This window comes from Trachinotus anak, unplaced genomic scaffold (genome assembly GCF_046630095.1).
Source record: "Trachinotus anak isolate AG129_WGS33_773 ecotype Australia unplaced genomic scaffold, CSIRO_AGI_Tana_v1 ptg000013l, whole genome shotgun sequence".
NCBI classification, from domain to species: domain Eukaryota; kingdom Metazoa; phylum Chordata; class Actinopteri; order Carangiformes; family Carangidae; genus Trachinotus; species Trachinotus anak.
In genome coordinates this window covers 5,399,193-5,528,177 of record NW_027273864.1, presented here as the reverse complement: position 1 = coordinate 5,528,177, position 128,985 = coordinate 5,399,193, and the positions used below count along the sequence as shown (strand labels likewise).

Genomic DNA, 128,985 nt, shown 5'->3' with positions numbered 1-128,985 from the left:
TAAAAGTCATTCTTCTTTATTAAAAATAAGCTTTTGATGATGGAGACTCTAGTTACTTAATGAAAAAATGCACACCAGAGACAGCATACATTATTTGATGCTGTCATTTAGTTTGATTGATTTCACTTCCGGATGAATCCAGAGAGAAGGTGTGATTATTATGGTGTGATTATTGATTGGCTGCTGTCTATCAATGGACAGAGTCAGATGTGTTGGCAAGTGTGGAGCAGCACATTAGTCATTTTAAAGGAATTTAATAACTTGAAGCAAAAATGTCACCAGCAAAACACCAGATGGGCCAGTTAACTGTTCATGATTGAACAGTTCACAATGCAGGTTTACTTTTTTTTTTTCCTTTGTTGCTCACATTTTAACAGGTCCTTAATATCTCCAAATATTGATAACTGGAGATGCCTTAAGAGAGGCCTCTTTTCAGATCTGAAAGGAGTGAGTTCTCTTCTGAAACATTTTAAACCTATTTTATAAGGTAGCGTCTTAATATCTAATGACTGATGTTACAAATTTAGGTTACGCTCCTGTCCACCTTCACTGTTTTTTATAATTATAAATCTTAATCTCACGGAGCAGGTGTCTTGTTTATGTGACAAATTCCTCAAAGATATCAATTTACAGTCATATAAAACAAATAGGAGCAATTTCTCACATTTAAGAAACTGACACTAGTAAAAAATTTGGCTTTTTAGTTGCAAAGTGACTCAGTGATTCATTTATTATCAAACCTGATTATTCTCTGATTTTGAAAACCTGTTCAACCAAAACGTGTTGGTCATTTTTACAGTATAACTTTCTAATGTATTTGTAATGCCTTCAAGAGCTGAAACCCTAAAATTTCATTAGACTGTAAATTGGTGGAGAGATTTTTTTTTTGACCTGTAATGACAAAAACGCATTTTCAGAGACTTTTTTTTTTTTTTTTTGCAGGACATGAATTTAATTCAAAATAATTGCAGATGTAAAGTAAAAATTATTCATCACTCCCACTCCCACAAAATCTCAGGTATTGGTATCAGTATCAGCTTTGAGAAAGGCCACTATTGGAGTTGGTAGCTTATCAGTATTCTGTTAATGGTGACCGAGATAAAGGTCACGTTTCTGATCTTCAGTCACAGTTGTCAGAGTAGATTCAGAGGGAAGCTGAAGGTGCAGCATGAGGACATGTGGTCGGGCTGCAGGAGGCCAGGTAAACAGGGCAGAGTGGTGACCTTCACTCTCTGATAGAGACTGACAGAAGCTTGATGGAGACTCTGGAGCCAGAATCATGTTGAATTATTTCTGACGTGGAGCTGCAAGACACCTTAAAGCCTGAGAGGAGCATTTTACGCCAAAGTATTGGAATTAATGAAAGAACCTGACAGACAGATTTCTCAAACAAACCATCTGCTCTGTTATTTTTATACCAAAACTCTACCTGTCAACTGTTGAGTTCAGCAGCTGGAGAATACTGCTAAGCTCCTAAATCTGTACAGTGCAACATATAAACTCTTCACACCTCGGTTTGATTTGTTTTATTTTGTAATTTGCTTTTCTCAGCAGAATTGTTACCTTTGTGTGATCTGCCTTTGTCTAATGCTCCCTGGCAGAGGAAGCCTGGTTTATGAATAAATCAAAGCCCTCACTTTCACTGCTTTGAACGATAGTGAATGGAATTGCCATGTACTGTACCATACTGAACCGGGAGCTACTTTCATCTTTTGTTTTTTTTTTTGTTTTTTTTTGCCCCCTGCTAAAAATAGTGCAAATACAGCATAGTGTTGTCTATACATTGCATTGAACACAATTTCATAAATAATTCCTGTTCATCTTGTTGTTTTCCACAATAGTTTTTTTACAATCAATTATTCATATAAACCTGGCTGTGAACCCATGAGTTATTGTATCAGGATTTTACTTTAATAGCTTATCTCCTCTTATGTAAGATGACCACAATCACTCACTAGCCACCCATGATTTAAGGCTAATCTTCTTAGCTAGGCAACACATTTCTCTTTGGAAAGTAGAAAATTACTTTTTCTGTCTGAAATTTCCCAATAAATATATCATCTGCTGTTTTTGATTAATGTTTGTCAGGAAGCTGATTGTAACGGTAATAGCCTTAGTGTTTGTCTAGATATATCTGCCCCTCGTTGCGAGTGCCAATACTCCAGATTTAGACTTTTTATAATAATATCTAAGTTGATTGCTGCAGTCCAGAACAGGATTACCGAAGCAATATTGAAAGTAAACAACTACACACTCACAAAATAATTTTAGGGAAAGAAGTTTTATCCGCAGCCTAAATAAAGTAACAGATACTCGGTGCCTGCACAAATTACCAACACACCACAGCGATGTTTGGAAAATTACAAATAGGCTTTTCAGTCTCTCTCTGAGGTGTGAGGGAAAGATGTCTGTGGATAATACATCAGAAAGAAGATGGGAGCCCAGCTTAGGTTCCCCTAAGAAATCCTCTGTTGCGCCAGCATCACTAACACATTAGCTGTGGTGCATGTTTTCCAAAAAAAAAAAAAAAAAGACGACGCTTCAACTGGAGAACCACCTGCACTACACTGATAGAAAGGTATAATATAAACCTGTCACACCGACACTTACTGAAAACTCTTAAATACGTGATATTCATAACAGGTGCAGTATCAGCTCATCATTAGAATGGAAATCCAAAAAAAATTGTGTGTGTGTGTGTGGGGGGAGGGGGAATTTACATCCTTCCAAGTCCTCTAAACATGTACTTTATAAATTGAGTGATGTGTGGATTTTTGGAAGGTCTAAAATAAGATTGGCTGTCGGTTAGTGAGATAAAACCTTGACTTGCAGGAAGTGTTAGTTTATCCCAGCGGAGGACATTGGTGGAGAATGCTGTGCAAGTCTTTAGAGCAGCTTTGTGCCTTAGAGCAATGTATACGGAGTCTGGAATAGTAAACTTCTGTATGTGATGGGAATGTATATTTTATCCCTTTTCTTCACATCTTTGCAGCTAATTGTTACCCATATGAATCAATGGAATATGAATCAAACTACATTTACAGAAGCCACTTGACTTCAGAGCAGCTACGGGCCATAGTACAACATATATAAATCTGTATAGTTACATAGCTGTCATACTGTTTTAAAAACGAAAATATTGCAATAGGGGTCTTACATATGGCTTGAGACATTGTGCTATAAGACTGAGACTAAAGCAGCATGTCCCAGGCAAAAGGTTTGTATCCTCCTCAGCCAATCCACATAGAAGAGACTGATATAAAGAAACAGCACTGTTCTTCTATTTCACTGTAGTCCTAGTATGAATCAGAACAGGACGTTGACATTTTGGCTGCTAAAATACTTAACGTGACAAACAAGACAGGTCAGAGTTTTGCTTTTGCTTTTTAGTCTTTGAGGTTGAGGACTAAGCGATGGCCCTTTCAGATAACGAGTAAGCTAACGTTGGCAGAGCTGCTAACGTAAACTCACATTCAGATGTAGCAGCATCATTAACCTTTGACGCCACAAAAAATGTAGTGTTGACATGTTCCTAAGAAGTATAGCACTCAGGCTACATTACATTTACACCTGGCACCCACACTACTCCAGAGACAAAACACAGACTTTTGGAAAAGCCGCTGGCCCCATCTTAGTTTCCTTTGGATATGATGACGCCCGCATTCGCTCCCTGATTGAGAGTCTCGACTACCGGTGGTGTATGCAGCATGGATAACAAATTACAGGCATTACTGACCTTGTTGTCTTTTACTCGCAGCTAAGCCTGTGAATATTCTCATTTGTCCAGGTCACAGTATCTCAAAGGAGTTTTGCAGCTCGCGCATGTCCAGTTTACGTGATTGGTCATGTGATATGTGTTTTCAGGTGTGATAGTATAGACAGAGTTCATGTCTACCATATGTGTACTACAGTGTATCCTGTTAGGCTGTGCGGCAACCTGTTCAGCTTGTCTTTGCCTCTTCTTATTCACAGCAGCTAGAAGAAGTTAGTGGAAATTACTTTCTGTCTGGCACCCCCATCCATCAAATCCTGTCTTTAGTCCTATCTGATGTTGACGAACAATGTGTGTGTGTGTGTGTGTGTGTGTCTTTCATGAATCCATGTGCTCCTTGATGCTTGACGCGTGCTGCAGAGCTATTTTTAAGATACATGTATTCAGCCCTGAGCCTCTGCTCCGATGGAGGAAGGAAGTTTGGTCTGATCAAGTTTGACACTCAGTAAATGATTGTGATGGCTTTTGACAATCAGCTGCTTTCTTTGTGCATGTCTTGTAATGGGAAACTATTAGTCTAATAAGTGCCCATACACTGAGGTAGGTGTATGCATCTGTGGGCTGCTTGCAGCGGGTGCTGTGTCTATGAATTTGTGTGCTATTTTTACATCTAGGTTAATTCATATCACCCTATTGTAATGTGATCTTATTCTGTGATGTGGCAACAGAACATTAGCAGTGAATATATTGTCAGAACTCGACTCTGTGCTGCTCTGCTAGAAGAGTGTAATTGAGAGGGAGCCCATGGGAGTTTGATGGGGAGACTGAGATTCTCATAATGATATCTATATACTGTACAGCAGGCTGTTTCCACAAAGGCCCCAGTAATATACCTTTAAACTTTGTGAAGGCAGTGCTTAGCTAGCAGAGAAGGCAGGTTGCTTTCCTTTCACCTCCTGCCCAGTTCATCCCAAACCAGCTCCATGGGGTTTAAGCCTGCATGGAGACTGTGCTGCTCTTCCATCATGTGAAGCCATCGTCTGGTTTGTTTCTTCTAATGTTTTGGGTCATTATCTTGCTGTAGGATGAAACCCCAACCATCCAGTCTGTCTTCTTTTGTTACTTGCTTTTTCCTCACCATTCTGATGGCAATGTACAGCACCACTTCCTGCAGTACAGTGTTGTCCTAATAGGTCCTCGGAGGGTGTAGTAGCATAGTTTGCTCCAACACTGCCTTTGTACAGACAGAGGGTTTGTATGTCATCAACAAAAGTTCAGACACCTGTAGGAACTGTAGGATCAACTTTCAAAGCTTTTGAAAATTTGAAATTTGAATAAAAACTGGGAAAATAAGGGGGTCTTCTAAAAGGTTTGACTGGCAGTTTATGTAATGCCGCGCCCAACAGTGGAAAAAATGAATGAATGCAGAGAGCATAATGAGACCTTCCTTGCTATTAAGCAGAATTTCCAATAACCCTCTCTTGTAATCTACAGAGTAGCATAAATGGCGAACCTTGGCAGCCTGCAGCATGATTAATGCACTGCACACTAAATGGATTTGCAATGAACCAATCGTGTGATGAGCTGCTTACACTCGCAATAAACTGGTACCTCGACGGTAGTGTGACTCCTCCTGGCCTTTCATGTGAGAATTTGCATGGTGTAGCCACAGCAGGCTTATTCATGTGGGCATGTGTGACCAGAGTGAGTCATCCACCACAAATACAGGCCTTGGCTTTCTCACTGCCACTTTTAGACCGTGTGATGTGCTCCTCTATCTCTGGAGCAGGTCACCTGGTCAAAGGCCTGTTTGTCTTCAGTTGGGTGTCTGTCCCCGCAGCCTGGCTGTGTTGACTCTGTCTTCTCTGGCACCGTCAGTCATCTGGCCCCGTGACCTGCAGCATTTCCCCCTGACTTATCCAGGCAATTGTCCCAGCCCCAGCCCATCTCTCAGCACGGCTCCTCAAGACATCATCTTTCCAAGACAACTCATATCCTTCACACTGTGAAAAATAGCTCCTGACGTCTGTGATTATTCTAAACCTTTAAACTGTCTTTTCCTATTACACTTACTGAGTGGTGATAGATTAAGCTTTATCTTCATGGCCACATTGCACCTCCGTTTTCTTTGCACTGGATTGTTTATGTTTGTGTCTGTCCAGAAAAAGCCTCCCCTTGCAGGAATTCTTCAAGGCACTTTGTCCTAATATCGAGGCAGCATAAAACCAGGCTGCATGGTCTAATAGATTGAGACCATTGTCATCCTTCAACCTCACCACTGATTGTGCATGGTGATTTCATTACCCACAGAAATGTTCTTAGACTTTTGTCTCAGAGCAAAATTGTGTTAAACTTAAATAGCTATTTCCTCTTAATAGAAAACATGTCCTGAAGAAACAAGATGCTGTGTATGTTCTGTGCTGACATACCTTCATCAACAAATATAGATAGTTACCAGGCCAAGCTATGACTGGACCTCGGCTGCAGCAGTTTGTAGTTGAATTTAAACCTCAGGAGAATGTACATCCAGAGTGGAAAATTCATAATATTTCTTATAGGAATGCTGTTGGTGGATTTGACCTGTACGGCTATGATTGGATTAGATGCAGGCTTCCTGTCAGGTGCCTTTGTTGGGGTCGGGGGGGGGGGGGGGGGGGGGGGGGGGGGGGCTGTACCTGTGATGAGTGAAGCCACAGCCCTGCGAGGTGGTGGAGGATGGATGGCCTCAGAGTACAAGGTCCAGGAGAAATGTGCCCACCGTCCACCGTTAGGGGATAGGGAGGTGATGATTCATTTTCAGCATCACTTCACCCAGGATGATCTCATTACTTTGTGCGAGTGGACAGTCCCAGCGATGAGGACCCGGCAGGTCCGCAGAGCGTCCACCCCGAGAGGCGTGTCGTGTGAGGCATTACACGCTCCTGCACTGTTTGTGTGTTGATTATAGAATATAATAGAGGGATGGGAGGAGCACAGATTTATTCATTGTGCCCTTGCAGATGATTTTATGCAGGCGTGTTAAAGACTGTGTGACTAAAAAGTCAAAGTAATAGTTTTCTTCTTCCTGATTAAAAATTTTTCAATTTGCACCAAACTTGGTGGAGGGACGAGGCACAGGCCAGGGAAGAACCCATTCAACTTTGATGCAGATCTGGTTAAAGGAGCAGATCCAGGAATCACTTTCCTTAACATAGCGAGATTGGGCATTTTTGTCTGTTTCTTGAGAAATCATGTTTGGATCTTGATGAAATAAAAAAATCTGACATATTAATGTTGTCAACATCTATGAATTTGCACAGTTCAGTGTACGATTGTTTGGCCTTGGTGGACGTATTCACTCCACTGAGGGCCATTCTAGCTAAGAGTCTATTTTTGTTTTGACAATGCTACAAATAATCAAATTCATAAATGTAGAGTGGATATTATATTATATTATATTATTTACTCTAAGTTTGATGCATCACTTATACACTAAAGCAGTCAGTCGCTGACACCTGTGCATGGTCAGGAGTCTCACTTATGCTGCAGACAGTTGAAAGACAGTGTCTGTTTTCTCTCTTCTTCTTCTGTTTGCATAGTTAGCAAATACTGCATGTGCATAATACATTATCTTGATGAAAGATGCATAGTGAGAGTGTAAGAGAGGGGTGATCACCTGCACCACCTCATCTTATCTTTTTTTTCCAGAATCACAGTTATCCCGACGATTGACAATATATGTTCTAATTAAGGTATAAATAGAAGATTAAATAATAATCAGCAAATCTGCAGGTGTCTGTCACTTCTCGAGGCTTTGAACATGTAGTGCGAAGCTTATCATACCTCTGGGTGCACTAATTAAAATAAGGAACAACTTCATATCTGAGTCGTGTAGTAGTGCCTTATGTTTTAACAGTGTGCGGTGAGGCGGGGGCTCATAATCCCACCATGCCTTGTTAGATGAGAGCAGAAAGAATAAACACAGATGTCATGCAGCATTTTAAAGATTCATACCTACACTGTGTATGTATATATGTGTATGTATATATATATATATATATATATTTCTTGACTGAGCCTCGGGCAGCATTTATACTGTTGGACAGTTTGATCTATGAAAATGCATCATAATCCAGACAATGACGGTGGCAAATTTTTATCTGCACAGTAACAAGTAACAGAGGCTCTTAGATAAATGCAGTGATATAAAAAGTACGATCTTTCCCTCTGAAATGTTGGTAAAGTTAATAAGTGTAAATTGCACTCAAATACCACTAAATAAAATGTTCAACAAAATGAAATCCAGGTTGTTTAGTTATTGAAAAAAACAAAAAATCCACCTTCTGTTTGCAACTATTATTTCAGCACACTGTCTGTACGTCCAGACCGAAAGCAGCAAGAACGTCAAGGTGACCAGAAGTTCATTTTCTATTTAAACCAGTGTGTCCTGGTGGTGAACGGCGCCATGCCCATTGGGGGGAGGGGGGCAGCGGCAACCAATCAGAATGTAAAAGTTCTCCACTCTAAAGAACCCTAGAGAACACAACTGTGTAAACTTTTATCCCCATTAAACATTTGTTACCAAGCTCAATGGGGGAGAAACTGATAATTGTGGTGGTGGGTGTCCCTATCTTTTACGATGTGTCCCTGTTTGCCTTAAATACAAAGAAGACCAGGCGTTCTGGACTAACTTGCCAGCTGCATCTATGCCATCTACGTCAGCGCGCCCATGAACTTCAACAGCGTCTGTGGCACTGCAGCCAGAGCCTTTTTCACTTCTTTACCCTTTCGGTCTGAATGTAGAGTTTGCACCGTTCTCAACTACCAAACCAGGGGCAGTCTTTGGCTTTGACCTACTTACATTTTCATGAACTTCAAATTGCCATCTTGGAATTTCAGACTGAAGTCCTGGAACCTGGATTTCAGTCACCACTATTGTAATCTTTTCCCAAAGGCTTCTGATATGAGTCAAGACTAAAAGCACTGACCGCACTTTGCACTTTAAAAAAAATATATCTATAACTGCAGTTACTCACATTAACCATAAGAAAAGAGACTTGAACCTTAGAGCATGTGTATAGCACAAGTGAAGTGCTCGCTGTTAGCGGCCTGTGTAGACATGTGCATGAGACAGACGACTGAAAAATGACACCAGTCCTCTGAAACAATCATTTCCAGAGGGTTACAGAAAAAAAAATAAATTCAAACGCTCGTTTTCTTAATAATAGCATTACTCAGTAACAAATGAAATCAAAGTCCCACATGTGCAGCCACGGCACAAAGTGGCTTTGTCAGTAGAAAGACCCAACAGTCGCCTTGACTTGAATTGCTCTAGTAAGCTTGTTTGTTTCTATTATTTATCTATTTGTTTCCACATCAAAACTGTAGCAAACACTAACAAGATCAAGTTTCCTCATTAGTTTTGGTTTTACAAAGAAAGTATTGATGCCAGTGTGCCAAATGATGGACCTCACAAGCAGAAACATGAACAGCGAGGTTTGTTTTGTCTATGTCAAGCCGGAAAATGTCTTTTCTCAGTCTGTGTTTGCAAATTTGTGGGCTGTGTTGCAGAGGCTTTATATTGTATCCTATTGCTCAGTGGTCATATTGTTAAGCTTTAATTGTCTTTGAATTTTAATGCATGAGTTTTAAATGTGTCTCTCTGAGGCTCTCTGCAGCTCACTGAGGACACTGGCCTTAAATTACTCCCTGACTATAATACAGTATAACATTGTTTATGTCACGTAGCATGATTTTTTTTTTTTTTTCAAATTTTTATGTAGGCCCATTAGAGTTGAAGTTATAGTTGAAGGTTATGTATGATTTTGGATCAGATGTTCATCTGTTGTGTAGTTGTGGAATGGTGATAGTCCTTGTGTGCTTCTGAAAATCAGAGCAAGGATGTTGTCACATAATTTTGTGCATGTCTTTTTTTATTGTCTTTTAGAATTTAGCAAACTAATGCCTCCTTTCTCTCCCTGACATGCATAGTTGTGACATTTGTGCAGAGCTGGACATGTTCTTGACGTAAACTGGCAGCTTGCAAAAATGTGTCTTGCATTTGCACAAATGAAAAAAGGACAGAAGAATGAAAAAAGTAGCACAGAGTTCTTATTGCAAGTCACCAGAATTTCACTTGTAAACATGGTAATTTTATGTCAGGGGCCAAACTTTAGTGATTATATTACGATTACACAAGAGGCCTTGAGTGAATGGGGATGGAAACGACCTTGCAGCATAGAGCCAGATGGTTAAGTGAAGTAAATACACAGAACAGTCAGGTCAGAGGACTCTTAGACCTTGACCACATGGTGCTGTAGGTATATGAACACAGGAATAATGAAAAATGTTTTTTAATCAAAAAACCAAACAGAAATTATTTGTTTATTGAGACACATGTTGTGACATGTTATTCACTTACGTCAGCAACAACTCTACAAAGAGAGACAGTGTAGCTGATAGGAAAGTTCATTTTGATTTTAGTTCTGACCGATATCTGATGCTCGTTAACTGACTATTAACCATTAACCAACAAGATTAAGATCTACGATTTGGAATAGTCGAGTGTCTAGAACCCATTAAAAAATACCAATACACAGGGGCTAAAGTAAACCAGAACAATTTGCAGAATCTAAACAGAGAATGAGACAGAGTGCACACACCCACAGAGTCATGAGAGAAGCCCCTCCCAGCAGGTCTGTCTGTGGGACAAGAGACCTGCCTGCAGGCAGGGAAACAGGGGGCGGAATGAGATGGGGCGAGGTGGTCAGCAGTGACTGACCTTTCAAATCAATAAAATAATAAATAAATAAACAAATAAATAACAGCGCTGTCCAAACAAATACTCCATGAACTAAGCAAAATATACTTGGGGCAAAGAGTAGCAACAAACATCCAAAAGTAAAAATATACATCACAATTTACAGTCAGGGCTTTCAAAATAAGTGGAAAGGGGATGCAGATCATAATTGAGATTATGGATGCTACCCAAAAAGATTGTTATATGATCTCCTAGCCAGAACACCCACCCTTGCATTAAACCACAAAACAAAATAAACAGGCCAGGCCTCAGTCCTCAACATAGGGGACAGATTGTCTACTGGTTTTTAATCAGAAATAGCAACATGTCGACAAGCTGTGGGGTTAGTCTGGTGCGCAGTCTGTTAACTGTGAGACCCGTGGTGGAGAATACCCGCTGAGATGGTGCTGATGTCCCAGGATGTTTTAACTGTTTGACTGAGAGTATTAATCAGTCAAAATTCTTACTGTCGGTTAATGGTTAATGTGAACCACCCTGGTAGGTGAGTCTCACACTGAAGGACAGGATGCAGCCGTGCAAGATAAAATAAATCAATATGCAGTGAGAAACTATAATGTTTACTGTATGTCATTTGGTGTTTGTGGTGCAGTTTTCTAACTCGATTAGGATAGTTATTGGCTTTAATTTGTTTGCAGTGCACTCAGCGTAGTGCAGATGGAGCAACGTGAGCAGGGCCAATAACGTCTCAGTCAGCTCTTGTTTGCAGGTTGGGTCAGTTCAGGAGCTGAAGGATGTTGACTTTGTCAAGGTTGACCTTAATGCATCTATGGCTTGATAGGGATGACATGCTCTCTGCTGACATCGCCTCTGATGTCTTTAAAGTGGCATGAACGAGTAGGCAAGACTCAGCAGGCACCATAATGTATGACACAGTCATCTCTTAAAGGAACACTACACCATTTCCCAACCTTATCTCCCTACATCTCTTTATATCTGTGACACTGTATCTACTGTTATTATCCTGAGTGCTGGGCTGTGAGTAACTTAATGAATTTATCTTTTTCACAGGGGATATATCCTCACATGTCAGAACAGGAAAACACATGTGTACATAATAATACTAATGATGACATGAACTACTGGAGCATGTAAATGGGACTGAGTCATCATCAGTGTTATTAGTTACACCTATGTGTTTGCTGTTATACCAGTGTCTGGTGTGAAAAAAGGCATTAAGAGCAGATATAAAAGAAACACAAGGTAATATAAAAAGACACTTTAAACTATCATTTAAAAATATAATCAATAGATTAAAACAGGAGGATTTCAATTTTAGTGCAGCGCGAGATGCAGTACAGTTTGTGCATCCTGGGCAAAATTCCATTTTGTGCTGATTTTTGAAGTGAAAAGAAGTAAACACAACACCTGCAGCAAACACACATTAAAGGATAACTCAAGATTTTTGAACTGGGCCTTATTTTCCCGTGTTTTTGGGTGGAAAGGATTGATAGCAACAAAAATCTTTGCAGTCGGTCCAGTATTGAGCAAGACAGGTATATCTGGCAAACAGATACTGTAGTGTTTTTAAGAAGGACTGTTTTTACAAGTGTCTGACAACATTATGGATAGGATTCATACAGAAATAGACCTCTTTTTAAAAGAGTAAGATGGTTTTTGTTTAACCACAAACATCTGTTTTATCCCTTTCTTCAAGTCCATTGGCAAGTAAAAATGTTAATTTTACCTCACAGAACATGGGAGTTGTTGGTCTAATGCTGCCTCAATCGGTTGCTTTGTTTGGTACTTGAAGGATCTGAATACTCCGTCCATCACTGAAAGTCACGAAATAACACACACAAAGCATCCTGCAATGATCCTTCAAAAATCTGCCTCTCTTCAAATGTTAATGCACTTTTTCTTTTTATTTCATGAACTTGGAAAAATAATAACAATAATAAACAGTAACTGTGCAGTGTACAAGCCACACATCTGTTTCAGCTCAGCTGTTTTGTTTAACCCTAGAACACTAACGTTAAAATTAGTAACACCATCACTAAAAAATCACCTGAACGCATGCCTATTGAAAAAACCATAGATGGGAGGAGGGAAACAAACATACCATTAATAACATCAATGAGCAGCCTGAAGCTACCCAAGGACCCATGCAACTCAGACAGCAGCAACACAATGAAAATCACATGACAAGAATCATGTGGGTGAAAATCACCCGACGTTAGTGTTCTAGCTCTGACAGTACAAATGACCAGTTCAAATTATATTATGTAATGTTTTGCTTTTTCACTGTATACTTGTAATAACTGCACTTTCATATGCAAAGAAATGTAGTATTTTGGGCTACTGTAGGTGTCATTCATTATGTAGTCAATTACTGTTTTTTCTCAAAGCTTTTTACAAAGGCACAATTTGTAAACCTGTCAAATTAATAGTCTGATATTTAGGAAAACACATTTACTCCCCCTTTTTTGCTGAGAGTTATTGATACCTCTCATGTCTGTACACTCTCTATGAGGCTACCGCTGGTTAGCTTAGCTTAACACAAAGAGTGGGAACACAGGGAAACATCTAACCTGGCTCTGTCCTAAGATAACAAAATCATCCTACCAGCACCTCTCCCCTCGTTTTCTTCTTCTTTTCACTTGATCCAAGATGAATGGAATTTCATGTGCATATTAAGTTACATTTAATCCACCTCTAACCATACCTATGGTAGCTCTCAAAGAAATGTAGATGGAAGAAAAAGTTATCTCTGTATGTTCAAATTATGTTTGACCAAGCTTGAAAGTGAATCGCTTCCCAGAGCAGATTGACACCGGCCTGTATCATCAACCTGCAGAATGTGCCTGCTCAGCTATGTGTTCCCATTTAGACTTAGAGACTCAGGACAACATACCAGGTTTCAGTTGATTGCATTTTCTACTTTATTCAGGTGCAATCCTTTTTCTCCAAGTGTCAAAATGGACAGAGATTGTGATGTTGTAAGTTACCTGTCATAGCAGGTTGTTTTGACTGCCCTGTGGTTGTGCTGCACAAGAAAATCTAAGGTTTGTCCAATTGTGGAATAAAATCACTCGGCAGTGGACATTCATCACAGTGGAGCGTCTTGCAGCAGAGCTTGTTGAATAGCATCCACACACACTGTAGGTTATTCTGTTCACAAATTCCTCAGTCAAACCAGCCTGTCCATGTAATTTTAGCAGAAGCTGACACTAACGCCTCACTTTAAAGCTACTGAGGAAATAAAATCTTAATACAGAAAGCAAGAGATGTGATTGCAGATGTCCAAAGGCCAGATCAAATTTGAATATGCTCACGCTGGCCTGCATGAGACAGATGGGATGAGATGGGATTACACCAAATGAGAAAGTGGTGAACTGGCTTAGCTTTCCCACAACGTCACCGCATATCTGTGAGCTGCTGTCTGTTTGGCACAGTGAGATTAAAATAAATTCAAACATGTGGGGAAGGCAAACCAATAAATTTGATCATCTTACAGTGTTTGCAATGAGCCTCACCTTTATTGCAAATATCATGCTCCCTGGGAAAATGAAAACATGCTTATACATTGCATGCCTGAATATCCAATGTGGGGCACTCTTCTTCATGTTCCCATCGCTCTCTGTGAGACACAACACTGCATCTTGTGTTGTTATTAGATGTTGATGCTTTCTGTTCAGAGATAATATAACATTGATTCTTTGTACAGTAAGTTCAAATCCATGCAATTTTGAAAATGTGAAATCAAGACCAATCACCCGCCTTCACAACATTTGTTGAGTTATGTTGACTAATGCATTTTTAGTTAGACTTTTTTGATGCCCGCGGCTATTGCTGTGACATGGCTGTGACTTTTGGTCAGCATGCAAACTTGCACGTCAAAGGCCTTAAAGGTTCTGTAAATGAACGTCACTGCCACTAGATGGTGCACTAGACCACCAGCATCTCAGACCAAAACAAACACTTCATTGGCCGCATCTCCGGTCTCTATTTGTTTCAACCCTTCTTTCCCCTTCCATCGTGTTCTCAGTCAGCAAGGTGTTACGAAGCACAGTGAGAGTGGCCACCAAACACACACCAAGAAGCACAACTGAATAAAGTTACCCTGTGGACACAACAGCCAACAAAAACAATCCAACCACAACCATGAGCCCACTCTAGCATTGTTGTGATATGCTCTACAGCAATGCTGGCAGCTAGCGAGCTAGCCATAGCAACATTTGCTGAACACATTTATATGATTGGTAACAGCAAGTTAGCTAACGTTATCACACCTTCTGCCTTCACTAATGAAAACAGACAGGTATCATTATGTAGCATACACATCAAGGAGAAGAAGAAAAGCCAGTTCTGAACAAGCTAGATGTGTAGCAGCTTAGATTTATGGATGTTTTGATGGTCCACCAGCTGACCGGGATTTGAGCCGGTGGTCCGCATAACCAGTCTGCCTGTGCGCTGGTCTCATCTTTTACTTTGTCTGAGGCTTTTTTTTAATGAAAATGTGGTTGCTTCATTGGGGGTAATTCTGGAAGGTCATTTTAATAATAATAATAATAATAATAATAATTATGAAAATTATTTATAAGGCTCAAAGTGCTTTGACAAATATAAAATAGACAAGAACATAAAACAGGAAACCTGAATACTTTGTACTACACTGTGCCATCTCATGTGTTTCTAAAAATGGGGACCAAAAATGGCCAACAGTTTAACAGAAGGGACTCACATGCACTAACATGCACGCGCTGCCAGACCGGCTACCACAACAAAGAGAAATTCAGATTTCGACACATACAAAGGAAGGGTGACCTCGTTCTCTGCTTGGGACGCCATTATTCTTTATAACTTTATCTTTACATAGAAAATAGTTGTTTGTTGCTTTTTTTATTGTTTAAAATCTCGTTAGTTCAGTTCGAAGTGCTTCGCAGATGACTGACAAGCTAAAAAGAAACAAGGACAATCAAAACCATATGAGAATATAAATACTAAAATAACAGGTAATAATAGAAAATGATACAATTTACAACATATATATATATAAATATATATATATACAGTATATAAGTGAATAAGATAAAATGACTAAAAACCATAATAAATTAAAAGCCAGGCTGAAGAGCTTTGTTTTGAGTTTTAAAGAAGTCATTTGATAACCTTTGCTCCACAGATCTGCACAGTCCTGCTACTCTACCCTGATACTTCTTTCTGTCTGTGCAGCACATCTGCTGTGCGCAAATGACGCCGTTCTACATGACACAATGGTACATGACTCAGCACTGTGCAACACGGTCAGTGTGTGTTGTACTTAATTCTCCTCATACTCAGTGTCTGGGTGTCTGATTTATTCAAACGGAACAGCTCTGATAAAGGAATCATTTCCTGTCCCCAGCAGATTTTCCCCATGAAGCAGCTATCAGATTTTGGGTGTTTAGAAACAGCAAATGTAAAAGCTTTCATGAAGTCAGTGAAGGCTGAATGGAGGGCAACAAAACAGCAGAATGTCTCAGATTAGAACTTATTGGCTGTGCCATTGTGATGCTGATCTCCTGTCCAGCTGGAGAGAGAGTGGTCTCTGACCCTGTGCGTTGTGATCTGGGCTCAGACAGCACCCAGACGTCTCCCTCCTCCTGAGCTCTGGGCAGAAACAGACGGCTAGTGTGAGCTGTGATAGCAGAAGCAACTTTGAGTGGTAGCCTATCAGAGGCAGACTGGCTGCGGGAGCTGGATGGGATTTGAAGACCTGGCCCTTCATTAATCATATTCAAATCAGCATCCCCCTGAATGCCTCCCCTAAGCTCCTCACTTCTCACTCGAGCTTATCTTAATATGGACAGATGAAGCCACAGTCTTGTTTGTCATTTCAATAGTCCCTGTAATCATGCTTCATCTTCATCACTTATTACTGATGATGTCAAAATCCTTGATGACTTAAAGACGTGCAAACAGTTTGTTTACAAACATTTCATCAAATTTAACCAATCGACTCCAGCTCCACTAATTTACATAATATATGATTTTTAAATGAGCGGGTATAATCGTTGTTTTGTTGTGAATATTGTGCATCATTTGAACTGTCAAATTATCTAAATTATTGAAGAAAGAGATCAGAGGTTGTAGCTTGGTAACCAAGCAAATCTTTGTTGTCACATTTTCCTCTCATGCCGCTGGAGTCAGTGCTGCTCCAACTGCACTCTGTTCAGCATTAGTTAAAAATGACAAGCAGATAGATGGATCTATCTCCAATACACATCTGGTCAAAGAACTCTTAATTCTACTGAGATCTATGCATGTTTAGAAAGATAAGAATTGCATTATGCTCCCAAGGACTATAAATGTCAAATGGGAATTTGTCTCCGATGGTTCTCTCTGTCTGCATCTCAATGATGTTCAGAGTATTTGCCTCCTGTTCCTATTTGAACAATCGTTCTGAATGAAAAGTAATATTCAAAACATCACTGCAGACTACATTCAAATGAAGCCTGACCTTCGGTGCTTTGCAGAACATGCCCCTTATGAAGAGGTAGTCATATTAAAGCCACTCTGTTTGCATATACGTGTTGCAAGGCCTTGGTGGAGCATGATGAAGACAACATTCATTACCAGCTGTAATGTAATAAATCAGATGAATCTGTTTGTTGTTATTTCGGAGAATCACTTGTTGTCACTTGTTTTTGATGATGTACAAAGTGATGGGTTACATGTCCTGTTACGCCGCATGAATATGAATACAGACCCACTGATGCAATCATACTGCCTGGCACTCATCTTGAAACCCCGAGTATGAATATTGAGTATGAAAATTGATTAAGCTGTTTACATTTGTAGCAGAAAAGGCTAATTGCTATAATATTCCCATTTTCATGCAATACGAAGTGCTTTAATTATTGACTGGACAGATGAAACTGGTTCTCACTTGGCAGGATAAGAGACGTCTGTAAGTTCTCTCCTGATACCGTTAATGTTACAAGCATAAAACACAGGCTGTAAAAAAGATCCTTCGACAAATACTGGCAAAGTGTTGCATGTCTACTGGGCAAACCTGACATATGAAACCTGTAATGAGTAAGCCTTTTCATTATGTTCCACATCTGTCCAACAAAAGGCAATCCCCCCATGTTAGCAGCTCCCAACAGTAGCAAAAAGGGACAAAATGGAAATTTCAGGAACCTGAAATGCTGGAAGGTGTTGTTAGAGGAAAGTGCACACAACACGCTTATTTTCTCAGGCTGCTCTCTCTGAGATGTTTTAGAGCAAAGAGAAGCGGAAGATGGTAATGAGTGCAGCTTTCTCTGGAAAGGGGGGGTCTCTTAGCTGGTGTAGGAGACAGAGACAGCTCTGTAAAGCCAAGGTGAGCTGCAGATTCATTCATTCATTTCATTTTCAATATTTATAGTTTCCTATTGCTAAATGCCTTTACCCTCCTGTAGCCGCCTACTGGTGATGATGATGGTGATGATGATGATGTGTTCATTAGCGGTGTGTGACTATGTTTAAATTAAGTTTACATTCTGTGGACTTCTTTGAAAATAGGCTGAAATGCTCTGAAAAGTAGGCCAACTGTAGCAACATGAATGAAAGCAGTTGAGGAAGCACTGGCGACCTAAAGGGACAACACGCTGTATATTTGTGGTGGTTTGGATTTTCTGAGGAAAGCGGCTGCTGCTCCATCAGCACTGCAGTGAGGCTCCATTGACCAACATGAGCTGATGAAGCGAACTCAGGTCTGTGAGGGAACACTTATTACTTTATACTTACTATACTTAAAACTTATTAGACTAAACAACTCCAGTTATTCACTTTAAACTTTCCATTTAACCTGGCAGTATTACTTTTTAAACCCGCTACCTTTCACTGGCACGCTCAAAATCAAGCAACTCTCTAAAATATATTTTCAAAATTTTCCTGTGTCTCCCCTTTTGAAAATGTATAGTACTTGTTAACATATACTGAGTCACTGCTGACAACACATGAGCACATACAAACATACAAACCACATCCCTTTCCTTCTCTGTGAACAACAGTTAACAACAGTAGCACTTAGTATTACTTTGCTCTCATGAAGTTGCACATTGACCACTGGTACACCTACAGTTGTATCACATTAAAGGGAAGGAGCAGTATTGATAAGAGTACTGATCAGTGTCAACCAATAAGCAATCCCCTTATACAACCCAGTACTGATCCCCTGTAAAAGTATTAACAGCAAAATGACTACTTGTGATGCTATATACTCTATAACTATTTTAACTTTTAACTTCATATCCTGTTAGATAGTTTAATCTACATGCATAGCTGTGCATTATATTTTAAAAGATGATAGTATTTTTGATTTGTAAAATCTCTAATTTAGTAATCTAATCTAATCTAATCTAATATAATCTAATATAATATAATATAATCTCTAGTGAGTAATTTAAGTAACAATGAACATAGGTACAATGTTTCCCTCTGAGATGTAGTTAAGTACAGTTTTAAACACTGGTACTTTACTTTAGTACTTGTTCATTTTGGTTTATATATTTACTTAAGAGCAGTTCCTGAGTAAATGCACTTCTTTACATTATGTCACTGATTGTTAGGGCATGAGGTTGAGTAATCGTCGTATTCAAAAGTGACCTCCTGCCTCACTCAACAGCCACAGAGTTACAGTCGGACACCTCTAACAGGCTGCTGAGCTGCTACCTCTGATCCCTCTAATACTAAGAAATTAGGTGCAGGTTTGTACTCAAATTCAGTCCTGAGGAAGAGTGAGGTGGTAAGTAATGAAGCTGTGGTTGCTGCCAGACACACAAAGAAGAGCAGCGGCGTTAGTCCAGGAACTCCACTAGGTGATGGCTCTAACACTGCGTGGTGGATAACCTTTTGAAAAGGCTACAGGGTACATAACCTTTTGAAACATTTAAACATTCATGTGGTGGCCATTAACTGTGATGCATGTTAAATCCTCTTGAGCTGTGAGAGGTTGTTGCTAGTATTTGCAGCCACTGGACAGGCTTTAATAATTAATTTTCAGAGCAGCCCTTGAAATCCCTGAATACACATTCAGATTTACAGAGAAACCTCAGTAGATGAACCTGACTCTTTAAATTTCCAACCTTGCATAATGAATTAAGCTTTGATTTGAATACACAGACCAATAAACACAAATGATCTTGATCTTTGATTTTTGCATTGATTAGTATTACACTGGCATTGTTAGTTTTGAATGCAGTCAGCTGTAATTTATACGGGGCCAACTCTCTGGTTTACAAATTGCTTGAACTATCCTCTCAGGTGAGTTGTCATCGTACCTGTCGTCAGACTTTCTGAGGACTCACTGGTGTCAAAGGTTACGCGGGCTCCAGTTTAAACAAGCTACCTCGCAGCAAAGGTCACAGACACCTTGGTGCTACCAAATCCAATTACAGGATTGTACCAGCAATGGAATTTAAAACAACCTGCACCTGCCTTCAAAACCGCTGCTTGGAAGCAAACAACACTGCCTGCAAAGATCAGGGTAATTTTCATAGGGAGATGAATTGCTTAGAAGAGAAATCTGAGGTTTCTTCCATCTATTTCCACATATTGTGTAAGTTTATGTCACGATTGTTTGAAAATCATTTCTTTAAGCTTCCAAGTGAATATCAGTCTATTTGTTAGATATTATTTTAAGAGGCTACTTATTGAAGGTTTTAGTTTGGACTACATGATTATGCTGACATGTGATTTATATCACATTGTGTAAAACTTTGCATATTAGCCATGTGGTAGACTGGGATTGGCTCCAGCTCCCCACTACACTCATCCATGTTTGTGAGGCCTGCGCTGTCCCTGCTCAGGTGTTTACATGCCAGTCATTGTGGCAGATACTCGCCTCCAAGCTTAACTAAACCTGGCAACAGTGGGATCTCACACCATGAACAACTGAAAATTGTTTTGGGTGGGTTATGATATTTCCACCTGCAAAAATTTAGACTATATTCCATATTTAGTATGTAATTGATGAACATCAAAATCCAAGTGGCGTTTCAGGTTATTACAACTAGATGGAACCTTTTTTTCTCCACCTCTGCAATGAAAGACTTAATGACTTACATCTGTTCACCTGAGTGAATGCTTTTAATGTTCAATATAACATTATCCAAAAATTATCCAAAAGTCCTAGTAGAAAAAGAAAAAAAAGAAATAAAATTTATACTTTTAATTATACTGATATTTAAGTTCATATTCCTCAAAGCCTGAGCTGCTTCTGTGATGATCGCGGAGGTTCTAAGCTCTGATTGGTAAGATGAAATTTACAGTCAAATTTTGTGTAACACCTTTCAATCAAGGTCTTTCTGTTTTGTGCAGTGTGTGTGTGTGTTTTTTTAATAATATATTTAGTAAATTTGAAATTGTCTTCATTTTGTTACAATTCCAGTTTTACAATATTACTTCAATTGAGCTCACTAACCTTATTGGATATCACTAGCACTGCGCTGTCATGGATATTAAACATTGCATCATATGACAGTGGTGGTTCTGTTGATAGATATCGCTGCTTGAATTCCTCTTCATTAAGTATCTGGCAGACTCAGTATCACCAGACTGCAAGGAATCAGAGCATTTAGCAGTAAAGTGCTGGGAGTAATACCACAGTGAGGCAGCGGTGTGAATCAACCTTGTTTCATTTCTTCTTTGACGCCATGTGACATGTGTTTGATTGACATTCCTTTTTACCAGAAACTGCTTTGGTTCTTGTTCTGCATCGCGGCTGTTCCATTCCAATAAAGTCCTGCCACCAAACTAATTGGGCTCGGTGTGAAACCTCAAATTGTTCAACTTCCTCTGACAGGCAAGAGAAAAAAGTGATTGGTACAGTTGCATGTGCTTCAGTAAAAACGTGTGCGTGGAGTTTAGCACCATTGACTGTCACACACACTGGAAAAAAAAAACACTTCCACTGTTCAGTTTTTGACAACTGGGAGATGATGAGTTGCAGCCTTGTATTTTCTCCTTTTAAATTGAGCCCAGTGTTAATTTAATACATTATTTAATAATATTTACTGAACTGTGCTGTTAATCAGAAAGACAATAGCAACAACAAATAGAAATGACAAAAACAAAAATATTACCTCTTTACAAGGTGACCAAAATTTGTGTAAATATGCCAGCAATTAACACAAAAAGATATTTCACAGTAATTACATACACTGTTGTTGCAGTTATTTGATATAATATCTGTTTGATCGCCTCCCTCCCTGACTTTGCTCGACTTGGGTGAATACAACAGACCCCTACAGCCTCTTGTGTATCATATCTCGTTTTCCCTGCTGTGCAATTGATCTCGGACTGTGAAAAGGAAACCTGCCAGCTTTACATAATTGGATTGCAAAAGATTGCTTCTCTCTTTGAGGCTCACATCAATCTCTGTACCTATTAGAGGGAATGAAGTAAATCTTATTGTCATTTCAATTGTCTTTTATTGAAGGTATGCATCAGCGGTGTGCATCCTATAGGTCGTGTTCTCTAGTATTACAGCCTCTTCCTAAATAGAGCAACCAAATTCAACAGAATATCAAAGGGTGACTGGTTGTTTCAAGGTTCCTGCAGCACCAAGGCTGGATATGCTTTGTGATTACTCTCCATGTTGGGTTAAAATTTTAATTCCAAATTACAGCTACATCCTCGAACATAGTATATATATTTTTAAAAAGCCTTGTTTGGTGTTTACCGAATACAGTTGTATTAGTGTTTTTGAAGAAGAAACAGCTTTAACTCAGGTGATAAAATGAGGAAAGAGTGACATTTGGAGAGTGTGTGCATATGTGTGACTGTTCACATTTCACAAACAAAAATGCCTTCACTGCTGTGTGCCTCGTTTCCCTTTGCAATAATTTCACTCCTCTTTCCGCCACAGCCAACTGTTGTGAGAGTTGTGATCATTCCCAGTTTCTGCGTGGTTGATGAGGCCCTGCTCAGTTCATTACGGTTTGTCACAGGCTGCAAACGCCATGTTCAGTGGACAAAAGCTCTGCATACTAATTTCAGCCTCACATCATTTTCAAACAGCAGAAGCAGCAACAGCAGCAGCAGCAGCCAGGTGTGGCCATGTCCTGAAGAATGCTTTACCAGCCTATCTCTCAGTTATTCCTCCATTTACTGCTTCTTCCCATTATCAAATGTTAAATGTTTATTCTCACAGGGAGGTGAAGCACAGCATTTAACTGGCTGCTATGATCGAACAGGACAGCTTTTATTAAAGCACACGAGTGGGGGATGGCAGAGCGCTTGTGATCTGCTCCTGATGGGATCAAACATCGGAGGCAAAGAGGTGTTTTTGTATGAAAATGAGATTCACAGTTAAAATTTCAAATTTATTTGGGAAGTCATTTATTTATTGGATTTAAAAAAATAAAGAATGTCTCTTATCTGTGGGTTTGAGTCAGAGTTACCATTGACTTCACTAATCAATATTAATCTTCTAGTCAGTAGGGTGACATAAGTTAAGACATCCTTTTGGATGTAGAGAGGGAAGGCTATTAGGTAAAGACTCCAAACAATGCGCTGACAGCATTTGGCTCTACATTTTCCCCAATTATCTAAAAAATCCCTATCCAATAATCACATAGGGATTAATGAAACCAGATGTGTATGAGGTTTGAAGGCCATTGCTGACATCTATCATAAACTGGTGATACAAAATCATAGATACATACAGTGCACCACCGTGCAATGAATTAGACCATGCCTTGCAGAAATAGATGAGCACATCACCAGTGACGGTGTAAAATTGTTGGCGGCACACGATTAACATGATAAAAAAAAAAAACACGTTATGCTCAATCCATAATCTCATCGCGATTAATGCATTAAAGCTGACAGGCCTAATTAAGATATTATAAATGATCAATAATCTTTAAAAGTATTGATTTCACCAGATTAAGAAAAAAACAAAAAAACAGCTAGTGGAGTAGAGGTAGAAAATGATTTTAGACTGAAAAATAAACTGAACTTAAACTCTACCCAAATTATACAAAAGGTTTCAACAATCACATTCTGGGGGGCTCAAACCCTAATATTGAAGTCAGTATTTAAAAATCCTGATACTGGCAGGAATAAAGCCATCCCTACAAGTAGCCAAGGCCTTTGCAAGTATTGTTTACACAGCCTAGAAACCTTCTCATTCCAGATAAATTCCAAGATCAGGATATTCACTTTATAGGTGAAGGTCTGGGAGAAGAAAATTGTTATGCATTAGAACACTGTGGATGAATATTCATATTTGTGCCCCCAAAGATAAAATGAGCACAAACCAGCCATCACAGTCTTCATGGATTTGGGACAAGAGGAGATAGTTATCCTTGTAATAGTCTTAAAATTTGTTTGTAACTGTGTAATATGTGAAGCTATGCTGAGAGAAAACGGGCAGGTTGTTTAGAGGGTAATTGTTACCATAGTTTCATCAATATTATTAATGGCAAATTACTCACTTCAGTTTGTATGCAGATATGTGGCAAAATGATTGAAGACTGGCAAGTGCAGCAGGGGTGAGGAGAGGCAGGTTAGAAACGTAGAACAGATGTTCATCTGCACAAAGGGAGACCTTCAGCTCTAGATTTTTATATTCTAAGTATGCCTGTAATGTGTTTGTCAGAACAAAGTGCTTGAGAGGGGTTTCATGGTCATTGCAAATAATAGTCAAAGAAATATAACTTTTCCCAAAAGCAAATTTCCCAAAATTTCTCTAAAGTATGTAAGGCATAATTCCACTTCACTCCATTGAAAGCCTTCAGTGTTTAAAGAAGCCTTCTCAGTGTCCAAAGATATCAAAGCTTCATGAGTAATAGAGATGGAGACATTGTAGATTGTATTAAACAGATGTCTTGGGTTGGAGAAGGACTGCATTTTTTGAATAAACCCTATTTAATCCAAAGAGATAAATGGGAGAATGGATTCCAATTGTAGTGCCAACTTTTATAATAATTTAAAGTCATAGTTTAACAGACTTATTGGGTGATCAGTGGTTCAGACTAAGGGCTCTTCAACTTTTTCAAGGAGAGGGAAATGGAGGCTTGAGTAAGTCTGGACAAGGAAACCAAACAATTCATTCAAAATGTTCAACATTTCAGGGGCCATCTTATGCCAATGTGTGTGTTTTTTTAAATATAACTCAGAAGGAAAATCATCTGGCCCTGGACAATTCCCACTTTGAAGAGACAATGTGTCTACACCACAGTAGTACCACAGTAGTGAATGGCTTCTCTGGTTACTCTGCAGCAGACTGTTCATTGGACAGAATGTCTAATTTATTGAGATTGGAAGGAAACTTGATCAGATGACTAAAGAGACATATAGAATGCCTTAAATGCGTTATTAACTGGAGTATTTGATGAGATGATGATATCTGAAAAATCTGGTGTGCTTGTAGCATGCTGGTGTTTTCACCATGTTCACAAAACAAACTCCAATTTGGAGCAGCAGTTTGGTGGTACGTGTCGTAAGAATGTCAAGTTCTTCCTATAAGAAGAGACCCTCCTTATATACCTCTGGGGATTGGGAGGTAGCATACTAGTTATCAAGATGATATATGTGTTGCGCCAACTTAGTTTTTTTTTTTTAAAAGGTTTTTCTATCCTGTGTAGGAGATAGTAGTGAGACCAAGACATCACACCAAGAGATAACACAATGGGTTTGAATAGACCTCCTGAGGAATTCTCAGGATCGCCAGTTGGCCTTCTCACCTCTCACAACAAAAGTGTTAGAATTAACACTGTCCAGGCATGGAACCACCCTTCTGAAACCTGGAAAGGCCAGTGTTCTGACATGATAACAAAAATAATAGCAGGATGTGAACCTTTTGGGTTGTCCTTATCAGATCCCAGGAGAAGGATAAGACAAGGTAAAAACACTCCTAAACCAGAGACTGACATTTTATTCAACAAACTGAAATACAGAGATATATGCACAAAGGAAACTCATCAGAACTAAACATTATGATCAGAAGTCTCTCTCTCTCTCTCTCTCTCCCTCTCTCTCTCTCTCTCTCTCTCTTTCTCTCTCTCTCTCAGCCTTACACACACAGAGACCCTTGTCCTATGGGACTACTACGATAAGAGACTTGCCAGACTCCTGCCATAAAATGTAGATGCATTCCTATTTTGTGCCTTTATTTGACAGGACAGTGAAGATTGACAGGAAATACAGAGACAGGGAGCAGGGAAATGACATGCAGCAAAGAGTCCAGCCAGCTGGGAATCGAACAGAGGAGTCACTGCTCATGCGCCCTAACCACTGGGCTATTGGGTTGCCCTTTAGAGGCATTGCTGAAGTAATATAACACCTCCTTAAGTAAATGTCAAAATTAGCATGAATTAGCTGTCCAACTATTCAGGGATCCAGTTAATAATTACTCAGCAAATGTGTTTATGAAAATTGGTTCAACTCCCATGTCTGTGTGGTATGAAATGGCGAATTTACTGAATGCAAAATTGATGATTTGTTTGCTGTTTGACCACACTGCCACTGTCTGTCTATCTATCTATCTATCTATCTATCTATCTATCTATCTATCTATCTAGTGACCATGGAAAGTTAGATCTCTGTCATCCTTAAGACTTTGTATGTATAATTATTATACTAGACTTAAACTATATTTTATTGTTAATCAAATTAGTCGTTTATCTCCTGTCCATCTATCAATAGTACTGAAAATTATCTTGGCAGTTAACTAGTCCTGCATAATTCTTTGATGTGCTGAACTGTGATTGTTGATCAAACCATAGGTTTCCTTAATATTGTATGTAGTATAACAACTCATGTTGAGAACCAATGAGATAAGTTGAAGTTTGTGATCTGTGTGCTTTAAACTAAACTTCCTGGAGTAAGAAAAGTTCCAAATCAATTACTTTCCCCACTCCTTGAACCAAAAGAGTGGACACTCATTGGAGGTGAGTTGCAATTTGGGCGCAAGAGGCCATCTCTCTGCCCAGCCTAGACTTGCCGTCTGATAAAAAGAGCTGACTGCCCTGTGTTCCTAACAGCTTAACATTCACTATGGCTGTGATGGTACGGATTTTTTCTTACTGTGATTTAAAAAAGCAACATATCCATGCAGTTTGGTGGGTTACCACCAATGACAAAACCATACCCCCCTTCTCTGTCTGACAAAGCAATACTCTCCACACAACACAGTCTTCCCTTGCTGTACCATTCTCATACCTGTCTGTACACCAACCACACTCTAATTTGTGTGTAGAAGTATTTTTACAATTCTCATAAAAACATAAATGTTCTTGTAAAGCTGAATGTAGCTTAACTCTGCCCATTCTCACCACACTCTTTCTCTCTTGGTCTCTCTCTCACACACACAAACACACTGGAAACAGACCTGTCTGTCATGGTGGGAATGGCCATCGGGAGCACTAGAAGAAGTCCCACTGATGGACCGTCAAAGAATCCATCAAGCTTTTACTGGCGCTGTCTGTCACTTTACTGTCTCTGCACAGTGAGAGGTGTCCTGCTCGATTCTCTAATTCTATGGATGTGACTGAAGTCAGTCAGTGATGATAACTAAACGATTATTATTGTGTTGACATTTCACACCAAGCATCTTCTCCAGTCTTATTTGACCTCTTCTAGACTGATTCTTCCTGCAACCTTCTCTTCGTTAAGCTGTACACATTTGATCTTTAGCTGAAACAAGCCTCTGTTTGGAAGTGAGCACCAACCTGAATAAAATGTTATATTTCATATTTATTTGTCCTGCATTCAGTTTTGTTTTGATAGTGTTTTGGAAGTTTTGCCAACAAAATTACTTTAAGACTATTCAACAAGTCTGGTAAAGAAAAGCGAGTGTAGCAGAGTTCTATCTGACTACAGCCACGGCAGACTAAGAAACCAGCAGAGGCTGCATCATCTATCAACTTCTGCCTCAACTCTGCTCCATTAATCCTGGTGTGAGGTCACAAGATCAGCTGAGAAGCCTGCTATCTGGCCCTCATTGCCAGGCAACCACCACGTATCTGTTTGATTCTGACCTTTTTGTTATGTGTTCATTATTAATGCCTCACTTATTCTGGGCTCATTTATTTCTTCCCTTCAATTGAAGATGGTGCCCCAAGTTTGAACAAGTGCAAATTTAAATTCCAGTTTGGTAGCCAGTACAAGATTATCTTCACCTCGATATATGCCTTCAAAGTCTCACAGCATCAAATTGGACACATCAGGAGTTTTGTTTGATCTCACAAAAATAAAAAATAAAACAATTTGCTGGAATATGAAGGTAACAAAATCCTCATTTCAAAGTAAGCATGTATTAAGATGCCATGACGCATGAACACTGTTAAAGTTTTAAAAATGGATGTCCACAGAAATTGGAGCATGATCAGACATAACAGCAGTGTCATATTTAAATGCAGAAACAGATGGAAGTACAGACTACTTCGATCCATGCTGCCATTTTCAACCAGGAAAGAAATCAACATGGGTAAAAGTATGATGAACATGGGGAAAAAGGAATTTTCCCTTTTTAGAGTTTAAAAAGCGGCAGGCGTCAGAGACAGCAAACTCCTTCATGAAGGACTGGATTACCTTGGCAGACTTTGAAGGCATACATTCATTGCAAGAAAAACAATCCAATTGAGGATTAAGCCAGCACTTTAAGTCTCCTCTTAATAGTGTAAAGACATATCGGGGAGTGTTAAGGAAAGCATTTAAAAAAAGACCACATCATCACACACACAAACATTATCCAAAGCCATGTGAGAATTATTATTATCTGGCCAGTAACCACAATGAATCTACCTTTAGGATCAGAAATAACAGAATCTTTTGAAGGACGTGAGGAAGGGTAAGTCTGACCTACCCATCCCTTCTTCAGTTTTAAATGAGACTTTAAAATGAGTCTCTTGTAAAAAGATTATATTGGCACCCAGGTGGTGCAGATGATGTAATACCTTGCTATGTTTTATAGGGTTACTGAGCCCTTTACAGTTAAAACTGATGAATTTAACATCTCCCCTGTTAGACAATGCTGTTAAATTGCGTTAGGTCATAGTTAGAAATATAAGAATGAGAGTAATAGGGGAAAGTGGTCTCAGTCTTTTGAACTCCACTGTATATATACCCCAACCCACCTACACAGACTGTCAAAAGCATCACTCCAAAAGGGATGTGCACAACCCTCCCCCCAAAAATACAAACTGTCAGACCTCTTTGTGACTCAAGTACCAGCCTACTTACCACTACTCACATTCCCTAAGGAAATGTGACAAGTCACAAACTTAATTAACTGTGCTCATAACTGAGCCAGATATACGCAGTTAAACAACAAAAGTACATATAATCATTTTTAATGAGCAGTAGAAGAACAAGAAGGACAAACTTGTAGCATCAAACAATTGACTATGTCATTTAGGAACGAGACATACGTGGTGAATGTGAATTGTAGTCTTAGAAGCTAGCAACAACAACTGACTAGCCAGCATATCTGCTAAGCAGTGTCTGGAGTGACTGCTACTTTTATATTTTGTCTACAACGCCCATGTCTGTGCCAGATTTTAAAACCTGTGAGTCTGTCGCATAACGTGATGCGTAGTTTAATTCTAAACTTAATGTTTTTACCCAAATAACAAGTGGACAGGGGGGTTCCCCTTCCATGGGCCTGGAGTGAATGGTACGACGGACCCCATTTAATATGGGTTTATGATCAAGTCCGAGTAGGTGGGAGTTGGGATGTAAACTCAATGGGTGAGGGCCCCCTGAACCCTCAGCCAAGCCCACCGGATGAATATTATTCCATCTGGAATGTCTCTTCTTCTTGGAAAGGAAATGGACCAAGGAGGCTAGCAGGTTACTGTGGTGGTGAGCCAAGCGCTTGAGGTCTTGCCATGTGAGACAATTTTGTCTCTCTTTTGACAGCATTTGAGATGATGGAATCAAATTTGCTGATAATGTAAGAGTGCATTTCGTGCATCTGCCTCAAATGCAGCATCAGCATCTTGTTAGCACCCAGCTGCTGTTGGGGTTCTAGCTCAGGAGAAAAGCTTGCTGCAGCCTACTTAAGAAGTCTTCCCTCAACCCACCTTAACAGATTGTTATTTTGCCGTCGATTGGAAAATAAATGAACTAAATTGTTACAAAATTAAAACTTTTGAAGAGTATTGACTTGAAACTACAAAATAGGGCAAATAAAGTGATTAAGAAGTCACATTATCTCAGAGCTACTGCAGGACACATCCTACATCTTCCCTGCTCAACAGCGCACCCAAGGGGACTTTTTTTGTTTTCAAATAACCCGTATGGTCATCAGACTGCTCCAGTTTCTTGCTTCCCTTCGTAGCCATGTCACGTCATTCCCAGGTTTAAGTCATTACTTTGGTGAGAACAATGTTTATATTACTGATAGGAATGACCCATTTCTATGAACGTATTGAGTTCACCTTTAATTCAGTAATAGAAAAAGAATTAAAAAAAAAAAACGATCAAATGGATATTACAGTGACAGACAGTTTCATGGACAGTCAAGGATTCTTTTCTACCACTGGACATGAATGTCAAAAATGTTTCTGCTTAACAACAGACTGACAGAGTCATTCTGAAAACAGAACAATTCTCTCTTTCACTTGTTTTTTCTTATTGTTGTAATGTGAGGTGGTGAAAGATCTATAATCTTGAATTTCTGACAGCAATTCACAGTAGGGGGTTTAGGGTTTGTACTCATTACATGTCTTAAGTGTTTGCAGTTTGATTTATTTGTCCATATGAGAACAAAGCCATTTGACTTAACATGGCGCTAAATCTCAAATGCCGTCCTCCAGGTGATCTGTGGTGAGGTTCATTAAGAATAAAGACATAATCAGGCCAACTGCTGTACAGCAAATGACCAAAAAAAGGCTGCAGTGAGGCTGGAGTAATAATCATGTTCAGTTATACCTGCACATATACTTTGACAGCACATGCAGTGGAATTGGTTTTGGACTCCTTACTGCTAAAATTTCTATTGAATTTTATCCAATAAACAAGTTATTTCCAGTCCATGTGACTGTTTTTTTTTTTTTTTACAATTACCTGGTTCACTTGTCACTGAGCAGCTGGAAAATCAACAGACCTAGTATAAAAGTGGAACAAAGCAGACTTTACCACTGTGTATGTAGGATCACACCCAAGCAGCTAAACACTTATTACATTGGTCCATGACTCTGAGCAGAGAGGTAATACTGTCAGAGGAAATTGGCTTATACTAAAATGTACTAAAACATATCTGCTCAAAATAGATTTAACTGCTTTTCACAATCGACTTTGCCCTGGTTCAGGCTATGCCTGTTCAAGTCTGTCTGCTTGCAAGTTGCATTTTTGTTCCCACAGCTGGAGTTCCTGCTGCTTTGTTGGAAGCTATGCATACTATAAAGCATTGGCTTGTGAGCTCAGCAGCCCTCTGCCTCTCAGAAAATTTGTCTCTGAAATGCAAAACAGCCTTTGTGGTATTTTGGAGACATTTGTACTAGTGCACTTTGAATTACCTTTTTTGGACATTTTTCAAGACTTCTTGGTATTCTTTGAGTTATTTTGTGTACACTTTTGACCACTTCGTGTTGCTGGTAACCTTGTAAATTACAGGGTGAATGTTCACCAGTAATTTAAATGAAGAACACTGCAGTTGTCTGTCTGTTGGGGCCTTTTCCACTAAATCTTACTATATAAGTATTTAGTATAAATGGCCAGTTTCATGGACAGATGACTCTGATTGAAAAGATGGTAACTATAGTAGATATTATTTAATTTTCCCAGCACCTATTATTCAGCCCAATAGGTGTCAGAAATTACAGGCAGCATAAAAAAGAGCAGAACTTTACCTTGAAATATTATTTCACATGTTATTTCTTTTCAATAATTGTTTGGCAATTTCAAAAGCATTTCTTCAAATATATTTCAATAAAAGATATATGGATCATTCATCTAACGGAGTGAAAGATTACAGTGATGGGGTCACTGCAACGGGCATGTAATCTAGTCAACGCTGACACTGGAGACCAGGCTTTGAATCAGATTTCATATTAATGGTCAGTGCTTCAAGCCTTAAAATTGAAAAAGCACATTTGGACTTAAAACATTGTACTTTTTAACAATGTGATCAGTTTTAAATAGGTGGGAATTTTCTGTTCCTATAAAAATGTGTCAATAAGTAGTGTAACCCACCTAACCTTAACCACACTCTAGGTTGGAAAATGCATGTGTAAATATTAATAAAACACACATAATGTTCATCCACAAACTGCCAATATGATAATAATAAACAATAGTAATCTCTGATTGTCAAAGCTGAGTGTTTGGCGAGCAAGTAATCAAGGTGTGTGGTTAGCTTACAGTTTAATGCAAAAAACTTGGCTGTACCAGCCTTTACCTAGGTAATAAATACAAATGCAAATACCCTAATACTTATTTTGTATTATTATCTTTACAAATTCAAATTTAATGACATCCACAAAGACTTTATTGTACTAAGATGTTTTGAAGTACATATTTGGGTCCTTGGCAGTAATCGAGAGGATGTATTGTGGCACTTACTCAGTTATAACAGCTACTAAATTATGCATCACAAGAAAAGAATAAAAAGAAAAGAATCAGGACTGCAGCTCACCATCATTGTAGCTTTAATAAAGATTTTATTTGAACTATTTCAACCTGAATTTGGATGCAGTTCTGCAAACAGACCTATGATCTAAAGTGAGACATTAATCATACTGCATCAACTACGATTTATTTATCAGTCTATAGGACGAACCCTGTGGTTGCCATGAAACTAAACTGCATATTTTATCTAAATAAGAAAAATAGTGGGGTTTTTTTAACCAAATGAGTCTCATTGTTTCCACTTATTCTTAACCATGTTACATAGAGGGACTTGGCAGCGACGAGTGCAGCCGGCTCACTCAGTGTTGCGTTGAAGCCACTTGATGCTTTGGAGAGGCACATGGACTGTGTGACCTGACCGCGTGTTGACCTGGCTGTAAAAGCACACAACGGTGCTGAAGTCCTGTGTTTTACTATGTCTGCCAAAGGAATCTGAACTCTACCACCCCCCAATGCACTTGAGTCCAACCTTGTCTGTGAGGACTGTAGAGCTAGAAAGAAGCTCTCTAAGTTTAAAATAGCATAGGCAACAGTAACATAATAGTAACCAAGCATATTCAGCATATTCACCTTTTATTTACCTTTTGGTCTGTTCCACCACTCCACCTAATGGAATATCTGAACAGACTGCCATGAAATTTGCTGCAGATATCCATGGTGTTCAAAGGATGAATGAATCCTTATGATTTTGGTGATTCCTCTAGCACCATCATGAGGTTGACATTTGTGGTTTTTGTGTGAAAGCTAGCCTGGGTGTAGACTAGTAGGGCTCTATTTTCCTGAAATAAGGCGCAGATGATGGCAAAATCTCCAGGTGCAAACACAAATGGGCATAGCCGGCAATTCTTTTTCAATTTTGGTGACCACAGGTGCTGTCGCAAACCAGCTGCAGACAACGTGGAAGAAAAGAAGAATTCATTATCAGAAGGAAGGATACAGAATCAGCGGGTGGTGTCAGGCGAGCTTCAGTAATGACCAATGACATGAGCTCCAGTCTTCGCCATTAACAGCAGCAACTGGTGAAAGAGAGAAAAGGGCTGAGGTCACAGAGAGAGAGAGAAAAGTTCATCTCATTCCACAATAGAAAATGAATAAATATTAGAAGACACCACTATAAATATGCTCTCAATGGTAAAATTAACGGACAACTGATGTATGTTGGTGCAGCAGCTGCTGAAACATCAGCAGGGCTGGTTGTAATTGTGCAAACAATCAGTAAAATTACAGATGAAACACATATAATTTCCCCTGCTGTGTGATGAATGCAGGTGTTAAATGAACTACACAGATCTGACATTCTACAAGTTGTTGTGGGCAGCTCACTCATCACATAGAACAGCAGTATTGATCCTCATGTTGAACTCCATATCAAAGGATTACACTCACTGTTGCTGATCTTTTGCACTCTCTTTGAAAAAACATATTTTGACGCATATATCAATCTGCAGTAGGTAAAGAAAGTGGAAAGGAGCTATATATGAAATAACTGCCCAAAAAAATTGCCCTGCATTTTTGATAAGAGGTGATCTGAGCAGGTTTTAATGCAAATGCCTTTGTGTGCCAAAATGAGGACCAAAATTGCACAGCACTAGCTAATCATTGTAAACACAGTCTCACCTGTGCCTCTCCTCCCACCTTAGATTTAGTGTGTTCGTTCAGGAGCAGGGAATTACCACACGCAAATTTTCGCGAGACTTGTGCATCAGGAAAATTGGATTAAAACTGCGTTGACTCAAGTGCTGGCATTGCGCCTACAGGTAAACGGAACCCCCAATCTTGAGGTTGCTCATTTGGTTGCATGAGGTTGCACAACACTGGGCTGTGGTATCCCCATGTGGTCCTATAGCAGACATCAATACCACCACACTCATGCAAGACGAGAGAAAAACACAAATGTCAGCACCAAGGACAGCTCCTCAGTCAGCAAGTATTATTATTATTACATGTACTTTTCTAAAGCTAACACACAGCTTGACTTTACCAAATCCCATACCACACTGGACCAGGAATCATAATGGTAATGCTGAACTGATTCAGTTAACTCATGCATGTCTTTGCTGAAACATCATCCCCTTGGGAAATACTGTCATCTGCTGTGGGAGATTTTTTTTCACTTTTTGTTGTGTCACAGCCACATTATTTCTGCTGTGTCTTCCACTGAAATGCCCTGCCTTTGATTGAATTCCTTAAAGCATTTTACATTACTATTTTACTATTCCAAGTTGATGTATCACATACAGGCGCTTTCTCAGCTCCTTTAATAATGTCGAGCAGACCTCTGCATGAATTTAGCACTGGTCTACAATCTTGTGTGTGTGTGTGTGTGTGTGCAGCCTACCCAGAATGCATCAATCATACTGACTGCATGTTCTTCTTGCTGATGATTGGTTCTTGGTCTTTGATAGTCATGCAATAGTCTTTTGTCTCAGGATCACAATCTTGGCATTGCTTTTTTCTGCCTCTCTGTGGGTGGTCCACGACTAGTATGACAAACTGGCATCAAGATGTGTGCTGGTTATATATGTTTAGCAAAATGAAAACAATATGGTGTCACTTTAATACACAATTAGAATTGTGCAAAGTTATTTGTCAGTGTGGTTGGTGATGGGTGTGACCATGGATGTCCATGATCACTACAACCTTGACCTCTGTGATACTCCAAACAAAATTGTGTATTTTTGTATTACTTTATGACACAACTGTTTTCCTGCTGACTATTTATTGACATAAACTAATTACCTGTCATGGGATATATTGTGCCACATCTTCTCCCAGTCTCCCTAGCCATCTGCTCTTTGCTTAGGTGATGATAGGATTCAAGTTTTCCTTTTGATTGTACACTAAGTCAGATCATGGTAACTAGACTTGTTGAGCTACAGTATGTAAGCAGGGATGATAAATGGACTATGGAGTGGGCCATACCATTCAGATAAAACTATTGAGCCAGTGAGGCTAGCCAATGTATAGTTAGCCTAAACAGATATAATGTATATGCAATATAAGGCTGAGACAAGCCGCTGAGTATCTGCTCTTTCCTTGGGTGAGTGTATAATTTGAGGAAAGCTCAAAGATGCATTAGGTCATGGAGAATGGCTTCGTCGGTCAGAGGGCTCGAGTGTAGCCGGAGACCCACTGTAAGGCCCTGTGGTAGGTCAAAACATCATTTAACATGAATACTAGGCTGCCACAGAAACGCTCACACAGCCTTTGGTATATTTTTACTGTATATTGACAACTAATAATTCTGCACCTAACAATTTATGTACACAATATTGGTCTTTCATTAAAGAGGGAGAAAGTAAGAATATGGAGGTGGTGGGTAGACATGTACTGTAATACATCTGACTTTAATGTCGGAAACTGCAGTTTTAATAGTGCCACAGACCTTTCCCTTATTTTGACAATAGTGTCATCCACAGATATAGAAAATTACCAGTAAGAAATGTTTTCACATAACGAAATCTGGGGTTTTGCAGAATGGCCAATATCAGCATTCTTGAGTATAGAGATTCCTTCTTGGCCTTGGGGAGCATATAAATGTGGTGAATATTCGAAACCTGTTATCACATGATGGCACGATGATCCTGTACTTGATCCACCTGATGAAACCTCAGCAAGTTACATTCAATGAAGAATGCAGTGGGATACAATCGAAAGCTACAAGAAAAGTTAAGTTGAAAGGAATATTTTATTATTATAACGATAATTATAATACTATGTTTTTTTTTCTTATTATTATTATTACTATTTGTATAACTGCTTTTATTTTTGCACCATTAACTGATATGACAATTAATGACAGCTTTGGAGAAAACCCTGCTTTCATTGCCATTAATTGAGGTAAGAAGATTAACCCCAACAGAAAGGCTCAGTAGATGATAAACGAGTTGAAACCTCTCAACACGGAGCCACCTGCAGTCAGAAGTGCTCTAAGTTGTTAATGATCACCAGTGGCAATTTTGTCATCAATTAAAGTGACAAGAGGATGTTAAAGGTGTCTCCACAGGAAGTCTCTCTTCTAGGGTGTCAAAGCACTGACAGGGAAGTGAAAATGAGCCTTGTGGACTGCTGACTGCAGCAACACAGTTCCCCTGTATATGCAAGATAGTGCCACTGCAATTAAGAGCGGAGCTTGTCTAATGGGGCAGCAACATGAAGAATATGGTAAGGCTGCAAATGTGAAAGGCTTGGTAGTCTGAACTGTGAAGGCTCTGAGCTTCAAATAGACCTGGAATAAACCTTGTCTTAAACGATGGCTAGCAGATCAAAGTCACGGGACTTTAGCCATTCAAGGGGATTCAGAGGAGCAATACTGGGCTTTCAGGGACTGTGGCCTCCAGACACACAAACACACACTCATAATCTCTGTACACAGCATCAGCAGGAGCCCAGAAGTTGACTACTGTCCTCTGTATAATGGATGATGTGTTATATGTTGCATTACTTAACTGACCTTTACTCTTATGATTACTGCATGAAAATTATGGTTTGTTACTCAGCTGTATGTCATTGTGTTTGCCACTTCTTCCTCCTTAAGTGTTTCTTGTTTCTCTGTGACTCAGGAAGTAGAGCGGGTTGTCCACGGACCGGGTCGGTGCAAGATACTGAACCTCAGATTGCCCCTGGTGGCTGTTCCATCAGTGTATGAGTGTGTGTTTGGATGTGATGTATGAATGTGTGCATGAATAGGTAAATGTATCACTGTGAAATGCTAAACTTACATGTGTTGTTTCTTAAACAGCGATGATGTGATGATGATGAAGAAAACTCCGCTGACACCGTCTTGCTTGTATATAAAGAGGTTTATTACAAAGAAGTCCAGCATCATATCAAGCACCCTGGGTTGCCTGAGAGAGGAGTCGAAGCCAATGTGAATCTCCTCTGAATAACTGCTCTAACTCCCCATCTATATGAGTTGGTTGTCTTCCTAAACCTAAGACAACGTATGTAATCCATACCATAAAAGGCCTCAGTCAGAAGGACAGTCATCTTCCAAAACCCCTAGACCTAGGACCAAAAAAGGCCACATTCTCCTAAACAGAGAAGCACCCATCTCCTAGTGCATCCTCTGACTTGGGGCCCCTATCTAAACATATCAAACCCATAAAGTTACACATCCTATAGAGCCCCAGACACTACATATTTCCCCCCTTCGAGACTACGCAGAGTCTCGAAAAATAAATGAATAACACATACATGCTTGCAGTTATAAGAAGTATAACAGTTCCTCCTACAGCATAACCTTAGCAATTCAACAACTTTGTGGAGTGTGAGAGTGAAAAACCTGTCAGGCAGCTATCTGTCCTGAAATGTCCATCAAACAATCTAGACAGGAAAATTCTCTCACGGACCCTCTGCCTTAGGCGACCACATATAGTACTCCAGACCAATTAAAAAGGAAGAATTTTAACAATATGTATAGGGATATGACTTAAGCAAATACATATGGAAACCTCAGAAAATAAAATCAAAACAATGTCCAAATTCAGGCTGGTCGACCCATCGCACCTTCCAATGGACCTTTCCCTGCCTAGCACCAATATCCCTAAGCATCCCCGAAAAAAAAGAAAACATCTGAGATTCCAGTATATTTACTCAATAACAGAAAACATCATTCTTCAATCAATTAAAACAAAAACTTTATAAAATATAATAAAAAGTATTACTCATGTAATAAAGAAACTCAAAACTAAGCAAGACATAATAGTTTGGCTAAATTATCACTACTATATAAACATCCTCTATTACTATCACAGATTACAATAAACAGAACAAAATCCAATATTATGAAAATATATGTAAGAGAAAACAGAAAAATGCATCACACTGCAGCTCCTCAGCAGCGTCGACTCTCAGTGTAGTGTCGATGGTGTTTTTAAATCTGGCCAGTCCTTTTTATTGTCCATGTCTGAATGTCTTCAGAATGTCAGAATTCCTGAAGAACCAACCACCCTCGCAGTGGTCTTCCCTCAATATCGTTCTAGGAGGAAAAAAGAAAACACCAAACAGTATCTTTGCAGAAACAACAGATGCAAATTGAAACATCAAATGCAGATTAGCACCTTATAAGTAGATGTGAAATTCACAATATCGTACTTTTACATTATTCCTAGTTATAAATCACCTTTTCCATTTCCCCCCTTTAATCACACCACTCTATAATAAGAAACTACTAAAAAATAATAACAGAAAATATATGTTAAAGATTCAGATATTCAAAATGGATATTGCTCTACTAGTTTGCTTTCTATCACCACTTCCTTCTAAACACCTTCACGAACACCTTGTCTCCAGGTTGCACTGTGCTCCTCTTTTGCTCACTGAGCCTCTCCTGCACCTCCTCTTGTCTTTGCCTGTCAGAAACATATGTGGATATTCTTTTATGCAAAGTAGCCATATATGTAACATACGCTCGCATTTCATCTTTCAAAAGGGCCAGGCTTGGACCCTTTCCACTTGTACGCAAACAAGACGTTGGCATCCGTCTTCCCGTGACCAACTCATGAGGTGTCATATGCAAATCACGCAGCTCACTTGAGCGACACACCATTAGCGCCAGCGGAAGTGCCGCTATCCAATTTAGGCCCGTGTGTTGACAGATTTTAACAATGCGATTTCTCAAAACACCATTCATTTTTTTTCACAAATCCCTTGACTTTGCGGATGATAGACTGCTTCAAGATGCTGTTTAATTCCCAGTTTTTGCAAAATCAATTTCACTGTTTTATTCACAAACTCCTTCCCATTGTCTGAGGATATCCTATCTGGAAGTCCCCACCTGCTTATGACCTCTCTACACAAAAACTTGGCAACCGACTGAGCATCCTTCCGCTTGGTTGGACAAGCCTCAGGCCATCGCGAAAATCTGTCCACGACAACTAGCATATATCTCGTACCTTCAACTGGTTTTATCATGTCCACAAAGTCCACAACTAACTCACGCATAGGACCCCTCGGAGTTGGAATGTGACCAGGGGGAACCATCACACCCCTCCGAACATTATCTTTCAGACAGATAGTACATCTACCTATAACATAATCAATTTGTTCAAGCAAATATGGTGCCCAAAACCCATACTCCTTTGTAATCTTTCTCCTAACTTCCCCCCTTGCAACATGAGCTAACCCATGCGCTTCCTGAATCATCAGGCCTAACAGGTCTGGAGGTGCTACTATCAGCCCCTCATGATTTCTCCAAAGACCAATAGAATCTTGGGTGGCACCTCGGTCTAGCCACAACTGTTTATCCATTTCGGGAGCAGCTTCCTGCATTGAAATCACATCCCTAAGTGTAATTTTATCTTCCAAATTCACTTCATGAGTTACCAGAAGAACTTTACCCAATTTGTCTGCTCCTGTTACTGCTTTTGCAGCTTCATCAGCCGCTTTATTCCCTTGTGTGACCTTTGACACATCCACTTTATGTGCTGCACATTTAGCTATTGCTATTTCTTTAGGCTTCATCATAGCATGCAACAGTTTCATTATCTGAGCGTGATGCTGTATTGGAGAACCATCTGTTTTCTTAAACCCTCGGTTTTTCCACACTGATCCAAACAAGTGATACACATTATGTGCATATGCAGAGTCTGTATATATTGTCACTCGCTTACCTTCCGCAAACAAACACGCTTCAGTTAGCCCTACAAGTTCAGCAAGCTGTGCAGATGCAGGCTGTGGTACTACTTCAGCCTTCTCAACAACAAATTAAGTTCCTTGGGCTTTTACTACTGCGTAGCCAGCACTCGATTTATCTCCTACACGATAACAGGACCCATCAGTCCGTTGCCAAGCTTTTCTTCTAAATGACTACAACATGTATTATCTTTTGCATATGTAGAGAGATGGATGTATTCTATTAACCCCAAATTAAAAAAATGTTCTTATTATGAGTTTGTGGATAAAACCACACTAGCCTTGATCAGCCTGGATTCAGGAGCTGCACACTCTGTCGTCAGCAAGCCTCAATCCATGTGACGCACTGGCCAGCTGCCTTCTCGTCTGCACTTTGGAAGATCCCAATTCAGACGCACTTCGTCTCCTTTCTCTCCTCCTCCCACTCTCACACACCATAGGTGGATAAAGGAGGAAAAAGAGAAAACAGACAAAAATTCAGTATCTTATGAACTCACTAGGTCCTTATAAACAACACAATAAACTATTCAGTGTGATTTACGCATATTATCTACCAACACTTAGGTCATTTTTATCTACATCAGATGTTTTCCTTCTTTTAAACTACAACCATTAATGAACACCAAGTTATCATTTCATACAATACATTATCAATTTAGATGTTTTAGTTTGTTTCACTCTAATAGCATCTTAAATCTTCCAATAGTATATTATTATCCACAAGCTGTATTTCCTAGTACTCTTTTTACTCTACAATGATTCCAATATCCTACAAACTGCCAAATCATAATGACCTAACATCTTTCTCCATTACACTACCTTACAAGGAGAGAAGGGAGGGAGCACCCTCACCACTCCTCCTATTAGAAAGAGCCATCTTATTTGCATTCTATGTGGGGTATCCCCCTTTGCTCCACCTCTTAAAATTAGCAAGAACTTCCAGTATATTCTAACTCTCAAAGAGTGAACATCTAGCCCAATTTCCATATATCTCCCCAAGATCAGATAGACTCCACATGACAAAGCATAGAGTCAGAAACAAAGAACACACACACAAACCAGAGCAGAATCTCAGTCAACCACCAAAAATACAAAACCTCCATTAACAGCCAAATCTATCTTCTCCCCTATTTTGAATAAGACTGTATGTTCTTTAAACAGACAAATCCACTACATACAATCACTCACACAGACTCACTGAGAAACTCACAGACAACAAGAAAGATGGACAGAGAAGGACCACACATTGCACTCATCGCTAACTCACATTCCAAATTCAATAAACTTCATCAAAATATTTCATTTTATTTCCCTTTCTAATACTTATTAAATCTTTTTACCCATACTTATGCACACAAAATATCCTCACTAATTTTTACAGTTCTCTTCAAAATCTTATACGTCCTTTTTGGGGCTCATATGTTCTTACAAATTGAAAATGTCCCCTCGAAAGAGGCTCATAGATCTTATCAAAGTCCCCCTCAAAGGCTCATAAGTTTTTAGTCACATACATATAAAGTCCTCTTATTTTTGAGGCTCATGTTGTTTTATTCACGTGTATAATGTCCTCTTATTTTTGAGGCTCATAAGTTTTTAACACTAAATGACAAAATATCTTCCCTTATAGATTACTAAATCTCCTGTTCTCAACCACAACCTATATATGCCTATTCAATATGAAATCTATCACATTAACACAAACCACATTAACCAACCCATACCTTTCACACACAGCTGAAACACAGCTGAGACAGCGCTCCACACACACACACAGACACACAGGCAGAGACCAATCATCCAACAAACAAAGGCACAGAGCAAACTCACAAAATAAAAGCACACAGCAAATTCAACATCATCCCAAAAAACACAAGCAGCATTTAATCCCAAATTCTCAAAGCCAACTCATTCATACTTTTCCTATAGCATGCTTTTCACCGCTTCTTTTCTCTCTTTTTTTCCTTCTAAATTTATGCTACCTTATGAGGTGTAGATATTCAATGAGAGGCTGCTTCAGACACTGTTCGTCAACTAGTGTTCGAGTGGGAACTTACAATTGAATTTTCCTTTCTACACCTCCAGTTCCTAGAACTGACCCGAAATTCACCTAGTGATGTTCCAGGATTTTTGGCCCGTCTAAAACCGCCTCCCAGAGGTCTTCTATCCAAATCTGCGGCTTCTTTCTTTAACTCTTATTTTCTCATTTCTTTCTATTCCTCTATTGTCTCTTTACTTTTACCTTTATCTTCTCTTTTACCTTGTCTCTTTTTTCATGTTTCCAATTTCCCCTGGGCCCAGGGTTGTTACTTTCCTCTTTTTCTTTCAGCCAAATCTGACTATTCCTCAAAGCCAACTTTCACGCAGTGACTAATATACACATGTCTTACCGTTAAGAAGCTGAGGGCCCAATCTTCATTAATCTTGCACGATGTTGTTTAGCTCACCTTATCGTTACTAATTAGGCTATTCTACACTTTTTACTTCAACTTCTTATTTTCTCTACTTCCTTTACTTCAACTTTTATTCTTCTTCCTTTCTTAAACTTTTATTCTCTATCTTCTCTATTATACTCCCCCCTATTGCGTTGTTCACAACGCAATAAAACCCAATTTAGAACGGAGCATCACTCCACACATCAACACATCATGGCACACACACACATGATTCTTTACGGTGTGATCTGACAGCAAACACACAACAGCCTCAACGAACAGACCAGCGCCCAATCATGTGAGAAATGCTCACCGTATCCGCGGCTTGGAGCGGGAGTAGGTGCGCTGAAGTTGTTGGAGACGCCGCAGGTCACAACACGTCCGGACTTCGTGACGCCAAATTCTTGTCTCTCTTTCTTCGAAATCCTGTTCGTGACGCCAAATTCTTGTTGTTTCTTAAACAGCGATGATGTGATGATGATGAAGAAAACTCCGCTGACACCGTCTTGCTTGTATATAAAGAGGTTTATTACAAAGAAGTCCAGCATCATATCAAGCACCCTGGGTTGCCTGAGAGAGGAGTCGAAGCCAATGTGAATCTCCTCTGAATAACTGCTCTAACTCCCCATCTATATGAGTTGGTTGTCTTCCTAAACCTAAGACAACGTATGTAATCCATACCATAAAAGGCCTCAGTCAGAAGGACAGTCATCTTCCAAAACCCCTAGACCTAGGACCAAAAAAGGCCACATTCTCCTAAACAGAGAAGCACCCATCTCCTAGTGCATCCTCTGACTTGGGGCCCCTATCTAAACATATCAAACCCATAAAGTTACACATCCTATAGAGCCCCAGACACTACACATGTAGATAGTAAACATGGTAATCATTATAAACTACCTGTATATTAACATAAACATGTTAGCACAGTGTTGTTATTGTGAATATGTTGAAATGCTGATGATAGCATTTTTTTGCAGTAGAACCTCAGAGCACTCAGTAGTCATTACTACATTATTAAGCGAGAACTCATGTACTCATGGGTCGGACCACACCTATCCTGTACACCTCAAGGACTCTGAGGCGTGCAGGGAAGATTGTAGCTGACTCCTCCCACCCTGGACACAAACTCTTTGTGACACTCCCCTCTGGCAGGAGGCTGCGGTCCTTCAGGACCAAAACCTCTCGGCACAAAAATAGCTTCTTCCCATCTGCTATTAGCCTCATCAACAAGGCTAGAGAGCCCCACTGTTGCTGATCAATTGCACCAATCACCAGAAAAAAATCCTTGTATGTGAAAACATACTTGGCAATAAAACTGATTCTGATTCTGATTCTGATTCTGATTTGAACTCGGCCTTCATTTTGATCTCAACTACACACCAGCAAAGTTTCATGACTGCATCTTTTACAGCTGCAACACATCAAACACAGCAACGCAACAACACAACAAATATCTGATAAAGTACTCAAAACCACCTCTGTGGTAGTTTCCACTACAGTAGGTGTCTCCAGAACCACATTCTACCATGATGACACATGCAGACTCACAAAGTGAAAGCAATACCAGTCACACACTGTCACAGCTGGTAATGATTACTAATACAAACAGGAACTAAAAAGTTGTGTAACCACCAGCCAAACTGCAGCAGGGAGTCAAAGTCTGCAGGCAGCATGAATCAGGAATAATATCCACAGGCTAACACACGGAGTCTGCTGAGTCGAGTATATGGGTATATAGGTAGATATGAGTATATAAGTTTGTAGCACTGAACACTGTCACCAGCGAGTGCATACAGCTATAATAAGCCCCGAGGGGAAAACATGATTCAGTCAGTCCCCTCCCTCACTGCTTGAAGCAAGCTTAACATTGTCACACAGTACTGAAGTGAGTTTCTAACACTATTTGAGGTTGTAATGCTTCCATTTGTATTTTTGGCAGTTAATTTGGTAACAAGTAAAAGCCAAGTCGGTGCAAGAACGTGAGAACCCTTGTCAGTGTCTGACTAAAGAGTGCGAGCATATGGCTATTCCTGGAGGCAGTATGTACCAGTGCAGAGCCGATATGTATCACACTCGTAAAATTACCTGTAGAAACACTTTGGTTTTTCATTTTTGGCCAGCATTACACCAGTGGTACTTTAACTAATGCTGGATTTCAAAGATGCCATGGACTTGACATTCTAACTCACTAGACAAAAATGATACTCAGAGTTTCTTAAAGCTAAAGAAGGAAATGTCAAGATTTTTCACCCACAATGTGCTCGAAATGTAATTGTCTGCCACCTTGCAGTGTGATGGCTACAGCTATTCAGAACTCGCTCACTACACGTTATTCTTGTAGTCTTAAATGCAAATGAAAGAAAAAAAAATAAAATAAAATAAAAGATAATAAAAAATGCACAATTTTATATTTATCACAGTTGTTTATTGTTAACTTGTGTTTTCCAGAACTTGAGCTCTGTGTAGCTGGGGCACATGTAATGTGTGTTGCCCAAATCCTACTTGTCATGAGCACCTCTTGGAATATGTGTCCTCACCTGAGCGCTGCAAGACTGATTTTTGTTATGGTCCCTCCCTCTGCAGGCAGTGTTGTTATGCACTGGTGTTTAACAGAATGTGTCACTGTTTGCTTAAGTAAGCATTATATAAGTGTTTTTGTTTGGCTTTTAAGGTGCAACAAATAATTTAAAGTTGCAGACGTTTCCTGAGAAATGGCTCAATTTGTTTATCTAGAATGGAATTTTCTGTCGTTCTGCTATAGATGTAAGTCACCCAGCTGTATAATGTTCACGAAACATCTGCCAGTTCCTCTTTACTATTGTCTTTGCTGACTCATTGTTTACATCAATTGTGATTTCTTGTAAAACCATGCTCTCACCTTCATTCTTACTGCTTGGCATATGTGTCCCTCATTCAAATGGCAGGTAGTTAGCTTGTTAGTGTCTGTCGAAGGATCCAGGTGGCTTGCCATCCAAATATAGACCAATCACCTAGAAGTGCAAGGACACCCTCCTGCAACCTTCAGCACACCTCCATGCTCATGGTGTACTCTTGCATTTGTCCTGCAAAAACACCCCATGCACAGGTTTATATGGCCTGTTTTTTTTTTCAGTGCTGTATTCCAGATTTTTCAGGGAATGACAAATGTCACTGTAGATCTTCAATAATGAACACAGATGTCAGTGTATACACAACTCTCATTCCAAATGTAGCATATATAGTATTACTCTCCTCAAAGTGTCAGAGCATTCCTTCCACGGCTGTATAGTCTAAATGGAGCCAGAGACCTGGCAGTAATGGGTGTCTTGTCCCCTGGGTTGATATTCTCAGGCTGAGACTCAGTGAAAGCCAAATTAATTGATACCACTGAGGGAAAAGTGAGTTTGGGGTGCATGAAAGAGCAAGAGTAAAGTGGACTGTAGGGAATTCTGGTGTTTGGACTAGAAATTGAATATGGAACAATTCAGGCTTTCATGAATATTTTGGAATTTGGAGCTGTTGTTACTGTTGAGCTTTTTTGTCCATGATTTAAAGAAACATAACTTGTGTTCACTAAGTTAGTTGCTGAGATTTCAGAGCGTATAGTAGCTGGGAAGAGCTCAACAGAGGAAGAAACACAAGCAGTCAGATGATCTGACAGGTTGTAAACAAGTCAGCGTTCTGTCAGATAACTGTTATTCCTCTGTTTACATAGATGAGAACTCTTTTCCATACAGCCAATTAAGTCTTTGCTTAAAGAATTGTTGGGGCACAGGTAGGAGCAGTTTGGTTATTGGCTTATCATATTAATGATTATCAGTGATAATCACCAATATATATATAACTGTTTACTACAAGTAGTAACCTCGGGGCACCACCCTGTCACCAGGGACCAATGACCAAATTGATGGCTCAGAATACAGTCTCAGAAGGTTGGTTGAAGGGTAAATTCGAGCACTGACTGTTGTGAATCCAGCTGTTATCACAAATATAGTCACAATAATCACAGACAACGACGAGTTAAATTATAACAGGATTTATTAATAAGAGTAATAATTATTCAAAATAACATCACTTAATATTAAACCGATTATAATTCAACTATAACTAAAACAAACATTGGTTACTAACTAGATGATTACAGGCAAAACACATATGTACAACCGTGTGTGTGTGTGTGTGTGTGTGTGTGTGTGTGTGAGAGAGAGAGAGGATGTGACGAGGTCACGTGACTGACGTGTCAGTAGGAACCAAGATGGCGGCAGAGTGAGGTACTCGCTAGAGCCAAGATGGCGGCTGGCCGCAGAGCGTGAGTGGCGTGAACACGAGAACAGTGGGCGGGGCCTTGAGCCTCACGTGTATGACGCGACCACACTCTCGGGCCTGAATGAGAGAGAGGTGTAGATGAGGTGATTGGGAGGAAAGAGGGAGAATAGAGGTGAAGAGAGGAAAGAGTCCACAAGAGGTCGTCACCACAGTTAATAATCACCACAACATCACCACACAATAACGGAGCCAGAGAACCGAGCTCGTCTGGTCGGATATTGGTCCTTTAACTAGTGATATTTGGCTCATTAAGCTGATCACAGTGACCGATCTAAACAACAGGATCTGCAGCACTTATAAGTCAGATACAACAATACAACAGCTGCACTAACTGTGTCTCTGCCCAGACATCAGCCTCTTACTGTGAGCTGCTCCGGTCCTCCGGAGTCAGGACAGAAAGTCTCTGGGTCTCCACAGCTCGGTCCTCGGCCGGAGCTCGGTCCTCGGCCGGAGCTCGGTCCTCGGCCGGAGCTCGGTCCTCGGCCGGAGCTCGGTCCTCGGCTGGAGCTCGGCGGGTCGTGTCTCTCTCCTGGCGGTGACAGTGATGAGTTCCTCGGCGGCAGCGGGAAGATCACAGATGAGAGACGGTGAACTTTGTTTGTCTTTAACAAAGTCGGCGCTCGTCCTCACAGGACGTGAAATCAGCTGATTGCACAGCGATCTACGTCGGATCCTAAAGAAGAGAAACACAGCATCTGTGCTCGGCCTGCGAGTTGGAGACTGTGACCTGGGCTTGAAGAAGTTCTGGAGAAAAGGTCAGATGTTGGCAGATTGCTCCCTTTCAGCAGCCGAGTCGCGGAGAGAGCTGGAGGAGCTCTCTACTGTACCTGGTGCACGGGAATAAGCGCAGGAGGAGGGTTATCACCTGAGTGACGTCACCGGGGACCCCTGCTGGGAATGCCTGGCCTCAGCCAATGCCTTTGCTGAGTTTTCTTTCAAACTCCAATTTTACACCTAGGTGTGACTTGTGGGGGTGGTTTTGGCCCATAGCCTGGAGGGAAATGTAGTCCACTCCTTTGTTCTCCCCACGAGGCATGGCTCGAGTCAGGCTTCAGGAGAAGCACGCGGGCCTCTCTATTGTTCCCTTCAGGACGCATGGTTTGACACTCAGGCCTTGGAGTGGCTTGTAGGCCTCTCCATTGTTCTTCTCAGAACTCATGGCTTGCGATCCCAACAGAATTGACATCACTGCTCTGTGAAAAAAAAAAGAAAAAGAAGAAAAAGTGGAGCTTCAGCCATCATTGCATCTACAAGACAAGGGGTTATAACATGCCCTCTGAGCAGTGCTACATCTTCAGGGCAGATTGGAAGCCACAGTGAGTCGCTGCTGGAAAGTGACAAGACAGGCCTGGGGTTAGCTGGTTAGCATGCTAAGTTCAGTAGAAGCAAAGACCTGATAGAGACAAGAGTTAACATCGGTGTTTCTCTCCACCATTGGAGAAAGTTGTTGGCAAGTAAAGTTTGATGCTGAACTTGCAACATTTCCTCTAGACTGGTAAGTAAACAGCTGTGAATGCTAACGCTCTCTACGTACCTGTATCAAAACTTACAAATAGCTCTTTTAAAACATTGCAGAAGAAAAAGGTGCAACATCAACGTCATAACAAGCATGCCAGTCCAATCTCAGATGGTTAAAAACAATGTAAAAAGCATGATAGAAATGTGGAAATGTTTCATGTATTAATTTGTGGAAGGTTGCAGTTTCCCCATCGCTCCACACAGACGCGATGTTTTCGTCCCTTCATTGTAAGGCTCAGTGATGTCTCATGCTACATTTATGTCACATGTACATCTTCACGTATTCACCAGCTCTGTTTCCGTTGCAACTACTCACATTTTGCCTCCATCCATACATCGACTTTTCCACCTCAGCCAGTGGATTTTTGGTTTCCACTTGTTTTTGTTGTTTTTTTTTTTAATGCACAAATGTACTACTAGCACTATATGAAGGCCTGTAGTTTGAATTATAGAAAAAAATCTAAATTGCTGTGGATATTTTCCTCAAAGTGTTCAGCCCTAACTGGCAGGAATGATGGATGAAACAAAGGAACATGAACTGGAATCATCTCAAGAAACATGTCACGTATGACATGTAAATAATATCTCTTGACTTTTGCTTTCAGACTCCTGTCAATAGCTTTGTGACATTTGACATGTCTCTTGCTTTGGTTTGAGTAAATGCTCAACTGAGATTATCATATGCAGCCTTTTGTGAATTGTGTGAATTGTGAGCGGGCACTGTTTTGTTCTTTTACTCTCTGGAAGGTGAGTCTTGATTTTTGCAGTGCATGACCCGTTAGCAGCAGAAGTCCCAAGCCATTTGCATTCTGAAATTGAAATGTCTCAGTTTTCAAAACAGGTGCAGTGGTGTCCTGTGTGGGTATTTGTGTAGCCATTTTATGTACACGGAAGTGTTGGTACATTTTCAATATATGTAGTTCTGTCAGCTGCCTTTCGCCAGAGTAGCTGTCAGGTAAGACTTGACAGTTTCAAAAGCAAAGCGTATCTCACTTATTCCAATGCTGACATGATATCTATTCTGACTTTGGCTACTTTGTATAAATGAATATTTTATTATCATATTGATGTATTTATGTGGACTTGTTGTTTGAACAGCCTCAGCAATCAAAAGTTGCAGTGAACTTCAATAATGGGCCATTGCTGCACCACAAGGCTGCCATTTCTAATATAAATGAATTCTAAGGTTCTCATGTACTGGCAATGATGAAGAAGCAGCAAAGACAATTGCTCCCCAGTGTGCATGAGCAGAAGTGCGCTCCACAATTCAGCAGCACAGTAATGAAAACAGAGAATAATGTATTCCATTAACTAATTTCATTACCTAATTTCCCACAGAGATCAATATCAGAGTTTGATGTAATCCATCTTAACTTCTCGGCAAGAGTCTGGGGAAATAAGTTAACTTAAATTTTTTTTGACATCAGATAATTTAAAATACATTTCATGCAGATGGGATGTTTTTTGAATTTGCCGCTCCAAAGACTTTACACATTCAGTTCAGTTTAGTTGCCATGGAGAGTGCTACTTAACCTGTGGCACAATGTCCTCTGTGGCTCTGGAGGAGTTTCAAATGTAGGTAAATAACGTCATCATTGTTACCTTGGATTGCACTTGGAGATTACAAAGCCTGCATTACAAAGTTGCAGTGTGGAGTTTCAAACTCGTACAGCATCTTTGCTATCATGGAGGGTCTAATGAAAGAAGCTATCTGGTTGCCTCTGCCACCTGGATTCTGACCATTCTTTTTAAAAGCTATCTTTCTTAAGTCTCCCAGCTTTATGCAGATATAATACTAAATCCCTGAAATACCTCTTTAGGTCATGTCAAAATATGGTTCCCTCTTCAGATTAAAGTAGTTAAAACAGAAAACGCAAACACAAATATTAAGCCTTCACTTGTATATGCAAGTGAAAATGAAAGTGTATGACTGTGAAAAATTATTAGGGTGCAGCGGTGGGTGACGGTGAATTCTGACACTGAGATTGGCAAAATTCATGTATTCACTAAACTTGGGTGCTAACAAGCCATTATCTGTCCTCTCTCTTTCTTTGTTATGTGCAAAAGAAAAGCCTTCTGAACACAAAGCCAAAGATCATGTCTGAGGGAAGAAGCTCCACTCCACAGGATAACTCCACTGCGCAAACATGAGTGGACTGGTTTTGTTGTTTCAACAAATCCAACACAGTCATACGTCTTTTTGTCTTTGGCTTCGTCTCAGTGTCAGGAATCAGTTCTGCAGTTAATGTTTCATTCACATCATATCAGTAATTTACCCATATACAATGTATAGATCTCAAGCAGGACCTTCAATATTTGGAGTAAGTAGCTTGTGAAGTATAAATTGTATCAGATTTTGTATCTGCCTCAGAATTTGCTGTCTTGGTTGATAGAGTCAGTTATACAGTAAGAGCAGTAATATGCAGTATTGTAATTCCACAAAATCCGTGTTAATCGTTATAGCTGTTGTGTTAGTTCTCCATAGTCCATAGTCAGTATGCGGAAAGTTTGAGACTCACTTTCTGTATCTCTATGTTCACTTTTGTGGAGTCCTCGCTATAAAGTGGGTCTCCAGCCTTTACCTCTCCTCTTTTGCTTTTGCTAGCTTGAATTTATTAATATACAATAGTTAGTTTTGAAGTAATTGGATTGGTGAGAGGAATTCCATGAGTGCTAGTACAACAGCCCTGGGACTTTTAACTAAATGTGTCACTTTGCTTTGCAGGCGTTCTACTAGTTGTTAATTAATGTTACATTAATGGTCGTTATCTATCTTAGATAACAAACTTGATGAATATATATCCAGAAATAACAGTTGAATTAAATTATGGACGGTCGTCAGAAGAGGATGAAGGACGGAAAGAAGCCTGGATACTTCAGCGTACACCTCCCGGTGCGCACATATGACATCAGCTGACCCCGACCAATTAGAGAAGAGCAAAAATGAAGCCAACACTGTAAGGTGAACAACATGGGCTTTGAAATGCTTTCAGATTTGGCTAAGTCTCAAAACTATAAACATCAACATTCAGGAAAATGTTTATGTGTTGCTAAGCAACAGTCCAGTACCAGTCCAGCTGCAGCACTGTTTGTGTTGGCATAGCCAAATAAATGATGAAGTAAACAAACAAATCATAATCTGTTGTTCCTTATTACTGTTAACTAATGTGGCACTCGTACATAAAAGTTATATGAAAGCAATATCATACGTGATATTGCTTAAGTACGCGAACATATTGTCATTTCATTTGTTTAGGGCTAAGTTAAAATGGTCACAATTGACTGGAGGATAGAGAGATAGATATCTTCATCAAAACACAACGCACCCAATGCTATTCACTAACCGGTTACATTAAGCAGCATTTAAGTAAGCAGGAAGGGGTTCACAAGGCTCGGTGCAAGGTTTTGAATGTGGGAGAGAAAGATCATTTTTACTGATTTCTCTCAAGTCTTGACGATACTCACCTATAGATAGAGAATAGTTGCATCCTGCTACACAATATTATTAAAACTGTCCAGTTCAGTGGAGATAACGGCACAGTGCTCCCTCTCTCTGCCTCTCACAGACACACACAGAGACTGCCACATCAGCTCTTGATCTCTGTCTCTCTTTCCCTCTCACACTCCTACCTGTGAATTCTTCTCCTCATGTCTTTATTTTCTCTGCAGTTTTTGGTCACATGTCCTCTTCTTCCCACTACAGCTGTCCGTCATGCTCACAGGCTGCAGCTTCACCATAGTTGGCTTACTTCAAAAGCCCTGTGTCCCGTTGGTGTCCATACAACAAATTTTAACTCCAAGCTCTTTACCTATACATTTAAAACATTTAAAAGTGCGGTAATTTAAAACTGCAAACCCACACCTGCGTCATAGGTGTCCTGTTATACTGTCCGGTTACTGGAAGTTAATCCACAACTTCCACAAATCCACAACCACAATCAGAACTGAGATTTTTCAGTGGCCATGGTGTAACCTTTTATAATCCAATCACAGGATGACGAGTTGTCAGTGTTGTCTTTTGTTCAGTAACTGCCAGCTGCTCAACGCACGTCCATCTGTTTCAAGTTTATCTCTTTGCTCAACACAAATGCACTGTAAATACAAAAATTTGTGGATATGTTCAGCTGATTTAATTACTGAACATTTTGAATTTTATGTCTGGCTCGTGTGCAGTGTTTTCCCCCTCATTTTAAATACAATTTCAAATGAATGACACATTGTCACTTCACTGTTGCTGAGCAACAACCCTTTTGGCACAGTGCAAATCAACACCCATCATTTTTTTTTTTTTTAGTATTTGTAAAGAGGCAAACAACACATACTGTAATTCAGCTCATCGAGCAAAACAGACTCATTCTATAGATTCTATAATGTCTCTGTACTGTTCTTCATTTTAAAATGCTATCATAATCGTTTCACTGTCTCCTCAAGCACCAGGCTTATTGATGCACAGTGTGATGCTGAGTATGTGTGTGTGTATGTGTGTGTGTGTGTGTGTGTGTGTGTGTGTATGCGTGTGGATAAGGTAGGTTAAGCGGAAGGATTGCCATCAATTGATGTTGACCATCTCCTAGACCCTCAAATCCATTGGCCTTTGTTGTCTGAAGAAGCTTTGAAGTCCTCTTCATCCTTACAAATTAAATTTAAACTGGAGCGGTTTGTATAGGTTGAGAGCTCTAATCTTTCCTTTTGACAATCTCTTTCTCTCTCTCTCTCTCTCTCTTTTAACAAATTAATAGACGTGTGGCCATTTGATCCATGCACTACTGCACATGCACTTGAGAGAGACATTGCTTAAGACTCCGCAACAGACATGGATGTTTTCTACAGTATGTTAGCTCAAAGCTGGCGTGTACAGATCCTTCTTGCAGCCTCACTGAGACTGACATTTCAAATCTCCTGAGAACTGAGAGCAGACTTTTCTCTTCTTCAGGCTTCTTCCAAGAAGCTGCCACCAGAACCTCTGAAGAGATTCAACCTTGGAAGCAACAAAATGGTGTGAATTTTTTATGGAGTAACTGTATTGTGGAGTTTCTTCTCATCTTTTCATTTCCCAATGAAGCCTCTCGCTGTGAGGTTCCTAGTTGAGTAAACTCCTTGCAGGCTTACTCCCAGGATGTCAGGAGGGATAATCAGACAGCCATGAACCTTTTCTTGTGCGGCGATGCTCAGTCAAAGCCTTGTCAGGAAAAGCAGTCACCGTTTATGCCTCACCTTTACTACAATTAGTCATTGGCTGTGTGACCTATGAGAGGAGAAATGATAAAATCCCTCTCCCTCGTCTGAAATACCACAGCTGTCGCCGACATTACTCAGGTGACTGACAGCTACAATTCCCCAGCCAGCAAGGCACTGTCGACACAAGCCTGAGTAGCTGTGATGATACTATATGGTGTGATGATGCGAGTGTTACAACATCAGCAATTTATGATTGGGCCTTTTTTTTTCTTTGCAGAATTTGTTTTGGTGTTTTTTATGTCACACACAGGGATGTTATTGCATTGCGGTGAAAACTGTAATTTTCAGTGGATGGGTTTTCTTCCCAAGGATGTCTTGACTTTTTTTTTTTTTCACAGATAAAATATGCTCAGGCGCTCACCAAAACACTCCTTTCATTTTGATTTTAGTTTGCTTAAGTGAGGAAACCAAGAAAGGCTGATTGGTTTTGGTGACATTGTTATTCCATTTTGCTCCCTTGATTGCTTGACTTTTTAAAATAGAAAAAGTGCTGTAATTCAGCCTCACAAAGCAGTCCTTAAAGTAGTAGGAATACTTACAAAGACGTCCTTGGATTTATAATATCCACATCACTGGGCCTGATATGCAGTATTTTTCAACAACTAGAGGATGGTCAGTTTCCTCAAAGTGTAAGAGAATCCTTATGATCCTGATTTTAAAGACCCCCCTAAATAAATATCTGTTTTTTAACCTTGTTAACATGTGCATTTGCTGTTTTTTTTATGTATTAACAGCCACAGTATAAGTGAAATAAGCAGTCAGCACCATCATTGTCTATTTCCACCTTGGAACTGCAGTGAACTAATGACAGTCTTGTAAAAACAAATTCAGACAGTCAGAGATTCATACATCATATAAACTAAGGAACCAATCCTGACGGGGCAGCGGGTAAAATAAACCTGAAACCTTGTCAGTACAGAGAGCCAGATGTCATCAGCACAACCACTAACACTGGGTCAGCCACTGCCAGTTGCAAGCAAACAAATAATGCAAACAAATAAAAGATTCTAACTGTGCTAACTGTTCTGATTTGTCTGCTTGTTGCTGATTCTGGTCTCAACTTCATCTTCATCTGAGTCTGGGTCTGACTGAGGCTCAAACATGTGGCTGAGTCTCTGATGTTTCCTACTCTAACCATCTTGATACTCTTTGCTCTTTCACTGTTGACCTAGTGCAAGCAGTGGTTGTGGGCGGGGCGTGAGGCCTGATCCAGAATTTCTCAATGAGGAAGTTTTTTTCCACTTTTTATTTGGGAAAATCATATTAAACAAAATATGAATCATAATAGAGTATTTTTACATTGTTTAAAACATGTCTGGAAAGGAACTTGAATTTCAACTTTATTTTTTTTTCACTTTTTGTCCAGTAGGGACAGCAGAACAAGCTGTAATCAGAACATTGTTGTATTATCACCTTATAAGGTCAATACGGTGAACTCCTTATTTAATTGAGCAGTTATTTAATTATGCATGTAGTGGTAAAAGGCCAACATTATCATTCATATGGGGTCATGTTGATGCTCACCTGCTGAATGTAAAGCTGGATTTATGGTCGACACAAGGGGTTCATGGGTGTTCCACCATAAATACTGAAGTCAGTTTTGATTTATAGTGCAGCATTGTATTTCTGCCATTGATATGACAACACTGCATCGTATGTGATCAGGCCATAATGTGCTGTAATTATGTTCCCCAGAGAACCTGCATTCACATTCTTTCATCCACTTGTGATATGAGTGACAGTAGGAACCTTGTTTCCTTGCAGGATGTGCCGGTATTTCCTAGAGTTGTGATTTTTATGTCATTTCATTCACTGTGATAGAGAGCAGGGCTCACGACAAGCAGAATGATTTGGCTTTGCTAGATGTGTGTTACTGAAAAGGCGAGAATGATTGAGCCTTTTCCCAACTTGCTTCATGTTGTCTTTACTGTCAAAACAGAAAACATAAGCAGCCTAGTGATGCAGTAGAGTAGCCTACAACTGTAAAGCCTGCACATGTAGCTACAGAAGGTACCTTAGCACAAAAGCTGCTCTCCAGAAGTTGCTCAATTTTGATCTCCACTAGCTTCTGAGGGAAATATACGGTTGAGTCATCGTCAATAAAAAAATATTCATTTGTGCAGCTTTAAATTGAATATAACTTTAAAGATAAGTAGTGATTATAAGTCATAGTTACAAATGTTAGACTTGGTTTGGCATGACTTAAATTTCTGGTGTATGGGGACTGACTAAATCAGTTTCATGCCAAGCCACTGGAATCACAAAATCAACAATACACCCAAAATCCAGAATACACCAAGTTCAGAGCTGGTGTCTGGGGCTCTCAGAGGGTGCTTTGACAAACAGGGAACATATACATGTACAAAGTCTTACTCATATATCACAGCTGGGAAAATTATGAGATACATACATTCACAATCTCTCCTTTGCCACTTTAAATTGGTGATTTATTTCTACCATAAATATTAAAATCCAGATATGAATACACAAGCCCCTCAGGGAGGATGGAGTTTATGGGTATTTATGCAGATAATGCAAGCAGGGTTCAAATGTCACATATTTGCAGGCGAGAGGCCGAATTATGAGGATAACAATGTTACTCGTACAAGCAGCTCCAGGTAGAAACTCACTGACGTGGTTTCTTGTGGGTGGTTTACTCCTTAGGGCAATATATACTGTGAGTAAAATATTTGCATAAAAGGTTCATAATTGGAAGATCGTAGTCATTATGATTGACAGTTTAGACAAGTAATGTTGCTAACAGCATACACTTACTGCATTCTACTTATAGAAATGTCTCATTTATCTACAGACTAATAAAGTGGCTTCTGCTGATGAATTTGTCTCACTTTATTTTCAACTGTCATCATTTTCAGAGAAATATAAAGCTTTTCCTTGTCTTTGCGGCGAATGGACTTCAGATCACAGACCAGCAAACGCATCACTTGTACTGCGAGCAATCACTTGGAGAGGAAAGGCCTGATAGGACTCAGCTGAACATTTGCAGGGCTGAAATTTGAAACTGCTAATTATTCATTTGTGGCACTTTAATGTATGTGAAAAGACTTTCTCTATCATTCATAATCTGTACAGCTTCTGTAAAGTGACTCTCCTGCTGTGGGCACTTAGTGGGGTTTCCAGCAGCCTGTGTGATACCTGAGCTTGGAATAAATGTTCAGTTCATGCGGAGATAGAGTAAAAACCTGGAACTTTGGCAACATATCTGATACTATTTCAGGATGATGATTTCCCAAAAATTACACTGTGGGCAATACGAATCATCTAGTTATTGAGATTTTCATCTCACTCTCCAAGATGAGTAATATATCAGTAGCCCTAAGAGAAACAATCTCCAACACACTGTCTGGGAGCTCAGGAACATGAAATCTTATATATATGATCGGTGGAAGCATCACATACATTATAAATTACCCGCTGGACACAAGGAAGGATGCAGACAACTTATGACAGAGCGATGCATCATGATTCATATTTGGAATATTTTGCTAAATCGCAGGAGTAATGCCTTAAAGGATGAGACACAAAAAGTAAATTATTTAATACATTTCTGCTTGAGAAATTTAAAAAGTAATTTGATTTGTCCTTGATTTATCGTTTGCGTATTTATTGATTTATTAACATGTTGGTGCTTGCTCCGTGGGTTTTCTGCTGATGAAATTAGCCTGTGTAATTCTTGCCTGGACAGCCATGGAGGCTCATTGTATATGGTAACTACTCAGGTTTTCTGCATCTTCAAAGTAAACAGCCTGTTGCTGCTGCCAGATTCTTAAATACAGTATTACTCTGTTAGAGAGGCTGTTTTTCTGCCAGATAAACCAGACACACACTGTTTACAACAATGAATTAATCTCCATAATGTTATGTTCAAGGACAGTGAGATGATGATGCTTTTTTGTAATTGTAATTTGATTATTTAATTGTATTCTGGCCTTAAAGTGTTGGTTTATCAAAGCAAAATATATCCAGTATCACACAATCTCAGTCACAATGAGAACAAATAACTTATTTCTACTGTTGCGTTTCAGTCATAGGCGACGCCTGACCTCGTGTAGACTACACAGTATCATTAGTGCATTTCAGGAGCTAAGCTGGAGACCTTGTGCTTCTGTGACAGGTAAAAAATTAAATAAATAAGAAAAAGTAGTTCTAGGGAGGTTATCCTAAAAAGTCTGCACTTGTTATCCAGAAAGTTCTGTGGGTTGTGGTGTAGCTGTGCCATCTCATCTCTCTGTAGTCCCTTCGTGAGGCACAAAGCCCCAAAAGTCAACATGGGAGCCTAAACAGATGAAGAGGGAATTAATGTGATTGATCCCTTTTAAATTAACAGCATGCAACAGCTTTGAAGTCAACTTTCTCTGCCCTAAATTATTCATATGAAAATGTCGTTGGTTGTTTGCTTTCTTTCCTTTACTCCACCCTTAACTTCTTCAGCTCTCATTTAATTTCAAATTAAAACTTAATTTGTGCGACAGAAATTTAAATGGAGAGAGACAAAAATAATAGCCACATGAATAGTTGCCATCTTCATAACTTGTTGTTTTAGGGAATGAAAACCATTGTGCAGTTATACACATAAATCTGTACAGATTCATAATCCAACTGAACTTTGTGCATCATATCTTATTGTCTCACTGGAACCTTAAACAACATCCTAACCAGCGTGGCCCCCAGGGCTGTTTTCAATCTGCATGGCCACAAATTAGCCATCGTTCAGTTCACACATAAAGAGACAGAGCATGCTGTTTGAGTAGACGTGCAAAACTTTTGTCTCACTCATCCATAAATGTGAGTCATCTGTGTGTTGGTTTTAGCTGATGGATGCTTGTTATCTACTTTCATCAAATATTGTTGTAATGCAGCTTTTAAAGTGTGTGAGTTATTCTTCCTGACATTTATTAGCCATTACCAAATATGCACAGAGTATCGATGTGAGTGAGCTTCCTGAAATCAAAATCAAAGATGTTGGAGCTGGTTATTTTTGGCCTTTTCTCATATTGAATCACAAGGCACTGCTGCATGCAGGAGGGAGGTGTACATGTGATAACTACGGTGGCTCTGAGAGCTCAACACACTGCAACTTAAGAAAGAACATGCAAATAGGCGAAATACACGGGGGGGGGGGGGGCAAAGGGGGGCGTCCCTTTGGTTAATTTGGTAGACCACACACTATGAAGGCGTTGTCCTCACTGCAGAAGCCACGGGTTTGAGTTCGACCTGTGGCTCTTTGCTGCATGTTATCCTCGCTCTCTCCCTGAATTTCGTGTTAGGTTCCAGTCCATACAATGAGGGACATACAGTAAAACTTCAATTAGAAGCTGACTCCCTGTTACTGGCCAGGTGTGGCAGCACATTCTATCAAATAATGTCAGGTCTCAATTAGACGCCCGCTTCTTTGGATGTATTGTCACAAGAGTGAAGGACGGTCATGTCCGAAAACCATGGCGGCAAAGAGAAAAGGCACGACGTGACATTTAATCTGTCAGTTATCAAATTTGCTCATGCAAATAAAGGTTTAAATAGCTATGGTAACCTGAATCTTTCATCCTGTCTAAGGTAGACTACCAGTATTTTGATATGGGTCTCTTTCTCTCTGTGCACAGGGTTGGCCCAGATGCTCTGTCTCTTGGACCTAGATCAAATGAATGATTCGTAATATATTATTTGATGGCCTGGCCATGGCCTTTTACAGTATATGTCATACCCACATTTCCCAACACCATGAAAAAGTGCTCTCACAGTGTCTTCTTGAACATGTAAAAAGAGGCTCTGATGTAGTTTGAATAAGGCAACATTCAGTTCCCCCTGATGTGGCCATGGAGATTGTCATTCACATGGCCCTTATAGATGCATAGATTGTTCATTGTGATTGTTCATTTTACCTCCATGTTGTCATTAATTGGTGTTCATTGTCAAAGTTTACAAGTTGACTCATTTCATGGATCACTTGAGTTTATTTATCATTAGTAATGTGTTGAGATTGTTTGTTGCTTTAGTTTCCGCCCTGTTTGAGCCATCAGTGTCCTGGTATGTAGAGCCTGGGGCAAAACACAACTGTATATGAAATATGTGGTAACTGGCCCAAATCAACCCATTTGTGATTCATGTGGGTACTGAAACCTTTAATTTTCTGTGTTATCCATTGTAAATTTTGTACTTCGAAAAAACAAATGCAGGGAAAAAAATATTTACGATGAATATTATTATAATATTAATAATGTCAATAATTCCTTTGATTTTTGTCTAATGTATAGCATGATTTCTTGTACATCTTTAGTACTTATTGGGTACAGTCAGTGCTTCCATTTCTCATGCTGTTAGCTCAGTTTCTAATTTGGACCTCAGTTCATTGGGGGCTAGAAAGAGCTGTGTTATTTTGCTCTGTTTAGTGTATTTCAGTTAAAGTAATGGAAATTGAAATTTTGGTGAATAAAACCCTTAAATTCCCCTCTTGCCTTTGCCTAATGGGCTTGGTCCCTCACAGAGATAGTTTTGATTTTATGTGCTGAGGTTTTGACATGTCCACCTGTGCTGCGACAGCAGCTCCACAGAGGTGGCTGGAATTTCATTTGTGCTCCTTACAACTCTGAAAATTACTTTTGAAAGGCCCAACAGCAACACACCTGTCCAAAAAACAGTGTCCTGGTTAGTCATCTCTCTATCAGACATAAACTAGGGACTATCCATCCATCCATTACCTATACCACTTATCCTTATAGGGTCACAGGAAGGGGCTGGAGCCAATCCCAGCTGACACTGGGCAAGGTAAACACCAGTCTGTCGCCGGGCTGACATACAGAGACAAACAAGCATTCACACTCACATTCACACCAGCGGGCAATTTAGTGTCACCAATTAACCTAATGTGCATGTCTTTGGACTGTGGGAGGAAGCTGGAGCACCCGGAGGGAACCCACACAGACAAGAGGAGAAGATGCAACATGCAGTTCCACACAGAAAGGCCCCAGGCCCAAACCCAGAACCTTCTCGCCGTGAGGTGACAGTGGTAACCACTGCACCGCTGTACCACTCATCCAAGGGAATCACCTTTGTTTTTGCTAACATTTTACCAACAGTTGTACGTTGCACTCAAATAGCAACATTAGCATCCATTTGGATTTCTATCTCTGTCCACCTGACAAATGTAACTCCAACATTTGCTTGCATTTTAGCACAGTTTCAGTCCTCACCAACTACTAAAATAATGCAGGGGTTTTAGCTGCTAGGTTTTTCATGATCAAATAGTTGCTAGCTTTTCCTGTTTGTTTGGAGGTGTGTAGGTAGAGTACAGTGGGTTTTAGTATGGATTGTTTGATGAAAACAGCTGTCTGCTTATTGCTTGTCGGGAGTTGTCAGACTGAAACATACAAATACAATTGCAGATACAAATAACCTGCCATAAAACCAAAGCAGTTAGCTAAAATAGACTAAAAATGACATGAAGGTGCAGAGTTGGGTGCTAATTTTTGGTGTTTTGGTCACTGCAACTTTTTATATTTATTGAGTCCCCGAGCTTTAATGACCTCTTGCCGTAGAAAAAAAAAACATTAACAATTTTAAAAATAAGGCATCTTTTAAAACTAAAAGTGGATGGCACGTGAAAAATTATCAACAATAAATTCAGTGTAGCTTCCAGATATGATGGATAGAGCCCTGACCTGCCAGAATAACTCAAGTTAATAAAGTTAATAATTTCCTGGGTTAGCATGTTTCATTTGTAAATGAGCTTAGTCTTGAGTTAAAACACATTTCACTTATTGAAAAGTTTCCAGTCTCTCAAACGAGATCCCAAAGGAAGCTGTTTATAGCAGGGTTTCATGTTTTCCTCAAGCACAGCTCCGACATAATACTGTTACCTATTTTTCCAAAACGAAAAGTTTGCCATTTGCTTCTGTCAAGGAGGAGTTAACTTGTCCCTCTGATGTTTGCAATGCCAACTATCTACTGAGAGTATTTTCTTTGTTGTGGCCAATGTAAGCAGGGCCGGCTGCATCCACCTGCAGAATCAATCAGTCATTTTGTGATAGCTCTGCTGGAGTTTGTCTTGCTGGAAACCAAATTACACTGAGTAAATGGCCTCGATGGTGCCAGTGCTGACATCCAGGTCATTATGATTAGTTTTGGTGTGTGTCTGGAGGTGCATGTTTGTGATATCTGCCTTTTTCTCCTAATAAAGGTCATCTCTTGTGGAAGAACATTTCCATATTCAGAAAAGTGGGATTAATGTTTGTTCCTATGCTACATGTCCTATATAGCGTTATGGTTTATCCTTTGTATGGAGTTTCTCATTTGGAGTGGAGGCACAGCTGCTCAGCACAGTAGCCTTTCTGTCATGCAAAGGCTACACCTCTGTAGTCGTCATTCTGTGAAAAAGGCCGTCCCTGAAATGGGTCACAGCTGCTGACACAATGAAAACCATTTGAGAAGGTGGGGTGCTAAAGGAGGAGCTAGAAATAATTATGAAGCCTTTAGTGCCCCTGTTGGCATGGTGGTGCAGTGGTTAGCCCCACTCACAGCAAGAGGGCCAGGGCTGTTCTGTGTGGAGTTTGCATGTCAGTCCTGTGATAGGCTGGCGTCCTGTCCAGGATATACCCCGTCCCCGCCCAATGTCGGCTGGGATTGGCTCCAGCCCCCTTGCGTCCCTGTACGGATAAGCGATATAGATAATGGATGGATGGATGGATGGATAGTGCCCATGCTTATTGAATCTAGCTGATTTTCCAAGTTTATAGTAGCCATACTAGCATATAACTATTTAGGTAAGTTAGTTCATTAGCCTTCTGAGTTTATAAGATCGTGAACAAAGTAAATAACCAAGAAAAGAAACCACAGTTTAACCATGTTTACGATTAATGTGGCTGAGTAGGTTTAGTTACATATGCCAGTAGCACTGGAGCAGCATAGCTTTCTATATCATGTGATGTTTATGTTTTTAGGGAGAAGCATCACTACATCATTTGAACTACCTTTCCCATTCCGGTAGCATATTTTCTGAACCACATTGTGTTTCCATTTGCAAGCACCATTTAGCATCAGTATAATGAGTTTATAACCTTTCCGTTCCAGTCATGGTGTATATATGACTGATATTATGACCCCTACAATAGTTTAACATGATTTTATTTCAGATCAATTAAGCTTCAGTTCACAGTTTACATGAGAGGTGATGAAAGGGGAAACACGAGTATTTCATTGTGGCCTCTACATTTATGCACTATGTCATTTAGAAAGTGACTTATTTAAAAGGCTTCTTTCCTTGCAGATGAAAACATTATTGAAACATGAAATGTATTATTAATTCTGCCTATCAAATGTCTGAGTCATGTGTATGTCCTTGGCCAAGAGCATGAATAACAGCAACCCTATAAGAAACATATCGAATATAGGCTGTATTTTTAATTTATATATGGTACATAAAATATTGTAGGATTATAGTGTATGGACTATTCAGAAAAAAATTATGTCACAGTGGTGTCTGTTCAAACAAAGACGCAGCAAGTCTGTTTGATCTTTTAATGCTGATTGAATGAGCTCATATACAAATACCGCATTTGGTTGTTGCCAGCAGTGAACTCATCATTTAAATGAAATATAATCATAAACCTATCCCACATTATTGAAGGATAACTCATGCAGAGGTTTCCACATGCATGTTTACCTAAAGATTAGTTCTGCATATTTAAATACTTGTAACCAATATTTGTTAAATCCAGTGCCATAATTCTATGATGTGATGAAGGAGCAACCCAAAACCTGGTGCGTCTTGCAGATTATATCCCTCCTGCTACAGACTAACTAAACTCTGACTGTTTAAATCTTCATGTCTTTAGATTATTGTTACAATGACTCTCAATATGTTCTTGGTTTTTCGTCTCTCTCTCTCTCTGTGTTTCTCTCTTTCTGTTGTCGCTGTCTCATAGCTGGCCAAAGGGCTGATTGTGTCTTGGCCGTGGAGGAAGAGTGAGCAGGCTTCACTTACTCTGTGAGTACTCTATCAGTGGGAAAAATGCTTGTCTGTTGGGCTCTGTGATTTATTACATGCTATAAATGACTGCGACCGTTGCTGTTTTTCCAGGTAGAGGAGCTTTGCATGAACAGCTGTTTACTTATCAGTCTAGAAGAAACGTTGTGAGTTCAGAATCACATTTCATTCATTTACTCACAAAGAGCTGTCTCCAGCAGTGGACAGCAATGCCAATTTGAACTCTTTGTCTCTACCTTCTACTAACTAGCCCCAGTCTGTCTCGTCACTTTCTGATAGTGACTCACTGTAGCCTCCAATCTGCCCCGAAGATGTAGCACTTTTAAGAAGACATATTATCACTTGTCAGCTCTTGTCAAGTGACAGTCACCACCACACCCCCCAAGGAGGAAACCACGTGTGGCTGCAGGGAAAATTTACAAGTAGTCCCTTTTAAGTTATTAATGTCATTTTTTTTTGTCCAAAGCTAAAGGTCTATGAAACCTTATAGTGTTAAATACAAAATAAATAAATAAATAAAGACAATATGAAATAAATAATTAAATGACTAAATTGTGTAAATCAACACTGAGTGACAAACCAAGCCCACAACCCCACCGAGCTAGTTAGCCATCTAAATAGCATGTTGCGGCGTATAAGATGGAAAAATACTAGATTCCAGTAGAACCCAAAAAATCTATGATGTTCCCTGGTACACCACACCCTTTAACTTACTCGTCAGCCTCCCATCACCTCCAGATATATAAATACAACTGTCATCAGTGTGGTCGCTGTGGAGTTGAAATTTAGAGAGACAAGGATGGATTGAGTGCATGCAACTGAGAGTACTCACTGGAAGAAACATTACAACTACAACTAGTATTATGCCAGTAGTATAAAATGTTAAACAGTGTTATTGTGTTTGGGGTAAACATACACCACCTATTCTGTCACTCTCCATTAGCTCTGCTGAAGCCCCGCTAAGCTACACTAGCAGTTAATGCAGCTGTGAACCACAGTCTGCACCATCAGTGAAGGTGGAGACTGGCTTTGAATGCACTGTTTGAATTTGTGATGGTACAGTGTGTACAGTGTTTGACATGTTAAAGTTGGAAATTAAACTAGTCAGTGTGCTCTGGTGGACAAACCTTCTAATGGAGAGATAGTACTTCAACATATCTCTAGTTTTACTGATCTGCTGTTTCTTGTTCAATTTCATCTGACATATATGCTGGAACTGAAACATCTGCAATAAGTTAATATCAGCCAATGACAGTATCAGTTCAATTTCCAATGAGGTGATCTATTGGCTGGTTTCTAGCAGAAAGCTGAAGGAAATGCAAACACCAGTCCTCAAACCTTAAAAACAATATAGATAATTTTTTTCAACCCACTGATATGACCAGTTTCTCCTGAAATAGCACACATACCGGACCCTGGTTGTCTTGGTTACACTAATAAACTATGTTCTATCTTGGGCAAGTTACTCAGGAAGAATACTAAGTTATTTTTTAACTTATCACTCCTTTTATTACTTAACTTACTTTACTTATTACTTCATATCAAAAGTAACTGGTCACATTACTTGTTATATTTATATATTACTTTTGCTTTACAAAAATATTAAACATTGCACATTTAAGGTGATACCATAGCTTCCTGTTTTGTTATTTCAGCCCCGACATTTTAAACAATGTCCCAATGTTCAGAGGTGAAATAATGATTATCATCACAATTACTACGGCCACTACATGATTCCTAACAACAAAAAGTGACTATGGGTCATAATAACCGGCTGCACAGACGACCTAGGGACTTTTTTACAGGAGGACAGTCCTCTGAAAAAATTTAAATTAAATTTACTGCCTGTTAGTCTCAGGAGCTGATCATAAATCCTGACCTAACTCTCTCCTATGAAAAGAAAAAGCTGATAAAAGACCACAGAGGTTCTTTGTGTCTTCTATCTTCGAACATTTTAAGTATTCACCTCTCATCTAAAGTCTTTCCATATCCAAACCTCATGTAAGTGTTTGCCGAGTCTGTATTGAATTGACGGAATGTTAGCTTTCAATATTCTCCTCCTTCTCTTACTCAGTGTGTAATATGCACTCGCACAATGAGTGGCAGTCTGCCACCTGAGCTGCAGCACTGCTTGTGCTCCCTTGTGGCTCACCAGATTTAAGATGGACTGTAATCTGAGATCAGGAGGCTCCTCTGGATATTCACAGTCTGGCACCTTTTGTGAACTGAAGCCTGTGCAGATCAGACATAGTCTATGCTCTATACTCTACAGTCTTAATATGAATATTAGTTTATTGAACAATTACTGCAATGAGCAAGGCTATATGTTTTCAGACTGTTGGGGCTCAGAGCCATGATAATGTGGCGTCAGGTTGATGACCTTACGGGGGTCCTGTGCAGTGATGAATATCATTGTATCAGTAAAAAATAAAAAAGGGGAGAAAAAGGCTTAATTACCTCTCGCAAAGCTGCTGAAGTTAATTTCTGCAGTCACGTGTTTAACCAATTACTCAGAGCATAATGAAGTGGAACATGGCTCACCAGAGTTCACAGGACACCCTCTACCCTCCTTTTTTTCTTAGCCTAGTTTGGTTATTCCAGAGTGGCAAGCTAATCGTCGCTAAACATCCAGGCAATACTTCACTCTGGATACATACATTTATCTGTGTCAATATCCATTCCTCATTTAATCATTTCTCCACAGCTATCTCAATATCAGGGGCTGGGGAGACAGGCGAGGGAAGCACATTATCTATGCAATAGTGTTACAGTATTAGGGATTATCCCTGACAGATAGTTTCCCTTCCAGGCACCATTAGCTTGGCCTCATCCCATTTGGTATTTGCAACACCTGCGACCACCATCCGTCGGGCACAAGAATTATTACCATTGTATTTTTTCTAGGGTATATAAATTAATCATAGGAATCACAAGCAACTACTTTAAATTTCTGGACTGTGACCAAGAAACACATCCTCCCCAAGGATGCCAAGGACCTATGCATCATTAAAACAGAGTTGTGTGCTATCTGACAGAGGAACGGTGCCAGCTCCCTCTCTTATATACCTCACGGGATTGTGGCCTCTGCATTTCTGCACTGTGCATAATAGCTACCGTCTATGGCTAAAAGCAATCAGGGTCCTTAAGCCTGACTTTGAATGCTAAATGAACAAAGGACATGTGTTTGGGAGCAGATGAAATAAAGTTGATCAGCTTGAAAGTGAAAGTGGATAGCTGACTTCAGCGAACATAAATTAACATTGATCATTGGGCAGAGCGCGTACGCTAATGATTCCAGGCTGCAGGGGCTTGTTAGACAACCTCAACCTCCTGCAATGGGCCCTAATGGTCCCCATATCCTCACAATCCACTAAATACCAATGGCTCCTCGTTGAGCATCCTTGTACTGGCAAATGATCCGTCTTCATTTCACATGCAAGAATGAATGATGTGGGCATTAATGTGGATATTATATTATTACCTAGAACCTATATGTCAAATAGTACAGTTAGATTGACTGACCATGCTGCAGTGAGGAGTAAATGCTTCTCATTACAAGTTTCTGAATCACTCAAGCTCCAATACTACCCTAAAATGGTAAAGACATCATTACCAAATCAGTGTGATCAATATGAAGAACCTCATCATTATTTACTCATAACTGTCAGTCAAAATCATGAGAGCACTGTCAACATACAGACTTTTTTCAGCATTTTCATCTGAGTGTAATTTGACTTGTTCTGAGTTACTCTCCTCGCATGGCACTTGGCAAGCATGTCTGAATTTTAAAACATATTGATTTGGAATTACTTACAGGTGCCAGCCTATAACAGTATTGATTGCAAATAGGCGTTTTGACAAAATGTCTGGAAAACATTTCACATTGATTTAAAGTTTCTCAGAGCCTATTACAAGGGCCTGGCATCTAACTGTAATTACAACATGCAGCTTTGTGGCATTCATTTAGGACCTATTCATCCAGCACCTTAATCAGCATATAATTACCTTTGACTTTAAGGGAGACTGAGAATAGCACCAGGCAAAACAGTTTATTGAAAGAGCAGAACGTTTCAAACCTCCACGTAGGTCAAAAGACTGTGGCATCTGTTGTTAGATGGATAAAGTTTCTTCATCGGTTCTCTCCAGAACAGGAGAATGTATCAGCCCAGTGAGTCTCATAACTAAAGCTATCAACCAAGTCCGCTGTTATTGATCAATCCTTCCATATGTGATTGAGACATATGACAAGACAGTGGGCAGAGTGACAAACAAAAAGACACAAAAGAAAAAAAGAGGAAACCAAATCAATAATGATGACTGACAAGATGAAGCTTGGGTGATCAGTATTGTGCCCTCTTGGAATAAATAATGGAAAGCAGAATGAATCTACTTCACTCTCTACACAGCTAATGCTTTTTCCCCCTTCTTCTTGTCATGATTAGTGATTCGCCCTTTCTTGTTACATCCGTCTGCAACAATTTACCACAGGAGCTCAGACAGAAAAGGACAAAGGAAATCTGAGGAGAAACATTATGTTTGTGAACGTTGTGTGAGCTCATAATAGCTTGCCCACAGAGGAACTTGTAGCATTTTACATGTTACACAAGGGATCATTTTTATTTATTTCAAAAATGTAAACATCATTTTATATTAAATCTGAAAACACATACATGATAAACACATTTCTGGATGTGACTTATGCTTTCCAAGGATATCATTCTTTCTAACCATTCAGAAAAGAAAAAGCCTCCTTACACATCCAGATGCATGGAAAACAGGACTTGCTAAAGGCTGATTCAGGGAATTTACTGATTAGGTGCAATTTTGCCAAAACTTACTGAAGTGGCAACATCGTACTTACTGTTTAAATCCCCCAAAGCATCATTGGAACATTTGTTTTACAGCATGATTATACAATTATAATAATGACAATAATAATAATTCAAAATTCATTAATATTTATCATGTTACATTGTCAATATTTCTCAGAACGTCCCATCAGCATGGCTCTTCTGTTCCTTGCACACTGACACTCTTCTGTACACTAAATTGTGGCGTGATGCAGTGGTGGGTAATTGCTTATTTAATCAGTTAGTCACTCCGCTTTAGTAAAAAGCGGAGTGACTATTAAACAAACCAAAACAAGCCGCTGAAAGATGCAGAAACGCTCCATGGAGCAGAGGAGATGATTCTCTGTAGTATTAGCAATTAGCAATCTTTTGATCTACACGCAGACACTTGATTAGAGAAGCTTTTAACTCATTAGTCCAAGCAAAGAGATGGAGTAATACAAACTGCAGCAAAATAGCGATAATTTCTTTTTCTTTTAGTTTTGAATCAGTGTCAATAGTTTCTGGCATCGTGATCCATGGTCTTTCTGTCTACATGGTTTGACGGGGTTTGAGGGGATTTGGATAATTTGCCCATAGACAGATCGTTTTTCTGCTTCAGTTCAGTGTGTCTGTCTTCATTCATTTGCATTCCCTGTGATGTTGTATATACCATGCACTTAATACATCACGCATTCTGCTAGAGTAAATGTGTTGAACCAACAGTTTTAGAAAGCTAACATTACCTTTGGCAGGTTGCTCAGCTCATCTGTTGCTGCTGCTCCTGCTGCTGCTGCTGGGAGCCTCTTTTTTTATCTTTTTTTTTTTGTTTGTTTTTTTTTGCTTGACTTGTTCCTGAGAGATAGTGTAGTAGCAGTATGTATACACTAAATATCAGCTCCCCAGTATCAGCTGCTGGCTGGCCCTTTGGCATGGGATCTTGGCTCTGCTTATTTGGTTGAATGAATTATTAATGGCTCACCGATTTTCCACAAGTTGCAGTCTGTTTTTTTTTTCTTACCCAGAAGGCTTGATGTAGGCCGCGTCTCCTCATCTCCACAGTGCTCATTCACTCCCTTTTTTTTTTTTTCCACAGCCAAACGGAAGCGTGTTTGACCAGGAAATATTCTCCACTATCTGGTCACTGAATGGGAAGAAGAAGAATCTTTGACCTTGGAAAATGAAGATGTTGTTGCCATGGGAACTGTTAATCCTTCTGTCACTCAAAGAGTGCCTGGCCGGTAAGATGCCAAGTCAAGTCGCCTTTCATGACACATCTGATATGCAAACATCTCTCACAGGGGAGGTTTGGTTCTTTCTTTTGCATGTTTAGGTTATCGTTTCATCTGAAGGGGAATGATAGTCATCTCAGAAGGGATCATCAATTTAGTAGCTTTTGTATCTGGACAAAATCTACGGTTTGTAAAAAATGAGGAAGAACACGTCCAAATCTGTAGATTCAAATTTTGTTTTAAAGATCCTAGCAAAGCATTTCAGGGAAAGAACCACAGCTCCAGACATCTGAGTTTAGTGGCATAGATTTTATTATCTAACTGGATGAAATTGTCACAAGGTCAGAATGTGAAACTGCCTCATGTCAGAAGATTGACTATTATAATGACATTTTGATCTCAATTGTCAACTGTGACCAGGGTTTAAATTTTCTTTTCAGAGCAGCACTGATAAATGTGGCTCACTCTCTCCTCTGGTCCCCTTTCTTTAATGCCTCCCTGTTTTATAATGCAATTTTCTTGCTTTATGTCCAACCGCTGCCACTTACATGAAATGTGGCAAAGCGCTATAAAAATCCCCACTAACTCTTCTCTAACTCTTTTCTTAACTCTAATTTATTCTGTACTCTGTTCTCAGAAACATAGATCCATGAATGCTCCTTTAGCTGAGAGAAAGTCAGAATAACATCAGCCTTTAGTCTCTTAATACCTGTATGAGCTACAGCTAAGGAGTTAATATCTCTCTAAGCTCTCACACTTTATGTCTGGATACGGTAACATTTGCAGCCTATAACTGAGTGAGATTTAATGTTGATAGTCAGATTTGAGGGATATACTGTATACTGAACCCAAGCCAACCGTTTACAAGTCATCAAACAAATACATTTAAATGCATATGTTAGTTTATCGAGTGGGGCCTATTGTATTATTTATGATTCAATTTCCATTGATTTAGCATCTCATCTCAAGTCAGCAGTTTTCACTGAGGTATATCTTTGCAGGCTGCAAGCACAAGAGCGGAGAATAAGGGGTTTTGTACATGGCATCTCATGCTGCCTTGTACATACATATATATGCGCGATTGAACTCACATTTGTATGCATATCCACGAAATCTAATTAAGAGTAATTTGTATGTGTGTGTTGTTCATGTGTGGTAGCGGTCAATCCAGTTGGTGTGTTTACAGGGTAGCATATGCACAAACCAACTGATCATTTCCCAGGTGAAAAAGCCCAGCTATTAAAGGTTCATTAATTTGTTTAATTTAAAGGACACTGCAACCAGGGTAAAAATGAAGCACCTCTCCCTCAGAGGCTGCGGAAACAAGGCCCTTACCTGAGGCAAAGACTCCCACTCTCATTAGGATGATGATAAGGGAGGGAGTACTCTTTGTCCTAGCCAAGGTTAGAGACATGTAAAAAAGCATTTCATCCTCTCAAGTGCACAAACAGAAAAAAAAATGGAGAAAATGAAGAATTTATTAAGAGGAACGCTGGTGTGCAGTTTGGGTGTATGACGGACGGTGTCAGAGGAAATGGAGTCTGGGCACCAGTATGTATGTGTGCGAGTGAGTGTGCCTCTATTGAAGAAATGTTAGATTTCACGGGAGTAATTAGTGCAACATTGGTTAATTACTCCTGTGTATTGATAGTCTGGCTGGAGCTAACCAGCACGACAAGCTCGACTGAGCATGCATATAGCAGCAGCTCCACTGGCTCTCTAATAGTTACATATTAACCAGATTAAGGCAATTCTCTGATCATTGCAAGTCTCATGTAAACACCTTAACCCAGTTACTGTACTTTCACTAAGATAATAATGAAATAAAGCAAACCATATATCTGAAACAGTAGCCAGGGCCTTTATTTACCAGAGGCTACGTATGACTGTAATTAGTCATATTTTGGTAAGAAGCCTTGTTTTGATCAGCTCCCATTTGTAATGTTAAAGTTACTGCATCACGCTCTTAATTCAAACTCTAAGTGTTTCACATTAAAACCCCTTTAGCATTTCAGTGGACAGACACCTTTCATATCTTAACAGGGCTTTTATTGTGAAATGCAGGCATAGTCTATGCAACGACAGCAGGATTAAAGGACGACAAAGCAAAGGGGGGTCACACATACACCCACACAACCCCAATGCCGGTGTTAGCAAGTTCAACCATTTTCACTAAGAATGTCAAATGTTAAATCTGCCACTGTTACTAGGTACACCTGTTCAACTGCTCGTTAATGCAAATATCTAATCAGCCAATCACATGACAGCAACTCAATGCATTTAGGCATGTAGACATGGTCTAGACGACCTGCTGAAGTTCAAACCAAGCATCAGAATGGGAAAGAAAGGGGACTTAAGTGACTTCAAACCTGACTTGAACATGGTTGTTGTTGCCAGACAAGCTGGTCTGAGTATTTCAGAAACTGCTGATCTACTGGGATTTTCCTGCACAACCATCTCTAGGGTTTACAGAGAATGGTCTGAAAAAGAGAAAAATATCCAGTGAGCGGCAGTTCTCTGGGAGAAAATGCCTTGTTGATGCCAGAGGTCAGAGGAGAATGGTAAGACTGCTGATAGGAAGGCAACAGTAACTCAAATAACCACTTGTTACCACCAAAGTTTGCAGAAGAAAATCTCTGAACGCACAGCACGTCCAACGTTGAAGCAGATGGGCTACAGCAGCAGAAGACCACACCGGGGGCCACTCCTGTCGGCTATGAACAGGAAACTGAGGCTACAGTTCACACAGACTCACCAAAATTGGACAAAAGAAGATTGGAAAAAGGTCACCTGGTCCGATGAGTCTTGATTCAGAAAAAAAGGGTCATAATTTGCCATCACCAACATGAAAGCATGGATCCATCCTGCCTTGGGTCAACACTTCAGACTGGTGGTGGTGGTGTAATGGTGTGGGGGATATTTTCTTGGCACACTTTGGGTCCCTTAGTACCAACTGAGCATCGTTTAAACGCCACAGCCTGAGTATTGCTGCTGACCACGTCCATCCCTTTATGACCACAGTGAACTGATCAGTGAAATCTTCTGCTGTTGCTTCCAGCAGGATAACACAACATGTCACAAAGCTCAGATCTTCTCAAACTGGTTTCTCGAACATGACAATGAGTTCACTGTACTCACATGGCCTCCACAGTCTCCAAATCTCAGTCCAGTAGAGCACCTTTGGGATGCGATGGAACGGGAGAGTCACATCATGGATGTGCAGCCAAAAAACCTGCAGCAACTGTGTGATGCTGTCATGTTAATATGGACCAAAATCTCTGAAGAATGTTTCCAGCACCTTGTTGAATCTATGCCATGAAGAATTAAGACAATTCTGAAGGCAAAAAGGGGTCAGACCTGGTACAAGCAAGGTGTAGCTAATAAAGTGGCTGCTGACTGTAAATATATAGTATACACACACCCCCATATATATGTTTGTGTATGTGTGTGTGTATATATATATATATATATATATATATAATAAAAGACAACTTCATGACTCATGTGTTGCAGACTGTGTAGAATGTGCCAGTTAGCTGATGTGCTACAGGGTTATCTGTAGTTAATTGCTCTCTCATCACAGAGCATTATCAGCCTTGTGACACGTGCATAAGAGGTATATTAAATGCAGAATCCACTCAGAGTGCCACGTTGGCAGCTAATTATATGGATGTAGAGTTTATATACAGTTTCCTGAGTGATTTATTTTTGCATTAATTCAGTGTCACTTGCTCAGCACCATTGTACAGCTAATGGGTTGTTGTTGTTTTTTTCAACACAGAGAATACACGCCACGGTCCTGTCTTCACCCAGGAGCCCAGTGACAGTATTTTCCCACTGAGCACTGACGATAAGCAGGTGTTTATTAATTGCAAAGCGAAGGGAAACCCGCCTCCACGCTACAGGTAAGTGTTTCGCCTGCCCTTTGATCATAAGGTGAGACTACAGTGTGTAGCATCCTTGAATGTGCTCTGCCGAGCTTTTTATGATAGCTGGCTCTTTGACTGTATTTGGTACATAAATATTTAAGTGTAGTCATTCATTAGATGTAGGAGGGCAGTTACATTTTTAACCACGCGTGTTCTCATGGGATGTTTTCTGGTTCTTTTCCAAGTGATTTTTACTTTGTGATTTACTACATCTACAGGTGGAAAGTGGATGGCAGAGACATAAATACAGAGTCGGAGCCTAACTACAGCCTTGTAGAGGGTAACCTGCTGATCAATAACCCTCATGTCATCAATCATGGAGGAGTGTATCAGTGCATCGCCACCAACACATTTGGGACGGTCGTCAGCAGGGAGGCAAAAGTCCAGTTTGCATGTGAGTAGATGATATATTCGGATTTTTGAATGTGTGTGTTATGTAAGAGACATAACGTTGTGCTTTTTTTATGAGTTTATGCATGATTGAATTAAATTTAGAGTATAATTAATTTTATTTATATTGCAAAGTGTTTTGCAAAAGAATAAAAGTTTAAAGTATAGTGAAAACAATATTACACCAGGAGACAGTAAACAGTATTAAATATTGTTCATAATAACTCAAGCACAACAACACTGAGAAAAAGAATAGTCTTCAGCTGTGGCTAAAAACACACAAGAGTTTGCTGACCTGACTCCCAGGGGGAGACTGTCCCACAGCCTGGGACCCAAGACCTCAAACGCACAGTCCCTTTGTGTTTTCAGTCGAGAGCGGGGTACAACTAGCAGGCCTCACTCCGAGGACCTGAGGGGCCCAGCAGGGGTATAAGGCATTAGAGCTTCACTGATATATTCTGGAGCAAGATTATGGAAAGCCTTGAAATTTAACTGGATGCCAGCATAGGGACTTCAGAACTGGGGTGATATGAGAGCCCCTGTAATAAAAGCTTGATACAGGACCCCAAGAGTTTTCATCATTTTTTTGTAAAAAAAATTACATAAATGAATCGATCATTGTAATCAAATAACTAACTCATTTCTGCTGGACTGTAATTTGGGTAACAAACAAGCTACAGTGTGTTATGGTGGATATGGGGTGACCTATCTCAGCAACTGATTTGTGCACTTATTCTCATCTCCACAGGAATGTTCATGCATACCTAGCATCAGCAACAGGTCAAATTTTTCCCTCTGTCAAACAATGGCTGAATATAAAGATGGACAACACTTCCTCCCTCTGTACTAAAATGAAGCCAAAATATCCAGGACATTGCCGTTTTGTGCTGGTAATGTCACTTTGAGCCAGAGTCTGTGCAGGAGTGACTGAGGCGTGGATACGCCCGCCTGACTTAATCACGTCACACGCCTGTTTTATAGCATCAAATAACTCAATTAAACCAAATTTAAAAGAAAAATGAACACTCCACCATACATCAGTGTTATAAGAACTAGCTAAAATGACAGAAACCACACGATCATTTTTTTGTGTTGCCGATGTCCATGCCCCCTCCTAACATGGAAGTTTAAAAATACAGAAGAAATTTGCAGTTGGTAACAGGCTGAGAGCTGAAAGTCATGCCAGGATGCCAGGATGCTAAATGTCAACCAAATTATCATGCTAGCTAAGTAACTTATTTTTGTCTTTTTTGAAAGAATGTTTTATGTTTCAAAATACATACATTTAACAAATAAGTCTAGATCACAACATTAATTTTTCCTGTGTATTAGAAACATAACAAAACTACATGTTCAAATGAAATTTCAAAATTGCTTTTGTTGCTATTTGAACAGCTTCTTTAATCACACTCATCAAAAAATGGTCTTGCAGAGATACCCGTGGTTATCCTCGCTGCAGATTTTCTGATGAAGAGATGTTCTCTGGTTGAATGTCCGTTGCCATATCTGAGATGACTGTGCTGCCTCTTCATACTAGTCTTTAACACCAGTGGAAGGAATGAGGACAGTTCTATATGATTTGGAGGCTTTTATAATCATGTGAGTTCGGATTTGACCACTGCTGATATTTGCTTCATCCCTCCTGGGACTCGGTTGATATTTCTAAGACTCAGGGATTGATATGTCTTCCAGCTGTTTTTTCTCTCACGCAGCACAGCAGCATTTAATTAAAGGTGAAAGTAATCTCTTAAGCTTGATTGGTGCACCCTCTGCCCGCTCTGCTGCACATGCTGTGGTATTAACAGGGGAATCTCGGCTTTGACTTGTAAGCACTGTGAACAAACAGGGACATTTCCTGTAGAATGAAACACCCCTCGCTTGATGTCACCTCTAGGTAAAACCTATTATAGCTGCCAGACCCTAAAAAAGTTTTTTTTTTTTTAACATTTCATATTCAACAGTTCTGCAGAACTTCAGCAGGAAGTCAAGGAACATGGTGTCGGTGAGAGAGGGTCAGGCTGTGGTTCTGCTCTGTGGACCTCCACCCCATTACGGAGGTACAGCTCTCCGTCCTAACTCTTCTGCATTGTCTGCTCTAGTGTCACGCTCCTGCTTGCCTCAGCAATCTTTATTGTTCCTCACTCTGTTGCTTATTATCTCCCTGTAACACTGCTGTGTCTCTTTTGTTTTTATACCTTCCCTCCTTCTCTCTCTGCTGCTCCTCTTTTTCAAACTCTGACATCCTGTTTTCCACTCACTTCTCCTTATCTGTCAGACAGGGAACTTTTATGATCAGCCACGGCTCTACCTGCTCAGGCCCATGCCTTCACATCTATAGTTCATAGCCTCACACTTCTTAACCTTGAGCCCACTTTTCTCGCCCATATGATCTGTGACCATGCTGTCATCTATAAAGTCTCCAGTGCTCCACTTCACCACTGTCATTTTTTCCTCCCCCCCTCAATGTGGGCAGGTTATCTGTGGGTAATAAAGGCTGCTAGTGGCTGCTGTGGCCGGGGGAGCATTTATCCCATGGCACAGCTGTGAGTCGGCTCATGTGTCTGTGTGCTGCTGATTAGCAGACCCTCAAAGTGGTCTGCACTCCTGCAGCCATTCGGTGCCCACCAGCACAATTTCACGCCAGCGTACCAGCCTTTCTCCACTTCTGTTTCCAGCTGAATCCTGTGGCCACGTGGGATTCCACACTTTAGCAATTTGCCCTCCAGCTTTCCCTCACTCCTTCTTTAAAAGCCCCCATCTCTTTATTTTTCCTCTTAAACAGAGCGTAGTCACACATTTGATGCGATTTGCACTACATAACAATGCTAGCTTGAAGTGCTTTAAAATTGAAAAATGGTGCAAAATGGTGATCTTATTTTTTTTAATTTTTTTTTTTTATTGGCATATGGTTTGAATTATGTTAAAGCTTCTTTCATGCTTGTTGATGCACCACTTGAGGAATACAGTGATGCCCCTTATTAAAAGAGGAATCATCAGAAGCTTCCTTGAGCAATCAATAGGTAAGTGGTCTAAAAGGAGGAGCTGTGCAGAGAGTTAAACTCTGTCAGAGGACACGAGATTATGTGCCTGCAAGTCCTCTGTTGCTTTGAGACTGCAGCTCTTAAACAGACCCAGTGTCTGATAGTCCCTAATCATGAAAGGTCTGTCAGTTTCTGCCCTGACTGTCCCTGTAATGATTTTAATTCAGTGTTTTCCCTCAAGGAAGTGAGTGGGACTTTTTTGACGTCTGCCCAGTCAAAAGGGATGACCGCACTATTGTCATGTGTCTGATGCTGTACTTATACCCAGGTTCACTCTGTAGTCCCTGCAGACATCGCTCTCTCTGGCTGTGTCTCTGTCTCTGTGTGTGTGTGTGTGTGTGTGTGTGTTTTTACACTTGTGCATTGACATTCTTATCATTTCCTGTCTGTTCTTTGTTTTGACGTGATGAATCCTATTTGTTCATCTGAGTGACAAGAGCTGGAGATCAAGTAAAACAGATATTTCCGGTAAAAATCTGTAATACAGGCCACAGTAAATGTATGCTGACATGTTTTGTGAATTCCATCTTTGCTTGATTTTACTGTGACACCAGCCATGGTTCATAGTTATTCTGTGTTTCTCTTTTACTCAACAAATCCCATGACAAGACCAAAACCAATACGTTCAGACTGGAAACAGGACTGTATCAAAATGTAGGGAGTGTTGCTTCAGGTACCAGTGAGACAATGAAATACAGTCGGTTTTAGTTATAGAGTCATGACTCTGAAGGCTGCACAGCAGTTAATAATACTGAAAGAAAGGAATTTCCTATTCTGAGGAGTGATCACAAAGATCAGAAATATATCTTTTTTTTCTTCTTCTTCATTGATGATTGCGAGAAAAACAGCAGAATTACCTGTTTTTACATCACTAAGCCTACATGGAATATATCCTTGCACATATCTGATTGCCTGAAGATGTTGCAATGTGTTGCTACAGAAGTTTCGCCAGGATCAACTTCTATACACGACGAACCTGCATTGTCTTTCCAGAGGCTCCCGCGTTCACGCCCCAGCTGAGCCAACACAGCGGTCCAATTCAATAGAATGAGGGGGCTGCGTTATTCCTCACAGCTGTTGTCCATCTCCCTCTCAGTACTTTCCAACTTCAATATCCTGTCTGTCTGTGAGGCCCGGCCCGGTTCAGTCCTATCAGAGACATAACTCTTTTAAAACAGATCACAAATATATATTTGGTGAAATGAGGTGAAACTATTTTCCAGCTGGGCACTATGTTTCTTTTTTTTTTCAAATGTGACTCAAAGTTATGAATTTCAGTTGGCAGTGGGTGTGAACTATTTTCAGATGTGGACTAATACACATTTTGTGGGCTCATATATTATATTGACAGTGTACGTGGGATTGAGCCAAATTAAATTAAAGAGCTTATTTTCATTGTAATAAAGGAAAATGTCAGGTGCAGCAGTGTGGCTCATGTATTGTGTTCAAAAATACACCAAGGAGCCAAAAAGTTAAAACCACTCAAAGATTAAGTGAAAAATGCTTAATGTCTCATAACAATGGTGCATATTAAAGTCATATTAGATGTTAAGTGCTCAGTAGTCAATGTGTTGCCAGGGGTAGACAACACATTTCTAAGCCTTCCATAAGCAGGCTGTGGCTACTCAGGCAGTACTTTATAGGATCATGGGATTTGTTGACAACAAGAAAATATAGAAGAGCAGCCGCCTTATCCTAGGTCATCTTCTATCTATGTGTCTGGCAGATCAGTAGAATATCTATTTGTAAAAATTTATTTTCCGATATGTGTTACAGGTCTTGTTGTCCAGGTCATTTTTTAAAAAGTGTATTGCTTCTGTGTCTCAATACCCACAGGTCATGACCTTTTCTTTATTTGTTTCCAGAGATCAAATATTCATGGGTTTTCAATGGACGGCGCAGCTTCCTGCAGCAGGACGCACGGCGATTCATCTCTCAGAGGACGGGCAACTTGTACATAGCCAAAGTTGAAGCCTCAGACGAGGGGAACTACACGTGCGTGGTGAGAAACATGATGACCAACGCCACGGTGTTCAGCTCCCCAACCCCTGTGGTGGTGCGGAGGGACGGTAAGCACGTTCAGTTCTCCTCTGCTGGCTCCTGGTTATCTTGCGCACTGAACTGACATGCACACCGTCAGAAGGAGGGCGAGCCTAGGAGCTAAATCGCTTGTCTCCAGTGTGACACTGTTTTTGCTTTTGCTTACGAGCAAGTTTTCTGCACCACCCCAAGAGCCTGTGAACTATACAGGGTTATGTATGCGAGAAACCCTCTCTATCTGCATGGTGGCACATATTCACATAACCAGGAATGTAGTTTGCACTGACAAAAATGCATGCAGACACACACACACACACACACACACACACAGCAAAAGCCTGCCACACACCCAGCCCCATCAGGACCGTTTATGTGTACCACTTCAGATTTGTGCTGCAGCAGATATGCAATCCAAAATCATCCATCCGCAAAGCCAAACACTGTTGTATACGCTGTCAATACGCACACTCGCTCCCTGCCGGTGTCACCCGCGCCCCAGCTCTTAGATTCAATATGAATTACATGAAACTGCATGTCCACGTTTTATGTTTTGACTGATGTGATTTGCCTTTATCACTCATGCAGTGGTGATGGGCGAATACGAGCCAAAGATCGAGGTTCAGTTTCCCGACGCCCTCAATGTCGCGAAAGGATTATCAGTGAAGCTGGAGTGCTTTGCCTTAGGAAAGTAAGTGTCAGAAACATTAGCTCGGTGCAGCTGTACGCCTCACATTGCATTGCCAGATTTGTGAAGTGGCCAGATATCCCTCTATTACAACTAACAGACTGGCAAAAATGGAAGCAGTCATCCTGCATGTGGCCAGCGTGACCTTTTGTGTGTGACCTCCGCAGCCCTGTGCCTTCTATCTCGTGGAGAAGAGCTGATGGAAATCCACTCCCTGGCAAGATTAAAATCAATCACTCCAGCGGTGTCCTGGAAATTCCATATTTTCGCCCAGAGGATGCTGGTGTGTATGAGTGTGTTGCCGAAAACAGCAGAGGACGAAATGTTGCCAGAGGGCAACTTATATTCCACAGTAAGAACCTTGTACTCTTTTGCTTCTTTTCTCTCTTCCCTAATCTTTTTCTCCTCAATCAATACTATTTAACATCCAGCACCTCACTACACAAACATGGCAGCAGCCCTTCTGTTAAGTGTGAGCACGGGCGTTTGTTGGGAGAAATGTCTGAAGTGCTTTATTATCGGTTCTATCTAAAGTAATTGGGTTATTTTCTCAGTATGAAATAGCCTTACAATGCCAGGATAATCTGGGCTTTATTTGTGCTCATTATCATTATCTATCTAACGTTAAAGATCTCCCCTGGCATACTGAATAATAAACCCAGTGGCTTGAAGCAGAAAATAAGATTACTCATATGTCAGGATAGGTCCTCGTCCTTAGATTCAAAAGGAACTGGCTGTCAAACTGCAAGCTTTGAAATGAGTCATTTGTATGTTGTAAGAATGCGCTGTCTTCATCAGCTTTCTTCTGTAGGCAGAGGGTTGAGAGTGTTTCCCCCTGTTCCTGTCTGCTGTGGTGCATGTGTTGATACCGAACTAAAAAAACAATGGATATCAGTCCGTAAATTAGGTTTAAGATTTTTGGTTTTATACAGAACTTTTTGATTCAAAGACATAGTTTGACTTCAGTAGCGCTCAAATTAGGCTGTAAGTGGTTGTTGACACAAAACTGGAGCAAGGCAATTTTGTCTCTGTAGCATATCTCACAGAAAGAGGAAATTCAAGGTGCCTTACATAATACATTCAAAAGGGATGCATTTCAAAAGAGAGAAACCGTTTAAAAAGAAATTAAAAGGAGAAATAAATATAAAATGCTGTGTGAAAATAAGTGCAGAGCATAAACCGTTTAAAGGTCGTCACAGTCCAGTCAAGTCCTGTTGTTCCAGTTCTGTGGTGCAAAGTGCAGAGTAATACTGCTGCTCCACAGTGAATTTGGACTCAGTTAACAGACGACTACTTGAGAGGCAGAGAGGGTTCATTTGGAAAAAGAAAGTCAGAGATTTGTTTTTGTCCTAAGCTACTGAGAGATTTGAAGACAAGCATCAGCGTTTGAAACTTGGGGCTCAGCAGCTGCACTTTCTGATGTTTCAGTCTTCCTGATGTCCATGAAAAAAGAAAAAAGAAAGTTCAATAAATTCATGTGGTTATGTTAGCCTGAAACAAATGTAAGATATTTATAGATACATTGATATTTGCATGCAGTTACATATAAATAGGTTATGAAATCAGATTAAAAAAAAACTGGTTCATAATAAAAAAAAAACATTCTACACATACAATTTAAAACAACACACGTCCCCACTAATGTAAATTACTTTCATAAATGAATGTATGGGTCCCCTGTATTGGTCAGAAAAGCCTCAAATGAAGCTGTTTCAACTGTTCTGATGAATTATTGTCAATAATCAAATGGCTGCTCTGTACAACTCGGTTCTGTTTAAGTTCAGTGTTTTCGTCTAATTGTGTAACAGTGTGAATTTCTAGTAAAAGTTATTCTTAAGAAAATGAGGCCTTTTTAGAGAGCACACATTTCACAGAAGAACGTGATGAGGTGAGACTCCAGGACAGACCAGCGGCCTCCTGTCTGAATGAACGGGTCAGGACCAAATGCGAGGCACACAACAGTCATCCACACAACTTCAAAGCATTGTACAACCTGCTTCCATGCACTTGGAGACAGACATGACAACTGACACCTTTTCATAGCAGATATCATATGGCCCAGTTTAGATATTATTTTGTGTAGATGACTATACCAAGACACTGGGTCTCATGCAAGAACCACTTATACAAGCAGATTATCACAGAACTACAGAAGAGGCACGAACAGAGATTTAAGAGCATTTGTATCCACATTGCTAAATTTGGTCTGTTTTTGTCTGCTGATTACTGACAGAGAGACAGAGAGACTACACACTCTGCAGTGTAACATTCTTCTTTTTACTATTTGGCAACATTTTTGTGAATCAAACAGAGCAGAACTGGGACAACTTCAGGGGCACCGGTTGTGCTAACGTTCAAATCTCTTAAACACACTGAAACGAGCAATTTACATCGAGTTTGTTCTGTTTTTAGAATTTCGGTTTTCTAAGACAGAGGAGAACTGAGTTTAGCTGAAGGAGCTTCAAAGCACGCACAATGAATGGCTTGTTCAGTGCCCTTGTGAAGTGAACCTGTGGGACTGTAGTGGCTTGATGTTGAAGGTAAATTTAGGTGTCATCTGCAAAACAGAGGTGATTTTAAACAGCTTTGTGTAATTTTGCGTAATACAAGTGTGTTCAAAATCAATATGTAACTGCAGTGACATTGCTTGTTCTAGCTTGACTAAAATTTATGACAATGGGTAATCGTACAACTGTGTGTAATGTATTCAGAAACAGTGTTCTCAAGGGTCATTATTAGTTTTTCTTATGACATCAGATGTCACACAAGAGCCAATGTTATTGACTTTGATTATTATCAGATCATAACACACCCTCTGATGATGTGAGAATTCTTTATATGCCCCAACCTGTTTTACATGTGTCCCCCAATTGACTTGATTTAGTGCCCACAGAGTTGATGCTTTTTTGTTACAAAAACATCTGGGCTGTCCTGTGGATGATCTAGTCCAGTGGCAGTTTGTGGTCGACAGCCACATGAGCCTAAAAGGTCAGTTTGCTTGTCATCTGAGGCACTCTCTTCTTGTCACCTGAAAAGTGCACTTCGGCTTTTATTGTGTGTATGTATTTTAAGATCATGAGAGCAATAAGCTGGGTGAGGTGTGATTGATTGTGCATTCAGGTTTTACATGGAAAGGTCTGTACTCCCTAGGGGTAATAAATTGAAGTAAACACCACAGTTTTATTAAGAAATTAGGTCGTGGTGGACAGCCCACAGAAACATGTGGAAAGCGCCAATAAATTAGCTAGCCAAAAATAAATTCATTAATAAAAGCTACATAACTAAAATAGATTCTTAACGTGACACAAGTAAATGAACAATATCCTAATATATTTTACAGCACCAAAATAGGAGGGACAAGGACTTATTGTTTACTACTAAACTTAAAGCTGACAACCAGTGAACTGTGAAATCCCCGTAGGAAGAAATGTTTTTAGGGTTTTTAAGACATTAGCTACGTTTACCTCAGTATTGTAGTGAGGCATCATCATTACTCCCTATCTCACTCTCTCACTTGTCTCTCAGCTCTCTCTCTCCTCTGATTGTGGGGCTTGTATTAACAGTTATTTCTTTGAGTTATATTTTCTTTCTGTCTTTTAGTTTATTGACCCCTGTTGCGTTAATGATACAAGGAGGCCTACAGGTCAGGCTATATTGTAATTTAATGAGAAAATTTAATTTCTTTTCTGAGCTTGGTTATCTCAAATTCCACTGAATTATGCCTACTGCACAATGCACCTTGAGGTCAATCCCAGGCACTAACTGTGTAATGAGCTGCTGCCCTAGTAATTCAGGAGCTAATTACACGCAGGCTGTGAATGCAAACTGAATGAAATAAGTAGTGCAAATTTGCCATGGCCTCTCATGTGTGTAAATCTGACCCGAACCGGTCCAGCTGTCAAAACAAGATTGCAATTTACTTTGTATTAAGAGTGAATATGTTCCAAGTTTGATAAAAGCTGCCTTTTTGGGCAAAAAATGAAGGGATTTAACTGCTATTGTTTAAACTTGTCATTATAAGACTCTAGAGTACACTAGAGTAAATACAATATTTCCGCAATACAATTCTGACATTTTTTGTCAGTAAATATTAATATTTATTGGTCTTAACACAGATGTCGAACATCTGCACTGGGTCCAGACACTGAAAGATGCTCATATGGCAATCGATGCAAATCTGCAGTGGGAATGTAAAGCCATCGGAAGGCCTAGGCCTGCATACAAATGGCTGAAGAACGGTCAGCCACTAACAACAGAGGTAAGAGGTCGACACTAAGATTTGATATTTATAAAAATCTTACTCGAAATTATAATTTTTTGAGAAGTACAAACAATGTTATCCAACATTAATCAACTGGCCTGATTTGCAGGGGAGGATCCATGTGGAAGCTGGTAGGCTGACCATATCCAGGATTAGTCTGTTGGACTCTGGGATGTATCAGTGTGTGGCAGAGAATGAACATGGAGCTGTCTATGCCAGCGCTGAGCTCAAAGTTGTAGGTAAGCAGGTTGTTTGCCCAGTGTCATTTACAATGAGCTGAACCAGAGGCAAGGCAGAGATATATACTGTATGTACCTTGTGTTGTTAGTGCTTCATATCTGCAAGTAAATACAAGAGTAAAAACAGGCTGCACTGGCTCCTCACTGAGCCATGGCCTTGTGCTTTCATTTCCATAATTCCATTTCATTTCCATTCTGGTGTTGAAATATAATTTCCGTAATTGCTAGTGATGCACTTGACATTTTGGCTGATGCACAGCTGTTGCCCCTCCACAACACCAGAAAATGGCCTTAACACAGGTCTGTTCCTCAGCCTCCCCACCAGACTTCACCCGGCGCCCCGTGAAGAAATCCACAGTGATCCAGAGGGGGGGCGAGGTGGTCTTAGAGTGTCGCCCACATGCTTCCCCAAGGGCCACAATATCCTGGTGGAGAGGGGGCGAACTGCTGAGGGACAGCAAGAGGTAGGGTATTGTGCTGTATGCACCACTGCTCGTGCCACTGAGGGCATCTGTTACAGGGTTTATTCCCGTGGCCGTGATCATTTCTAGGGCTCATTGTTATTTATGTTTCAGCTCAAGGGGATTTTTGAGAGGAGGACTGTAACTGCCAAAATAAAAAATATACAATTAAATAAATGAATAAATGGCTCAATATATAAATGAATATGTCATTAAATGCTTCACAAATAATATGAAAAATAAATATGGCCATTAAACATGTAATAGAATGTGACATAAACTGATATTTTGGTTTTAATTTTTTTCTGTATTTATTTACCTTTGTATAATAATTCCTCCATTTATTTACAATCCCATTTAAATTTCCATTTTATTTATTTATTTATATTTGTTTGTTTGTTTGTTTGTTTGTTTATTATTTATTTATCCATTTATCCATAAACCTGGTACATGGCTAGAGCGTGTATGGGTGTGAACTGTGGGCTAAGTACTAATGTCAATACAAAAATCTGAAAATACTAACATGATCATAAATGATCAGGTAGCCATGGTACCCGCTGTGAGGTTTGTTTTCATGCAGCAAAAAGAAAACATATCTATTAATGTTAGTTCAACACAATAGTGCGGCTACTTAAGTCGTTTATCAGGGGTTCCAAAGTGTTTGTGCCCAGCACAGACTTCTCTGTTTCATCTGCTCACTGCTCAGTGAATAAATTGACTTCAGCCGTTTCAGTCCTCCATATTTTGGAGTCAAGTTTGTTCAAAAAAAGTTTTTTCAGATAGACACTTAGATATTGGTTTTCTGCTGACATGCAGAAGCTTTGACTGATGCCTTTTTAATGGATGTAACGCTGAGACCATGATCCTCAGTCTGTCAGTTTTATATCAAGACCACAATATGGTTTAGCTGTTTGAAACTTCAAACATGCAGCGTCCCACAGTTTCACAGCTCGTCAAGGCAGCCAAAGTGCTGAATGTAGAGCAGACATCCTGTAGGGTCACTGTTTGTGTGAAAACCACAGAGAAAAACACTGACTACATCCTTCAGTGAAACTCTACCTCGGGCTACTTGACAGAACACAGCATTTCATGATTTAAGGTCTGCGGCAAAATCTACGATACAGAAAGACACAACAAGTTTGTTGTTGCATTCAACCTTTTCAGAGACTAATATACACAAAAACAACCAGCAGAGTTCAAGTGCAGAAGGAGAGCTCCTTTCATTAGATGCTTCCTGGAAAAGAAGGGGAGGAAAATGTTCAAGTGGGTTCAGAAAAACAAGGTCACAAGTAGTTAGCAGGAAACTTCATTATAGCAGTCATCAACAATCAGTGAAAAATGCTCTCCTGTATGAATCTACTTGCAGCACTGTCGGACTGAAAACAAGTCTGACCCTCTTAGAGATGCTCCAGACCCAGCGCTGAAATCTTTATTTCAGAGTAATGACTTGGATTAGGTTATTTCTTAGTGGAAAGAAGGACAGTATTGGCAATCTTGGTGTTTCCCAACATGCACATCATGAGACATACAATTGAAAGCATGTCTTTTGTGTAAAACATCATCAGAAAGCTTTGTCAGTCTTGGGCCCTATAATTAACTTAATAGCATCAATCTTCTCTGAGAGCCTTGCCTCTTTGTGCCACTCAGGCAGCAACTTCAGTGACTTACACAACATCCCATAGGAGAGGGTTGCGAATAAAGAGGGCAAGAACAACACTGGAGTCTGATGTCTGTCTGTCTGAGGAACAGTGTTGCTTCTGAAACATGCAACTGTAGTAATTTTCTTTCTCCAATACAGGAATTCTTTTTTTCTTATCTTTTTTTATTGTGTCCTGGATTTGCTGATGGAAAATATTTTGTCCACGATGTATGAACCATACCCATTGTAAAAATATGCTTGAAAAATACATGGAATTTTGCCATAAGACATTCAAAGCCCCACCACTCAAAACACAATAATGTCCAGTAGTGAATAAATGTAATTTCTAGAATGCCTGTGTTGAGCAAGAGGAAGTTACATTGTTACAACAAGGCTGTAAAGTGAAGAACACTGAAAAGTCAACATTTCATGAAAGACCTGTCTTTGTGGGGACATGATGCATTTCCTAGCCCTGTACCCTAACCGTAACATATTAAATGCCTAATACTAACCTAAATCTAAACCTAAACCTAAACCTAAGGCTAATTCTATCCCCTAAAACCGGGTCTTGACCCTCAAACAGCTATTTAAACTTGCAGGGTTCAGCATTTTGGTCCTATAAAGCTATACAAGTATAGTGGGCTCCCAGTTTTCAGACCACACAAATATAATAAAACAAGCTCTCTCTCACACACACAGACAAAGTCCCATCTGTGAATGCAAAACATAAGACCTGGAATTCACCCATCTAACCACAGCATAGAGGGTTAATGACAATTATTATTTAGCCAGCACAACTGACGGCCACAGCTACAATTGAAAAAAGCTGCTTTTGTCTACTTTGTCTGAAATCAAGGACCTATTGTGTCAAAACTGGAAAGAGTTATGATGGTAGATGGTAGATCAGCTCCCGTGTAGTGACAGTAACTATGGGTGGTACTGGTGAGTGGTCAGTTCCTCTTTATTGTGGACCCTGTCACTGCTAGATTTGTCTTTTCACCTGGCAGGAGCTTCATTGGTCAAATGTAATGCACTCTGAGACCCCACCTCTCCATTGCAGGCACACTGAATAACTCCAGCAAAAAAATATGATCCCTCAAGGCCGACAGTCCACCGGCCAACCAGGATTTTAGCTGATAGTCCCCATGGCCAGTCCTCCTGTGCTCTGGTCTTATCTCTTTCTTGTTGGAGGCCTTTTTAGATGAAAACCTGATGTCTTCATTGAAGAAAATTCTGGAAGATCGTTTTCACCTTAACGGTGCATACTGCACTGAGCTGTTTCACGTGTGGGCAGTTCCTGTGTCTTTATAAACGCGGGGAAGGTCAGTGCTTTAACAGAGGGACTCACACACATAAACACACACACTAAAATGCTCGCACTGCACTTACAACACACACAGAGGGGGTGTGACTTCCTTCTCTGCTCGGGACACCATTATTACACTATATCTTTACATAGAAAAATTATTTATTATTATTTAAAATTTCATTTACAGAACCTTTAAAGAATAATCACTGCCTTGAGCCACCCAGCATCACGTGTGTGTCTTACAGTGGTAGAACTGGGATCCAGCCTCTCGTGAAATAACTTTGGGGATCAAATATAACTTTTCTCTCATAGGATGGCCACTTCTTCCAACCACCCAAGTCTTCTTCTTACACCTCTCTGGCTTAACCCATCAACCTAAAAGTATACATTCTTGTAAAACTTCAACAAGCCTCTCAGTCCCTGCAAAGTTCATATTGGTAAGGTACAAGGTCCTTATCCAACTGTAGCAATATTCAGGCGAACACAGTTAGTCCTCTGGTAAGTGAACTCACTGAACTGATTTTTCCTCAATCTTCTGTCAGGAAAATTGGTTGAGTGTTGGAGTCTATTGAAGAAACTTTCTACTGAATTTCTAAAATTTGCTTCAAAGGAAAAAGTTACAACTGGTAAAATCTTTGCTGTGATAGTGTTATCAAGGGCACTTCATATTTCATCCAGTTCTTTTTTTTCAGTGCGAACACTTGCAATGAATCTGAAAGTTTTGCTTGGAATTCATTAATATGAGTCCCTTATGTGAATACTGGAAGATGAACATTAGTAACTCACATAAGCTTGCCAGGAGGAGACTTGAGCAGAGTTTTAAATAATCATCTTTTTGGTTAATACAGCCAATGCCAAAATATAAGTGAACAATCACAAACATGTATAATTTTAAAAAATTGTGACTGAAAATGGCTTCAAATAAGTAACCTCATTCTGCTTATTATGATTATCTCACTTGACTAAAATAGCTCATGTATCATAAGAGCTGTTCATTCTCTTTGGAAAACCATTATCTGATGTACAATACAGTTGTTTGACTCAACTATTCTTTATTTATCATGGGCCAAACTGCAGATGCAAAAATGATTGCATAAAAGAGAGAAAGATACATGACAGTTTGACCAAAATACCTTTTTTGTACTTATTTAACACTATGACATTTGCTGACATTTTGTAATTTTAAGCTGCATACTGCCTATGTTTCAGATGAAGCTTAAAGTGTTTATCTGTTCTCTTGCTGTTTTTTTCTTTTCTCGTCTTCTTTTGGGCTCAGGCTCGGATCAATATGTACATCCAGCTTTCCATAGGCGTTCTGTAACTCACTGGAGCTTGCTCAACATGTGACCGGTGGGATTGATTAGTTATCATATTCTCCATGGGCTGGTCATGAGGAAAGGGAGAAAAATTACCGAGACATAACCCAGGCAGCACATTCGGACAAGAATAGAAATTCACAGAATGGAACAGAGCTTGTCTACAAAGCAGATAGTTCTTCACGTTTCTATTTGTTTTGCAGCTCATTGCCCCTCAGGTCATGTTCTCAGTGAGCCTCCATCTCTCAGTGCTTGATATTTTTGTCAATAAATCAGCGTAAAGCACCCTGTGTCAGACATGCTCTCTGGGTCTCAGCTCAGCCCAAGTGAATACATATTTATTCTTGGGAGCCAATATGAAATTGTTTGATTTTTGAGCTGGCTGCTCACAGTATTTCTGTTTGATTTGCTGAATCCAAAGGTCACAACAGGAGAGCATTATCTGCCTTGTTTATGCATATGTTTACACACTTTCCAACTTGCCTGACCAGAACTAAAGTGCTGAAAGAACTATTCCAGGCCAAAATGTATAGTTTTATAAATAAGGGGGTCATTTCCACTGGAGATGTGGAGGGACATTTGCCTCTCACTTATTACAATCCGATTTTTTTGTCGCCTTCATTTATATTCTTTATGGTTGATTTTCTTACTTAAGTCTCTCTTCGCAGTGACCTTGCATTGTCCCGATAGAACACGGTTGATAAAAATAACGGTTGGCGTGGTGAACGCTTTCTTGACTTTTTCTCCCCTCGGTTTCACCTCTCATACAGGCTGTCTTACCTTATTGGTAGCAGTTGCTTGGATAACACGCAGCCTTAAAGGAGTATCTGCAGACACTACTCAGGGCCGAAAATAGGTAAAGGATAGAGGAGAGCTTTGTGTCAGAAACAATAATAACCTAAAAATTATTTTAGATTTTAGAGTTAGTGCAGCAACCAAAAAAGGTTTAGGTTTATTATTATTATCATTAATTATTATAATAATTATTATTATTATCACAATTAAAGCACAATTAATAATTTATAATTATGTAGTTATAGTTCATGTGGTTGTTTCTCATCAGACTCCCAGTTATTTCTCCCATGAGACCAGCTTGACATTTTGTCAGGCTAGATGCTTCTCTATGCATATCTCCATCTTATTGCTTTTCAGAAATGGCTCATACTGTGTTGATACAATCTCCACATGTTGTGGAGTGATAAGGCTGCAGGTAAAGATCCCATTCAAATTGCCTCTCTACCGCACTGCTCTCCTCTTCCTCTTTCTCCTCCTCGGTCCAGCCCAGCCCTGGTGGCCTGTTGTGTATCCAATTAATATGTGCATTTAAGCTATTGTGCTGTCAATATTATGCTGAGCCTACAGCAAATCTCTTCTGCCTCAGCTAAGATAATAGTTATCTTCTGAGGCGTACTAAATAGACTTTTGGAATAGATTCTGAAGCCTTCATTCAATTGAAATAAATGGTGGGGGGGAAGAAAAAAAAAGTTCAAATGGCTTGAGAAATGAGACCAGATCTCAGCTAAGAAGTATTTAATTTGATTCGTATCATCACTCATCATTCAATTAACAACTGAAGAATTGATAAGGAAATGAGAGATGTGCTATTTCAGTTTTGTCATTCTCCTCAGACAGACTATCATGGAGGATGGGACTCTGCGTATCACCAACATCTCCAAATCTGATGGAGGCAAGTACACGTGTGTGGCCAGAAACCATTTTGGAACATCCAGCAGCACAGGAACGCTGGTGGTGAAAGGTATTTCTTTTTCTCTCCAAACGTTTCTACAACTGTACCTTCTGAACCATGGGTTTAAACTTTTGTTAAAGGAAAAAAATACCAGCTCAAGCATGAAATTGATAATGAAATATATAGCCGTTTTATGTTCCCGGCAGTTTGACAGACATATAAGTCATCCATGGTTTTGTCAGCTGTGAGTTATTGTTCATGTAGCAGAGTGGGACAAACCACCACAGTCTATGGCTGTGAGTGAAGAATATTTTCTCACCAACATTTAATTTAAAAAGAACTACCGTAGCATTTTCAGATTTGGGTTTTTAAATAATTCTGATTATAGCAAGACAGCCCTTTTTTCTGTCTAGTTGACATTGTGATTGCAGTGTGTTTAATTATTCATTACTGAGTTATGGGAGGCATTCCCTGCCTAAGTGAAGTTATTTAAGGTCACTTAATTACACTGGTCTATCTCATGATTCTGGGCAAATTAAGCTTTATTACCTTTTCATTTGGCTGGATTTTATTGAAATATAGTGCTACTACAGTAACAAATTATCCCCCTTTTTTTCCCCTTTCCAATAATGCTGTAGAACCCACCAAGATAATAGTTCCACCCTTGAGTTTGGACGCCACCGTCGGACAGAGCCTTGTGTTGCCATGCGAGGTGTCCAGTGATTCATCACTGAGCCCCATCTTCAAGTGGTTTTTCAATGGCAAAGCCATTGATTTCAGCAGGCAGGAGCACTTTGAAATGATTGGAGGGGTATGTGTAATGTGGATGAATACTTGTGCTTTGTGATATTATACAAAAAAATTTATTAATTAATAGTGCCAAGTACCTGATATTGAAGATTCTGAGAGCTGTGCTTTTCTGCCAGTTTATGTCTCTGATAGAGCTAGGAGATGATTTCAGTTTGCCTTGAATTTCCCCAGATATGTATGAACCATCTAATTCTTTATAAAATCCTGGACTATAAATATTGTATTTGATGGTAACATGCATTGTAATACAAAAGGACCCACTGCAGTGAAAGAAAGAAACTTAACGAAACATTAATGTTAGCATAGATATAGACTGTATGTTCCATGTGGTGAAACAGGAAATCAGAAATATACATATCCTTAAAAGGTAAATACACTTCTTTGCTTTCTTGCTAAGAGTTTGATGAACTGAATAACACTGTCATAGCTGTGTAAAGGAGCTATTTTTAAGTGCTGCTATTTCTACATAGCCAGTATTAGCAATAACAGCTGTTTACTTAACAGTTGTTAAGTAAAAATGTTATGAGTTCAGCATCAAACTTCATACCAATACTTGCCAAGAGCTGTCACCAGTGGTGAAAAGCAACCATGTTTTCTGCTACTGTAGTTAGCTAACCAGCGAGCCCCGGCCTGTCACTTTCCATAGCGACTCACTGTAGCCTCCAATCTGCCCTGAACACATAGCACTGCTCAGACATTGTATCATAACCTCTAAAGACAATGATCAGGCATCACCACAACCCGCTACTGGCAAGAAACCCCAATTGGCACCAGAGACAACTTAAAAACTGCCCCCTTTAAGTATGGAGCTCGGGCCACAGGGTTAACCTAGCATAACATACAGGCCCAAATCAGGGGAAGCAGCAAAGATGGCTTCCGATAGTGCTCAGAAGTACACCTCTCAACACCTGCAGCTGTTGGTAGGTCAATACTTAATTCATTAAGCTCCCTAATTTGGTTTGAGTCTGCACAAAGTGTGATGGAAACAACAAGCTGTTTTCTATGTAAGCTGAACACAGTCTTGATGTTACTGCGAATTGACATGACATTTACTATGTTAATTAGTTAGACAGCACTAAGCTAGATGGTTCCCTTTTTCCAGTCGTTCTATCCTAAGCTAAGCTAACCTGCTACTGGCTGTAGCCTTATACTTAATCAACATTTAAAAATGTCAAACCATTGTTTTAATTTGTTCATTAATCTTTCACTTCTTTAGTGAGCTATAGAAGTGCTTGTAAGCGTATTTTTGAATGTCCCCCAGTGTTTATGCTAAGATAGGCTAACTGCCTCTTGGCTCAAGCTCCATAATGCACAGGTAATGGGAGTAGTGTTTTTTCCCAAAATGCCAGACTCTCCCTTTAAGTATGGATCACACTGATTGTATGAGAACGTAAACGCACCAGGAGAACTCTTGATTCAGAGTGGGTTTTGTCTTTAAGCCCATGTGTGAAAATCGTATGCACTTCATTCAGAGATGCCTGGAGATGTTACTGTGTTGTGTCTGAGAGGGGAACCTGTAAACAGGGATGACATTTCTCCCGCTCTGAGTTAATCTCACTGTATGAGTAAATCAATCAATTCCTCCCTGAACAAAGGAGTCTAAATTTTTATGATTACAAGATTTATGCTCCCTCTTGCTGAGCACACCAGGCCCACCTAAGTCGCTGTACAACACTGACATTTGCACAGTGAGCTTAATCACAACAGCTGTGTAACTTGCCTTTGCTTTTTACACAAAGGGACTGATTTCTGAATCGCTGTATTTTGCTGAAAGAGAACTTGAAAATCATCTGTGTGTGTGTACACAGCAGTAAAGTGCAGAAAGCAACTCTGACAATTCTTACTAGAGCTTTTAATCTGAGCGGCAAGGATAAAGTGTAAACAAAGCATTGATCCGAAGAAAAAAATACAGTTTCAAAACAAGTCATTTTTGTGCATCCTTCCTTACAATACAAAGGATTTAGAGCATATGACTGTGAAAGAAATTTGATGTCTTCCATGGATTTTCTGGACTTCTTTTGACTTCACAACTATTCTTGTTTTTCTTCCTCCCCAAGAGGCTTATACATATGTGTGTTTGTCATTAGGGATTTGCAGGTGACCTAATGGTGAGGAACATTCAGCTGAAGCATTCTGGGAAGTACGTGTGTATGGTAAACACAGAAGTCGACACTGTTTCAGCAGCAGCAGACCTAATTGTCAGAGGTATGCCTGTTTCTCCTTACACTGTTTGTCATTTTCTAGTACTCTCTATGGTTTTCGTATGGAGATGTATCACCACAATGTCAATATTTTCAGAGACTGCAGAAAACTGCTTTAATAGACTTTCAGATTGGCAACCATGAGCCTTTTGAAATGAAAGAGACACATATTTGAGATTGTTGTGCTAAGTTTTTTTTTTTTTGTAATCAACTTTTTATTAGTTTCAAAACATTGAAAATATAGTAAACACACATACATTGAATAGTAAATACACAGAACGCCCGTACCCATCCCTCCCCTCCCCTCAGAACATACAGAACACCCCTCCATCCTTTCCCTCTCTTCCCCTCCTACCCCTCCCCACTGAAAACACAGAACCACCCCCTTGCCCACCCTTCCTCACCTCGACTCCCTCCCCACGGGACACACAGTCATATGTTTTACAAAATCTGAGTCAAAACAATCAAATAGGATGATGTAATATACAGGATTACATAACATACAGAGATACGGATGGTCTTCAAGAGTCATGCCAATAATGTTTTAACGTCTTCTGCAGCTTTTTTCCACATCTCCAGCGTTCGTGGATTAGAATTATTAATGCGAGCTGATGACCACTCCAGGTAGATCACCTCGAGAAGAGCTTGTAGCCAGTGTTTTATTGATAGCTGGTGTGGCGGAAGCCACCTTAAAACAATAATTTTTTTTGCAGCTGTCATACCAGCCAACCAGAGTCTACATTTTACCTCAGTAATCTTGAGCCTGGAGTCATCATTCAAAAGGAGAAATGCTGGTTCCAGTGGGAGTTTCCTCCCTATCAGAACAGACACCTTATCCACAACTTTAACCCAAAAGCTTTGTACATCTGGGCACTGCCACAGGACATGCATCAATGTTCCCACAACGCCCTGATTACAGAATGTACAGTTAGGATTGAGAGCCAAGCCCATCATATGTCTTTTACGTGGTGTTAAGTAGGTTCTGTGACAAATTTTGTAGTGGATTAATTGGTGATTTGGGTTTTTTGATGATCTAAAGACATTTTCCCACACAGTATCCCAGTTAATAGTACCGGTTTCTAGGTGTATATCTGTCTCCCAAGATCTACATTCGGGGGATTCTACAGGGATGTATGATAAAAGATTATTATAAATATAAGAGACTGTTTTCTTTTGGGGAGCTCTCTCCATCAATAATATTAAAGGGTGAGTCCTCAATTCAGCCCCCCAAGGAACCTTGAGTGAATTAAGTGCTGACCTTACTCTAAAATAAAGGAACTGTGAGTTTCTTGAGATACTAAAGTTGGACATTAGATCCTGAAAATCCAATATAGCATTCTGGCCCGAGATATCTCCCAATGTCCAAATGCCATGTTGAGCCCATAGTTGTGATATGAACGGTTCACCACTCGTCAATAGATTGGCATTATGCCAGATAGGGGAGTGCGTGTGCCATTTTGAGTTAAAACCCATGGAGTTACCCCTGCACCAAACCAATGCTTAAAGGAACGCAGCACGAACGCCCAGTGATATAACTTAAAGTTTGGGCTAGCCCAACCACCCTGGGGTTTGTCTCGTTGTAGTATTGACCATTTAATGCGAGGCTTCTTGCCATTCCAAATGAACTTTTTAATCTTTGAGTCAAGTTTCTTCCAAAACCCCGCTGGGGCTGGGAACTTACAAAGTTTATGCGTGGGAGCACATTCATTTTGATTGTAGCTACACGGGCAGGCATCGACGAAGGGAGTGCTGCCCATCTCTCAAGGTCCTCCTCAACTTTCTTCAAGATAGATGAATAATTATTTTTCGCTATTGTCTGGATACAGGTACTGATTTCTATACCTAAATACCTAAATTGTGCTAAGTTTTATGGATGAATTCAGTTCTAGGATCATCTTGAACCAGCAGCAGTTTCCACTTTGGCATGCCCATATGCAAACGTATGTACATAAAATAAAAATACACAAATATATATCTACCCCAAAACCTATATGTTGATTTCTCTATGTGTAGTTAGTTAATTTCTATACAGTTATTACTCAGAAGGGTTAAAAGTGGGTTAAAAAGGGTAAAAAATGTATTATATATTTCTTCTTTAACTGTAAGAGCTGTCACATCTGCTCAGTCATGTAGTCACCCTCTGGTGTGGACGACAGCCTAATGTTACTGTAAGGGAGTTGCATTTTACCTTCTGTAAAGTGTGTTTCCATCCAGCTGCTTTTATGCACATTTTGAATTTGTTCTCAAGAAAACAGGGGAAATGATGGAAATGAGAAAAAAGGTCAAAATATCACAAAAAAAGTTTTTTTCTTTTCTTGGCTGAGGTAGAAGAGTTGGTGTATCAGCACAGTTCAATTGAGACTTAGAGAATAAATCCTGACATCTATGAAGTGGTTTATTTGACACTGAAGCTTCCACTTCACTGAGGAGACCAAAAGTTGAGGCAGACAGAAACATCAGATGTGTGTGGAGCGATGAAGACATAGTAACCTTGCTCAAATCAACACGAGGAACAAACGTACTGTGCTGCCAGTGGAATGATGGCTAAGTGGTATAGCTGATGGACGAATGAACAAATGCCATATTTTCATCATGTTCTCTACATTGTTTGAGTGTTTGACTGCTGCTCTTTTCATTACATCATCTTGTGGCATCCTCTTTTCCTATGATATTTTAATGGCACCTGACTGCCATTTATTTAGATGAACCAACTTCTAAATTCAGATGAGAGTAGTGGACAGAGACAGATGTTAAATAGCATTTTACATTTCTTTTGCCATTTTTCAGTAAATTTTGGTTAAAACTTGAGCCTCGTTTGAGCTTCCTAACTATAGTCAGCAAACACCTGACTTTATCCACAACTCTTTCATCTTTTTCACACTTCTCAGGTGATTTGGTATCAGGATTATTGTTTTCTCCATTTTGGATTAGTGAAAGAAATAGCCTTGTTCACTGACTGCAGGGCACGCACTCGGTCAGGCAGACCATTGATTTTTGACAATGAATATAAAAGAAAACTTTGACATAGAATTTGACATTGATCAGTACAGATTGAATCCGTATTTTTGTGCAGTCAAAGGGTAATGAGAATTTTCTAATAAAAATATTTCTTATTAGTTTTTTCCAATTACAAAACCAAAAGAAACCCAAGCTACCACTAAAGACACTGATGTCCTCTACTTTTTCTTGACATCTACATCTAAAACCTAAAGTTACATGATGGTATTTTAAAGGCTCACACTAATATTTTTGACCAATATTTTATTACTGCATCTTCAAAGAGCAGTGGTAAAGTGCTAGGTCACTTATGAAAGGACAACAAAGACATCTGCTATTATCATTTATAAAGATACTGAATGCTATGCGGCAAAAATGTTACTTTACCAACCACAGTCAGTCACAATCAGAACCCATGATCATAACCTAATGGAAGAGAAGAGTCACAGTAATACTGCTGTACTGGCATCAAGAGTCAGATGGTGCAGCTTTTACATACAGATTGTATGTGTCTGTATGCATAATCTGAAACCAAGCATTGCTGATACCCAGTGATCTTCTTCCAGCAGCAGGTAGTCCTGCTGAGGGCTCAGTGCTACTTTTACAGATTTGTGGGGTTTAGCAGGAAATCTCATGTCAGTTATCCAAGTCCCGGCCTGTTTGTTTGATCTCATGTTGCTGCTTTCCCTAATTTCAATCAGATCACCATTGATTGTCCAGCGTTGTTTTTCCAAAGCCCTGGTTAACTAATGATGTCTCATGTTAAATACTGATGTCTCTCCTCTCAGTTACCTAGTTTAGGCAACTAGGCTCCATAAAGAGAACATCTTTCTTTTTCTGTCTGGGAAAAGGCTGATTCACCTGAGCATGATTTTTTTTTTTCAAAGTTGAAAATCTGAAGCTGACACAGTTTATGGTCTAAGATAGGTTCCCACTGAACTGCACTATTCAGTGTATTGATTAGACAGGCACTCCCAGAGGAACCCATTATATCTCCACCAGCCCTGAACTGGGGTTGTAAGTTTTGTTATGAATCACTTAACACCTCTGGTGGGGGTCTCACTTTGCCATTCATTTGTTTGCGTTGCTATTGTGCAGTGAGGCTGATGTAGATAATATCTGTCCTTTTTTCCGGGTATTGCAGGACCTCCCGGTGGCCCAGAGGGCCTGGTGGTGACTGACATAACTGACACCACTGTGCAACTGTCCTGGAGCTCTGGACCTGACAACCACAGTCCTATTACCATGTACATGGTTCAGGCCAGGACTCCCTTCTCTATAGGCTGGCAGACTGTGAGAACAGGTAACAGCTGCACCACCATCAAACACTTTATTTTCAATCAATATAAGTCAATACTGAGGAATTACACTGTAATCTGTAAAGCTGTGATCAACAAGGACACTGTTTTCTCTTTCTGAGATGCATACAGAGAAAAGTATTCCATATATATCCTTATGAACAAAGCTGTTGAGAGAGCAGCACACTTTATTTTTCGCAGTGTCGAGTGTTGACTGGTGACAGTATATACATTATGTATCCAGTGTGTTTTTCTTAGAAATTGGTGAAAATTCCTTTGTTACACTGTTGCCTCTACAAACTGTTGCTAACATAAGTCACGATGCAGCTCTGGAAACAGTGCAACAGCTATGTGTAGTTTGAAGGGAATATGGACCTGCCATGGCCAAAATAGGAAAATAAATTAACTACAAAATAATGAGAGAATGTGACATTAAAGAAAAAAATCAACTGGCTAGAAACCAATGAAATTACTGCTTAGCTCTATGTATGTATGTATTTTTACCACACATGGCAACAGAGGTCTGTTAGCTCTACCAAGCTAACATGATACTGGGTTAGCAATGATACCGCTAACCAAGGCATGAAGTGAGAAATGAATTGTGTTTGTCCCAAAAGATCAAGGGACAGCACAGTTCAAAGTAACATTAGCATAAAAAAATGTTAGCATACATGAATGTCCTGCTGCTTTTCTTCTGCACAGGATAAGAGCTCCCTCATTCTCATTCTCCCTCAACTTATGCAAGATTGCATTAGTGCAAAAAAGATCTGATCAAGGATCAGTCTGTCACCTTTACACTGAAACTCTAAACACACGTCGAATTGATCAGCAAAGCCTTGATCAAACGAAACCCTTGGCAGGAGGAGGGATTAACTGGGCTGACTTTGTCTGACAGCTTATTTGTTCCATTATTAACTGCATTTATGTGTAAAATTGCATCGTGAGATGTGGATGTTGCTGTGCGATATCAAGAAATAATTACATAACATGTAGATTTTCTGGACCGGTGTTACCCTTGAGTGTACTGTAATTGCAATAGTATTAAAAGATTTACAAATGTCGCCATTTCAGTTTGATGTACTTCACTGGTCTGTGAAATGTTTTTTTTTTTTATATATATGTATGTGCTGGAGAGAAAATGTGAAAAAAACAAAACACATCTCAATTCTAAATTCTTTAATCCTAGTTCCTGATTCTGTGCCTGGACAGATGATGCATGCAACAGTGAAAGATTTGAACCCCTGGGTGGATTATGAATTCAGGGTGGTGGCAATCAACAGTGTTGGTGTAGGAGAGCCCAGCACGCCATCAAAACAGATTCGAACCAAAGCAGCAGGTATCCTCTCAATTTGTTGTTTCTCTTCATAACAAATTAATCAGTCCCACTTGGAAATGTAATTTAAGTGTTTGATTAGTTTCACTTTCCTTCAGTGCTACCCGTGATGTTACTCATTTTAAAGCTGTTGTTCCTTTTCATGCCAATACTTTGATTACTGAGTCACATGCAAAATAAGTGGAAATTGGATTAAACTTTGAACCATTTAAGCATCAGCATTAAGCTTGTGTGTGTGTGTGTGTTCACACACTGGAACTTGTGCCATGATTAATTAATGGTTACATCAATAGAAAATGTGACCTATCCACACATGTCATGAGGCAGCGACATGAAAAGCGTCTATTTTGAGCTGGTTAGCTGAGTAATTCCATCCTGCTGGTTGAATCACAGGGGAACAAGTTTCCCATTGTGCCTCACACATGGGGCTGACATACGGCACTCGGCTAATAGCAGCACCATGCATGGGTGGTTATGCCACTGTCAACAAATACCCTAATTCCTCTGCTGCGTGATTAACCTGTTTTGTGTAAATTAGACGCTGTGGCCGCCTCATTCAAGGCTGTGTGGTTTAACAGAATCCTCTGCAACTGCCTTAGATGTAACAATCCAAAACTGAGGGGTGATTAAATTTCCTTTGCGCCTCTTTAGTTCCCAAGGTTGCACCAGTAAATGTGAGTGGCGGTGGAGGAGCTCGTGGAGAACTTGTCATCAGTTGGGAGGTAAGAGGATCATGGGTATTTTTGAGTGGGCATTCATCATGACAGAGCATCCTTTGAATCTTGTGATGAGAATGGAGTTCTGGCAGGGTTTGTGTGTCTGCAGCGGTCTGGCTTCAGTGCAATGGATTTTAATTAGCGTAGCTTTTCTGATTTGCTGCCTGCCGACTTCCCTTGTTGTGTAAATCAAACCCAAGATATGGAGCCAGAGAAAATTTCAAATGTGCAAATCTAGAATTAGGTGACAACTTTACATTTTTTGGCTGTGGTTCAAAGCACGGCGAGATGCTGCATCAGGACATTTTCTTAACAGTTTCTCAGACACACTATTTCTGTTTTACTTTTTTACAACTCCCTAATTTGATTTCCGCTTTCAGTTGTTTGGGTCAATGGCGTAACTTTTCTGTCCCTATCTCAGCCAGTTCCAGAGGAACAGCAGAGCGGAGAGGACTTTGGCTATGTCGTGGCTTTCCGCCCACTTGGCAGCAGCACCTGGATCCAGACAGTGCTGGCATCACCTGATGCATCCAGATATATCTACAGAAATGACAGCATCGCACCCCTGTCCCAGTTTGAAGTGAAAGTGGGCGTCTACAACAGCCTGGGAGAGGGAACGTTCAGCCGTGTTGTTAAAGTGTTCTCTGCAGAGGAAGGTTAGTTTATTCACCTCCACGTGCTGCAGAGTTGATGGTGTTAATTCAAGAAAATGTATGCTTTCTCTCTTAATTGCAAATATGCATAATTCATGATCTATCCTATTTAGAGCCCTCTGAGGCACCGGCAAGAGTGTGGGGCCGCGCTATGTCATCCTCTGACATCGAGGTGTACTGGGAGCCAATTCCCCCCGGGTCCAGCAGTGAGAAGATCATTGCATATGAGGTAGGAAAGAGAAAAGTTGAAATAATACTGCTACAAGGAATTTTCAAACAAGGGGCAGACATTAATCCCTGAGTGACTGACAGTATAATAAGCTGGCGTTCAGTCGAATATAACTGCCAATAGTGACAACGTGGAAATATTCTGACATTAAAATACTGCATGCGTTGAGGCGGCAGATTTTTCATGGGCTAATCTAGGAGTTGAAGAGGTCTGTTGGCAGCTGTTCCAGTCTCCAAAAGCGCTCAATACCCGGGGCTGTCTGAGAGCTGCTATTAAAAAGTAATAAATAAATAAAAGAAAGTGTAAACATCATACATCACTATCCTCTACAACAAACACTCTCCTGGGGTTTTTTCTGTGGAAAACCTAGATAAAAAAAGACATTCTCTTCCAAAACCCCAGATATTTTACATGGGAGGGGGTGGGGGGCAGGTCCCCAGGTAGCCTGACCTCTGTTGAGAAGCTCTGAGGTCATTGCCAGTGTTTGGTCCACACATTGATATAAGACAGAGGTTTGACGCACCACAGTGACGTGTTTGGGAACAGAGCCCGAGCAGCGGAGCTGAGCTGAGAGTATTTCACGCTAAACAAAGAAGGGAAACTAATTTTACTGATTTTGCCCAATTATAAAAATATGCAGCTCATTAACAATATAAATGTATTTTTGACAAGTATATATGTATATGCCTGTATTCGTCAAGCATTTTACAGTAGAAAATCATTCCTGACTCAGACTGATGATTTCTTAACTCAGGAAAATTGCTCCTCTCTGCGATATTTAGTAGACCTCCAGAGTTGTTACTCCAGACCTGTTAGGAGCTGCCATGAGATGTCATCAAATCTTTTTGTGCGATAGAGAGAACACTGATGATTTCAGTCTGTTGTGACCAACAATTTCAGTAGTAATTCCCTTTCCCACCACTCAGTGTCAAGTAAAGTACCTTTACACTATGCAAAAACAACCATTCTGTAAGGTAACTATATGTCACACTGTGCGAGATGGGTCTAATGAAATCCTTGTTCAGAACCTGTGCCAGAATACAGAGGAGGTGGGGGAGAGGGAGAGTGGACCTGGTTGGGGCTAGAGCAAAGTGTGGCACTGACGTAACCGGCTGGTGTATTCTGCATCATTTCATGTCGTATTCTGATTGGTTGGTCTGTAAACATGAGTTGTAGCATTACCCTGTGAGAATTTGATTCCACATTTCAGACACTTTCTCAGTTTTGCAGCAGGTTTCACCAAAACTCTAAATTGGCTGTCAGTGGATGTTTCTCACAGCGCGATCTAGGACAACCAAAGATTTTACCTTGATTCCTGTCGAGGTAAAATCTTGTCTACTTGTGTCTCAGACAGCTCAAAATCGGTAAAGGGGTCTTTACAGGGAAAAAAAAGTGTGATTCATGCAAATCATTATTAATTAATTAATAATTAATGTTCATTTTATGTTGCACTGGTTGATTTCATAGAAATGAATCATTTTCTCCACCTGTAAGGATACAGGAAGTGTAATTGAAAGGTGAAGAGAAGATTATATCATGTTTTTCAGTGGAGACAACCCACAGTTTGTTTTAGTCTGTGTGCAGAATTGCACAGTACATGCAAGATGTAGTGCTGGGATGCAGAGACATTAAAAACAAACTGACAGGATAAGAATGAATAGGATGTGATGAGGACACATCTAAACCATATTATTAGACAACAAGTTTAAATTGTGTCGGTCTGTACAGTACATGCCATGCCCCTGCTTACTTACAGCCTAATGCAAATGGTGTATTGGTTAAAGTCATGATAAGATTGAAGATTTGTAAAAAAAAAAATTGGGATAATATCTACATAACCTTGATAACTCAGCTCCCTATAATATACCCATACGCATAAAGCTTACATTAAAAAGGTGGTGCACCCTCAGTTTTCAAACTACAGAAAAAAAAAATACATACTGTCCTTCCTGAATTTTCTGCCAGATCCTGCCAGGGTATGGTCCGGGATCCCCCAGACTGAGACTAGCACCTAAATCCCAAAATCTGTGAATACATTCTGTGTAATATTTAATGCTTTGTTCTGTCATTCTTTTATTTCCCATTCAAGTCACTTCTAAATTGCTTGTTTGCCTATTTTGGATGCATTTTAAATCAGGTTTAAAAGAGAGAGAGAGAGAGAGAGACAGAGAAAGATCCCTCAGTGACTCCCAAAGCATGTGGAGTGCTGTTTGTGTGTCGGTGTGAAGGCAGACAGACAGACCACGTCATTAGTTTGGTTTCTTTGCCTGTTGCTTCTCATGGTTGTATATAGAACATTTGGCCCTAACAGGGAAGTGAAGGGACAGTCAACAACAGAGAGAGAGAGAGCCACAGGCTGTAAACAGCTGTTTCTATGCTCCTCTCCCTTCGAGTGATTACTGTGAATGATCTGATTATTAAATGTAAAAAAAATAATGTTTTGTTTGTGATGACAGTTTGGGTCAGTTTTAAAAAGCTAGCATGTAGGTGTCGTTCAGTGTGCTCCATGCACCCTGTCTGAGTGCCTGTCTGACAGGGTGCGCAGCAAGGCCTGCTGCGTGCGTGTTCTGGGACTGGTTTACTGGCCATCCACTGTACATATATGATCATCTCACTTGCAGAGATTTGGACAACAAAGATGCTTTTGTTGTAACCCCAAACTATTTATATTTACCCTGTGCCTTCAGGTATAACCCAGAAAAGTCATCAAAGGTGGATATTGCCTAAAGTGACAATTTGGCAGGTTCGACTGCAATTAGACTAGAGGGGCACGTAAATGGGAGTACACCAGTTGGCTGATGTGCAGGGCGCCCGTTGAATAGTGCTCACTTGGACTTGGCTAGACCAAGGCAGTTCTTCTAATGTGCTGCTTTCCCTACACAGCCTATTTGGACAAACATACAGTAATATACTCGTTGGGTATTGGATCTTTTTCTATATGACTGTAAATGCAAACACTAGTTGGGCTGGGCTATTAGAGGACATCTAGTTAGAAGATTACTACAGTGACTCTAATGTTATATCTTCTCAGCTTCCACCGCCATCATATCAGACAAGTGAAAGGAAGTGTGCCTTGACTGGACAAGTTCCAGTTGCTCCTCACAGTAAGCATGTAGAGCTGTCTCTGTACAATTCATACAGGTAACAGAGTGGCTTATTTGATATCGCTTTTACAACCAGAAAATAGCTACTGTAGAATACAAACCTTTGTACCTGTAACCTCATTCTGTAGCTGCTCCTGACTCTCCCTGAGGAGGCTACCCGGAGCCTTCCATAGCAAGTCTTGCACTACAGCCAAAGAGGGAGGGAAACAGCAAAACTGGAGAGCATTCATAGTTTCCTGTCCATACACTCTGCCAGAGCACCAGTGCTTTGCCAAAATTCATTTTATCAGAGGCTTGTAGTGATGGGAATCAAAAATCGAGCTCTATTTAGGACCAGCTGTAAATTGTTTGTTTCCAAGACATTACTGAGTCTTCTGATGTGCATTGCAAACAGTGACTTATCCTTATGAAGTATGCTTGCTGGGATGCATGTTTTCAGAGTATGTTTACATAAGGTAAAGGACTCGAGTCATAGGAGAAAAGAAGAGATGCTATATTGTGTGGGTGGATGCTTTTATCAGACAGATGTTTGTTGTTGTTAGTTATTTGTTCTTTTGATGGTTTTCTGGATACATTCTGTTCAGTAAAAAGGTTTTGTTCAATAATTAAGCTATCACTGTACACCTTCAAAATAAAATGTTTCCATTAAACAGATCAATAAAAGAAAAAAATAAGAATCAGGTCGGATGAGTAGAAACAATACTGCAAACTGCATTGCTCAAATGTTTTCAATGCCCATCCCCAGAGGCTGAGCAGCCAGCTGCGACGAGGAGAGCCTGGAAAGCTCTACCAATCTGTCCCAGCAGGGTAGCTCAGCCCCAGAGGGCCCTTCATGCATGGTGGCCAGAGAATAACATTTAGGCCTTGGATTTCCAGAGAAGCGTCCTCCAATATCCACGCTTCATATGTTAGAAGATAACAGCCACACATGCACGTCAGCCTTGAATCTGTAGATGAGGAGCTTTGTGTCTACATGTCACTTTGTAGAAATACTGTTATACTGTACTGTAGTAACCAAGCCAATAGCAGATGAGGAAAAGTAACTCTAAACTTAAATACTTATAAAAAGAAAACACTGTCCACCTTTGGCTGCAGTATAGTCATGTCCTGAAGGACTTTTCTCTCCTCAGTGGCATTTTTGTCATAAGCTGCTTTGATTGGAACAGCTGTTTGAAAGGCGTGAGACGACTAATGTGACTAATGTGACTGATTGGATCATCAGTCATCACCACACCCTTCAACTTATCTCCCACTTCACGCAACCTTTTGCCTGCAAAAACAGCAGGAGCCCTAATTTACTGAGTGTATAGGGCGTAAATACAGCATTAAGTTTTAACAGACAAACTGACTAGAATTACCGCCTCACTGTTGTATGCCTCCACCACTCAGACTAGTTTCAGATTACACCCCTGTTTATCAAGTCTCTTATAAAATATTCACCAATTGTGTGAAGTTTTGCCATAATTGCTGAGTGAAGTCTTGAGTAATGGCTAACAAAGGTTTTGTGATGTCACATCTAATCTAATCAGTTCGTCCTTGAGTCCAAGTGAACATTTGTACCAAATTTATAGAACTTCCCTTAAGGTAGTGTGAAGATATGGTGTTCAATATGATGTTTTGTATGGTCACCATGACCTTGACCTTTGTCCTTTGATCACCAAAGTCTACTCAGTTCGACCATCAGTCTAAGCGAAGGTTTGTGGCAAATTTGAGAGGGTTCCCTTGAGGAATTCTCAAGATATTGCCTTCGCAAGGCCAAAATCATGTTTTGTGAGGTCACTGTGACCTTGACATTTGACCTTTCACCACCAAAGTCTCACATATCTAATATATAATAGATCTAATGTTATCTATATAATCTAAAATTATAAACCAAGCCATGACCATGTTTTCTTTTGGGATCTTGTTGAAGACACTTTGACATGTTACAGTGGGAACAGCACAGTAAATGATAAAATTAATGATGGCTGAATTCAGTTTAGCTGCTGGTCCTGGTTCTGTGCATGCTGGCTCACACTGCCATGACTTACTGGAACACTTGAATAGACTAGAGACATCATTAAAGCTATTAGAAGACACCTGTGCTTTTCCGTCTATGCTAGTCAAAATGTGTGAGGCCTGATATATGGTGATTTAACACCACTTGGCCCCAGGACTTCTGTGCCTCACTTGAATGTCGTGATTTGATTTACCACAACTTTATGTAGAAATATGAACTAAAATAATAAATCTGAAAACTAATTGACCACACAGGAAGGCACCGGGGGAGCTGTGGCCCCAGGGGAGTTGCCCACTTTCGCCTCATTGGTAATCCAGCCTCAATTCAGACAGAGACTTGGTTCAACTCACCATGTAATGGTTCACACATTATTGAAATGACCCTCCCTAAATTAAAAGGTACCCTTGCGGAACACACCTGACCAGCACCTGGAGCTGCTTTGAACGTCAGTAGGACTTTTGTATTAGACTGCATTCGCTTAAGCAGGCTTTACCTAATAATGATAATGGTAATGCTGATAACTGAGTCAGTGTACAACAAAAGCATCAATACATTTTCACTATAAACATAGACTTATTGATACTACAGTGTAAATCACCCATCCTCATTCTCTCCTGAACTTTTCTCCTCTTCAGAACTTAATGCTTATGTATATTTTAGGTAATTCATGTTCTTGCGTTCGTGCCTCTCACTCACAAGTATTGGTGCCGCTAAAACACTGTATTGGTGCTATAATGCACTTTCCTGCCACTGTCTCCATAAGACTTTAATATGCAGCAAGACAGTTTAAGTCTCCTTAGATCCTATTCTTTCATCTCTCTTCGAGTGTGTGTTTAAATTCTTAGAGGTGGTGTGAAAAAACTGTAAACCTCTTCTGCTAAGGTATTTTAGGTATTTTCCCAAGTGTCAGTAAAACTACTATAATTAAACTGCCGGTGGAAAAAAAAAAAAAAACCTAGATGCATCTGTTATCAGCAACTCCAGGCCCTGTTGCTAATCTGACTTTTCCCAAGCAAGATCCTGGCAAACTCGTGTGCTGCCAATTGAATAAGTACCCACTCTCAAACCATCTGTTTGACATTTTCCTGTCTGCTTTCTCTGTCTCGTGTTCTTGGGTCATAAATGATCCCTGTCAGTACAGATCCTGACAAGCTCCTTATCCTTGTACTCCTCACTCACAGTGCTGCTTTTGGTATTGCTCATCATCAGATACAGAATCACTTGGTGGTTTAGAAACTGCCTCAGGACCTAAAGCAGCTGAGTGATTGTATGCAACTCTTTTAAGTTTGGTCCTATAGATTCACTGCCTTAATGTAAAACATTTAAACCCACATGACCCCTAATTTCTTAGAAGTTAGTGACAGATACCTGTGTCTCCATAACTGTGTGCCCCTTACGCTTCACGTTCTCCTGCCACATACTGTCTGTCTACTGGCTGCACAGGATGCTCTTTTGTAAGCACATTGTGACACTCTCAGTAGGAAGCTGGCAAAATAAATAAGGTTTGACTTGACTCAGTTGCCACTGCTTCACAGATCTGAAAACAGTTTCAAGGGACAAAGTCAAAGGCAGGAAATATGGCCGGAGCTCTGTGGTAATCCTTATTTCCCTGGTCTAGGTTGTGTTTTGGGAGGAAGGATCTCAGCAAAGTCAAGCAGACAGAGTGAAGGTTATCGACACCACAGCTCTGCTGTCTGGCTTAAAGGGTAGCACCGTCTATCTGATCTCAGTCAGAGCCCAAAACAGCGCTGGACTTGGCCCCTGCAGCCCGGCATTTAACATCACCACCAAGAAACCACGTGAGTCCACACACACACGACACACACATGTGACATGTTTTATATCGTGCTCTGACATTTCTTAAACCATCTTTTATTCTTCAAGTTAAGGGTCTTTCTTAAAGGATGGGTTCAAGTCTATTTTAATACTAACATGCCATACTGTATGTATCTTGACTTGGTGGCTTTAGTTAATCTGCCAAACTGTCCATACTGGCTTTGAAGCCTTATGTTAGATCCTCTGTATAGTTTCAGGGACTTATTGACATGAGTTTACATGTTTTGGGATTTTTCAAGGCCAACTCTTGTATTAAGTGTGAAAGTTTTATTCACACTTTTGATATGTAGAAAGAAAAAAAAAACATAGACAAAATTGAAAGATCTCCACCAGAACTAAAAACTTGGCAGTGTAGAGAAAGTTTAATAATACTGCAATAGCATTTAGGCATAGTTTTGGGAGGTAAAGACTTATTTGAATAAATAAATGTATTAGTCCAATTTTATATTATAAAATAAATAAGAAAAATATATGTATAAAATAAAATTAATAATAAATTAAATAAGTACATAAAAAAATGAATGAAGGGTTTTTTTTGGGGGGGGGTTTAATACAAAAAAAAAACCTAACAGAGTTTGGTTGGTGGCTTGTCAGCAGTTTTTTATATGGCCGGAGTTCTGCTGGTTAAGGCCTCGCATTAGCTTTGGCTGAACATTAGAATACTTTTTTTTTCACAGGAGGAGAACCCTGGAGTTTGACATCAGTTACTTACAGTGAAGTCTCTCTTGGAGAGGACTGCTTCAAGGCCAGCCAATGACAACAGTGACCAATAACTTCTCCACTCTATGGCATTGGGGCATTGTTTAAGATAGATAGACTTTCAAAAATCTACCCTTTACATCCTTTCATCCATTATCCTTTCAATTTATCTTTGCAATAAATAAATAATTTAATGAAATTAATGAAACATTGCTTCTATGCAGTGTTACTACAACTTACTCATGTGAGTGATGGCTGCTGTTCTGCAGTTTGGGATTATGAATCTTCGTCCAAACTGAAATTTACTGTTCACGGGGTTTGAGTCTTCATTAAAATCGAGCCAGCTATCCGCTATAACTGTAATTGTCATTATCATGTTGTTGTTGTTCACTCACTCAAATTCACTTTTTTATTCATTTATTTATCCATCAAGGGCAAATTCCTCTGCTGGCTTTGGCTAAGTGGCAATATCATGATATATCATATAATATATGAACATTGTCTTCTGTCACATCTTCTTATGTTTCATATTGTTGAATGTTGTTTGTTGTTTTGATGTTTTGCATTTAGAAAAAAAGAATTTGTGCCATCTGAGTCAGAGCCACTTCCATACATTGAGGAAGTTCAGTCAAATATGATGCAGTAAATGGTGAAGTTTTCATTTTATAACTCATTTAAAGAATTAAAAAAAAATAGGAATAGTAGATACAATAAAATAGATCTGTGTATACATATGTGCACTGCTGATGTGTATATACTGTATGTATAAGCCAAAGAGTACTACGGTTGTGAGCCTCAGTCAGTGGAGACAGGAGGTGCTGGGCACTGTGGGTTGCAGGGTCGAACGGCTGATGGCACAAAAGAGCCCCTTAACTACGGTGGCCCTGAGAGCTCAACACACTGCAACTTAGAAAACACATGCAAATGGACAAAACACAAACAAATTCAGAAACAGCTTCATCAATTTGACAACAAATGTGCTGCAATTTCTCGCAACACAACAGAAGTGTTTACAGGGGACACTAAAAAGCAATGACCCTGGCTGGGACGCAGTTGTTCAGTGATTTGTGACTTTCTGAAGTTAAAAGCATTGAACAACAAATTTGTGCTCAATGTGCATCCTAGAAAGGTTCATCCCTTTTTTGTGTTGCCTGGAAACACTTCTATTTTGTTGTGAGTATTTGCACATTTGTTGTGAAACTGATGGAGGTCTGAATTTGTTTGTATTATGTCTTTTTGTATGGGTTTTCCTAAGTTGCAGTGCGTCGAGCTCTCAGGGCCATCGTACTTAACAGTTTTTTGAGGCACGTGGCTGGATGAGTCTGCAGCTGAACGTGAACGTGAACCTGAGCCATGTCAGCTGAGCAGAGAGAGGATGTGAGGGACTCTCAATGACAGGTTTCAGGTTCCCTCTCATCCTCTTCTCTGTCACTGCCTCCACACTGTCCCTCTCCATCCCCCTCAGAGCTGGCCTTCCTCACCAGCTTACCCACTTTGTTGCCACCTCAAGCAGCAATGGCACCTCCCACCGCACCAGAGCAAGGAAGAAAACACTGGCAGCTACAGCCAGGTCGAACATTCATAGCTGCTTAGTGCACACATCGAAGGGCCTGAGTAGGAACAGTCAGAACAGCCTGCTCTGTCCTCTCCTGTTGAGGGCCCCCTGTGTGGTCTGACCTTTCCACCTTGCTGTTGAGTTGCATCCTCTCCCTCCCCCCTTATACAACAGGGGTGGGGTGCATCTTGCTGTGCCGGAAGTCCACCACCAGCTCAGTGGTTTTCCCAACATTGATCTGAAGGTGGTTGCTGTCACACCATTGTATGACGTCGTCGACTACATTTCTATACTCCTCCTTATTATCTGTGATACAGCCGACAATGGACAATGTCACCTGAGAACTTCTTTAGGGGGCTCATTCCCGACTCGAAGCAGAAGTCAGAGGTGACAGTACAGTTCCTTGGGGTGCGTCAGGCTGACATATTGTCGGTGAGGTAGCTTGTGAAGGGTAATCAAAGAGTGTGCATTTTCTATTTTTGTTGAACTCTGTCTTTTCTGCAGTGTGTCCCTTAATATTGAGGTGTTTACAGTGTGAAATACCTTCTGCTGCAGCACCGGGTGATTCAATCAGGGCTGACTGCAGAGTTAATTTAGAGAATACAATTGGTGACATTGGTATATGCATTCATTTGTGAAACTTTTGTCTATATAATTTCATTTCCTGCAGCTCCACGTCAGCCTCCGGGGAATATTGAGTGGAACCTGACCAACTCTAAGATTTTTCTAAATTGGGAACATGTCAAGGCAATGGAAAATGAGTCTGAGGTGACAGGATACAAGGTGAGTTTGTCAGAGTAATAGCAGAAACCCAACAACTGGGGAAACAAATAGAGCCTCAGCAGCTGTCATCTCAATAAATGGCTTCCTCATTGCAGTGGAAAGATAGACCTCAGCACTCCAGTGTTGCATTATGGATTGGCCCTGTCTGGCCTTTCAAAATTAAAAGATCTGTTCAAGGTGATAAAATGAAAGGTGTCATGCCACAGAGGGAATTCAGCTTCTTGCAACCATTGTAACTATGAATCATTTTTGATCCACTTTGCATACTTGTGTAGAAAAAAACACAGTTTTTGATAATGCTTTCCACAAATATATATATTTTTTAATATACAGATATGCAGCCCTGCTCATTCAGTGATAAGTCTTTTGTGGAGCTCTGTTGTAAGGGTGCATGCAGTGCATGTGGATGGGAATATTTTACTCAATTGCAAAGGCAACACTGTGAAATAGAAGTAAAAGTTTCTCACATATTTTCCGTGTTTCAACTAAATTCTCAGTTTGTTTATTTGTGTTGCATGATTCTTTTGAACTACAAAATAAAGCATTAATAAATACATGACTAAATGAGCAAAAAAGGATGTCTGAGGTCCTGTTTTGAAGTCTTTGTTCCTACATGTTGAGTCATCAGGCCAAACCAACACCAAATGAGGTATTTTGAATTGATTATAACCTAATTTTTGCTGCTTTTTGCGATTTGGATTTATTTTTCGCACACAAATTTAACACATTGAATGAAGTGATACCTTCATCTGCTGAGAGGTCATAAAAGTTTAATTTCTGACTGCTATGGCTGACCGTAGGATCCACGCTCTCTTCCTCCAGGTCGTGTATCGTCAGAACTGGCACGGCAGGACCACTGTACTGGAAACCAATAAGACCAGTGTGGAGCTGCAGATCCCTTCCGGAGAGGACTACCTCATTGAGATCAAAGCTCTGACCAAAGGGGGCGATGGCACCAGCAGCGGCCCCATCCGCATACCAAAGATGTCCAGTAAATTTCACACACTCTGCAGAATGCAAACGATTACAGTTTGAATTAAGTAGATGAGCAGCGGGATGGGTGCACTGTGTGTAACTAATCCCCAGTGTGACTGATACTGTTTATCAGCTTCACTGTGGCTTGAACAAGGCCTTCAGAACACACATATAAATTGTAATAAGACTGCACCACACGAGCAGGACAAGGAGTCAAAATGTACAAAATTATCTCCATCTAGAAGCTTGTGTTTGTCCCCTCTGTCTGTTAGTTGGCAGGATGTCTTAAAAAAAACTTAAAAGAGTAGTTCAACATTTTGGGCAATGTGCTTAATTGCTTTCTCTCTGAGAGTAAGATGAGAAGATCAATATCAAGCTGGTGTGCAAGCTGGCAAGTCTACGGAGCTGGAATCAGAATGTGGTCGTCCCAGCTTAGCATAAAGCCTGGAGACAGGTAGAAACAGCAGCTGGCTCTGTCCAGAATTCAAAAACTTCCCCGCCAGCACATCTAAAGTTGACTAATTTACTAATTTATGTGTTGTGTGCAAACACAGAAAATTGCAACAATGTGTTGTTTTAAGGGTTGGAGCTTTTGCTTGAAGAACTTCATGCAATTTCCGCTGAAGCCGTCACCACTCTCACAAAGAAAGCGGCAAAAAGTTGGATTTCCTTAAATTTAGAACTTTTTCTTTTACTGAAACTTGATGGGCTTAAGACGTTTGTTTGGCTTAAGAAGATCTCGTTTTGGTGAATATAGTGCCACCATGTGGCCATTTAGAAAGCACTACATCTTTTTAGTCAGAGCTCTTATTTTCCCTGGATTCCACGGTAAAAGATGTTGATGACTTCTTTTTATCTAACGTTTTTGTCCTCTTTGGTTTGTTCTTTAATATTCTATACAGAAAGCCATTTTCCCAAACTACGTAATTATAATGCTCTATTATACATGAATAGCCAATACATTTCGTAAGTACAACTGGTTTTAGACAACATTTTTACTTGTAAGATTTGATGGGTTTTTGCCAATAGGTTGCACCACAGCAACTATATAAACTTAATAGTCATAATTAACCAGACTTGCTTGTAATTTTTATCCTTCTTCAAACTGTAACATTTCTAGATATATTCTCTCATATGTACTACTCAGTATGATTGTCTCTTAGAAAAAGGGTACAAAGCATATTTCACTGCTAATAACCTTTTTCTTTCCTTCCTAGGTCTTAACTCTGAAGGATGTGTGTGTCCAGGCTCAATGAAGATTTTCTGTTATATGATGTTTTTTATATTTTCTATCTTCATTTTGTAGCTTCTGATGCCTTCATATTTAGCTCTGGACATTAGAGTGAACACAGCTTATGATCCTCCTCCATGTGTCAGATTTGCAGAATGAGCTGCTACCTGGAGAGTTTCTCAACCACTGGTTTGCAAAACCAAAATGAATGATGGGAGTGTTCTGACAAGTTGTCAAATGCCCACAAATCCTGTTGTTGGACTGTTACTCATAGGCAACAGCACAGCCTGTTTTCAGGACCACTGCAATCCTCCTGGATGCATGCGTTTGATAAACATGGAAAGATGAATTTCTTATCTTTATTTGTGAAATGAACTTGAGCACAGGTTCATGTTCCAGTTTCATGTCTGTTTCCACCTTTTTTTGCCTCAACTTCCAAGTCATTTCTTGGCTTGCTGTGACCCCAAGAATGTTATGACCGAAAGGTGAAAACTCAGAGTTCAGTCAGTCTCTTAATTTAATTTACTCTGTTCATTTGGATTTAAAGTGTTAATCCTCGACATTTTTTTATGAAAACATATTTGACGTCATCAAAAAGGAATAATATGAGATTTTAGGAATTACTTATTTTCGATTTCTATCTGTTTTCCCTTATCTGATATCTGTCTTCATGCTAAGATAAGCTAATTGACTCCTGGCTCCAGCTCTATAGTTAATAGCTCCATAGTTAAAAGCTCCAAAACTGATACAACATTGGTATCAATTTTCTCATGTAACTCTATTGCAAATAAGCATATTTCCCCAAAATGGTGCTGTACAGCTACAGGACAGGTACAGGTATCCACAGGATATACTCAGTGTCCTGTGCAGATTTGGCTAGCTAACTTGCAGCAAACAATCACATAATATTAACCTATTATCGGTGTGAAATTGTTCTTGTAAATTAATTGTGAACCCACAACCGCATACCAGGTGATTTCAAACAGGAGTATGACTTTTAGCTCTAACTAGCGTGACCTCTGCTCCTTGCCCTAACCCCCAAATGAACCTCCCTAGTCAAAACATGGTGTCTACATTAAACCACAATTCAACCCAACCACCAACAATTTGGTCGGCCATTTGGGTGTGTTATGCTATTACTGGCTAATGTAGCCTTCAGCCGCTAGTCTTAACCAGACATGAGGACATTTTAATGCCAGCCTGTAATCGTCAACAGAGTTAGGACAGCTGTAAATATTTCCTGTGTTGATTTTATGCAAGGTCACACTGGCTTATCTTGTAATACCTTTTAAAAACTTATCAAGAAATACTTGGATTTGCTGAATGGATTCACATCTAGTTGAGATGAATTCTTACATGTGTTTAACAAAGCTGCTTTGCCTTGAGTTTATATTTCTCAAACCTGTCAACCAGTCTTTAAAAAAACATAAGGGCAAACTTATCACACATAGAATGTACAATGTTATTTACTTCATTTATTTTATTTCTGAAATTGTATTTTAGGTAATTTTGTGGAGGAAAAATGTAAGTAAATTGGAGTTAGCATCCACCATTACTCTTTGCTGAAACACCATCTAACATAGCTGCACAAATATAAGTTGGTCAAATACAAATGGCATTTATCTTCAAATAGTTACTTTCCAACACTGATAGGACAGTTCTGAATAACTTCTTTGAATGAATGAAATCTTCATATCTTGCAATTTAACATATCTTAAGTGACAGGATACCACATTAAAGTAATGAATATTCTGCAGATACACTTACATTCAGCATTGTTTGATGTAAGGAAGAAAAAATGATCTGCACCACTACATTATCACATTTCCTCTGAGACCTATTTCCCCGGTGCAAAATAGTTGTAGATGAATATATTTTGCAGGAGGTTGTTTTTCACTTACTTCGCCTTCATACGATGCACCTCTGATTGGCAAAAGTTGTAAGAGAAAAAGTTGGCAAATGTTATAATGATGTTGCCATTTTGACATGTAAACAAATGCTACTGTAAATTTTTGATTTCAGATTTGTTTGCTATGCACAGCTTTTATTTCATATCATTTGATGCCTTTTATTTACATTCATAGGGTCTGCCATTTCAACACACGCAACATTTATGAAACAGCACTCATGGCTATTAATATCGATAACAAGACATATTAACAACACATCTGTCATAAATTAATGTATTTTTAGTGTTGCTTAAAAGTAAAATTTGTTTATATATGTTTTCCCAGGAATTGAAATGACATACTTCAGAGAGAAGAACGGTTTGTCCCCACATTTTTGTGTACTTTATTCTTATTTTAATGACTGAAGTGCTATAAAAATATTTATTATATATTTTTTTCCTATATACAGTTACTGTTTTACTGTAAATCTACAGTCTGTGTGAAATCGTATCAGTCCACGCCTCCTTGCTTTTTCACTGAAGAGTTTATTTCCATTTACTCAAACCTGAAGTCCCTTTACATTTGCCTAATGGTTTTATTTTCAGTTATAATACCTAATAGTGATGTCTCCAATTTGTATTTATGAAATTTCTGCCCTTTTCATTTATGATTAACATGCTTTATGTAACTGAATCGGCAATTTGTTACTTCAGTAAAGTCATACCTTTGTATTAATATAATGAGATATCTCTATGAGATGATGAGGACTCAATAAAATTTTCACATTGAAACCGTTTAATGAGTTGCTAAATTTTTTTTCTTTTTTTCTTTTGCAAAATTGGCCCCAGGAGAGATATTACCACTCTATTACAGAGTGTGCAGTGGGGAATCAAAGCAAATATGGTGACACTGAGGCCTCCTTATCCTGTGGGAATAGGAGAAGTTGCACTAGTGGAAAAAAGGTGGCGATAGAGAGTTTTCCCTCAGGGCTAATGTAAAATTAGCAGAGGATCAGTTTCAAGAGGTTTTGGCGAAGGCATGAGTTCTGTGCTTGACAATTTTGATATGGAATTTCAACAGGTAAGTAATAGTTTCTCTCCACTGAGATGTGGGATTGTGGAGAATATAGGTTTATACACCAGAAATGAAAAGCAGTCACACTCATTGTGAAACTACTGACCTAAAAACAAACATGGTTCGCCATGATGATTGACACCCTCAGCCTCTTGAATAGGAACATATCATTTACTTACCAGTCTAGAAGAAACATGGGAGATCAGCATCAAACTCCCTTCCTTTACTTGCCAAGAGCTGTCTCAGTGGTGGAAAGCAACACCAATATTAACTCCCATCTCCATCACGTCTGTTCTTCTTCTGAAGTTAGCATACTAACCAGCTAGCCCTAGTCTCTCTTCTGAATGGCTCACCAACCTGTTTTTACTAGAGCTCCAGAGAGAAGCCTGAGAGAGGAGATGTAAAACTACAACACCCAAAAAGTGTAAAATATGGGACTTTTAACTTATCATTACAAGGATACAGGTCTTCAGCTTATTAACATCATCTAAATTCTTAACAAATGATCACTAGCAGCAGCTGATTTGTTGGTGTGGAAGCTGGTTTGCCACCTACACAGTGCAACACATTCACACTCCAGATGTAGACAGGAAGATAAAAGGCAAAACAACTGAGATTTGCTTTTCTTTAAAAAAGGATAAACACTAAAATATGTATATATATCACATAACACATTTTAACATCTGCAATGCCAAACTGTAGGACAGATCGATCAAATGTCACAGTGTGGGTGCTCACACCGAATGTTAACTCACAGTCCACGATCCATTTTATCCACTGACGTAGTTCTATTAAAACAAGATCAATGTGTTGTCAAAAAATGTTGCCAGCAAGAAGAGAATGGCAGCAATACTTTCTTCAATTCTACTTTTAATGGAAGGCAAGAGGAAAAAGATCAGATCTGATCAAATCTGTCTGTTCTGCACTGAAGTCCAATTTCATTGCTATCATAGCACAGTCTAAGCTACGACTACAGTTAGCTACAGCCTGTAAAATACTACTCCAATCATATTTAAGCAAGCTCACCAGCTTTAGAAAAGGTCTTTTGACAGAAGCCATGTGGAAAATCCAATAGCCAGATTGTCAATCTTTCAGGTTACTCACGACTAAACCTACAACAAAAAACAAAAATATGCATATGCTTTCTCTTCATCAGATTTTTAAAGCTGTGTTTACGCCTGATTTGGTTTTATTAATCTCAGTCACTGCAGAAGTGGGCACATGTGCACAATTAAGCCCCGTTTGCACTCCCACAGTTTGCCATAAAGGGATGTAGAAATCACCCAAACATCAGTTTAATATCAGTAATACTCCACCTCAGAAAATCACAGAGCTTTCAGTCAGAAGAGGAGGAAGAAAAGAAGAAGTGCAGTTGTTATAGTTTGGCTTTGCTGCCCTTTTTCCCATTGTTTTTGCTGTTTCCCTCCCTTTTGTGTCTCGTTTTTTTCCCAGTTTGTCTCTGTTCCTGTGTGTGTGTGTGTGTGTGTGTGTGTGTGTGTGTGTGTGTGTGTGTGTCTGCTGGGCGTGGTATCCTGTTCCTGCTGCCACCAGCTCACCTGCACCTGAGGCCGATGTACTACTCACCACCTGCAGTACAAAGACCTGGCCCTCTGCTCTTTGCCAGATCATTCAGTCTGCCAAGTGCTACTAATGCACGGCCAGCTCTAGTTTCAAGTTTGTTTCCTCGTGTTTGCTCTCCAAGTTAACCTCGTCTTGTTGCTTGTAGGTCAACTCTCCCTGTGGCTCTCTCTGAGTGTGCTTGTCTCGCCAGGCTCCCCTCATGTTCCTCCAATAGGCCACAGACATTCCCTGCTCAGCTTGGCCTGCTCCAACACCAACAGTGGCCACAATACCCAGAACCACCTGCCCAGCTCCATGGCTAGTCCTTGCCCCCCAGCACGAACTCTCACCAAACCATCACAATAAACCTGCTTTTGTCCTGAGTCCAGAGTTGAAAACATGTTGAAACAGACTTTACAAATGAGCATACTTTACAGTTTAGGATAAAAATAAAAGATCCCTGACAAATGTGAATAAGAAGAATAACAAAGATCATCACTCATTAGCAGTTATTTAAAATAAAATGTATGAATGAAATTGAACAAATTGATGCGCTGATTTCAAAAATAATAACAAAAAACACCTAAAACAACTACACAAACAATGTTCTAATATTTAATGTTTGTATTTAATTCCTCCTTATCATTTCACCCACAGCTGGCGACAGAAAACTTAGTACGTTCTGTCTGAAAAGTGTGTGTTGTACACACACTCTCACCGCACATTTCTCTTTTATGAATAGCAGTTTATGTGCGGAAAATTACATGTGCATGTTTTCTTTTGCACATACTTCATACATACAACTGGCCCAAGATCTGGTGGAAATCAGGCGGCAACCTCTGGGCTAAAAAAATGGAAGTGCCAAAAACTGCAGTTCTTCAAATGACCACTTGAGTCTGGCTCCAAAAGCGATAATCTCCATAGACTCCCGTGTCAAAATACCCAAAATTAAAGCAGAAATAAACATGTTTACAGCCTGGTTTTGGTTTATAAGATTAATTCCCTAATTTTTAGATATACTCTCCCATTAAAATTTTTTAACGTAACTGAGGGCGTGCGGAGTCTGGCACTGCCAAGATGCAGCCCACACGGAGGCCCCGTCCATCTTTATTTACAGTCTATGGTGGAAATTCAGCACAACTCTAAAATGAGTTAAAGGCAATAAAGTCAGCAATGAATCAAATTTAACAATGCCTGCCTAACAGAACAGGCCCCACAGAACTTATTGTAGGTAACTAAGATACTGCACAGGAGCCTCTGTGAAACTGCACCAACAGTCACAATTCAGATCTAATAGAGCCAATGTTGTGTCAGCTGTCAAAACTCTCAAAGAAAACAGGCTTATTCATCACAAGAAAACCATCATCTTAACAAACAAAGCACAGACATTTTTAGAGATTTTTCTCTGATTTTCATGCTCATCATATCACCTGACACTCAGAGAGGCAGAATCTTTAATCAAAGTCATGTACATACTAACATAAAGTTGGTATCAGTAAAAATCCTGGTTGAGCCAATTAAATGTATGATGGATTAGGGGGTTTATCCCTTCGTCATTAGTCTTGGAAGATAAAATCAGCAGCAATGTGACTTTCCTCAGAGCTCACTTGGAGCTTTCTGATCTCAGCTCATAATCTCTGTGAAGAAGAAAGTGATGTAGTGTAAATATGTCCAACGTGAGGAAAAGTATTTGGCTTTTTAAGGCCCAAAATAAACTTGTTCAGTTAGAAATTTACAAAACAAAACTTAAAGACCAAGTTCCAAGGATAGAGAGTATAGATTAACATTTAGGATAAAATTACATTTTGCACTGTGATATGTATTTAACCCACCTTGTTCGACACATTGTTTAAACTGAAGACCTGGCAAAGCATATATGTTGAGAATTTTAAGCAACTTACATCATTATACTCCTCCAAGACTCATTCCCACTTTACAAAACTGCTGCACAATCTCCTTTGACTTTAAGCCGTCTTTTCTGCTGGTGCAAAATTCGGCCTTAAATATGTAAAGCAACTGGAAGAACCAGAGCTTGACTCACAGCTTGTAGCTAATCCTTTATTCATGGAAATCTCCTGAGAATGGCAGCGTTTCAAGGAGTGGCGTCTTTACCTTTGCTGGGCTGTGCATGTTGTTTTGCTTTGAATCCACCTCCTCTCATTATTATCAACATGCGACGCCTCATGTGGGGCAGGAAAGTGCATGGGTCACCTGATAAGCCCAGGGTGATCTGTCATGAGCTGCACTCAGAGCTCTTATTCTATTCTACATATGGTTTCATCGCCATCACGCAAATACAGACACACATGCTGCTAAGAAAAGTCATATCTAGGCTGCCAGCTCTCTTCCTACATCAGGTTTGAAAATATGATTTGTTGTTCATATTGAAAGTGAGCCGGGGTAGGGAGGAGCTGACAATATTTTCTGGTATTGTTGAGGTGTAGGCAGCAAGATATGTCAAAAAAGTGACAGTGTGTGGACCTGAGCTGAGCTCTAAAGTAGGGATGAAGTGGTGTGATGGACAGAAGATTGGCTGGGAATTAAAAAGACCATGAGCCTTCTCCAAGCACCATGGGACAGCTGACAGGCAGCTTGTAGAGCTCTCCTCCCGGGTTCACAGGGAAAAGGCTGTGTGTAGAAGACCACTGCTGAAGGCTCAGACTGACACTGCACTCATCACTTTGATTCTTCGCTGTGGTCTGTGAAGGCCAGCGCTTACAGTACCTTACTATTACACTGGATATTGATGGATGTTGTGGATGCTGACAAAAAAATCATAATCCTAAATCAAATCAAGCTATACCATAGAAGATAAAGCTAATTTCCATAGATACAGGAGATTCTGTAAAAAAGTAAAGTGTTGTAACAAACAAGGCATTTTAGGAACCTGGCTATGGCCCAAACATGAAGAGTTCATCATAATTCAGTTATGGTAACATTCAATGGCAGTTTTAGATATGGGCGACATGGACAGCCGCTCAAGCTACCATCTTGTCCCAAAAAAATGACGTCAGATGGTGCAGGCTTCTGCTTGCTGACAGGGTCTCTTCTCTCAGTCTCAGAGGTGGTGGGAGATGCGGGAGTGGACGGGGGGTAGTTTGACCAACATTGATCAAACTACCCACTGGAGCGGGGGACTCAAATAGCCACTTATGTCTCTGGACTGTATCAGTATTAACCATGCAACTGTTCGCCCAGGGCACCATACAACCTCGAACTGCCACTGGTGATATTGTGTGCAGCAAAAAAATCAGGGACCATGGTGACATAGCTTCAGATAAGGGTGATGGAGCAAAAAAAAAAACAAACAGTAAGACCAGTTGAGTGAAATGACAGCGATAATCCCTCCTTGCACAGGAAAGCTGTGTGCACATAGTACAGTGGGTCAAAGTTGGACCATAGTCTGTAAAATTATTACCAGTTTGGGCAATATTTTTATATTTTAGGCTAGAGATTTTAGTATCTGAATGCACTTTTTTGTTTTTTGTTTTTTTGTTTTTTTCCCCTTATGTTGCCGTGTTCACGGATCAAAATTGAATTTGATCATTTTAGTGTTATTATTATTGATGAGAGTCATAGCTGAAAAAAAATTAAGCAAATTTAAGACCAAATTTGTAATAAAACAAACTGATCAACTAAAGCTGCATTCATTGTTTTAACCACTTGGAGGCAGCAGAACAAACAAATATTATAGTGAAAACAGCGTGTAAACATGTTAGCAAACCGCTTTCCACATCCAGCAGATGTGGAGCAACAATAGCATTTGTTTCTTGTAACTTGAAGAATAAGTTATCTGAGCTTTCCGTGGCTTTTTTTTTCTGGAAACAGTGTTGCTGATGAGCAGAAAGTAAATTAAAATTTATTCATGCTGTTTCTTTCTTGATTTGATGTCACAATTATGAGAAAAAAGTCTGCACTGCTGCAAAATAACGGACAAAAGAAGAACAGCTCCTTTCAGATTCCACACTGCTAGCCATTTGTTCAAATAACAAGAAGAGTCCACAGCTATGCTAACGGCTCTCTGAGGATGTAGTTGGGCCTATGCTAGCCTTTGCCGGATGGGTAATTAAGCAAACACAAAGTACAGATAAGGCAGATGAGCTTAACATTAGTCCTGCAAGTATTTTGTCATGAACCAAATTATTGGCCATATTCAAATTTTGGCAAAACGAAAATGAAAATGAAAAGTCAGGAGAGTTATGGCAGCCAATGACTGGCTAACTGCTGACTAACTGCTAGTGTGGCTAAAAATATGAAGTAGTTTAGTTTTATATTTATTTTTATATTTTTTAATCATGTGCCAGATGTCAAGAGTTAAGTGCCACAATGTGTTGAATTATTCATCCGAGAATACTCTTTACTTTGTTGCTATGGCAACTTGGATTTTCTCTGTCCTGAAGGACAATAAGGAAAACAACAGTGGAAAGGAAGTGTAACTGATGGCTCGACTGATATTCGGGGAGAAGCCTAAACTCAAGTCAGAAATAGAGGGCAGACCAAAACCAGGATGCGTTCAAAACAAGCTGCAGAAATGTGACATCTTTTGTTACTGTCACTCTTCACACAAGTCTTTTCAACATGGCTGTCAGTTCATATTGGTGTCAGATATTGGTTACATCCTAGAATAGATATGAAGAAAAGTCAGATATGAGCAGCAATTCAGAGCTGAGCACAGAGGTCTGCCTCGTGAGTTTGGCCTATTTTACACATCTGGATACTGCGATGAAAGACACTGCTGCAACACTGATATGACTGTGAAAGTATTCCTCTCTGTCCAATCTGCTGTCATATAGTACAGCATGTCTCCCCTGCATTGTATATGAATTCCTGGTAAGTATATTCAGTCCCTCGCGCATCAGTCTTCCATTATTGATTAACCACTGTAGAGCTGTTACAGCAAAGACCATCTCGTGAATCCACCTTCGAAGTGCTTTTTATTTAAAGCAAATTTTCCCTTTTTTTACTTGTAGAGAGATTTTTCTCTTCATTTGACCTCCTTCACCTCACTGCACTCTAGACACACTGCTGATCTGTCATTCAGTACAGAACAATAATGTCTTCTTATCTGTTATACTCTGTCAAGCGACCTCTAGCATTTCAGCCTGTTAATGCATGTATGCCATTAACCTTGGAAATCCCCTGGGATGTGGAAGCTGCTGTGTCGATCAATGCTTTGTAAATTATTGATCAGCAAATCGTGAGTTCACAGTGCATTCAGAAAGTATTCAGACCCTTTCACTTTTTTTTACATTTTGCTTTTGTATGGTAAAATCATTTCAATAAATTTTTTCCATTATGAATCTACGCTCAGGACCCAATAATGACAGGGTGAAAACTGAATTTCAGAAATTGAAATATCACATTGATATAAGTATCCAGACACTTTGCTATGACACTTGAAATTTAGCTGAGGTGAGTCCAATTTCTCTTGATCACCTTTGGGATGTTTCTGCACCCTCATTGAAGTCCACCTCAAAGATGACGATGCATATCAGATCAAAAACCAAGCTATAAGGTGGAAGGAGCTGCCTGGACTTTACCTAGAGAGGGAAGCCTGGTCAAATTGAACAATCGGTGAGGGGGGGTGACCAAGAACCTGATGTTCACTCTGGCTGAGCTCTCAAGGGCCTGTGTGCATCACCTGCCCAGTACCATCCCAATGGTAAAACATGGTGAAGTCAAGTTTATTTCTGGAGCTCATTTAAACACAGCTCATTTAAATACAGCTTGAACTATGAAGGACATTAAAATAAATAAAAGTAAGTAAAACAACAACAAAAACAAGAAAACATCAAGGAGCAAATATACAATTATGAACATGACAAAAGACAAAAAGGTTAGTGAGCCATAAAGGCTCACAGAATAAAATGTGTCTTTAGCCATGAAGAAAGCAGTTCTTAGTTGGTGGTGGCAGCACCATGCTGGTCCGGGTTGAGGCAAAGCTGACCAGACACATTACAGAGATATCCTTAATGAAAACCAGAGTGCTCAGGACCTCAGAATGGGCTCAGAGTTCACCTCCCACCAGGACAAGGACCCTAAACACACAGCCAAGACAAACACAGGAGTGACTAAGAGACAACTCTGTGAATGTCCTTAAGTGGCCCAGCCACAGCCCATCTCTGGAGAGACCTGAAAATGTCTGTCCACCGACGGTCCCCATCCAACCTGACAGAGTTTGAGAGGATCTGCAGAAAAGAGTAAATCCTTAAATCCAGGTGTGCAAAGCTTGTTGCGTCATACCCAAGAACACTGGAGGCTGTTACCACTACCAAAGGTGATTCAACTGAATCCTGACGAAAAGGTCCGAATACTTATGTCAATGTGATATCTCAGAGTCCCCTTTTAAACCAATTTCTAAAATTCTGTTTTCACTTTGTCATTATGAGCTATTGAGTGTATTGATTGAGGCAACACAACAAATTGTGAAAAAAGTGAATATCCCTGTATGCCTCATCATGCATTGCATGATGCATTGGCAGCCTACATCGGACCAAATAACAATATGGAGGCCAAATAATGGCTCTCAGAGTAGTTTCTATTTTAATTGCAATGATTTAAAGATTCAGGACTGAACTGAAAGCAGGGGAAACATGGAAGCTCAATTTTTCTTTTTTTTTTTTTGATGTGGGGTTGTGGGGGTCTCTTGTTGATCTGTTGATCATGTCATTGTTTATCCCAGTGGTAAAGGGCTGTCAACATTATCGTGTTAAGCGCAATGAGATTAAGGACCAAGCATAATGCTTTATTTTTTTTAATCGTCTGAATTGCGTGCCACCAAAGATGCTTTATTTTGCACCGTCATTAGAGTGTTCTACGTTCTAGAATCTTCGGCTGGTATTATTTTGACTCTTACTTGTTGTCAAGCTGCCACAGATGCTTCCTACAAAGATTTACATGGTGGAGCAATATACCTCATGGCAAATCATGTCTATAGGGGGCAAAATGGGGACGGTTCCAATCTGCATATAGGGGTGTGTCAGGAGACCTAAAGTGTTTAAAAATCCAATGCCTGAATCATCATTGGTGAAGATCGAATGAGTTAGACAATAAAAATATAACTTACCCAGAGCTCTTCTACAGATAAATAAATGATCAGACATCTTCATAATTACAAACGTTAGCTTCTAGTTCAGACAGACTGATGGTTTTGTGTTGTCAAGCAAGAGCGTACATAGCAAACGGCCAGCAGACTTCAGACAGACAGATGCACACCTGAAATAAACTTTTTTTTCTTCAAGGTAGTAAATCCAACAATGTCTAAATTTGTTACAGTGAGTCAGAAAGGTTTGGAGATCACGACAAAGTGTTCGAAAATGATGCAACCAGTTACAGTGGGGCGTTCAACAGACTTCAATTGAACAGTGGCTTCCCGTGATCTGCATAAAGCTGGATTTCTATGTTTTATCATTTGACAGCCCTGTATATATTACCTCTGTGCACGTTAGTGTGTGCGTGTGTGTTAGTATATAGTGACTCTGAGTGAGGACAGAAAAATAAAAGACAACTTCATAACTCATGTTACTTGCTCTCTCATCACAGTGCATTACCTGCCTTATATATGTATACATATATATATATATATATATATATATATATATGTATGTGTGTGTGTGTGTGTGTGTGTGTGTGTGTGTGTAGCTATATAGCTGTACAATGGCGCTGAGCAAGTGACACTGAATTAATGCAAAAATAAATCACTCAGGAACACATGTCACAAGGCTGATAATGCTCTGTGATGAGAGAGCAATTAACTACAGATAACCCTGTAGCACATCAGCTAACTGGCACATTCTACACAGTCATGAAGTTGCCTTTTATTTTTCTGCCCTCACTCACAGTCAGAGCACTAACATGCACAGATACATACATACATATATATATATATATATATATATATATATATATATATATATATATATATATATATACTGTTTTGCAAATTATTTCTTATTTCTTACACTAAGGCACAAGGGAAAAAAATATAATTTGCCTTACAAGTGTGGTATATGTATAATTACACTTTTGTACACTGGAAATTCCCAGTATACAGTATATTTAAGCATTTTAATATTTCCATTAGATATTTACAGTTTTTTCTAAATATTTTCTTCCAATTCTCATTTTACTATTCTTTCTTGCACAGTAGCCAACACAGTCCTAAGAGCAGCCTCCATTTCACTGTATATATGAGACTGTGATGAATAACATTGAATTTAATCTTTGAAATATTTTAAAAGATTTAAAATAATTGTGGGCTCCGATAATAACTGTGAAACAGTGTCCAATAGAGACCCATTACAACTACAGTGGAAACCACTTACAGTGATCATATCTGTTCAGGTTAAATTTACCACCATTATTATTATGACTGTTTTTTTTTTGTTTTTTTTCCTCATGTTTTGTACAGATTATCACCTAACTGACATTTGTATATTTGTTACTTAAATATAAAGTAACGAAGCAGGCAGCTCTCATTATTTACTGATTTAAAGATCAAGTAAAATATGGCCATGGCTCTCTCCTGCTCCAAGCCTGGTCTGGATGGTCAGGGTGAAAGCATTAACTCCACTCAGGTAACATACTGTAGGCTACTGCTGCTGTGAGAGAGCAGGGCGATAATTATGTCCTGTAGACAGTCCCAAAACATAGATATCAACCTTGTGATATCTTCACCTTGCTTCACAGCGAAGCGCACTCACACACACACGAAGGAGCAGGCAGGGACGGTCATTACCAGTCATTACACACAGTGGTAGTCCAAAAACCCTGTACACATAAGTTAGAAGAGAGCCTGAGCACATGACAGCTTGCAGTGGTGGGTCACAACAGTTTTAAATTATTTTTTTCAGTGTGTTGTCATGAAAAGATAAACAGTGTAAGCAGACTGCTTAATTACTATAAGCCAATTATTTAAACAGCATTTGTATAGGACTGGATGTGTCCCAAGCTTTTTGATCCATGTAAATTCCATGATAGCTGTGATTCTGCAGGGGGCTTTCACAAGATCATCATACCTTGGCAGACCGGATGAGGCAAGGCAAAGAAGACACTGTATATTTGGACGAGCGACATAAAGGTGAGATATATATACTGTGATTTTAAACAAGAAGAAAAGCTTCAAACGTGAGGACTATCCTGTGAGGTGTCTCCTGGCACACATCCGTCACTCTCACCACACAGCGGGTGAGGTGGTCTCAAACAGGGCTGGAGAGAAGCCTTTAAGTGAGACTGTGTAACTTGCTCTGAAGAGTAGACACCATCGCCATAAGCATAATGGCACATTGATTTTCCATTCATTTCAATAATATCTAGCCACTTAAAGACATCATCAGTGAGGGTGAGTGGAATGAGACCATGGAACATCAGTGTGCTTAGTCCTTAGCTTTTCTGATGAAACCATTAAAATGTTTACAGGTAAAAAAAACAGCGAATAAAGTCTGTCAATAGTCTCAGTAACGTCAGTTACACAGTGAAGTAAACATCAGCCAGCATAAGCTTCTCGTCTTACCAGAACAACTGAGGTTGTGTCTACAAAACCACTGAGTGAATTAAACTGAGTGACTGTAAAATTTCCTGCTTATGAATTCAACTGTTTATTTGTAAGAGGAAGAATGCGCCGTCCCTCCTTTCAAAAGTTTCATTGTCCAGCTTTAATAAAAGCCTGCAGAAGTAAAAAGACACAGCATCAGCTTAAGGCAATTGTGGAAAATGTCTCTGTCTTTCTTTCAAGCTTGTGTCATTTCCCACAGTAGCAGATACAAACCAGATGCTGCCGGGAACACTATAGACCAGTACATCAGGGTAAAAAAGAAAAAGCAATTTCCAGTGATATCGATAATTTTCTGATGTTAAAGGGAATGCAACTTTCTTTGCCGTGTTTTCTTCTGCTCTGTCACAAATTACTTGTTTTTTTTCTTGTTGTGTTCACTCTCTCACCCGCCGTCCTATGCTGCATTCTTTTGGCAGCAGAATAATAGCGTCTATTTATGGTTTTTTGTTATTTTTTTTTTCAAGTTTGCTTTTATCCTCAACCTGAGGCTTTTTAGGGGGAAATTTAATTCCCCTTTTCCTGTTTTCCTCTGCAGTTTTTGTGGCTCAGAGTTCACTTCAGGCTTGAAGACCTGGTCTACATTAGCACCTCTGCAATTCAAATTAACCAGCTGAGTGAAAGGTGATTTAAAGGAGAGTCACTGACTTAATTTGGGGCATGTATGGCCCTGTTCAGACCTGATATTAACATCTGTCTTAGGTGATCTGAGCACAAGTGCACAGCTCATAGTACAGGTGTGAATGTACCCAAGATGCACTGAGGACAGATTTAACATCCAATCACTCAGACCACATTCAGAGGTGGTCTGGGCCACACGTGGTCACATAATATTGTACTATGTCAAATGCATAAAATCTCATTTCAGTGTAAAGCTTTGACCAGCACAATAATTTTGCAATGATTTTTGACTTTGCATTTAGAGCACGGACGTGAGATCCAATCACAAGTGGTCACTGGAGACACATGTGGAGATGCATTTTAATGCCAGGTGTGAACTCAAGTGCTTAGAGCTGGCCACTTGTGATCAGATCACCCAAGACGTGTGTTAATGCCAGGTCGGAGCAGAGCCTGTGTGAAGTTGTAGCTAGTAGTGTCATGCACTTCCAAGATGGTCCACTGTGCAAATGACCTCTGTGGAACATTTAAATGTCTTTGGGTTTATTGTTTTGGTTTAATGGTCCACAGCTTTACAGTTCAGCTTCTCTGATTCAGTCTTAATGCTCTCTTTAACCTTGTCTCCAGCAGCAGCAACCGTCTTCAGCAAATACAAGCTCTGTTCACCATCCACCTGCCCAGCACAAAACAGACTGATGACTAACATCAGCACAGTGTAGCAACGATCAGCTACAGACCCGGAAACATTTGACAGATCCAGAATCAGAGTGAATTCTGGACTTGAGTCCGTCACATGGGAAGAAACGTGATTCTAAATCAGTGCTAATGTTAGTCTGCGTTGCAAATGAGCAATGTCTTGCTAACACGTTAGCCATATCAACTTTACGAGGCTTTAATTTGTCACAAGGCTTGTAAACATAGTGCACGTGGATGGATGAAATATTCTTCTCCTCACTGTGACAGAGCTACACTGATGCCTCCTTTGCACCGTTATCAATACAGCTTTCATTCCCTCATCTGTCAGCAGAGAGTCTATACTGCCTTAATCATCCCATCCCAGCTTCCTCTGCACACTTTTAATTACCAATCTGAGGGCTGGCATTTGCGCTGTCTGTGAAGCAGTTGTCTTCAAAGATGCAATTACTGAGACAACCATTTGCTTCAACATCATTAAGATGCATGGATGTTGCAGAAACAACTAAGCTTGTTAGCTATATCACCAGACTCCATTTGTTAATGATGAAGGAAAAAAATGACTGGTTAGACTCTGTATGGTTAGACTGAATGAATGCAAGCTCGTCTACTGAGAACAAACCAGACAAACCTGACCAAAAATTAAACAAAATAAACTCAAAACAGAAAAAAATCTGCCTTTTACCCTAAATGTCCTCTTCATTTTGTTGTTGTCTTTTCTTCTGTCCTTCAGCTGCACACAGCAGACACGCTACACTTTTTCTCTCATTTCTGTTGTTTGATGTTTAATATTTGTTTTATATGTTTGTTTAGCAGTTTTAATCTGAGTTTAAAAGCCTGTTCAGGGACTGCAAATTAACTAGACGCCATATACAGGCACATTACATCTGTTGCATTATTTTTTCAGTATTGCGCCCAGTAAATAAACAAAACAAA

At 39.9% G+C, this 128,985-nt stretch overlaps 1 protein-coding gene and 1 long non-coding RNA gene across 2 annotated transcripts; both read left to right on the top strand.

The window, feature by feature from the left end:
- The first annotated feature begins 47,613 nt into the window (after positions 1-47,613).
- On the top strand, positions 47,614-51,069 carry LOC139631209 (uncharacterized). Its single transcript, XR_011693325.1, has 3 exons — positions 47,614-47,927; positions 50,018-50,271; positions 50,757-51,069. It is a non-coding gene; the product is annotated as an uncharacterized lncRNA (long non-coding RNA).
- A 21,995-nt stretch (positions 51,070-73,064) lies between these two features.
- On the top strand, positions 73,065-116,336 carry LOC139631070 (contactin-4). Its single transcript, XM_071495031.1, has 21 exons — positions 73,065-73,154; positions 73,397-73,572; positions 75,530-75,625; positions 78,475-78,678; positions 79,235-79,337; positions 79,502-79,686; positions 83,450-83,592; positions 83,705-83,834; positions 84,148-84,298; positions 90,188-90,315; positions 90,885-91,057; positions 93,144-93,261; positions 97,399-97,557; positions 98,739-98,888; positions 99,537-99,607; positions 100,023-100,257; positions 100,368-100,483; positions 107,205-107,385; positions 110,347-110,459; positions 111,282-111,450; positions 112,652-116,336. Exons 3-21 carry the CDS (start codon positions 75,562-75,564, stop codon positions 112,738-112,740), a joined length of 2,682 nt encoding a protein of 893 aa, XP_071351132.1. The 5' UTR covers positions 73,065-73,154; positions 73,397-73,572; positions 75,530-75,561; the 3' UTR covers positions 112,741-116,336.
- The last annotated feature ends 12,649 nt before the right edge of the window (positions 116,337-128,985 follow it).

What these genes read in the sequence shown, in the direction of transcription:
- LOC139631070 (XM_071495031.1), top strand. Translation starts at nt 75,562, where the DNA reads ATGGTGTCGGTGAGAGAGGGTCAGGCTGTGGTTCTGCTCTGTGGACCT. An exon ending in TGTGGTGGTGCGGAGGGACG is followed by an intron (nt 78,679 to 79,234) that starts GTAAGCACGTTC and finishes TCACTCATGCAG; the next exon opens with TGGTGATGGGCGAATACGAG. An exon ending in CGCTGAGCTCAAAGTTGTAG is followed by an intron (nt 83,835 to 84,147) that starts GTAAGCAGGTTG and finishes TCTGTTCCTCAG; the next exon opens with CCTCCCCACCAGACTTCACC.